This window comes from Felis catus, chromosome C1 (genome assembly GCF_018350175.1).
Source record: "Felis catus isolate Fca126 chromosome C1, F.catus_Fca126_mat1.0, whole genome shotgun sequence".
Lineage (NCBI taxonomy): Eukaryota > Metazoa > Chordata > Mammalia > Carnivora > Felidae > Felis > Felis catus.
In genome coordinates this window covers 24,742,553-24,864,228 of record NC_058375.1, presented here as the reverse complement: position 1 = coordinate 24,864,228, position 121,676 = coordinate 24,742,553, and the positions used below count along the sequence as shown (strand labels likewise).

The 121,676-nt window shown below is 47.7% G+C and overlaps 4 protein-coding genes across 19 annotated transcripts; 2 read left to right on the top strand and 2 right to left on the bottom strand.

Annotated features, from left to right (window-relative positions):
- Window positions 1-13,603: 13,603 nt before the first annotated feature.
- On the top strand, window positions 13,604-21,183 carry FNDC5 (fibronectin type III domain containing 5). 2 transcript variants are annotated; one of them, XM_023258424.2, is made up of 6 exons: window positions 13,604-13,724; window positions 15,365-15,480; window positions 15,980-16,178; window positions 16,524-16,613; window positions 18,654-18,787; window positions 19,656-21,183. In XM_023258424.2, the coding sequence occupies exons 1-6, from the start codon at window positions 13,652-13,654 to the stop codon at window positions 19,692-19,694; spliced, it is 651 nt and encodes a 216-aa protein (XP_023114192.1). In that variant the 5' UTR covers window positions 13,604-13,651; the 3' UTR covers window positions 19,695-21,183. The 2 variants fall into 2 exon arrangements, with proteins under 2 accessions (XP_023114192.1, XP_023114193.1); XM_023258425.2 differs by having other exon boundaries at window positions 19,097-21,183.
- Window positions 21,184-24,231: 3,048 nt separating this feature from the next.
- S100PBP (S100P binding protein) lies at window positions 24,232-72,160 on the bottom strand. Of its 10 annotated transcripts, XR_006584134.1 has the most exons (8): window positions 61,590-61,725; window positions 55,169-55,281; window positions 53,625-54,469; window positions 52,907-52,995; window positions 50,864-50,967; window positions 47,217-47,244; window positions 28,708-28,795; window positions 26,849-26,885 (listed from the first exon to the last, which is right to left on the bottom strand). XR_006584134.1 is itself a non-coding variant. In XM_023258423.2 (7 exons), exons 3-7 carry the CDS (start codon window positions 54,465-54,467, stop codon window positions 26,744-26,746), a joined length of 1,266 nt encoding a protein of 421 aa, XP_023114191.1. In that variant the 5' UTR covers window positions 54,468-54,469; window positions 55,169-55,281; window positions 62,293-62,318; the 3' UTR covers window positions 24,232-26,743. The 10 variants fall into 10 exon arrangements, 9 of the variants coding, with proteins under 9 accessions (XP_023114191.1, XP_019692162.1, XP_006934601.1 ...); XM_023258423.2 differs by lacking the exons at window positions 47,217-47,244; window positions 61,590-61,725 and adding an exon at window positions 62,293-62,318 and having other exon boundaries at window positions 24,232-26,885; XM_019836603.3 differs by lacking the exons at window positions 47,217-47,244; window positions 61,590-61,725 and adding an exon at window positions 62,202-62,301 and having other exon boundaries at window positions 24,232-26,885.
- On the top strand, window positions 61,889-91,403 carry YARS1 (tyrosyl-tRNA synthetase 1). Of its 2 annotated transcripts, none has more exons than XM_045035491.1 (13): window positions 61,889-62,093; window positions 65,403-65,549; window positions 65,689-65,864; window positions 70,666-70,795; window positions 73,125-73,205; window positions 79,305-79,397; window positions 81,619-81,754; window positions 82,218-82,303; window positions 86,213-86,348; window positions 86,987-87,084; window positions 87,960-88,153; window positions 88,697-88,838; window positions 90,539-91,403. In XM_045035491.1, the coding sequence occupies exons 1-13, from the start codon at window positions 61,929-61,931 to the stop codon at window positions 90,647-90,649; spliced, it is 1,695 nt and encodes a 564-aa protein (XP_044891426.1). In that variant the 5' UTR covers window positions 61,889-61,928; the 3' UTR covers window positions 90,650-91,403. The 2 variants fall into 2 exon arrangements, with proteins under 2 accessions (XP_044891426.1, XP_044891427.1); XM_045035492.1 differs by having other exon boundaries at window positions 61,955-62,093; window positions 65,343-65,549.
- Window positions 91,404-91,701: 298 nt separating this feature from the next.
- KIAA1522 (KIAA1522 ortholog) lies at window positions 91,702-119,249 on the bottom strand. 5 transcript variants are annotated; one of them, XM_045035487.1, is made up of 7 exons: window positions 118,930-119,249; window positions 98,276-98,446; window positions 98,136-98,191; window positions 97,719-97,842; window positions 97,023-97,139; window positions 94,367-96,931; window positions 91,702-93,935 (listed from the first exon to the last, which is right to left on the bottom strand). In XM_045035487.1, the coding sequence occupies exons 1-7, from the start codon at window positions 119,162-119,164 to the stop codon at window positions 93,913-93,915; spliced, it is 3,291 nt and encodes a 1,096-aa protein (XP_044891422.1). In that variant the 5' UTR covers window positions 119,165-119,249; the 3' UTR covers window positions 91,702-93,912. The 5 variants fall into 5 exon arrangements, with proteins under 5 accessions (XP_044891422.1, XP_044891423.1, XP_044891421.1 ...); XM_045035488.1 differs by lacking the exon at window positions 118,930-119,249 and adding an exon at window positions 117,921-118,833; XM_045035486.1 differs by lacking the exon at window positions 118,930-119,249 and adding an exon at window positions 110,010-110,231.
- Window positions 119,250-121,676: the final 2,427 nt, after the last annotated feature.

The following is a 121,676-nucleotide window of genomic DNA, read 5'->3' as shown; positions in this document are numbered from 1 at the left end:
GCACATCTCCTCCTGCCGGGATGGGGGCTGCATCCTCCTTCAGCCAGCTTCTGCAACACCCCCCCCCCCACACACACACACACACACATCCTGGGCTCGAATTTTGTCCTTTATCTCTAGGAGGTGGGCCTTATTGTCCCCTCTTCACAAATGAGCAACCTTCTGAAGTTCAGAGGGGTAAATGATTTTCCCCATGTCTCACAGCTGGTGAATGGAAGGCCTGGACTTGAATCCATATGCCTTCATCCTTTCATCGCACAAGTATTCATCAAGCACTATTTCTGTGCCCAGCATTTTTCTAGGCAGTGGGGTTACAGCAGCGGGCAGTAAACAGTGGACAAAATATACAAGTCAACTCTGTGGTGTATTAGATACATATTTTGGGAAAAGTTGAGATCGGCGTTTAGAGGCTGGGATGGTGGCAGTGCTGAGGACCATTCCAAAGATTGTGAGGACCGTTCCAAGGATTGTAGATTTTATTCCAGGTGACATGGGATGCTCTAGGTTGGGGCCTTGAGCAGAGTGAGGGTCTGACTTTCAGGTCAAGCTTACTCAGGCATTCTGTCAAGAACAGACTTGAAGAGTGGGGGCCAGGGTGGAAGCCAGGGGCCATTTCAGGGTGAGAGAGAGGAGTCTGGTTACTTTGAAGGTGAGCCGACAGCATTTGCCTTCTGACTGGACACCTCCTCCCAAGTCGGTGGCAGCCGGGACACCCCTGGCTCTCCAGGGCTCAGACCAAAGCTCCACTTCCAGGTCCCCAACCAGGCCACTCAGATGGTCAAAGTCTAGTCTTAGTCCTTCCTGCTTGAGGATGGGGAGGTCCCAACTGGAGGAGCTGGGGAGCCAGGCGGCGGTGGAGGGGGTGGGGGAGGTTGGACATGTGGGCCCTCTAGAACATCAGTTCCTCCGTGTGCCTTGGCTCTGGTGTTGGGACCCCCAGTGGAGGCGTGAGAGATGCCAGACATGCGTGGGTGGTTCCCAGCTGCCTCCTGTGTGAGGACCTGGGGGCAGGGAGAGACTTGCTGCTCAGGCCCCACCCCAGGCCCCTGGAGTGACAAGCTTCCTCCATCTTCCCCACTAGGCCTGGAGAGCCTGCCCTGTTTGGAGCTGGATGAGGGGACTGCCCAGCATTCACTGCCTGGGCTTCTCCTCCCCATCCTCCTCCTTCCTCTCTCTCGGCCTGAAGCCAGAGAATCTTCCCAGCTGGGTCTGGATCCTCCTCTCCATCCTTGGGGTGGGGGGTCGCAGTTTATCCTCACAAGGTGCTGCTCAGTCACTGTCTCTGCTTCTTCCCACTACCCCATGCCAGCTTGACCTCCTACAGACTGACTTCTTGGCTTAGCCCCTCAGGAGCCTTCTTCTATTCCCGCTGTGTTTCTTCCCTATGAGGGTAACTCTGATGCTCTGCCCTCAGGGCCCCCAGTCTGAATTCTGTCTCCCCAGTAGATGGGGCTTCTGATGGCAGGACCATGCCTTCTCCTCTTCCTGGAAGCCTCACCTTCTTTTGACTTTCCCTGTACCTGGAATGAGTGAGGTAGATCTGGGGGCAGAGTGTGAACCCTGGTAGGCTCTGTACTACTTCCAATCAGACACCTCTCCCCTCCTGGGGGCCTAAGAAGCAATGGGAGGTCCCCCAGAGCCAAAGAGGAAGGCTTGGGGCTTCCCATATTGTACACCAAGGCCCAAGACTTAGTGCCCTGAGATATAGCCCAGAAAAGCGGGCCAGAGGGGCAGCTGTCAGGAGACCTACCTGGGTCCCTCACTTCTGGATAATCTGGAGCAAGTCTTTTCCCCTTTTGGAACAGAGAGTCTAAACAAGTGACCTGGGTGCCTTGACATCCCCTGTCGAAACCCCTGACCAGACAGGCCTCATTTGCTGCCCCACAGTCTCCTCAGGCCTGAAATTCTGGGCATGAGCATAGTAGACAGGAGGCCTCAGTGGCCCTGGAACCCTGCAGATTTGAAGGGCTCTATGAAGACTTGTTGTGAGGGTGAGGGTTGGGGGGGGGGTGTCCTTGCTGATGATACTCATCCCCCTCCCACCCCAAACTGAGGCATCCAGGAGGGAGAGAGAGGCACAGCTTAGGGTAGATGTTGAGTGGGGTCATTGAGAGAACTGAGCAGTGAGTAGGACCCATGGGGGATAGAAGAAAGGGCAGGTCCCACAGAAGGCGGTGTCCTCAGGGTCTGAGGAGTGGGGCTGGGGTACAGAAACCAGAAGTGACCACCCTCCTCTAGCACTAAAGAGGGATGCCAGAGAGAGAAGCAAGTGGGGGGTGAATGGAGAGGGGACTGCAGATCTCTTGAGCACCTACTGTATGCAGAGGACTTTGCAGGCATCACCTCCTTTGATCTGAACTAATCCTAAGGAGTCAATAATGTTACTGCCATTTCACAGATGTGGAGACTGAGGCTCAGAGAAGTGAGGCCACCTGCTGGAGGTAATACAGCAAGAAAGTAACAATGCCAAAATTTGAACCCAATTCCATGTGACTCAGGAGCCCAGGCTCCCCTCTGGAAGTCTCTCAGTGAGGTAGGTGGAAGCAGCCCCTCCCCAGCCCCCTCAGAAGCACAGCCCCCACCCTCCCCTCTTAGGTCCCAAATGGTTTGGAAAATCCTGATGGGAGCAGATGGTGGGGACAGATGGAGGGAAAAGCATCTCAGGGCTGAATTACACAAACAAACATTGATAAAGTGATTAAACCTCAAGCCACCCCTTTCCAAAGGGCCCTGCCCACCCCAGCCTGGAGCACCATGGACCCAGAGGTGGGGGTCTGGGGGTCTCTGAGGATGCCCCAGTCTTAGCCCAACGGATCCCAGCTTCTGCCCACCCCTCCCACCGCCGGGGACCACCCCCGGACCAGAGCCCAGGGCCTCAGAGCTGCCAAGAGCACAGCCCGGGAGGGGGAGGGGGCGGGCCTGGCTGTTCCCAAGGGAGCTGGGCCATGAGGAACACAACGGGGGCGGTGGGGGTGTTGGGAAAGTCCTGCGAGCTGGGACTGCAGAACTGATATCAGAGTTGGGTGGCGTCCCTCCAGCAAGCTTCACTTTACAGATGGGGCTCAGAGAGCTGCTGGGCCACGTCACACAGCAGCCTCAACCTGACCCGGCCCCCCAACCCCACAGTGGAGGGGGGCAAACCTTCACTTCTGGAAGGTTCAGGCGGTTCCTTCATCTATAAAATGGAAACGATAATTTTAATGCCTCCCTGAAGGGTCTTTGTGAGGATTAAGTGAGAGGAAGCTTGTAAATTTCGGGACACTGGGCCTGTACAGTCAGTGCTCTGTTACTGTCAGCTCCAGCCAGCTAACAGGGCCTCGCTGGTGTTGAGGGATCAGGAAGGCAGGGGTTGGTTGGAGATGGTCCCCCTACTGAGAAGAAGTTTGGGCTTAAAGATTCTGCCTGCAGAGTCCCTGAGGTTACTGGGCTCCTTGGTGGTGGGATGGCCACAGTGCCCCCAAGAAAAGCACCAAGTCCTGGGTAAGATTCATTCCATTCATCCCCCACTTGCTCCTGGGTTAGAGCAGCTGAGGGGCTTCCGGGTGGTTCAGTCAGTTAAATATCCAACTCTTGATCTCAGCTCAGGTCACGATCTCACAGTTGTGAGATCAAGCCCTGAGTTGGGTTCCACTCGAGGCAGGTTCTGTGCTAAATGGGCTCTGCACTAGGTTTGGAGCCCGCTTAAGATTCTCTCTCTCCCTCTGCCCCTCCCCATTCATGTGAGCATTCTTTCTCTTAAGAAAAAACAAAAAAAAAACATGAGCAGCTGATCTCTCTGCCACGCTCAGAATCCACGAGCCAAAGGGAGGCAGAAAGGGGCTGCACCTTTGCTGGTCCTTCAGTGTGAACTTACAGACATTGCAGGGAAACAGACCCAGGTTCACATCTTGAGGTGGCCCCTTCCCAGCTTTGGAAAAGTTGACAAAAACAACCCCACTGACTCTGGTTTCTTCTCAGTAAAGCCTGTATTTCCAGCCCCCAGGCACCTCGGCCTCAAGCTAGCCAGCATCCAGCTTATGGCCCTCCACCCAGCCTGCCCTGTACCTGGGTCCCCTCCAGGAACCCCTCTCTTCTCCTCATCCCACACTTACTTCCCAAGTCAGAGTTCAACCAAAGCATTCCTCCCAGGCCTGCCCTGTCCTCTACCCCCAACTCACCCCCCACTCCACCCCACTCCCTCCTCTGGTGGCCCTATATTATCACCTGGTCCTCTTATAGCTCCCAGCCTTCGGTTTCTCCACATCTAATCTTCCTCCCTGCTTAATAACCTTCCCCACCATTACCAGAGCAAGTGGGTGTTGGAGACTTTTCATAATACACCCAATGCTTGCCTTCCACTTCAGCTCCTACCCTCCACCTTCCTCCGAAAACTCCCCCAAGGCCCATCTCCTCTACAGATGGCCAGGATCTCCCCTACGCTAAAGAAGGGATCTGGAGTCAAAGCTGGGGGAAGGGGGCTCCCTGGCCCCCATCTCCCTGCATATGGGTTTTAACCTAGGCAGGGGTGGGGTAAAGTGATGCAGGCAGGTGAGGTAACATCCCAGCCACCCCTTGTCTGCACAATATTTCCTCTTCCCTCTGCTGGTGAAAGCAACTCTCAGCTGAAAGGGCCTCAGGTTCGATGCCTTGCCTTAGGTCCCCCATCCAGGCCCACTCTTTTGCCCCCTCCTCAAATCAGAAGTGGCCCCTTCCGTGACAGCTCTTCTGGCAAATAAGCGTTTGGGTCTTTCTTACACATTTTCATCGCATTACACATTCAGTCTGCTCCTGCAGCTTCTCCTGGTATATCTCTGTTTGAAAATTGTTCCTGGGGTCACAGCAAATGGAATAGTCACTCTTGAAAGTAGGATAAAGGGCAGGAAGCTGAGTGTTCACTTGTAACTGTATATGAAATTCTATATGCATGTCTACAACCTGCATGCAGGCACTCGACCTCATTTGAGACTTGAGTCAAAATCTAAAGAGTCCAAACAAAAGCTTGTTTTAAGTTCTTACATGTCTTTATTTCTTAAAATTTATTTATTTTGAGAGACGGGGGTGGGGTAGAGAGAGAGGAAGAAAGAGAGAGGGGGAGAGAGAGAATCTCAAGCAGGCTCTACACTGTCAGCACAGAGCCCAGCGCAGGGCTTGAACTCACAAACCATGAGATCATGACCTGAGCTGAAATCAAGAGTCCAACGCTTAACTGACAGCCACCCAGGCACCCCTCAAAAAAATTTTAAGTTTTTTAAAATTTATTTAAGTAATCTCTATACCCAGCGTGGGGCTCAATCTCATGACCCTGAGATCAAGGGTTGCAAGCTCTTCTGACTGAGCCAGCCAGGTGCTGCCCCCCCCCAAATCTTTAAAGTCCTTCCTAAATTGGGATCTGCTCTCCAGAAGCCTTCCAGCAGCTCAGCTCTGCTCTGGGGGGTTGCCCAGAGCCCATGGCCCCAGGATGACTCTCCCCCACCCCCGCCTGCCTCTTACAATCCAGAGAAGCTGATGGAATCCCCAGTCACCCCTGCAGCGGGGCTTGGTAGCCTGAGAGATTGCACATGTGGTACAAGGCTGGGCCCACAGGAGTGGGGGCAGCAGACCTGATCCCACCACGGCCAGCTGTGTTCTCCTGGAGCTTCAGTTCTGTGAACCTCCTCCTTCCTAGAGCTGCTGTGAGGAGCCCACAAGACACTGGAGGGTGGTTCACATGAAGGAGGCTACTGTGTGACACTGCGGGGCTCAGGGGTACACATTCATACAGCCTAGAGGGTAGGTCCTTCCAGGGAGATGAAAGGTGACATCCCAACCCAAGGCTTCTGCTGGCACCCACTATTGGCCCCATTTTATGGATGAAGAAACAGAGGCACAAAGAGATCGAGTTCCCTGCCTGAGACTGTGCATGAGATTAGGGCCAGATCCAAGATGGGACCCAGCTCTATTTCCTGAGCTCTTTCCAGTAAGCCAGGATGCCTTGGGGAAGTGTGGGCTTCCCACAGGGTTCTGAGGCTCCCAGTGTCCCAGAACCCAACCCCCAGAGGCTGAGGTCGCCATATGCCAGGGCCTCATGCTCCCGATCCGTCTCCCCTGCTGAGAACACTGGGTCAGCTCTCATTGCTGGCACCTTAGGCTCTCCCCAAGACTGAGGATTGCCTCTTTGTTTCCATAGTAACAGTGAACAGAGGGGTCTCCTGAATCAGTGCAGGGATTCTGCATCGGCACCTGCAAGTAGGCATGTGCCCTGGGAATCCCCGGGATGGACAGCCTTAGGTACAAACACACATACACATGCATACTCACGCACATGCTTGCACATGCATACACACCCAATGCACATGTGTGCACACCCATCCCCCCTTGTGAACACACAAGTGCGCCCTTGCACACGCAGGCACACGCACAAGGTGCCCGCTAACCGAGAAATGGATCAGGATATGATCGTGCCTGGCATAACCCACTCCCAGAGCCACCTTGGCCCACTCAGGCACAAGGAGGGTCTTGGAGACATGAGGCACTTCTGTACCCCCTGCAACATTAGTGGATACTTACTATGTGCCCGGTACTGCATTTTCCTTTTCACATAGAACATACTCCCCACAACGCCATGCTGAGACGGGTGCCCAGTGAGGGAACAGGCTCAGAGAGGCGGGGGATTTGCCAGAGAAGGCATGGGCCGAGCCAAGATTTGAGTCCAGCATTGACTCCTGCCCTCCCCACCACACCTGTTGGTGCCAGACCCATGAGCACTTCCCTGGGACTCACAAACACAGATGAGGAGGCCTGGCAGGAGGTGGGGCAGGAGCTGAGGCCTCCCAACTAGAATGCCAGGGTTCCTGGACTTGTGGCTCTGGGTCATCGGATGCCCTCTCCAGCATCCAGCCATTCTTGAGACTGGGGACTGAAGGAAGGTCCAAGGGACAGCAGGGGCTTTCTTTCCACTTCTCCCAGTCAGCAGAAAAGGAACTCTGAACAGCAACAAGAACCACCAGGAATCTCTTGCTGGTGAAGCTACCTGGGTTCACTTGTGAGCTCCCTACCTTTCCAGCAAAGGCAGGAATCCAGCTGCTGAGGTCCTGGCTCCTCGACCTCATGGGACTCTCAGGCAGACCCTTCAGAGATGACGGGGCCTGAATTCAGAGGCCAGGCCAGCCAGGTCACCCTGAGTAATGAGTTGGGCGGGGGCATCATCCAGGAGGGACCTTTCAGCAGGAGGAGCTCTAACAGTGAAAATGGGCTGCTGATGAGGTAGTGAGCTCCCTGTCACTGGAGGCATCCCAGATGGGTAGGTGCTGGTGCTCCCTGCTTAGGAAATTGAAAATAAAGTGACTGAGTCCTCCATCATTATCCTCATCATTGTCATTGTCATAGTTACCACTGATTGGATACCCTTTGAGTCAGGAACTTAAAGATACAACTACCACTACTGCTAATAAAAATAGCAGCCCCTATAGATCAGACCTTATGGGGTTGATCTTCACTGACTCCTCAGAAACCTGTGAGGCAGGCATGATTGTTAGGCGCATTTACAGATGAAGAAACCAAGGCTCAGAAAGGTCAGTAACTTGTGCACGGTGCAGGGACAGCAAGACCTACATTCTGCCTGGCTGCTGAGTCTGTGGTCTGTGCACCTGGGAGCTGGCCTCGGGGGTAAAGCAGGACAGCCTCCCTCCAGTTAGGGCTCTTGGTTCCTAGAGCCTTTTCTGTTCTGGGCAACATTGGCTTCACTATGGCCAATGAGGCGCCCTCTGCTGGCCATTTCCTGGCTCTGCGGAACCGCCTGAAAGCGGAGGCATACCCTCCAGTACCTGGGATGTGAAAGGTGGGTAGGCCCTTGAACCTTGGACTCTCACTTCAGATGGTGGTACCTGAGGTCACCCAGACGGTCAAGGTTGAGCAGAGGTTGGAGTCTAAGGGCTATCTGATTCCCGGGCTCTCGTCCTTCCACCCCTCCCTGGTGGGGAAGAAGTTTTACTCCGGCTGCCTTCACTTCCTACTGCAGCCTCCTCTACATCCGGGCTCCTACAACAGGGCCTCTGGCCCCACGGCTCTTGAGGGATCTTGGGGACTGTAGTTTGTAGCTGAGAACCTGTCTCCAAAGGCTAAGCGGACCCTAGGGTTTGGGGCAGTTTGAGGCATGGGGCTGTCATTGACTGGCTGTGTGAGGCTGGGCAAGATTCTCAACCTCTCTGGGTATGGTGAGATGGGAGTCAGTTCCTTCGTAGACTCCGAAGAAGAGATTTGAGGACGTCTCTTTTACCCAGCCAGGACACCTCGGCCAGCCCATTGCCGCACACTACCTAACATTACCCCACCCGGCCATTCCCTACCACATCACTGCATCGTTTTCATAGCCCAGGGGAGTCTCTGAAGGTATTTTATTTAGTCATTAGCTTACTGTTTATTGCCTGTCTCTCCCACTGGAATGTGAGATCCGCAAGGGCAGGAATCTTGTCATCCTGGTCACAGCTGTGTCCCCAGGTATTCATACATATTTGTTGGATGAATAACGCCCTCCCGGGGCGCCTGCGCGTCTCAGTCGGTTGAGTAGCGGACTCTTGATTTCAGCTCGGGTCAATGGGCTCATGGTTCGTGGGTTCGAGCCCCACTTCGGGCTCTGAGCTGACAGGGTGGAGCCTACTTGGGATTCTCTCTCTTCCCCTCTCTCTGCCCTTCTCCCATTCATGTTCTATCTCTCAAAAATAAATAAATAAGCATTTTTTAAATTTTTTTTTAACGTTTATTTATTTTTGAGACAGAGAGAGACAGAGCATGAACAGGGGAGGGGCAGAGAGAGAGGGAGACACAGAATCTGAAACAGGCTCCAGGCTCTGAGCTGTCAGCACAGAGCCTGACGCGGGGCTCGAACTCATGGACCGTGAGATCGTGACCTGGCTGAAGCCGGACGCTTAACCGACTGCGCCACCCAGGCGCCCCAAATAAGCATTTTTTAAAAAAAAATCTTAAAGCCCTCCCTAGCCCAACCTCTGTTGCAGCTTGAAACAGTCTTCCAGATCCAGGGCTGTCTTTCCTGTTCCCATTGTCACAGCCCAGAGCTCATAGCAACTCCTCCCACCCTTCTCTGCACCCTCCTCCGTCTCCCCTGCTTCCCCCCAACATGAACACTTTGCTCTCCCCGGCCTCGGGGCCAAAGATTCCTTTTTCTCTCTGCCTGTTCCCCCTCATTTGAGTAATCCCCATTTGACTCTCAGGATTAGTTAAGCTCAGGCATCACCTCCTCCCAGAAGCCCTCCCTGCTTTCCTTTTAAATTAATGCTCTGTTCTGACTTATTTATTTATTTATTTATTTATTTGAGAGAGAAAAAGAGAGAGAGAATGTTAAGCAGACTCCACACCCAGCTCAGAGCCAGATGCAGGACTTGATCTCATGACGCTGATCATGACCTGAGCTGAAATAAACAGTCTGACGATTAACCAACCGAGCCACCCGGGCACCCCTCTTCTGGCCTCTTTAGACCCTTGGTGCCTCCAGGTCCAGAGGGTAGTGTTCTCTCTGATATTATTTTATTTTATTTTATTTTTAGGATTTTATTTTTCTAAATAATCTCTACCCCTAACGTGGGGCTCGAACCCATGACCCTGAGATCAAGAGGAGCAAGCATGGGGTTCCTGGGTGGCTCCGTTGGTTGAGCATCTGACTCTTGATTTCGGCTCAGGTCATGGTCTCACTGTGGGTTCGAGCCACATATCAGGCTCTACGCTGGCGGTGCAGGGCCTGCCTGGGATTCTCTCTCTGCCTCTCTGCCGCTTGCACACTCTCCTTCTCTTTCTCAAAAAAAGGGAAAAAAAAGAGTAGCAAGCTCTACCGACTGAGCCAGGCAGGCCCCCTCCCTCTGTCTTTTAAATGTGTATCTCTTCTCTACCCTGGGCTCTCCTCAAGGGCCAGGCCCGATCTGGTTCATCACGAGGCCTTCAGCACCCAGGCCCAGGCTGGCCTGGTACAGGCACTCAGGAAGCATTGAGCTGGGCTGGTGTCACCACTGCTGTGATAGGGACTTTGGGGATTAGACAGGCAGGACCTGGGTCTCCCAGCTGTATGGCAAGCCACTTAGAGCCTCAGGTTCCTCATCTATAAAATGGGTATGACAATCCTGACATCTCAGGGTTGTGAGGATTCAAAAGAAGCTTCTCTTATGTGTGTAATGTGCCAGCATGTGGAAACTGTTGGGTGAGTGGTGCGCCCCTTCCCTGGTGTGATCTTGGGCCTGGGCTTAGCAACTGCCTCTGTGAGCAGCAAGCCCCCTCAGGCCCTCCAGGGAGGGAAAATGTGTGTCCTTTAGTGAACCCTGGGCCAGGATTCCTGTCCTGAGGGGCCCCCAGGGGTGAAGGGAGGAGGTAGCAGACTCCCTAATTCACTGGCTGTGTGACCCACGGCAGGTGCTCACACCTCTCTGAGCCTCAGCTTCCTGATCTGGAACGGGAGCTAGTAACATGTGCCAGCCTAAAACTCAGAATAACATGGACAAAAAGCCAAGTTCTTGGTAGGTGCTTGATTATTTGTGTACCCAAAGCCATCTCCTGCCCTTCTGATTCCTCTTGTGATTTGGGGTGTGTGTACCTAGGGAGATCCCTTAGACAGGGCCATGACCATTCTAGGCTGTGAGGAGGAGCCTTCCCATTCTAAGCGATTACCTGCGGGTCTGGGCTGGGCACCTGCAGTCTGGGTGAGGTGCTAGGACTCTGGGCAGCTCTGGACACTCAGGAGGGTCCAAGTCCTCATGATCAGCCAGCCCTTTAGGACATGCCTGTGGAGTCCTCCAAATGGAGACCAGTGCGGCCTGGGAGGACAGAGGCTTATCCTTCAATCCCCACCCAGATTCTCACTCATGCATTCATTCATACTTCCAATGCTGTATTTACAGAATGTTGCACAGAGCCTGGTACATAATAGGTGCTCATTAGGTATATGTTAGGAGAACAATTTTATCCCACAAATTCAACAAACATTTATTGAGTGCTTACTGCACTTAGCCCTGTGCTAAGAGATGGTGGTATAGATAGTGCCCATAAATCATTGGTTCTGGGGCCCCTCCCAAGAGCGCCGGGGGGGCTCTAAATCTTCCCAACTCTTGCCACCCCCTACCCTGCTCCCACTCCAGGCATCAAGACTTTTCCCTGAATCTGGTAATGCCCAAGCACCCCATGCATCATGGGGCCTGGGAAGGCTGCACCTCCACAGGCACGACTCTCCAAATCCTCCCTGCCTTTCACGCTCTCCTCCAACCACTTTCCCCCTCCCTCTGAAACCCTTAGACACAGCCATCACCCCCCCCTCCCAGTGCCCTACATCTACCCGGGGTTATACCTGGAGAGGCCAGCAGGTGGCGCTGAGACTCCCCCACCCCACCCCCCACCTCCCGCTGCGCTAGACTGGACTCCAGACCCCACCAGGACCCTCTCCCTTCTCGCCTTTTCTCCCCATCAGGGACAGGAGAAAACTCTGTGACCTCTAACTGACCCCTCTCCTTCCTGCTGGCTCCTGCGATGAGGCCTAAGGAGACTCCAGCTGCTCCTGCAGGCCCCGGGTTGTCTTTTCCTGCCTGGTGGGTGAGGGGGGTCCCCAGGGGCCAAGCTGCAGCTGGTGGGGCGGCGCCAGGCGGGGTGGGGCAGAAGCAGCTGCTGGGGGGAGAGAGAGGAGAGAAGAGAGGAGAAAGGAGATAGAGGTGCTTTGGTTCCTTGGCTCCTGCCCCAAACAGGTGGAGGTCCCAACTGAAGCTCACCCCAGCGCAAGGTATGTGGCTGAGGAAGCAGATGGGGCTGGGGGGTTTCAGTCTGCCAAGCAGAGCAAGTCTGGCGGTACTGATGGGCTGGCCAGTTCAGTTCGCTCTCAGTAAGAATCCCTGAGCCCCCTCCTATCCTAGTGACCCACAGAAGCTTGAGGGTCAGCAAGGAGTCCTGGGGTGGGCATTAGGAGAGGAAAGTTCCATTGCTCCTCCTGACCCACTGTGTGAATTTCGGGGAGCTCTTTCCATCTCTGGACCTCAGTTTGTCCATCTAAAATGGTGGGTGGAGGGGGATTTCGAAGACCTTCTGTGGGATAACTGCAAAGTGGCCCTTTTCAAAAAAGGATTAGCTCTTCCCCTGGAGCCTGGGGGAAGACCAGAAGGTCTTTAAGACCCAAAGGAATGCCCCCCAACGGTGGAATTTCGGAGTGGTGGAGAGAGACTCATTTGGAGATGTGGGACCCCCTCCTTGTTGAGGGGCCTAGGGTCTTGGTCTATGCCGCCCTCCTCAACCTTGTTTCTCTGATTGGGACTCAGGGTGGAGAGTGCCACAAGGTGGGGGGCTTCCCTCGAGGCCTACTGTTCCAGAGGTCCCCTTGTTAGGGAGAGGGTAGCAGGTGCAGGGCAAAGGCAGCTCTCTGCCTCTTCAGGAAAAGAAAAGGGGTAGATTGGGCAGAAGAGAGCAGGAGGCATATGGGTGTCCCCAGGGTGGTGAGGAAGGAGCCATCCATGGCCCTTTATTAACTGTGGTTACTTGCCAAGTCTCCAAAGCCCCCTGCACTTTAGAGTCATTAGCTCACTCACTGCTCACAGCACTCAGCCAGGCTAGAATGGTGGGGGAGGGGGCTGGAGCTACTTTTCCCTCACCCGCTCTTGGGAAGAGATTGTTCCAGATTGTTCTCTGGCTGGGGAGTAGCTAGCACAGGCAAGTTGTAGGATCTCAGGGATGGTAGGGTGGGTGAGTTCACTCCGGGTGGGGAGACAATCGAGTCAAGCACACGTGTGGGAGTCAGATCAGCCTGTGTTCAAATTCTGGCTCTGCTGTGAGTCCTGGGGCAAGTCAAGTGACCCCTCTGAGCTGCAGTCTCCTGTGCAAAACGGGGGCCGCAGAGCACTCCTTAAGGGGTTCAGTGAGAAGCAAGGGGCATCGCGCAAGTCAAGCCCTCGGCACAGTGTCTGGCACCTAGTAGGTGCGGGCTGTTACTCTCATGGAGATAAAAAATGGAGGTCCAAAGAAGGGGGAAAGACTGGCCGGCCGGGGTCACAGAGCTAGGTCTCCAGTGAGTCGGAGCACCCTCTTCTCCGCCACGGTGAAACGCTGAGCACCTACTGAATGCACCCCAGCGCCTACTAGGCACTCTAGGCCCCCCAGTCCCTGTTGTGACACTCCCCTCGGCTCACGTCTGTCCAGGCCTGCGAGGCCTCCGGTCTGGGGTGAGGGATGGGGACCCCCAGGCCGAGGGAGGGCGGGCCACGGCGGGGTTGGGGGGCACCGATATGCGTCTCGGGGCGCGCGTCCTCCCTCTCCCTGGGGAAGGGCAGGGCAGGGGCCAGGTCGGGCCGTGTGCTGGGGGGGGTGGGGGAGGGGGACAGGGGCTGCGCGCGGGCGAGCGGTGGGAGCCCCGCGCAGCCGGCGGGCCGGGAGGGGGCGGGAGTGGGGGCGCCCTCCGCCCTCACCCCGCCCCGCGCCTCTCCCCGCAGCGGGGGCGCCCCGCCCCCCGGGCGCCCGACGTGGACGCGGCCGCCGCCGCCGCCGCCGCCGCCGCCGCCGCGCGGGAGTCGCTGTCCGCGGAGCCGACATGCAGGCGGCGCGGGGCGGCGCGGGGCGGCCGGGCCGGGCGGGCCGCGGGCCGCAGCGCGAGCGCCAGCGGCCGCCGGGCGCCGGAGCCGCGTCCCCCTGCGCCGCCCCGGGCCGGCCGGCCGGACGAGCCGCCATGCGCCCCGGGCCGCCCCGCGCCGCGCTCCGCCTGTGGCTGGGCTGCGTCTGCCTCGCGCTGGTGCAGGCGGGTAAGGGGGCCCGGGCGGGGGGCTCGGCGCGGGGCGGGCGGGCGGGCGGGCGGGAGTCCTCGGGGCCCTTCCTGCCTCCCTGTCCCCGGCCTCTTCCCCACCTCTTGACCCCCAGGCCCGTCCTCCAGCCCCTGCCCCCCCCCTGCCCACCACCCCAGCCCTGGGGTCTTTGGGGTCTAGGGTCTTGCGATTCCCCGGTCCCCTCATCCCATTGCCCTGACCCCAGGCCTTTGCCTCAGGTGCCTGAGCTGAGCTCCCTTCTCTGGCCCGGGGAGCAGCCGAGGACACCAGTCCCCCAACCTTGGGCCTCCCTCCCTGTCCCCAAAGCCCTGCAGGACAACTCTGCAGGTCGGAGCAGGATGGGGTCCCAGTTTGCGTGAGCATGTGTGAGGGGGATGGGGACTGGCACCCTAGGGCTCTGGGTGGGCGGGATGGACCCCTGAGCCTACTGCAGTCACTGTCTGGCCTGCCCCGTGTGCTGGCCTCATCCTAACCCAGCCCAGGCTCTCCCCAGGCTCTGTATCTGTCCCTTTGGCTTCTGGCGCCTCGCTCATCTGTCCCTCTACCCATCTCTCTGTGGCTCAGTGCTTTCTCCCTCTCTCTCTCTCTCTCTGCTTCCTCTCTACGTCTGTCTCTGATAGCCCACTTGTCTGTTTTCTGGTTCTGTGTCTGCCGCCACCTGTCTGTGTCCCTCTGTCTCTATCTTCACTTTGGCTTTGTCGCCCCAGGCCCAGCCCCTTGGGCCTCAGGTCCACCCCTCTGTGGGGTGAAGGGTGCTGGTCAGGGCCAGGTGTCCCCCTTGCAGCACTTGCCCCTTGGGAGACAGAGAGGCTGTGTGACTCACGGCCCCTCTCCTAGAGAGGTTCTTCCTTCCCTGACCTCCACCATCCTGTCACTCTCCCTTCTTGACTGCCCCCTTCTCACCCTTTTCCCATATCCAGAAGACTTGACCCACCCGTACTCTTGACTCTCCCGAGAGAACGTGCTCTGCGTGACCCCGTCTTCCCCTGCCACCTCCCTACCTGCCTCTCGAGGCTGGCAGAATGTGGCGAAGAGGCTCACCTAGATAGACCCCTCCCCGGGCTTCGTTCTGTCTGGATCCTGGGTCACTACAATACTGGGGGTTCCTCTTGTGATCCTCAGTCCCAACCCAGGGCTCACCCTGGCCTGGCTCTTCTCGACCTCTGGGTCTTTCTCCTTCCCTCAAGGTCACTTGACAATGTGGTATTAGAGAAAGAGCACTGGACTGGGAATCCTTTTGACTGCTTTTCATCAGACTAACTTTCAGCACCTGCAACCCTGGCCACCTATGCCTCCCCCCCGCCCTACCAGCGCCCCCCCCCCCCAACCTCTTTCCACTCCTCCGTTAGATCTGGCCCTAGCCCAGGCCCGTCAGTTCTAACTTGGACTGCTGATCGGGCCAGTGTGACCAGTGGGGACTCCCATCCTGGACATGAGGAGCCTGGGGCCTCTCAGGCCTGGCTCTTCAACCACTGATGAACTGAGATGTGCCAGCCCCATGGAGGCCTTGCTTTCTTCCTTCCCCACTGTGTGGCCTTCCCCAGGTTTCCACTTATGAGACAGTGGGCCTGGGCCCCACAGCAGGGGGTGCTCAGGCTCAGGTGCCTCCCCACCCCCAGACAGCCCCTCGGCCCCAGTGAATGTCACTGTCAGGCACCTCAAGGCCAACTCTGCAGTGGTGAGCTGGGACGTCCTGGAGGATGAGGTTGTCATCGGATTTGCCATCTCTCAGCAGGTAACCCTTGAGGGTCTGGGAGGGAAGAACACATCAAGATAGTAGCAGGGGATGGGGGGGAGGGGGTGCAGAAATAGAAAGGAACAAGGAGCAAGAGGGACAGGCAGAAGAATTGCACATATGGCTTGGAATGGGGACCCCAGCGGGGAACGGATCAGTAAGGAGGGCTCAGGGGCCTTTGACTGGAATCTGGGAATCAAGAGCCTGGTTTTGATCTTAAACATAAGACCGAGGTTTGGGGCCCGGTTCAAGTTCTCACTGGGGAGACGGTCTTGGGCAACTTCTGTAACCTCTCAGCACCCAGTCTCCTTATCTGGAAACAGAGATAACGATAGCTCCCTGCGGAGGTGAGGGGATCGGGGAGGAAGCTTATGTGTGTAAAGGCTTTATTTATAAAAGCATGGTAGCTGGGTGAGCCCATGTCACCGCCAGAGAGGTGGGCAGAGTGGGGTCGGTGACGGGGCGCTGACAGCAGCGGGCCTGGCATTTTCCTTGGCAGAAGAAGGACGTGCGGATGCTGCGCTTCATCCAGGAGGTGAACACCACCACCCGCTCGTGCGCCCTCTGGGACCTGGAAGAGGACACCGAGTACATTGTGCACGTGCAGGCCATCTCCATTCAGGGCCAGAGCCCAGCCAGCGAGCCAGTGCTCTTCAAGACCCCTCGTGAGGCTGAGAAGATGGCGGCCAAGAACAAAGGCAGGCCCAGGGCACTGTTGGGGGGGGGGGTGCGGGGTGAGGCTTGAGGAAAGCGCCAACCCCGTTTCCTCCCCCACTGCCCACACCCTGCTGCCTAGTAAAGCAGTACCTGAGGGAGGAGGTCCCCAGGGGGACCTTAGTCCCCAAACAATGAGGATATAGCTTCTCAGCTTTGGGTCAAGGCCCTGTTGCTGCTGCCCCAAGGAGCCATCGGCATGTTCTCAAATCTCTTTTTGTTAGATATCTGGGCACCTATAGAAATGAGCACTTAAGGTCTTGGGCCTGGCCCTAGAGGGGTGGCTGGGAATGAACGGAGCCTCAGACCTAGTGTCCCCCTCCTCACAGATGAAGTGACCATGAAGGAGATGGGGAGGAGCCAACAGCTGAGAACCGGCGAGGTGCTGATCATCGTGGTGGTCCTGTTCATGTGGGCCGGTGAGTCTGCCTCCCCAAGCTCTAATTCACTCGACTTCTGGGAAATGAAGGCCCCTGGCCAGACCCCTTCTCTCACAGGAGCGAAGGGTGGGGGCTTGGAGGCAGCTGAGAGATAACATGAGAAGCCTCAAAGTCCTGCTCTGGGGGCCAGATCTGACCTCTCACAAAAAAACTTAGTAGATTGAGAGCTGCCTTGGAGCACTTGGCCTTCCCTCCCTCAGGAGTAGTTCAGGCTCCTGGGGTGGACGCATCCACAGCCCCTTTGCCTTCTGGCCTTGGCTGCAGCATTCATGCCTCCTTCTGGGTTGCTGGGTCTCCAGTCCATCCATTAGAATGGCCATCTTGCATCTTGTTCCCACAATGCACTGCTTTTCCCTCTCTTTAGCTTTTCTTAGATGAGGTAGTTGGGCTCATGTCTCTCCCTTTTCCCAATTGTCTGTGAGCTACCTGAGGATAAAGAACAAACGTCATCTTTGTACTTAACTCAACCAGCATTTTCTGAACGGCCATCCCATTCCAGATAGTAGTACTATAGTCGTGACTAAGGAGAGCCCTGGGCTTGCAAGGAACCGGGTCTGGGAGGCCCATACTTAACTGTGACTCAGTGTGATGAGTGCCATCACATGAGGGCAGAGGAGAGGGAATTAATTCTGGGGCTAGGAGTAGAAATCGGGAAGAACACAGAGAGGAGGAAACATGGGGATTGAGCTTTGAAGGATGAATAGGAGTTCACCAGGCAGCCAATAAAAGGAACAGTGTTCTGATGACAGTGTGTAGAAGAAACAAATTGAGTTCAGTCTGGCTCAGTGCAGCTGTGACCCAAGAGAGAAGGTAGAAAGGGGACAGTAAAGGACGGTGAGGCTCTAAAGTAGGCTGGAGTCTGTTTTGAGGGACTCGAACACCATGCCAAATCAGCATTAGCATGGTGGTTGAGAGGACAGGCTGTATTGAGAAGTGTTTGGAAAAAATGTTCTGTAGGCACATCAAAAAACAGGTGCTTGTAGGGCACCTGGGTGGTTCAGTCAGTTAAGTGTCTGACTCTTGATTCCGGGTCAGGTCACGATCTCTCAGTTCATGAGATCAAGCCCTATGTCGGGCTCTGCGCGGACAGCTTGGAGCCTGCTTGGGATTTTCTCTCCTTCTCTCTTTGCCCCCTCCCCTGTTTGAGCTATCTCTCTCTCTCTCTCTCAAAATAAATAAGAACTTAAAAAAAAAAAAAAACAGGCACTTGTAGAAAAAGGACCAAAAAACACAAAAGATTTTACAAAAGAGGTTTATGGTGTGTTATTAGACTGGACACAGACAGTATTTAGATAACCGTAACAATATAAACATGGTGAACTAACCCAAGATTGTGATGTGATTCTGTTAGGATTGTGGGGAAGGAAGCGGGGTATCTACCATGGTGGAAAGTCAAAAGATAGTATCTAAAACAGATCAAGAAATAGCACTATAAATAAAACACAGAGGTAAAAATGGAGAAGACACCTACCAGCACTGGAGTTGGCTGCCTTAATAGTATCTGACTTTCAAAAACTATGACGTTCACGTCTTATTCGTTTGCTAACAATGAACATCTAGCAGAGCGCAGGCCCTGGAGTGTGCATCCCGGCTCCGCCACCGCAGGACCTGGAGTAGGTGCCGAGGCGCTCTGCATCGGCGTCCTCACTGGTAACCTGGGGAGGGTAATTACAGGTACCCTCCCAGCGCTGTGAGGACGGTGGCATCGGCCGAGTCAGTGCATACTGCACGGGGCCTGGCACGTGCTCAGCGAATGTTACGGTTTCTATTTCCCCTAAGGGGAAAAGGGAGCTGTCCGAGGTTGAATGCGGGGAAGGTGGGATCAGATGAGTGTCAAAGGAAGATCAGCCCAGCGGCAGCAAAGGGGTTGGCTTAGTGGGGGACAGGTGCAGTGGTGCAGGGGAGAGGCCATCTGGAGCTCAGTATCTAACAGGGGCCCAGCAGATGCCAGCGGGAATGAAGCGGGCAGGCGGGCCTCGAGCTCTGGCCTCTCACTGCTCTCTCTTGCCCCCCTCCCAGGCGTCATCGCCCTCTTCTGCCGCCAGTATGACATTATCAAGGACAACGAACCCAATAACAACAAGGAGAAGACCAAGAGTGCGTCGGAAACCAGCACACCAGAGCACCAGGGCGGAGGTCTTCTCCGCAGCAAGGTGAGAGGGAGTCTTGGACCTGGGTGGGCAGCCCCTGGGCTCAGCTCGGGTCCCAGCGTGGCTGCAGCTGGGTAGGGCCACGCTTGGCCACTGCCTGTGTGACACACGGGACATAGCACATCGATTGTGGACCTTCTGTAGGGGCCAGCGGGGTTAAACAGATGCGGTGACCGGGGAGGGCAGAATTCTCGGTTGGTGTGGGACCACGCAAATAGGGGGTTCTAGGCCCATTTCTGCTCCTGCTGTGCTGTGTGACCTTGACCAGGCACTTCACCTCTTTGTACCTTCGTTTCCTCTTCTGCAAAACAGATATGAGAACCTTTTCAGTGCTCGCTCTGAGCAGCTCAGAAGAGACGGTGGAGAAGTGAGAGATGTCATGGTTCTGACGATGATTATCCAACAAACATCTGGCCCTCTCCACATCTCCTCCCTCCATCTCCTCACACCCCCTGGCTTACTGTCCTCTCTCTTGGCTTCTCTCTTTCTGCTGCGTTTTCCTGAAGCCTCTTTTTAACCCCCATCTCCAGAAGCACCTCAACAATGTCAGTGGCTGAGGCTGCGCTCAGAGGCAGGTCCGCAGGATGCGCGAGAAACGGCCGGCGGGATGGCCCTGCCGGGGGTGGACAGGGGGCCTGGGGCCGAGGGCCCAGCACCCAGTCTTGGCCACTAAGCGAGTGAGGCCGAAGGCTGGGTTTAAGAAGGCAGAGAGACGAGGCACGCGGGCAGGGCCACTCCTTTCCTTCCACGCGGGACGAGAGCCTGGGTTTTAGGCTGCAGCCCTTCCTTCTCGTGTCCTCTCTCTAGTTCCAACCTTGCAAGAAGTCTATTCAATTAGCCCTGGCTGCTTCTCTCATTTTTTTCCTCCCAGTTTCCAAACAAGCCCTCGGTGAACATCATCGAAGCATGACTGCCTGTCTGCAGGGAGAAGGATTTCATTTTTCTTCTCTGCTGTCCCCGGGTCCATGGGCACCCGGACGGGGAGGACTGCGGATGGGGGGAGGCACAGCCGGCCGCACCGTTGGCACTCTTCCCCATCCTAGTCTGCTGAAGGAAACCGAACTGTGAACCCAAAATCTGCAAAAAATAAACAAGCCACAAAACTAAAAGGCCTGGCCCCATTCTGGAAAAGGCAAAGCTGCATGAGACACAGCCTTCTTTCTGCCTCCTCACCTCTTCTGGACTGGCTTCCTCTTTGAGACAATGCACAGAGCTCCCGGGAGATGACAAGCACCTAGACTGACTTCAGCTGTGTCTTTCAGACTGAGAGCCTTCAGGAAAGCCACAGGGCAGGAGCACGGCTGCCAGCAAGCCTTTCCTGGATCCAGCCATCAAGGACTTGTGGTGTGATGCACAACTTTGCGAGTGTGTAAGATGTTATGTTTTGTCTCTTTGGAAAATGTGACGGAAGGACTTCACTCCAGAGGGCAGAGGAATTCCCCAAGCTGGTTGCCCGCAGCCTCTGTCTTCTTTGGCCCTTATTTTGACCCTTAACATAATTAGTCCGCAGTCTTAAGAAGACGAGGTAGGAAAGAGACCTGGACGGTACTGGCCCCATTTCTTTAGGAAGAGTCTTGGAATTGTGACAATGTTGGCTTACATGACTGAAAAGGTGTGTCCGCATGGGACATCCTGGGGGCTGCTAAATCACCCGCTCTGGAATGGAAGCTGCTAGAAGGCAGGCCTGAGCCATTTACCACAGACAGAGCAGCCCTGGCCTCCGGGGTCTCCATATCTTGCCATCTCATCCAGGGTTCTGTGAAAGCTACCCAGGGTCCTCATGTCCTTCCCTAGAGCCTGAGTGGTGTGAGGTGACAGGTCTCTCTCTCCACTGCCCCTTTCTGGCAAACAAAACAAAACAAAACAAAAATGGTGCTTGACAAGGGAAGGCAGACTCTTCCCTAGGACTGCAAGTTACAGCCGCTGAATGCCTGCGTGGGAAGAGATGGGCCTCTGCGTCTTCCATTGGTGGCTAAGGACGGGCATGTGGGAGGACCACACCTAGCACAAGCCTGGCACACAGTAGGCGCTCAGTGAATACCTGCTGCACTGAATGGTAAGAGCAGTGGCCCCCAAGCCAGAGAGCTGAAAGCCATCACCCAAAGACCGGCCCCACCATCCGGTCTATAAGAGCTCTCGTGGCTAGGCCAGCCACTGCTCTGCTTCGCCCTGGTGTGGCAGCACAGGGAGGGAGGAGAGACAGGGTGAAAGGCAGATGTCAGCAATACTAAGGGCTTCCTCATGGGAGGGCATGAGGCTCCACTCATCGTCTTGTGACTTCCATCCCTACTGAATGGGACTGCAAGGCCAAGGCTGCTTAGGGGAGAGGTCCTTACCTCTGATTCAGTTAGAGCAATAACCTCTTTTTAAATGTAAAATAAAAGACAAATGAAAAGGCACATCCTTGTCTTCTGGTAAATGCCCAAATGTTGCCCTCTTTTTCTGGCAATTGGCAGCAAGTCAGGATGTGTGGAGGAGGGAGTCGGTTCTCTCTCTCCATTTTGGCCTGCAGCTTCTTAGGGACATGCCTGCCAGCCAAGCTGGAGTTGGAAGGGAAATCTCGAACAGATGGGGGTGCACGTGTAGGAGGAGAAAATAGCTGCTCCATCATCCCATTACTGAGGCCCCCAAATCCAGGCTCGGGCTGCCTCATCGCCTAGGTATGCAGGCTGGTGCTCAGTTTTTAAAACAAAGGGTTTTCCCCTCTGGGCAGCGCTGGGTGTTTTCCCCTACCCGAAGGAATGTGGTTCTTGTTTCTCCCCAGGGTGAGGAGGGGAGCGGAGAGGAGCTGCGGAAGCGGCCTGCTGCAGCGCAGTATTCCCAGCTTGCTGTTTGGGGCTGTCCAAGGAACGTCATGATGAGCCCAAACAGCAGGCTGAAAGGTGGAGTAATGATGCCATTAGCCAATAAGCAAACTGGTAAATGGGACACCTCAGATACTTTTTGTCCAGAGCCAGCAAGAGCTTGGAGAGAAAATGTCAGGTGAGCAGGACTTAGGGTAGACGTTCTGGAAGGTTCCAAGAGGAGGAAGACCGGTCTTGAAGGCTGGGTGGGAAAGTGGAAATCTATTAGCACCCAGAACTCTAACCCCAGCCTGAGAGACAGGTACCTGCCAAGCCCTGGGTCCTGTGTGCCTGTCTGGTGCCTTGTGGTGGAGAAGCCCCTAAGTCGGCATCAGGTAAATACAGATCGCTGTCGGTGGTCAGGAAGGCACTGCTAACGGAATTTAGCAGGGCCTGCAGTACGTCGGCTGAGGGTCTGAGGGGGAGGGGAGAGGAGTGGACACTTCTGGTTTAGATAAATTTACCCCATTCTCTTTAGTTACCTCCCTAAAAACCCCACGTTCTACGACTGAGCTTTTCTCAGACCAGCCGAAATTGCACAGTAAACAAACCTACAGCTATGACTTGGGCTGGGGTCCCCTCTTCACCACACTTAGATCCGCAGATCCCTCACAGCTTGGGATGGATGTAAGCCAGTTCTTGGAGACGGAGACCTGACCCGCAGGCCACGCAGGGCCTGTGGGAGAATGTTGGACAATGCTGGACGGAGGGCAGAGAACCTGCCTTGTCACCACGTGACCTCTCAGGCCAGTTACTTCTCTGGGGGGTGGTTTCCTTATGTGTCAAAAACAAAAAGGGTAAGAACGGGAAGCGGGAAGCCCCAGGGTCTGGGAGAGGAAGGACCATGAGTGTTTCTGTGGGGCAGGAGTCCTTTGCTCTTTCTGATCCTGTCCCTTCAACCCAGGCTTTTCAGGGTGGCCGCCTCTAGAATCCATGGTACGCTAATTCAGCCCTTTTACAAAAATATGTAATATTGCACCACCCCAGTCACGTGATGTTTCAGACTGCTGTTATTTCTCACCCTCTTTAAACCTATTTGACAGTTTTTGGATTTCGCTTTTAAGTGGCCTCCAAGAACGAATTGCTTCCATAAATGGGACACGGCCCCGGCCCCGCTCCAGCCGCACCAAGCTCCATCAGTACAATGTTCCCAAACCCTCAAAGTGTCATCGGAAGCTAAGTTGAAGGAGCTCCTCCTATACCAATAGTTCCTTAATGAGAACGATAGTGATTCAGGACTACCAAGTGGAGTGTTTTAAAGCTTGTCCAAGAGATCACATCCCACCCCCTTCTCAGTGGGTGCTGGGGAAGGTCTGGTTTTCTGTCTGTGGCATGTTCCAGTTGTCATCGGACAGGACAGGTGGAGAGGACTGACAAGGCAGGAGCTTGTTCATTAAGGAATTCCACTGCTGACCAGCTGATACTTCCTGTGACAAGTGGAAATTTTTTTCCTGACAGGTGCCCTGACATACAAAGCAAGCATTCCCTAGAACCAGCTTAGGAATTGTTTGCTCTGAGAAAAGCAGGGAACTCTGCTTTCTAGTTTTAGGTGGTTGGGTTTTTTTTCTTCCTGTAAAAGCTCAAAATAGGCTAGAGAATGACCCCATTCCTTTGAGAGAAGGTCCATTTCTCCTCCCCCTCAATTTCCTATAACATAACATGAACTAAGGGTAAAGGACATCATCACTTCAGAGAATGCAGCCTCGTCTCTGAAACCTTTGATGTCTGCAGTGACACGGTGCTAAAAAGGAAATAAGCAACTCCCTGGACAAGGGATCTCCACCTGACAGAAACAAAATGGATATGTATCAAACAGCTGAGTGTTTAGCAAATTTATATTGAAGCTTTTGCCTGGACTATACAATATCCACTAGACAAAACTTACGTTAACAGCAGGACAGAGAGCCTGTCCCAACGTGTTGCTACTTATTTCCTCAGCATGAGGGGAGATTTTAAAAGCATTGGCTAATGTAGGTGACAAGCTATTACTGCCTTCATCCTGTCTCCTGGGGCAAGTCTAAGAAGCTTAGGCTCACAAAAGGGATCGAAGGAACGTCGTGTCTCCCACAACTACCCACGCTTAATGCCACCTTCATCCAAGTTCCAGGAGCAGTTTCTGGAGAAGCTGGATTAAGAACAACCATCAATTCTGTATGATCAATTCTGGTTTCCCACATCCCTTTTAAAGGGAGAATGTCCTGGGATAGCTCAGCGTCCTCCTTAATCAGCAGTGGCTCGGGAGAGACTGATACAGAGGTCAACCATATAGCTGTGGGAAGGACTGTAAGGCAGCGCTTGTGTGATGGGGCTGAGCCGTCTCCCCCTCTGCAAAAACAGCACAGTGATATTTCAGGCTTTCTCTATGTCAGGCTCCTGACATGCACTATATGTAGCTGCAGATCCCAATCAATTTCAACATTTCTGAACTGCTGGAACGCCTTTCTCAACACTGTAATTTACCCTCAAAAGAATAGGGAGCACGCACCCTCGCCTCCCCAGTACCACAATCTACTAACTGCCACCCCCGCCCAGACCCCACTAACCTACCCACGCAAAAGAGGAAGGAACCCTCCTTCAAAGCCTGCAACAGACGGCTACAGTACATATGCCACGACAAGAACTTTTATTTCTTTTTAATGACATTAAACACAACTGCTACAAGGGAAAAAACATGATAAAGAGGAGGCACCAAACTTCAGTTTCATAATTGATCCCGACAACTCAAGTAAATCAGGCCTGTGTTAGATGCAAAACTACAGGTTATTTCAGGCTCTTAAAAGTAAACTATGTAAACAGCACATTTTTACTCTTTGTCAAGACCCCTGTGGTGAGAATGCCATCATGAACGAAGAAAGCTAGGTAGGCAGTTAAATGCACATAACCGTCACTCCAATAAAACAATACAGCAAGAACTCATCACCAAATACTAGTCTGAGAGGCCAGCACCACATAGGAGATATGCAGCTTTAAATACAGATTAAAACTCCAGATTTTACCCACCACCATCTTTAAGGCAAACATGCCTGATAATGAGTTTTCTTTGGCTTTGTTTTTTTCTTCTTAAAGAATACCATGTTAACCGCTAAAGAACAGTTCTCTCCTCCCCCAGTCCAACAGATTTAATTAAGCTGCTAAAGCTTTGGAAAAACAGAATTATTTGAGCAAAGAGGAAATGTGATTGTCACATTTTCTAGTTAACCCGTCACTCATTTGATTTGGCAAAGGCAAGGCTGCCATTACACATTCAGGCTTAAACCCTCTTGTACCAGGAGTGCAGGAACATGAGCCAAAGCGAAATGCTGTCCCTTCACTCCTTGGGCCGACTGTGGAGAACTAGACAGTCACAGTGCTAGTTACTCCAGCTACAATTAATTTTTATTATGCTGTGGTTCCAAAGGTGGATGTCTGCTCGTCTCACTCCATCATGCTAATTTAGGGAAATCTGGAGAAGTGACTGATTGAGTAAATGTCCATTCTGCCAACTGAAATCGATTTTGACTCTTGGCTCTGAACAGAACTTCTTTGCATCTGGTTCCAGAATCTAAACCAAATGTCCAAGGAAGAGACTCCTCACCTGGATAAAAACAGTAAACACTTAGTGGCATCCATCTAAGTTTACTGGTGGCTTGAACGACTGAACTTTTCCCAAGTCATTTTCTAAAGCCGGGTAGGCTGTTTAGGATGAGTGCAGAGATGGGCCGATGGAACAACAAAAGCAGAAGGAGGCAGCTAGCCTGGTACCACAGGCTGCGCCACAGCGACTACGCCCAGCCTCCACGGAGCGTGAACAGTAGCGTGAATGCCGGACTGCAAAATCTCCCCAAAGACGTCTAGAGCTGGCTGTATAGAAAGAATGACGAACTCCTTGACATCCATTAGGCTGCACAAAGTCTGTCAACTTAAGGTAGAATACCAAACCTGAAGGTCAGGTAATGCTTTCGTGCACAGGCTTAATCACAACTGATTAGACCCACATCATCAGTTTTGTCAAGCTGTGTATCAGAGGTTTGACCAAATGAGATGGTAACATCCGGAAGCTAAAGGCACCTCTTGTTAACTACTAATGGAGACAACAGAGTGCCTCTCCAGAGTCTCTCCCACAGGATGATGGACTCACTGACTAACACCTCAACTCACACTTGAAGTTGGAGTTGAGCAGATGAAACTGAAAACCAACTCACACCTCAGTAGGACTGGTTTGCTGGCCTGTCCTAGAGTGAAGACTCTGGGTGGGAAGCTCTTTAATAAAGAGAGCAGGGAGGCTGCTCTTAAGAGGCATGTCTATGTCTAACAGGATACAGGAACACACCAACAGAACTTAAGGAGCACAGTGGTCACTGGGGAAAAAGAAGGCAAATCCTTGAGAAAAGAGAAGACAATCAGTCTCAAGACCACAAATCAACAAGGGTTAGTCAGCAGTCTTCTGTCAGAGTTAAGATGTGTAACATTTGTAAACCTATTGTGCAAAACAAATTTAATGAAGAATGGGGGCAGGGGGCAAAGAAAATAAATAAATAAAGGAGGCTAGTAAGTACAAAAAAGAGAGAAGATTTACACTTTTAATTTGTCCCTTCAACAGGATTTTTGTCCTGCTCCATCCTACTTCAGATGTGCTGGATTACCGACTTTAAAATACTGACAGGTATTCAGAGATTCAAATAAAAAAGTAAGAGGGGTTGTTAAAAGTGACTTATATCCTCTTATAAGTCATTAGCAGTAATTAATGCTGGCTTGCAGCCTGGTAATCTCTTCCTTACAGGAGATTAGAAGATGATTTCTTTTGGGCACCAGAAGTAGACTTCACCTCTGTGCAGAGGTGGGTGCTTTGCCTGAGCCTAGGTATTCTGGCTTGATGCTGGCTTTCAATTAGTGGTCACCTTCAATTTAAATAAAAAAAAATAAAAACTTAACAGTGCTTAAACGCATGCACACAGACCAACAAGAAGGACGTTATACAAAAAAATTTCAAGTCAGCAACGGGAATTTCCAAAAGGTGGCAAGTTCTTTAAATAAAAATCTCGTGAAAAATAAAATTCAAAATCTACAAAGCCCAAAAGAGCAGAAGATGAGCTGCTGCTCCGAACAGGACCTGGAACAGGACCCTGGATAGAGACCTTCACTGCTGATGGGGTGAGACCAATGGACTCGGTGGGAAATCTGGGAGACGCTGGAACCGATGGTGGCTTCGCATGTTCCTGTCAACCCACTGAGTCAGACTGTATCTTTGCAGGGGTTTCTGTCGGAACCGAGCGTAGTTTCTATCAGGAGAAAGGGAAAATAAAAACAGGAAAAATGAGTGTTTCGGCTGGAATGGCTATTTGTACACAAAAAATGGCCTAGGCAACTATTTGAAGAGTATCTTTACTTTTGGATAGCAGATACTAATTTTACATTTCAATCCTCACAATTTTAGAAACTTTGTACTATTTTATTTATATGAAAGTCACAATGTAAGTGCTATTTCCTTCCAACTCCCAAAGCCAAATTGCCACATAGGTATTATGGTGATATATGCCACATACACAAATGTTAAGAAAACCTAATACATAATGTATAATAACACTCAAGTAGGCAAAAAAAAAAAAAAATTCTCTCCCTCAGGAAACATTTAGAACAGGATCTGTATTTCACTGCATCACGCTTGTACCTCCAACAGGACCTCACTGTCTGACACAGCTCAAGGTTGCTCAGGACTCAGCAGTTAAAATTAGAATAAAATTCCCAGAGAAGGTAAGTCATCATGTGAGTATCACATTGCAAGTTTGGAGACTGAATAATTAATAGCACGGACTCAAAGTTTCTTGAGATTCTCCTTTAGTCACCCCCAGTCCTTTAGGCTGTACTTCTGAAAAAGACCCTGTGTGATAATCTGAGCTCGTTCTCAACCCCAGCTCTTCCTAATAACCACCTGGGAAGCTTTTTAAAGATTGAGATTCTTGCACCACACCCCCACCCCAACCCCTGACTTAATGATTTAGAATCCCTTGAGTCAGGGCCTGGACATCCGTATTTTTAGACATCTCCACAGGTGATTATGAGTAGCCAGAACTGAAAATAATTATAACATCTTATGACATTTATCTGGCCCTATATGCAAGTACTTGCTGAATTCTGTAAATACCTCACCTCATTTAATGCTGATAACAATCCTGCCAGAAAAGCACTCTCATTAATATTTTGTACAGGTAAGGAAACTGAGTCTCAGGTTAAATAACTTGCCCAAGGTCATAAAGTGGAGTAAGTACAAGAGCCTGGATTTGAATTCATACCTGTCTCCTGAGTTCAGCTAATAACCATTACACTGCCCTGTCTTTCTGAGATTTGCTATCATTTTGGCAACTAGAGAGGAAACACTGAGCATAAAGGCCCTGGGGTGGGAACACGTGTGACATATTAGAAAAATAGCAAGGGAGCCAGTGTGACTAGAACAGAGTGAGCAAGGGGAAGAGTAGTAGGAGATGAGGTTGGTGAGCTAACAATGTCAGGCCATGGTCTTTATAGGGGACTGTGAGGGCGGGAAATGTGAGATGGAAAGTTTTGAGCAGAGAATCTGAATTTCTTTGGCTGCCGAGTTGAGAATAGCAGATGGGCAAGGGCAGAAGCGGGGAGACCATTTAGAAGACCTGCAACAGTCCAAGTGAAAATGATGAGAAATGGTCAAGTTTTGGATATACTTACAGGATTTGCTAATGGACTGAATATGGGGTGAGAAAGTCAAAGATGACTCCAAAGTTTCTGTAACTGAATCAAAGTCACTGAATCGATGTGTAAAACCACCCTGCATCAAGAATCCAGAAGATTTCAGAACAGAAAGACCCTTGGACGTCAATTAGTGCAACATACTAGTTTTACTGATGTGAGGACCAGAGGAATGGAGTGACTTGGTCAGAATCATACATCTGGTTATAAACTGCAAAGCTAGTACCCGACCCCGCGTTTCCTGGATTTCAGTCCAGTTCTTACTCTACCATACCGCTTCTTTTCTACCTCTGGAATTATACAATTACACCCAATTCCCCACCACATTCCTCCCGTGGCCAAATTCTACCCTTCTCCCCCTCCTCCTCATCACCCACTCACCGCATGGTGAGGTCCGAAGGATGCTGCCATTTTGGGTTTGGCACATGATGAACTTGACCCATCAAGGCGCACAGTTCCCCCAAGGCACCTGTGACACAGAGGGATCGTGGTTAGGAAGCAGCTCAATGAACTACCATATCAGTCTAGGTCAAAGCCCGTGCTTTCAGGGAAAGAAAAAACAGGCACTGATCCTAATACTATCTATGATTGTCACAAGCAGTCAGCACAAAAACTATAAGCCAGAGAGGGAAGCTCGCTCTCAGATGGTGGTGGTGATGATGATGATGACGATGATGGTGATGATGACGATGACGATGCAGCAGCGGCAATAATGACAGCCACCATCCATTCATTCAACATTTATTAGCTCCTATAGTGTGTGAGGAACTTTACTGGTCCCTAGAATATGGTAGTAGACAAGACACTACCTGCCCTCAATTAAGTTTATATAAGGAGACAGGCAATTCCAAAATTTGTGATACGTGCAGCGACAGGAGAAACACAGGCTGCTATGTGAGCAGAGACTGGAGGGTGGAGGTTTGAGCAAGTTCTCTCCAGAAGTAAACTACAAGCAGGGATCAAAAGGATCTCTAGAAGTTAGTGAGGCAGACAGGGGTAGGGGTGGGGGTGTCCAAGAGAAATAGCTAATACAAAGGCTCAGAGATACAAGACAGCAAAATACATTCAAGAAACGAGAGAAGTTGGGGCACCTGGGTGGCCTAGTCGATTAAGTGTTTGACTCTTGGCTCAGGTCATGATCTCATTCATGGTTTGTGAGTTCAAGCCCCACATCGGGCTCTGCGCTGATAGTGCAGAGCCTGCTTGGGATTCTTTCTCTCTCCCTCTCTCCACCCCTCCCCCGCTCATGCTCTGTTTCTCTCAAAAATAAATTAATTATGGAAACCAATTTGACAATAAATTTCATATATTGAAAAAAAAATTTTTTTTAAATAAAAAAAATAAAGCGCTGGAGGAAAAAAATTAATTAAAAAAAAAAAGAAAGAAGTTGAGAATAGAAGGCAGGTGGGGCCTTTTTGCTAAACAAGAAAAATTGCTAGAGGCAATTTCTCAACCATCTGGGAGACTGGCAAGGTGCTATGCGCTTTACATACTATCTTATGGAGATAGATGTTACTAAAACATCACTTTGGAGGTGGAACCTGGGTAGCCCAGTCGGTTAAGCGTCCGACTTCAGCTCAGGTCATGATCTCATGGTTCACGAGTTTGAGCTCCATGTCGGGCTCTGTGCTGACAGTCGGAGCCTGGAGACTGCTTCGAATTCTGTGTCTCCCTCTCTCTCTCTGCCCCTCCCCCACTCGTGCTCTGTCTCTGTCTCACAAATAAATACACATTAAAAAAGTTTTTTTAAAACATCACTTTGGAGATGGGAAACTGTGGCTCGGTGAGGTGGACTTGCTTTAAATGCTCATTAAACGGATCTCAAAACTGGCTCCTGTTTGACTCTATGCTTTTCTGATAATGCTAATTTTGCACTTAGGGGCTGAGACTTAGGAGAAGCTCACAAAAGCAGAAATTATGATTAGAGAGAATAAAATAATTTCCCTTCACCAGTGGTTCTCAAATTTTAACATGCATCATAATCAGCCAGAAGTATTATAAAACTGATAGCTGGGCCCAACCCCAGACTTTCTGATTCTGTAGGTCTGGAGTGGGACCTGAGAATTTGTATTTCTAATAAAGGCTTAAGTGATGCTGAGGCTGCTGGCCTGGGAACCACTCTTTGAAAACCACTGCCCTAGACGGTACAGACTTTTCTTTCGGCCAGTTTACATACTTCTCATTGCCTTCATTGTGCTCTCAGAAACCGGAAGCAGTTTAACTAGGCTACAGCCCATCTTTTCAAGTTCTGATAAAAGATATTTACTTGGGGCACCTGGGTGGCGCAGTCGGTTAAGCGTCCGACTTCAGCCAGGTCACGATCTCGCGGTCCGTGAGTTCGAGCCCCGCGTCGGGCTCTGGGCTGATGGCTCAGAGCCTGGAGCCTGTTTCCGATTCTGTGTCTCCCTCTCTCTCTGCCCCTCCCCCGTTCATGCTCTGTCTCTCTCTGTCCCCCCAAAAAAAAAATAAATAAACGTTGAAAAAAAAATTTTTTTTAAATAAAAAAAAAAAAGATATTTACTTAACTTTTAGGACGAATCTAATTTATTTGAAGCCTCAAGAAGCCAAGCTATGTAGAGAAAGTATATACTTTGAAGTTAGGCAGACTTAAATTAAAATTCCAATCCAGCCACTACCTAGTTCTAAGACCCTGAACAAATCATTTAACTTCTAGGCCCACTTGACCCATTTATGAAATATGGACAATAATATGTAGCATGAAGTTGAATATTAGGAATACAGCACATAAAAACTTAGCATATTGCCTGGCACAAAGCTGTAAGTGGTAACTATTGTTATTAAGGTGTTATAGCCACAGGCCTATGTTAGTTTGCAAAGACTCTTCAAATCATGTGACAATCGATCGCCTCTCTGTAAGGAAAAATGTTTATTAAGTGGATCAGTCTACACATAAACTCAGATATGTGTTACAGCACTCAGCAGAAATTCTCTAACCATAATGAGATGATACTTTTCAGGAAAAATTTATAGATTCATCACAAGCTTCTGTGCAGTTAAAATTAAAAAGTACAACCAAGGGTAAAAGAAGACAACTGACAAAATGCAAAATATCTTTGAAACACATACGGCAAAGTTTTAATGCCCTTATTCTACAGAAGTAATCTCCTCATAATAAAAGAGGTCAAAGGACATAAATAGGCAATTCACCAAAGTAATACAAGTGATCAGTAAACATAATGAAAAGATGTTCAATCTCACTAATATGGGAAGAAAACATATGAATCTCACTTCTTGAGAAGGAAATATAAACCAGAAAAGAGTTTCTTCTTTAAGAAGGGAAGTAGCTTTAGATTAGAAAATCCCTTGCCTGCTGGATGTTAAACTAAAATCAAAGGTCTCAATTCAAATTGCCTTTCCCATATCCCACTTTCACATCCCAGCACCCCATCCTTCTAGGCCGGCAAAAAAAATGTCTCTGTGAGGGGAAAAATCCGCTTTGAAGGATTTCAAGATATGTTTTTCCTGCCAAAGCATCATCAAAGGATGGCTGGCAAGATATGGGTATTGTGGCGTCCAATCTCAAAATGGAACAAGATTATCTGTGGACCATGTCCTTCAGTTCACTCATCTCTTACCAGCTACAGCCTATAAAACTATCCTGATGACAGAGGCTAAAGATATGCTATAAGCCTCCTATGAAGAAACCCATTTACTTTTGGGGTACCTGGGTGGCTCAGGTCATGATCTCATGGTTCGTGGGTTCGAGTCCTGCGTCAGGCTCTCTGCTGCCAGCATGGAGGAGCCCACTTTGGATCTTCTGTCTCCCTTTCTCTTTGCCCCTCACACACATACACGCACTTGCTTACTCTCTCTCAAAAATAAATAAACATTACAAAAAAAAACAAAAAACCTATTCACTTTAAACTAAAAGGAGGAAAAAGTGGCCGATTAAGCCCAAGGCTTCAAGTATTAAACTGCTAGGAGTCAAAATCTAGCAGCAGCAGCTTACATATAGCACTCACCATGTTACTGGACATTGTCCTATGAGCTTTATATATATATATATATATATATATATATATATATATGCTTTATATATATATATATATTTTTTAATGTTTCTTATTTTTGAGAGAGAGAGAGAGAGAGAGAGAGAGAGAGAGAGAGAGAGACACAGACAGAGCGTGAGCAGGGCAGGGGCAGACAGAGAGAGGGAGACACAGAATCTGAAGCAGGCTCCAGGCTCTGAGCTGTCAGCACAGAGCCCAACGCGAGGCTCAAACTCATGAACCACGAGATCATGAGCTCATGACCTGGGCCAAGGTTGGACACCTAACCAACTGAGCCACCCAGGTGCCCCAAGCTTTACATATATTAATTCATTTGTTCCTTACAATAATCCTATGAGGTATTTTCCCCATTTCACAGATGAAGGAACTGAGACATAGAGAAGCAATTTTCCCAAGGTCACACAGTTAGTAACAGCCTGAATAACAATATAATACCATCGAGTTGAGTTTCCTTACAATTTTTTCTGGGACTGACATTTCACACTGGGAATTAGAAAGCAAGAATCCTACCACAATATGTGTACTTGCATACTCATTACCTCACACAGTGGTAAGTAAACAAGGGCTCAATAATCAGGTCTTAGCTCATGCACCAACAAATGTTAGTTTTCCTTAGCACTAAGAACTGACTGATGGACTATGGGAACATTAATTATTAATAAGACTTAATGATCTAGAGATAATGAAAACTACATTTATCAAGCATTTATTATGTGCCAGGCACTTTGCTAACAGCTTTGCACGTACCCTATCATCTAATCCTAACCACCACATGGGGCAAATACCATGATCTCCATTTTATTCGTGATTAAACTGAAGCCTAGAAAAGATACCCATCTATCATCTAGTAAATGGGAGAGCCAGGATTCAAACCCAGGTGGAGCTAATAATCCAAAGAACCTTATTTCAGCTCATAGCTTCTATCTCTTCTTCCAAATTTAGAGATGCTAACAAGAATGGAAATGTTTGAATTTTCTCTTCACAGTCTCTAACAGATGGGCTTTCTTGGACCAACAATCAGTACCATGGGTTTATTTTAAGTTGTGGCTAAAAGGTGGTGAAGACTGTCCTTTGTTTTGTGCCTAAGAATGAAATTCATCTAAGAATGAAAGTAAGAGGAAAAAACCCTAACATTTCGGGAATTAGATAAACAGTCCGTCTAAACCTTAATCTATAAGTATATAGATGACTAGTTTTGGTGGAAATCCAATCTAATACCTGTCCTTAGTAAGTCAGGTCAATCAATTGTTAGAATGGAGGAGGAATGGAAGATGCTGAGTGCTTGCTATGCTGATGGCCCTCGTGAAATCTTAGATTCACACTTTATACATGACCCTGTTTAATTCAGTGTGGCACATGACCCAAGAACAGAGAATCTCTCAGCTGGCTAAGGACCTAAAGAGCTGACCCTGGCACCAATAGGTCTTTAAGTAAATCAGTCACACACTCTCCTTTGGAATGTGAGTGCGAGCTTTAGTAATGAAAATGAGAGACAACACACAGGCAGGGCTCCAGGAGAGAACAGACACGTGAGACAGCTAATAGAAGCACTGGTCACAGAGAAAGATAAGTATGAGAATCACTGAGTCAGCAAGGAAAACCTGGACAGGGAACAAAGGCACCAGTTTCTGGGGGACATGGGGCCTGGATCTACAGCTGATTCTTTCTACTATGAGAACTGGCTATATTGTTGAGTGTCTAATCTTCATCTTCTCCTGTAAATCCTTAAACTCCAATTACTTAAAGGCAATCACAAGGTCTCTCTCTATTCCTTGCAATAAGAAAAAAAAAACCTAATACAGGAAAGGGAATGAAGAGGAAAAGAACAAAATATGCTATATGGGTGCAGGCTACTGCTTTTATAAATACATTAATAAAATAGGAATAAAAAGGAAAAAGAGATGAGTGGAAAACAAGAATGCAAACATGTCACCTCTAGGTCAACAAAACTGCGATGATCTACTGCAAATCTTGACTGATTTCCTTGCAGACAGGGCAAAAAGCAAAAGAAAGAAATAGGAATTATTATATATTATGTATTATATAACTCATTTTTGAAGTGATGTGTTAGGTAGGGGATAGTGAGTGATATAGGAATGTCCTTGACAGTAATGCCAAATGCAAAATCAGAATTTACATAACCATTGCTGCTTGTGATCTCCAGGAAAAATCAAAGCAGAGACTTCCAGGCATGATGAATGGGCTTACCTCCTACTGTGAGCCAACTAGAAACTGGGCAAAATATATGAAACAACTGTTTTCAGACTGCTCAGAATCTTGATTCCCAAGAAGGGAAACCACTGAGGTGCACCTTGAAACTTCTTGTGAGTCTCTGAGTCTGTAACTTTTCAAAATAAAAAGTTTAAAATGAAGGCAAAACACTCTAAATAAACAAAAGCAAAGAGACTTCCTCACCAGCAGACCTACACTACAAGAAACTAAAAGTTCATCAGGAAAAAGGAAAGTAACAGATGGAAAAGAATCAAGAGCACTGAAAACAGTCAGTATGTGAGTAAATAGAAAAGACTTTTTCTCATTTAAAAAAGTCTTTCAAAAATAACTGTTTAAAATAAAAATAATGTGTTGGGGCACCTGGGTGGCTCAGTCGGTTGAACATCCAACTTCGGCTCAAGTCATGATCTCACGGTTCAAGAGTTCAAGCCCCACATCAGGCTGGCTGCTGTCAGCGCAGAGCCTGCTTTGGATCCTCGGTCCCCCTCTCTCTCCCTGTCCCCCTGCTCACGCTCTCTCAAAAATAAATAAACATTAAAAAAAAAAGTAAAAATAATGTGAAGAGTTAAATATATATATATATATATATATATATATATATATATACACACACATATATATGTACAGTATATAAAAACAATTGCATAAAAAAACAGACTGGAGATTTGGAAGTATATTGTTATTAGGGCTTTATGTGTTAAGTGGTGGATTATTTTGAAGATGGACTGATAAGTCAAAGATGCATATTGTCAACAATGGAATCACAGCTCTCAAAGTGTGTCTAAGAATCCCTGGGAGTCCCTCAATACCCTTCTGAGGCTTAACGAGGTCAGAATGATTTTCATAATAACACTAAGATGTTATTGTCTTTTCCACTTGCATTTCCACTGTGTAGGGTGCCTGTGTAAGGTGGCTCAGTCAGCTGAGCGTCCAGCTCTTGATTTTGGCTCAGGTCATGATCTTAGGTAGTGAGTTGGAGCCCCGTATCAGGGGATTCTCTGTTTGCCCCTCCTCTGCTCTTTCTCGTGCATGTGTGCACTCTCTCTCAAAATAAATAAACATTTTTTAAAAAGTATACTGTGGAGTTCTCAAGAGGCTGTACGACATGATTTAGAGTGCAGAACCACAAGTGAGGATCTAGCAGTCTTCTGTTTAGCCAGGCATTAAAAGAGATTTGTAAAATGTAAATCAATGTCATTCCTTTCCCAAAATTTTTGGTTTCATTTTCAAAAAGTTATTTTTAGAGGCACCTAGCTGGCTCAGTCAGTGGAGCCTGCAACTCTTGATCTCAGGGTCATGAGTTGAAACCCCATGTAGAGGTTACTTTTTTAAGAAAGTTATTTTTATTTATTTATTTTTTAAATATTTATTTTTGAGAGACAGAGACAGAGACAGAGAGAGAATGTGTGGGGAAGGGGCAGAGAGAGAGAGAGGGAGACACAGAATTTGAAGAAGGCTCCAGGCTCTGAGCCATCAGCACAGAGCCCGAGGCAGGGCTCGAACCCACAAATCATGAGATCATGACCTGAGCCGAAGTCGGACACTTAATCAACTGAGCCATCCAGGCATCCTTACTGCATTTTTTTTAAATGTTTATTTTGAGAGTGGGGGCAGAGAGAGAGATACAGAGAGACAGACAGACAGACAGACAGACAGAGAATCCCAAGCAGGATCCACGCTGTCGGCGCAGAGCCTGACGCGGGCCTCCAACTCATGACCCATGAGGTCATGACTTCAGCCGAAATCCTTAACCAAGTTAACTTATACATTTTACATAATTCCAATGAAAATATCATCAGAATTTTTCCTGGAGCTTAAATTTTTATTATAAAGTTAACTTGGAAGAACAAATAAGCAACAAATAGTGAGGAAAAAAATGGGGGAATGGGTGCAATGGTGTACATGACAGACTGCTGGCCTTAGTAGATGTAAAAGCATATTATAAGGTCACTATAATTAAAAGGGTATAGCATTCTTCCCTGTATAGACAGGGAAGACTAAACATAGAAGAGAAAACAACACTTTAGAAATAGATGCAACTGTATATGAACATTTAATATATAATAATCATGACCTGAACTGAAATCAAGAGACGAATACTTAACTGACTGAGCCACCCAGGTGCCTCCTCCAAAAATTATTTTTAGTAAAAACACATTATTTCTGTTAACGTGCAATGAGTTTATTATCTTAAAATATATTAATAAAAAATAATTTTTCAGTTCTTTTAATATGATTGAGTATAGACAGATGTAACCCACACAAACAAAAACACTTTTTGGGGTCCTAAATTTGCAAAAGTGTAACTGGGTCCTGAGACCAAAACCTCGTGAGAACTACTACCCTAGAACGACCATGAAAAATAAAACAAAGAGGTATAGAATGGAGATGAAATGGAATACTAAAAAATACTTTAAAAACAGCAAAAAAAGGGGACTCCTGGCTGGCTCAGTCAGTGAAGCTGTGACTCTTGATTTCAGGTCATGAGTTCAAGCCCCATGTTGGGTGTGGATGGAACCTACTTAAAAAAATTTTTTAAAAATAAAAACTAGCGGGGCGCCTGGGTGGCTCAGTCGGTTGAGCGCCCGACTTCAGCCCAGGTCATGATCTCGCGGTCCGTGAATTCGAGCCCCGCGTCGGGCTCTGTGCTGACAGCTTGGAGCCTGGAGCCTGTTTCAGATTTTGTGTCTCCCTCTCTCTCTGACCCTCCCCTGTCCACGCTCTGTCTCTGTCTCAAAAATAAATAAACATTAAAAAAATTGAAAATAAAATAAAATAAAAAAATAAAAACTAGCAATAATAATAAAGAGCCTTGAAAAAAAAGTCAAGAAAAGATGAAAGAAAAAACAAAGAACAGATAGACAAACAGAAAACAAGTAACAAGATGGCAGATTTAAAACCAACCATACTGACTGGACTCATACTTAAATTAGAAGACTGAGATTATGAGGGGCCCTGGGTGGCTCAGTCAGTTAAGCATCCGACCTTGACTCAGGTCATGATCTCACTGTTCATAAGTTCGAGCCCCACATCAGGCTCTGTGCCAACAGCTCAGAACCTGGAGCCTGCTTTGGATTCTGTGTCTGCCTCTCTCTCTGCCCCTCCCCTGCTAGCACTCTGTGTCCCTCTCTCAAAAATAAACATTAAAAAAAAAAAAAAAAGAAGACTCAGATTGAGGTGGGGAGAAAAAAAAGCCACACTCAACTATATAGTGTCTACAAGACATCCACAAAGATATGAGGGGCACTGGCTGGCTCAGTTGGAGGAGTGTGCAATTCTTGATCTTGGAGTTGTGAGTTTGAGTCCCATGTTGGGGGTAGAGATTACTTAAAAAAAAAAAAAAAAAAAAAAACACCACATCATGCATACAGTAGTGAAAAGAAAGTTGGAATAGTTACATTAATATGAAACAAAGTGACTCCAAAACAGAATATTAATAAAAATGTAAGTACTGAATGTTGCTAAGAGTAAAAAAAAGTTCATAATGATAAAGGTGTCAATTTATCAAGACATGTAATATTCCTATAAGTGTATGCATCCAATAGCAGAGATTCAAAACACACAAGGCAAAAACTGACAGAACTGAAAGGAAAAACATGAAAATCCACAATTAGAGTTGGAGGTATTTAAACACTCCTTTTAGTAAGAAAATCTGTAAGGATATATAATTGAACACCACCAGCAACCAACAAAACCGTACTAAAATGTATAGAACACTCCACCAACATCAGAAATATATATTTTCAAGTGCACAGGGAACATTCACCAAAACAGACCATATGGTGGGCTATAAAAATAAGACTCGGCATATTTAAAAGAAGTGAACTCATACTGAGAATATTCTCTGACCACAACAGGATTAAGCTAGAAATAAGAAGATTGCTGAAGAGTCCCAAATATGTGGAAATTAAGCAACACACTTCTAATTACCCATAGGTCAAAGAAGTAATCACAAGGGTAATTAGAAATTGCTTTGAGCCAAATGAAAATGAAAATATATCAAAATTTGTGGGATGCACCTAAGTAGCACTTAAAGGGAAAACCTGTGACTTTAAATGCTTGCAGAAAATAGAAAGGTCTCAGATCAGTGATCTAATCTTCCATATTAAAAAGCTAGAAAACAAAAGCAAATTAAACCCAAAGTAAGTGGAAGGAAAGAAACAACAAAGTGTAGAAAAAAATTAAATGTAATAGCCAAAACCAATATAGAAATATGAAACTAAAAATCTACTTTGGGGAAAAAAATCAGTAAAACTGACAAACGTTAGAAATGAAACAGTGACCATCACTACAGATCCTACAGTAATTAAAGGAATCTTTAGGGAAACATTATAAATAATTTTATGCCAATAAACTCATCAACTTAGATAAAATGGACAAATTCCCTATAAGACAAAATTTTAAAATGGACTCAAAGATAAAGAAATTCTGAAAAGCCCTGAATCTTTTACATCTGTACTTTGACACCTTGCCAAAAAGAAAACTCCAGGGTTGGATGGCTTCACTGATACATTCTATCAAACATTTAAAGGAAGAAATGATACCAATCCTACATAAACTGAGAAAACATTTCCCTACTCATTTTATGAAGCCAGTATTACCACAATATTTAAACTAGAGAACAATACAAGAAAAACTAAAACCCAATACTCGTTATTAACAGGACGTAAAAACTGTTAAAAATATTAGCAAACTGAATTAAGGATAATTCATGAAGATCAATGAGTTTATCCAAGGAATGCAAGTTGGCATAAGAGTCAAAAATCAATAAATGTAATACACCATGTTACAGAAAAAAGGAGAAATACCAATATGACCTTCTAAATAAATGCAGAAAATTCAACTAACAAAATTCACCACCCATTTATGATAAAAATTCCAATCAAACTACAAACAGAAGGGGAACTTCCTCAACCAAACTACCAATAGAAGGGGAACTTCCTCAAACCTGAACAAAGGGTATCTATGATAAATATACAGCTAATATCACAGTTAATTTACTAGAGATCCTAGCCAGTGCAATAAGGCAAGAAAAGTAAACAAAAGGCCTATATAGATGGGAAAAGAAGAAACAAGCTGTCCTTATTTGCAGATATTATCATGTTAACACAGATAATCCTAAGAGATTTATTAAAAAGTTACCAAAAGTATCAAAACCACAATAAGATATCACCTCATACCAGTGAGTATCAAAACAACAAAAAATAACAAGTATTGGCAAGGATGTGGAGAATAGGGAACCTTCATGCAGTATTAGTAGGAACGTAAATTGGTACAACCACTATGGAAATGGTATGGAGGTTCCTCAAAAAATTAAAAATAGAAATACCCTATGACCCAGTAATTCCACAACTGGGTAATTACCCACAGAAAATGAAAACACCAATTTGAAATGATATATGCACCCCTATGTTTATTGTGGCATTATTTACAATAGCTAAGATATGGAAGCAACCTGTCTATAATAGATGAATGGATAAAGAAGATGTCACACACGTGGGGTGGTTGGGTGTCCGACTTTGGCTCAGGTCATGATCTCATGGTCCGTGGGTTTAAGCCCCACATCGGGCTCTGTGCTGACAGCTCAGAGCCTGGAGCCTGCTTCAGATTCTGTGTCTCCCTCTCTGCCCCTCCCCTGCTCACACACTGTCTCTTTCTCTCCAGATATAAACATTAAAAAAAAAGTTTAGAAAAAAAGATGTCACACACACACACACACACACACACACACACACACACACACACAGAGGAATATTAGTCAGCCATAAAAAAGACTGAGATCTTATCATTTGCAACAAAATAGATAGACCTAGATGGTATAATGCTGAACAAAATAAGTCAGAGGACAAATACCATGAGTTCACTTATATATGGAATCTAAAAACAAAACAAACAAACAAAACAAAAATCTCAAAAAGACTCTTAAACACAGAGAGTAAACTGTTAATTGCCAGCAGGAAGGCAGGTGGGGAAATGGGTGAAATAAAGGAGATTAAGAGGTACAAATTTCCAGTTATAAAATAAATAACTCATGGAGATGAGAAGTACAGCATATAGAATGTAGTCAATAATATTGAGTAACACTGTATGATGGCAGATGGTGACTACACTTATGGTGGTGACCATCTATTACATTATAAAAAAGCATTAGGATACCGATGAATTTAACAAAATATGTACAATAAAAATGACAAAATGTTATTGACAGAAAAAAAGCTACTGACAGAAATTAAAGAGGCCATAAATAAATGGAGAAATATATCCTGTTCACAGGTTAGAAGGCTTACTATTGTTATGATGTCAGTTCTCCCCAAACTGATCTATTATAGATTCAACACAATCCCAATGAAATACCCAACAGCTGTTTTTGAACAAACTGACAAGCTAAAGTTAATTTTTAAGAAAATTATAGAAATCTAAACAATTTCAAGACTTGCTCTACAGTTATAGTAATCAAGACAGTAGAATATTGGCATAAAACATATATATATATATATACATATATATACACATATATACATATATATACACACACACACACACACACACACACACACACACACACACACATATATATCAAACAAAATAGAGAATTCAGAAACCCATGGAAAGGATAATCTATTCAAAAAATTTAGAACTAAATATTCATATACAAAAAAAAACCCTTAAGCCTTTGCAGTATAAAACCCACAATAAATAGTATAATCACTTTGCAAAAGTTATACAAACCCTATATGACTCAGCAATTCCATTCCTAATCATTTACCCTGGAGAAATGAAAACACATATCCATACAAAAACCCATATATGACTGTTCATAGATGCTTTATCCATAACAGCCAAAAACTAGAGACACAGATGTCTTTCAACAAGTGACTAGATTAAACTACAGTATATTAATACAAGGAAAAATTCAACGGCAAAAGTACAGAACTACTGATACACATAGCAACATGGATAAATATCTTAAAATTATTCCAAGTAAAAGAAGCCAAACACAAAAGAGCACATACTGCATGATTCCATTTATATGAAACTCTAGAAAAGACAAATCTAATTATAGTGACCAAAAAGAAATCAGTGCTTTCCCAGTGCAGGAGTGGGATAGAGACAAAATGACTGAGATGGAGCGCAGGGAAAATTTGGGGGATGGTGGGAATGTTCTATCAATCTTGACTGTTGTGATGATTTAACAGGTGCATAACTTTGTCAAAGTTCAGCAAAAAGTACACTTAAAATGGGTGCATTTTAGGGGTGCCTGGGTGGCTCAGTCAGTTAAGTGCCTAACTCTTGATTTTGGCTCAGGTCGACCTCACGGTTTGGGAGTTCAAGCCCCACATTGGGCTCCATGCTGGCAGCATGGAGCCTTGCTTGGGATTCTCTCTCTCCCTCTCTTTCTGCCCCTACCCCACTTGCTCTCTCTCTCAAAATAAATAAATAAACTTAAAAAAAAAAGCCACTATAAAATGGGTGCATTTTGTTGCATGTAAAGTATAGATCAATAAATCTGATTAAAAACACAGGTCAAGGCATACATCCAGAGAAACAGAGATTGACTGCATGAGTTTATCTTCTCCTACTCCTAACATCCCTTACTAAATTAGAAAAAAAAAGACTCAAATAGATGGTCTTAGCAACCATCTAAAGAAACTAGAAAAAGAGCAAATGAAACCCAAAGTAAACAGAAAAAAAGGGCATAGTAAGTATCAGAATGGAAATCAATGAAATAGAAAACAGAAAAATAGAGAAAAATCAGTGAAACAAAAGCTGGATTCTTTTTTAAAGAAGGAATTACATAATAGTGTTCATAAATTTTTAGCCAGACTGATTAGAAGAGAGAAAACACAATTACTGATACCAAGAATGGGAGGATGACATCACTAAAGAAAACTATATAAAAGGCTAATGAGGGAATGTTATTAACTTCCTGCTAATAAATTTAACAACTCGGATGAAATAGTCAAAGTCCTTGAAAGACCACCAAAGCTCACCCAGGAAGAGATACCATTTCTTCTATATAAACTCTTCTGGAAAATTTGAAGAGGTAGAAATAGTTCCTAATTCATTCTTTGAGACCAACATTACTCTGATACCAAGACCAGATCAAGAGATTATAGAGAAGTATAAAACAATACCCCTTAAGGTAGATATGAAAATTCATAACAAAATTTTAACAAATCAACCCAATGCTATCATTATAAGGATAACACCTTAAGACCAAGTGCAGAATGCATAAGACCAGGAATGCAAAACTGGCTTAACATTAGAAAATCAAATAATACAATTCTCAATTAATGGACTTTAAAAAACACAACAGCACTGTATGATCATCTCAACAGATGCAGAGGAAGTATTTAATAAAATCCAACATCTATTTCTCATATAACTCTCAACGAGCTATAAATAGGAGAGAACATCCTAAAGTTGATAAAGGGTATCTAAGAGAAACCTAAAATAATTAATGGTGAAAGACTAAATGTCTTCTTCCTAAGATCAGCAACAAGTTGCTTGTATTACTTGTATTAAACACTGTACTGGAGGTTCTAGCCAGTGCAATATGGCAAGAAAAGCCAATAAAAAGCATCCATATTGGAAGGGAGCAAGTAAAAATGTGTTTATTTGCTGATGACATGATCACAGATGTAGAAACTGATGCAATCTACAAAATAGGTACCAAAACGAACTAGTGAATTTAGCAAAGCTGCAGAATATAAGGTCAATGTACAAAAATCAACTGAATTTCTATACACCAGCATGAACAATCCTTTGTAAATATGGGAGGATCTGGAATTTATACACTGCTGGTGAGAATATAAAATGGTACAACCACTTTGGGAAATAGTTTGGTAGTTTCTTAAAACAAACAAAAACAAAAAACAGCTAAACATACACCTACAATCTGATCCAATCATTTTACCACTAGATTTTTACTCGAGAGAAATGAAAGCATATCCATACAAAGATTTGTACATGAATGTTCATAACAGCTTTATTTGTAATAGCCAAAATTTGGAAACAACCCAAATACCCATCAATAGGTGAATGGATAAACAAACTGTGGTATATTTATATAATGGAATACTACTCAGCAATGAATAGGAATAAACTATCAAAATGATGAATTTCAAAATAATTATGCTTCAAGAAAGAAGCTAGTATATACTATATGATTCCGTTTACATAAAATTCTAGAAATTACAAACTATAGTGACAGCAGATCAGTGGTTGCCTGGGGAATAAAGGAGTCAAGGAAAGGTAGGAGGGAGGAACTATAAAGAGACACAAAGAAAATTTGGGGTGTGGTATGTTTATCTCAATTGCATGAGTTTCATGGGTATATACAAATGTCAAAACTTGACAAGTTGTATACCTTAAATTTGTGCAGTTTACTAAATTTCAATTACAATAAAAAAGAAACAAAATCTTGAGATAAGAAATTAGTTCATAAATAAGAACAACACAATATGCAAAGGGAACAAAACAGGAAAAGGCTCTCAGAAATCATAAATGTGAATATAAAAATAAAGAAGTCAAGGGGCGTCTGGGTGGCTCAATCTGTTAAGCACCAGACTTGTAGTTTCAACTCAGGTCATGATCTCAGTTTCATGAGTTTGAGCCCCGCATCTGGCTCTCTGCTGGCAGCAGAGAGCCTGCTTGGGATTCTCTCTCTCTCCCTCTCTCTCTGCCCCTCCCCTGCTCATGCTGTCTTTGTCTCTATCAAAATAAACTTAGAAAAAAAAAAAAAAAGGAAAGAAGTCAGTAAGAAAAAAATATCCCAGCAAGTAGAACACTTTGCATAATATAATGGATAAAGAGAAGACCCTAAGAACTTCCAGAGAGAAAAAGACAGTTACACAAAAAGAAATAAAAATTAAATTAATAAAAGACTTCTTAACAAGAAGACTAGATGTAGGTCTCCAAAATTCTGAATAAAAATGATTTTCCATTTAGAATTCTCTACCAAACTACCAATCAAGTATGGCAATAAAGACGTTTTCAGATACGGAGGGCCATCCAAATTTATGTCACACTTTCTTAAAAATTCTCAGAGAAGGTGTTCCACCAAAACAGATCAAGAGGAAGAAATAGGGGTCCAGGAACAGGAGTCAACTGAGGAGGGCAGCAAAAAGAAATACCAGGATGATAGCTCTGCAGCAAAGCTGCAGAACAAGCAGTATAAATTGGAGCAGAAGGACACAAGGCTCTAGGAAGGTCTCCAGAAAAAATTATTAAAGGAATTGATAGATTACTAAGTATGTTTGTGCATTTGTAGAGGGGCACAACCCAGACACACAGACAACATAGATAAGGATATAAACTGCAAAAAGATTAAAGACAAATTAATTTGTAGTTTAAAAAATAAGTGAGGTAGGGGCACCTGGGTGGCTCAGTCACTTGAGCATCTGACTGGCTCAGGTCATGATCTCATGGTTCATGAGTTCAAGCCCCACATCTGGCTCACTGCTATTAGCGCAGAGCCTGCTTTGGATCCTTTGTCCTCTTCTCTCCCCTGCCTGTGCTCGCTCTCTCTCTCTCTGTCAAAAATAAACATTAAAAAAAATAATAACAAATAAAAAATAAGTGAGAGAATGAATTACTCCAGAAAAATAAATTATTCAAGAAAATGAAACTATAGTATAGTGCTTGGCTTTGCAGTGATACTGATGAATACTTAACCACCATAAGGGCAGCTACTCCCAGAAAACAGAAAATAACAAGTGCTGGGAGTGCAGAGAAACTGGAATCCTTGTGCACTACTGGTGGGACTGTAAAATAGTACAACCACTATGTTAAACAGTAAGGAAGTTCCTCAAAAACTTCAAAGTAGAACTACCATACCATCTAGCAATACTTCTGGGTACATATCCAAAAGAATTGAAAGCAGGGTCTTGAGGAGATATCTGCACACCCATGTTCACAGCAGCATCATTCACAATAGCCAAGAAATGGAGGCAACTCAAATGTCTATTGAAGGATGAATGGATAAACAAACTGTGGTATATACATGGAATGGATTATTATTCAGCCATAAAAAGGAAGGAAATTCTGACACATGCTACACCACGGAGGACATTATACTAAATGAAATAAGCCAATCAAAAAAGGTAAGTGCTGTTTGACTCCACTTACATGAGGTATCTAAAATAGGCAAATTCACAGAAACAGAAATTAGCATGGCGGTTACCAGGGTTTATAGGGAAGGGGAAAAGGCTAGTTGTTTTATAATGGGTTTGATAAGATAAGAAAGTTCTGTAGATGTTTTACAACAATGTGAATAAACTTGACACTACTGAACTGCACACTTAAAAACTGTTTAATTGTGGGGTGCCGCGGTGGCTCAGATGGTTGTGTCTGACTCTTGGTTTCAGCTCAGGTCATGATCTCACAGTTCATTGAGTTCAAGCCCAGCATTGGGCTCCATGCTGACAGTGAGGAGCCTGCTTGGGATTCTCTCCCTCTCTCTTTCTCCCCTGGTGTCCCTCCCCTGGTCACGTTCTCCCCTCCACCCCAACTCTCTCTCTCTCTCTCTCAAAATAAATAAATAAACTTAAAAAAATGATTTAATTGGTCAATTGGTATTACTTTTCTTACCATAATTTAAAAAAAGATTAATGGGGTCATGTCAGAAGACACAGGAGCCCACTTGATGGAAGGAGTCCCCACTGGTCAAACTTGAGACAAACAGAATTTTAAAAAGTAATGACTATATATAATGACCACTGTAACATTAATTTTTAAGAATCTATGAGGTAATAGTGATACTAAAAAAATCTTTATAGAAGAATGGAAGGTATTCATTGCAAAAGAAATTATATTAGAAATTATTTAGAAAATGAATACTTTCTATGCAATTCTCTGTGTAGTAGCTGTTAGGCAAGGATCATCAATGAATACTAAAACAATTAAGAATTGTTGTGGAACAGGATATTCAAATGATACCAAAGCAACACCCACAGATGACTTACTAATTACAAAGGGGAAAATGCACCTTACAATGGAAAGATATGACAGTTAACACTTTAACAAAGTGATCAAACTTAGCATCACTGTTAGAACACCATGCCAAAAAGAAAAAAAGAACACCCTGTTACTGTGTGGTGTCCCCTAATCTGATAAAGATCGGATACATAACAGTGCCTATGAATTATACCAGTCAAAAATGCTTACTCTGAATCTAATCCCTCCTCCAGATCCAACTTCCAATATATAGGAAATACAGGGGATAGAGGAACAAGTTAAATGACACCACAGGGAAACAATCAGACACAATTCAGAATGTGAGACAATCTACAAAACAAGTGACCTAGATTAAGAGAGACTAAGGAGACAATAATTAAACACGTGAACCTTGATTCGATCCTGTTTGAACAGTTTACAAGAAGACATTTTTGGGACAACTGGGGAAACTGGAATATAAACTAGATACTAGATGATTTTTAAAAATCATGATTAAGTATATATTTCCAATAAACATAAATAAAAAATGTTTAACCTCACTAATTATTAAAAAAAATATGTTAAAATTTACCTATCAAATTGGTGACAATAAAAATTAATACATTTTTTGGGGGGCAGGACAATCTGGTAACATGTAACAGAGGTTTTTAAAATATTTATATACTTTACCCAGCAATTCCACTTCTAGGTATTCATCCTATAGAAATAAGAGTTGTACATAAATATTTATTGACCAGAATGTTCACTGCAGCATTACTAATGAAAATGGGCACAACCTAATTATCCAAATGGAATAATAAATTATATAATACTTTGTAATCATTAAAAATCTTAATTTGAGATAATTAACATGAAAAGGTCCTTAGAAGACATTAAGTATATGGAAGAGAATAGTTATTTTTTGTGATCCCAGAGGGCACAACTAGGAACTACCACTGGAAACTATAGGGAAGTAGAGTTTGTCTCAGTGTAAGGAATAACTTTCTAACAATCAGAATTTTTTAAACAATGAATGGCCTGCTTCATGAGTTAATGAGTTTTGTGTTATTAGAATTCTAAGCAAAAGCTGAATGGTCACTTGGCAAAGATATATAGAACAGATTTATATGTTAGGAGATTAAAGAGAAGATCTTAATGCTCCTTTTCTACTCTAAGAACTTATAATTCCATATAAAGTTTTCCATTAGCTGGAATGTCAGGAAGGAAGTAGTTGGTAATTCTTTGTAAATGCTATTAAAGACTCACCTGGCATTAAACTAAAAAGAGATTATATTTATATTAGAATACTGGAGTTGAAGGATGACTTGTATTATCATATTCTGTATCAATAACATACACATTATTGATAAAGTGAAAGAACATTAACCCAATGGAGAGAACTCAAACTGAATTGACAGGAACTACATTACTAATTTCTCTGTTTCTAATAAAGAACCTGGAGAGTTATACTTTTCCAAGGTGAAATAGCACTTAACATATCAAAAAGGACAGGAGGCACTATATGCTTCCTCTTTTTGTTTCTGGCTACTCTTTACTTCATATATAAATAGAGGAGGAATAAAATATATCCCCACTCTCCTCTGCAATTTTGTACAGAATCTTTAAACTTTGGACGCATGAGTAGTGGGCAGTGGGAAGTAACACAAAAACATGGTATCACACTGGGTTCCTGGAAAGCAGAAGCAAGTGCTAGAGGACTCTGAAATTTTTAGAATAAAACTGGTGATGATGGCAATTCAAAAAAGAATCCCCTAAAAAACACACTTAAAAAATAATAATAATAACCTTTTATTATGGATATTTTCAAATACACACCAAAGTAGAAAATATAGGGGCGCCTGGGTGGCTCAGTTGGTTAAGCATCCGACTTCAGCTCAGGTCATGATCTCACAGTCCGTGAGTTTGAGCATGTGTCGGGTTCTGTGCTGATGGCTCAGAGCCTGGAGCCTGCTTCAGATTCTGTGTCTCCCTCTCTCTCTGCCCCTCCCCTTCCCACTCTGTCTCTCAAAAATGAATGTTTCAAAAAAAATTAACAAAAAACAAAGTAGAAAATATAATGAATCCCCACATAACTATCACTCAGCTTAATTAATCAATATTTTGTAAAAGTTGTTCCCTCTAATTTTCCAGGGTTTTGGCTTTTTTTTTAAGAGTTGAAAACAAACACCTGACATCATACTACTTTACTTATAAAAACTTCAGTTTGAAAAGATACCCTTTCTTGCAAATAATACCAAGTATTCAATAAATGTTGGCTGCTAGGTACTATTAGTGGCTAGGTACTGTTCTGTGCATTATACTTGTGCTTACAAGTATTAATTTTCACATATGCTAAACCTCATTATTATACTCATTTTGCAAATGAGAAAACTGAGTTTTATTGGCTCAGGTCACAGAGCCAGTAAGCAGTGGAGTTAGGGTATGAACCCAGAAGTTAACTCTAGATTAGACTTTACTCTCTCAACCACTAAAGTATGCTGTCTTTCCCCTATGCATGTTATTCTAGCTGTTTCTTATGGGATATAGATTCTTATGGTAAAGTGGGAGAGGAACTGCTAAGTGGGAAAGAGACTGGAAAGACGCTGTAACATGAGTAGCTGCTCATTGCTTTTCTTGTGAAATTTTCTCTTCTAAATGCCCCAAACGAGAAGGGAAATATAATTGGGTATCATCAGTGTGAATTGCCTAGGACATAAAAGAAAGTCACCTCACAGAGGGAAAAGCAATGCTCAAGTCTCTTCCACAGAGGTTAAACACACACAAACTTCTTTCAATCTGCCCCTCCAGTTAATGACCCGCAGCGAGGGGGTCTGGGCCGATGGGAGAGGGGTGTCTCTAGTTCCACCAGACCTTTAAAATGGTTCAAACAAGGGGCACGTGGGTGGCTCAGTTGGTTAAGCATCTGACTCTTGATTTTGGCTCATGCCATGATCACACAGTTCATGAGTTTGAGCCCTGCGTCGGGCTCTGTGTTGACAGTGTGGAGCCTACTTGAGAGTCTCTTTCTCACCCTCTCTCTCTAAATAAATAAACTTAAAAAAAAAAAAAAAAACTTTAAAATAGTTGAAACAAAGAGATCTCACAAGCAGAGGGCTGAGCCATCAGTACAAGCAGTATTTGATTCCTTAATGAAGTCTTTGAAGAAAAAATAAAAGGACCTGGAAAAAAAACTTCTTCTGGCTGATGCCTCAGTTCCAAAACTACTAATTAAAGATTTGTTTAAAAAAAAAAAAAAAAGGGATGGGAGTAGTCTCCTCCGAATCTTTGGTCAAGAATTCTCCTAAAACTCTTCCTAGTAATTTATGACAGATCTTAGAATAACAGAATTATTTTCCCCATGGAGCCTACCTAGGGTGTCCTCCACTCTCCCCAAACACAAACACAAGTGCTTCTTCCTTGTTCCTAGTGCACGTTATACATAATTCTCTTAGAGCACTAATCAATATTGTGGTATAATCATCTTTACCTTCTCTGGACTATCAATTCCTAGAAAGCTAGGACCCTACTTTGGTCCTCTTTACATTTCAAATTCCTAATCTTCAAACCTAGCACCACTGAAAATATTTGAGGAAGATTTGTTAAATGAATAGAGAAAGAAGCTGAGGATGACCAAATATGGAGTGATATTTAGGAGAAGATAACTTTTATCAGTACCTCTCTAACCTCAGCCCCTTCAGTATAGCCCACAAGTTCCCCTCCCTTTAGGAGTTTTCCCACCAGCTACTAGTCCAGGATGAATGATAACAGGGCCTATATCTTTTGAGGGCTGGAGAAAGAATCCGGCCACCTTGCTTTGTAATAGCTTTTAATGAACTAGGGAGAACTCAGCTTGAAGAATCTGGAAGGTAGTCAAAACCTTTTAGGAGCTTTTATTCAAATGCAGATACAGAATATTATTTGAAATGCCTGCCTTTTTACATTTAAATCCTGAAGGAAACAGGGAAAATAAATAATTCTATATAAAACACTAGTGATTACTAAGCAGCCCTTGGTCATCCACTTCTATTTTTCAGACAAAAAAATTCCCTATCAGAAAACTACAGGTCTGGTTACAGCCCTCAGCCATGGAAGACGCACTCTTCACATAGTGGTATGAGTCTCCTTGGACCCCTCTCTAATACAGGTTAGCCAAACCACTTGGGGAATTATTTGGTTAGGCAATCTTTTAAAGTAAAAATCTTTGGGTAAAGAAGTTATCTTTCTCATCAATTTTAGAAAATTCAAAATAATCTCCCAGTTTAATCTATATTACACTGGAAACAAAAAAAGAAGTCCCATCACATCTTTTACATGCCATTCTCTGGTTACCATGTTACCTTGGTTAGTGTCCTTTGGGTGTTCTATATGAGCAATGACTTCCTTGAGATAACTTTGCTTCTGCTTTTCTAGATCTGATTGTGAAAACGTCGGAACATTAGTCCTTGAACAAAGCAAACCGGGAGGAAAAACAGCCCATTAGAACCATGAGTGTAGTGTTTATAGAGAGAAGTCATATATTGCTGATCAGTTAGAACAACTAACTTTCAGAGGCAAAATACTCTTTAAGATCCAGTGACAGAAGACAGTGTTAGTCACATAGTATAAAGCTGAAATCAAGTATGGAGCTGAGAAAAAAAGGAAGATGAGAAACAGATACAACCTCCTGTTAACAAGGCATAGGAAAGTGAAGATTATCCAGTCCCCAGAGAAAGTAAGCACTTGTTGAGTAATTCAAGGTTAATCAAGAAATAACTTCACAGAGCCACAGAAAAACTCAAAGAGATAAAGACCAAAAAGAACCAGCTGGGTGTGGCAGTTAGAATACTGGTGACCTTGGCAAGAACAATTTTTGGCCCTTGCTCATCCTGTTTGCACTGTACTACGGAGTCAGTGGATTAGAATATGGAGATAATAAATTCATAACTGTTCTAAGTAGCCTGACTTGGCTCTTTGGTATAACTTCCACTGTAAGTAATTCACCAAGTTTCCCTCAATTGTGCAAAGAAAACAAAACAAACAAAAAAACTGGGATTAAGGATAGCAGTCAAAGGAAACTTTAGCCTTATTTCTTTTCTTTTTTTTTTTTTTTAATTTTTTTTTCAACGTTTTTATTTATTTTTGGGACAGAGAGAGACAGAGCGTGAACAGGGGAGGGGCAGAGAGAGAGGGAGACACAGAATCGGAAACAGGCTCCAGGCTCCGAGCCATCAGCCCAGAGCCCGACGCGGGGCTCGAACCCACGGACCGCGAGATCGTGACCTGGCTGAAGTCGGACGCCTAACCGACTGCGCCACCCAGGCGCCCCTTTAGCCTTATTTCTAATACGTTAAAAAGAATTTAAAGCAGAGGAGAGCCTGGGTGGCTCATTTGGTTAAGCTTCCGACTCCTGACTTCAGGTCAGGTCATGGTCTAGTGGTTTGTGGGTTTGAGCCCTGCATAGGGCTCTGTGCTGGTGGTGCAGAGTGCTTGGGATTCTCTCTCTCCCTCTGCCCTGTGTGCTTTCTCTCTCTCTTTCAAAATAAACTTTAAAAAAATTTAAAGCAAAATAAATATAATACCTGTGTAATAAAAAAAAATTTTTTTAATCCCTTTGTAGGGAAGTCAATCTGACTCAACCTAAAAAATAGCTCTGCTATGGGGCGCCTGGGTGGCTCAGTCAGTTAAGCATCCGACTGCGGCTCAGGTCACGATCTCACAGTTCGTGGGTTTAAGCCCCGCGTCGGGCTCTGTGCTGACAGCTTGGAGCCTGGAGCCTGCTTCGATTCTGTGTCTCCCTCTCTCTCTCTGCCCTTCGCCTGTTCATACTCTGTCTCCCTCTCTCTCAAAAATAAATAAACATTAAAAAAAAAAAAAAAAAAAAAAAAGCTCTGCTAATTGAAAAGGCCCATGTAGAGACACTGCCATCTCCTGGCAACAAGAGAACAGATTGTAAAGTGACCCAAATCTGCAACCTCTACTAGAATTTTCCCTCAAGGACAGCTGCATTCAAGTTGGAAGAGATGACTAAATGATCTTCTCATAGTTGTATTTTAATGTTTGTGTTCAAATTATCCTAACTTCCTATCGTATCTGTGACCAGGCTTCCTCGTACACAGGAAAAGAAATCTTACATTTATACAGTGTTTTCACTAATAGGTCTGACTCTTAAAAATAACTGTGAGAAACAGCAGGGAAGGCATCATTAGCCTCATTTTGTTGACAAAAACATAGATTATTTGACTTGCCCAAGGTTAGACAGCTACACGTTAGTGGTCTCAGAACTTAAAGTATGCTTACTCCTGGTGCATGGTTTTATTCCACATTAAGGGGAAATGGAGGAGTGGAAGACAGAAATTGAAGAGAACCAACAGAAAGAAACCAGAATATTATCATACTGTTACCTTCTTTTGGCTTGCAGAACAGGTATGACTTTGCCTAGTCTTCTCTCGTTGACTTTCAGCTTCCCAGAATCCTTGTCAAGAACATCCTGCTTTCATTCAAAGCAGAAGATAGTCATAAAAAAAAAAACAAAACTGAAAACACCATTTACAGACATATTCTTAAACTATAGGCTACAAAGGCATATTCCTGTACCCTACTGTGTAACAGGCACTATAGCAGATGCCTTAAATGAGATAATAACTAATTTTAAGGAAAAGAAAGAAACCCTAAATTGTATGCCCATTTGACAGGGAATCAGGCTTAAAGAGGTTAGGTAAATTGTCGAAGATTTTTTAGCTCTTCAGTGGCTGATCAGGTGCTGTACCTCATTTAGCATAGCAACCAGAGATTGAGACTTAGGGTTAAAACCCCCAAAAAAGGAAAAGTAATAGTAATATCATCATTATCTTAGTAATTAGCCAATAATAGCAATTTAATAGTATATACCAGTTACCATACAGACATTATTTCATTAATCCTTACCATATATGTGTGAAGTATTATTTAGTCCAATTTATAGATAAGAAATATGAGAGAACAGAGAGGCTAAATAATTTTCCCAAGGTCACAATTCTAGTCAGGGTTCAAATCCCAATTTGTTTGATGAATACAAAGCTTTGCTATACAGCTTGTGAATGAAAATAATTTTTCTCTTTACCTTGAAAAAAATATACGTACTTTGTTTGATGAACTGGAAACAACTGGAAACGTCATTTCACAATTTGATTTATGTGATCCATTTTTCCAGGATGACCCCAAATGAGGAGTCTCTGAATTGTCCAAGATCTGAGAGAATACAGGTGTAGGTTTCTTACTGTCAGGCATATTTTTATCAGACACAGTTTGCTGAAAGTTACTGTCTGGAGAAGAGAGCGGGGGCATATCCCAAGCAGAATTATTGGGACTGATCCCTTCAGACTCAGTGCAGAGTTTGCTCTCATTTGGGCTAAGACCATCTTCTCTCATCTCTTCCCCAAGGGAGGAGGGCTTTTCAAGATCTTTGGATAAATCAGTCTTGTCCTTATCAAGCACAGCATCACAAACTGTTGGATTAAATGGTGCAACTGTTACTTTTACAAGATTCTTTTCTAGTGCAAAGTGTCTGTTTAACGGTTTAGTAGGAGTTGGGCCATGACCAACTGATGTACTTAGTTGAGGTAGTTTTAAGAGGCCAGGGGTCTCAGCTACTGGTCCCAAGGTGTATGATGAATTTTTCTCTTGGGAAGTATCAAACAGAATTTGATCCCCTTTCCCTCCCTTCTCAACGTGACTGCTGTCATCTTTAAGCAACCCTCCTCCCCAAGAAAAGTGCTCATTTGGTAGGTCATCATCCTTCAAGAGCTCCTGAATATCTTCCTCTGTGAAACTGAAATGGCCATCATCTTCTTCTCCCTCAGACAGATCCAGCAAGGAGTCATCCAATCCATCCTCATCCGAGGAGCCCCATGAAAATGGGGCATTGTCTTTAGGCAAGAGAGAAGTCCCAGAAGACTGTTCAGAGGGCACAAGTGAGCAAGTCATATCTGGAAAAATAAGAAACAGTTTCACCAAGGTACAGGAAATCCCTATATCAACTTCTGTTTTATAGAGTGGTAGTATCCTAATATTTCAAATTCTTTGCACCATGACTTATAACATGAGAAAGAATTTTAAGATATTTAACCTTACCAGAATCATGGAAATACACATTTGAACAGTGATATGCTTTTTTTTCTAGCAAAATAGTAAAAATTAAGATGTCACAATATCTAAGTTGGTAAGGATGTAGGAAACAAGCACTCTCACAATCAGAATAAGAACATTAAGTCAGCACAATATTTTGTGGAGAGTAATTTGCAATACCATTTGACCCCACAATTTTACTTCTGGCAATTTTTCCTACAGTAGTACCTATACAAATGCACATCGATACATTTATAAGGATGTTCAAAGCAGAATTATTCAAAATAGCCAAATATTGGAGAGAACCTTAATGTCCATGACCGGAACTATTTAGTGGAATCATGGTACACTCATTCTATGGGATACTTTACGACTATTTAAAAACACAATGAAATAGATCACTATATACTAGCATGGAATAATATCCACAACATAGAAGGAAAACAAGTATATATTGTGTAAAATGCTTGGATTTTCAGTTTACATTTTGAAAAAACAAACACGTATAACTTTTGAAGTTAAAAAAAAAACTTTAAGAATACAAGAATTGTCTTCCATACTGTGTGGAGCTGCTGGCGTGATCTCTTTGCCACGAGACCAAATGGAAAAAGGTTTCAGCTCCTGCTAGCTGTTCCTTTCAGGAGACTTGTCAAAATGATTGACTCCCACCTTCCTGCAGGCACAAAGAAAATTAGAGGATCTTCTCATCACTTTCAACTCTGCTAATTACAAAGTCAACTGTATTATGCTTTAAGGTGCTCCACCTATTAATTTTGATCTTGATTTTTTTTAAATACCAGAAAGTTGGATTTTGAGTCAAGAACATCAAAGAAAAATCTTTAGAGGGAAAATTATGCAACTAAGGAACTAGTTTTTAGTTTTGTTCCTCCCAACAATTTGTTCTTTCTTGAGAATTATCATTTGCTCCCATAAGATGAATACTGGCTTGGGAGTCTTGAGACCTTGCTTATAGTCCTGGTTCTGTCACTAACCAGCTGTAATAATTTGGGCAAGTCACTAAATCCCTGGATTTGTCTCATTTATAAAATGGGAAAGGGGTGGGAAGGCAGACTAGGCAATGTCTAAGATTCCACCAAGATCTAGAAGTTCATCATGATCACACATACCAACGTCTCATTTTCAGTTTATATATAAATGCAAAGAACACATCCAGAAAAATATAAAACTGATGACTGTTATAACCTATGATGGGACCAAGAGATCTCAAGGGAAGACTTCAGTGTCATTCTGAATAATGTCAACTATGCTACTTGAATATTTGTATATTACTTATGTAATCAAAACCTAGCTTTTACACAGTGATGGACCTAATCGAAATTATTTTCTAGATGGTAAAGGTCATAAAGCTTGTATTTCACACATCACGTCAACATCTGAGAAGCTATTAAGAAATGCTTATACACTAAACTCAAATAATTTCAAAAACTCCCTGTTAGCCTTTTAACTGTGATTTTCCCCTACCCCACTTTTCCTTCACACTCTGAATTTTAGCTTTAGTTCATGCACTCTTTCAGAAAACATTTTCTGAGCTACTATCATCACACAATACTGAGCAAGACATGTTTCTATATGACTTCTTAAAAACAAAGATACAGTTTCCTACCTTGGTAGGAAGACGACATTGGAAGTTATGCACTAATATCAGAAAATATAAAATGGTATGAATAATAAAGTACTAGAGAATGAGAAGAAAAAGAGAGGCATTACAGAACACTAGCATTAGAAAGGACTTACATAATGTATAACATATTGACTATAGTTAACCATACTGTATTTTTATATTTGAAAGTTGCTTGAGACAGTAGATCTTAAAAGTTCTCATCACAAGGAAAAATTTATAACTATGTGAGTTGGTATGTGTTAACTACTCTTACTGTGGTAATCATTTAGTACTGTGTACATACATCATTATGTTGTATGCCTTAAACTAATACAGTGCTATATGTCAATTGTATCTCAACAAAACTAGGGGTAAAATAAATTTAAAAAAAAAATTAAAGAAGGAACTTAAACTTACCCATCTTATAAATGAGATGGGACAAAAAGAAATATTAAGTACCTATTATAAACCAGTCACTACGAGACATTTTACGACTTCTAATTTAACTCAACATAACTCTACAATATTAAACTAAGCTTTCTGTTGCATTTAAACTTAGGGCTGCTGAGACTTTTTATCTTATTTTACCAATATTCCAGCATTGTTGTGAGAGAGTTCCAGGCACTGCAGGCACTGAAACAGGTGCCTCTATGAAGAAAAAGTAATTTCTCTGCACAGTGACTGGGTTATTTTATATTATTTCTTTAGGCAGCAGTAAGAAAAAGTTTATATGTAAAGTTTGTAGGTGTAAAGCACAAGTATCATAGGCACCGGGTTAAGCAGCTTTATTTCTGAGAAGCCCTTTCTAAGCCACTATCTCCATTCTCATTCAAACTTCTTCCAAAAGGTCTAGTTCAAGCAGTTGGCTTGCCCAAATGAAGAGTTCAATAAATGTTCACTCTTAGGAAACTCAGGTTAAGAAGCATTAAGAGGGGTGCCTGGATGGCTTAGTCTGTAAAGCATGTGGCTCCTGATCTCAGGGTCGTGAGTTCGAGCCCTATGCTGGGTGCAGAGATTAAAAAATAAAATCTTAAAAAAAAAAAAGGCAGGAAGTAACTTAACCAAGCACACAGAGCTGATAATGCTAGAACAAGGATCTAAACCCAGGTCTAATTCCAAAGGTAATGCTTTTTCCTGCTACCCTTGTCAGAGATTTGCCCAGGGTCAGTCAGCAAATGGCAGAGCTTTCCAATTTCACACTCTCTAACATACTATGAAAGATAACGATACTGAAGAGGGCTTTTAATCCCTCAGCAAAAATAACTTAAGCCACTTTATTAAACACAGGCTTCCCCGGACTTCCCAGGTAGAATAGAAGAACATGAGAAATACTTCTGAATGCAGCCAAACCTCACTGGAAGAAAATCATGGTTATTGGCAAACTTTACTGTGCACACATAGGATCAATATCCTTCACAAGAACTGAAAACATCAATCCCTCTACTACATGACATCCAGAAGCACAGAGCTGGCTCTTCTGAGTTTCTTTCAGAGAATGTTCCAATAGGTTTGGGAGCAAAATTATGCAAAACAATACAATATACAGATAATTTTTAACTTGCACAAATCATTCTCTCCACAATTTTATTTCCTCATTAAAAATGCTTTTTATTATACATAACTTAAAACATATACAAAAATCACAACAGTATAACAAACTCTCGTAGATCCACCACTCAGCCCCAACAACTATCAGCCCATAGTAAATCTTGTCCCATCCACTTCCCCCCTTTACTGGATTATTTTGAAGCAAATCCCAGGCATCCCATCATTTCATCTGTAAATAACAGGAATTCCTTATCATAAAATACATGGTTCAGGTTTCCAATTATTTTATAAATGTCTTATTTTTTAAGATTGAAAAAAATCGGTTTCCATATAAGTCCACACACTGCAATTGGCTGACGTTTTACATTTTAATCTATAGGTTCCCCATCTTTTTTTTCCTTGCAATTTGTTAAAGAAACAATACCAGATAGTGTATGGATACACACATATATCATTAAATTATAAAAATATGCATGGGACTAGGAAGCACAAAATTCAGGATAGTGGTTACTTCTGGTGGTAGAGAGGGAAGAGGAAGGTCAAGGGGGCATGAGTACCTTCAATTCTATCTGTAATGTTTTACTTCTTAAAAAATAAATAGATACATAAATAAATAAATAAATAAATAAATAAATAAATAAATAAATAAATAACAAAAAGACCTCCAAGAAATATGGCGGAGGGTGCCTGGCTGGCTCAGTCAGTAGACCTTGAGACTCTTGATCTTGGGGTCATGAATTCGAGCCCTATGTTGGGTGTGTAGAAACTACTTAAAAAAAAATATGGCAACATAATGAAAGTAAAATAAAGGAAGCTATGTTCCCATTCCAAGGGGGAGGCAAGAAAGTTAATCATTCCTCTAAGTTCCATCCTAGGCCCTGAAACACCTGATAACATCTAAGACAACTGGATCCCAAACATGTTCCAGGACATTAGCTCCAAACCTTGGCCAACACTGGCATCAATACCCCCTCCCTTTGGTAATTTATGGAATAACACCTATTGTTCTCCTGACACTCACTTTTGATCAGAGGCTATGTTGGGTTCTTGAAAGAACATGCACCCTGGACCCCCTTCCAATATAAATTCATAACCCCAAGTGACAGAGAGACTCACTTTTCCTTTTCCAAGTCTCCCAGACACTCCATCTGCTCTACTCTCTCACTTACACTATTCAATGAACTCTGTTCTCACTTCCTCCTGGCTCACATTTGATTTCTATCCTGAACTAAGCCAAGGACTCTCTTGAGCCTCAGACCCCTCTGAGTCCTCAGATTCAGCTTGCCTACATCAATAAGAAAGATAAAGCTGAATGGTGTGCATAATGGTATTATTTTGTTACTTCCTACAAATTTCATATGCTTAAAATATTGAATAAAAATATTTCTAAATTAAGAAGCCAGTGGAGAAAGACAATGATTACATTCTGAAGTTTCAAATGTCCTCTTCTGTACAATAGAGACCATCACAGTAGCTACCTCATAGTGTTGTTGCCAGAATTAAATGAGACCGTGAACATAGAGCACTTAGCACAATAGAAGCACAATGGAAAAGCTAAATAAGTACTGACTATAGTTTCTATTTCATCCCACATCATCACCTCCCTGACCCCTAGAGAATCTTAAGGAAGCATAGAAATGGTAGGAAAGAGTGCTAATCTAATAGAGAACTCCCCTAGGTCCTTGCTTGTTAAGAAATTATCCAGTATACTCTAATCTCTTCTAGTTTAACCCAGCATTCAACCATATTGCCACTGAATTAAAGACCAGGTTGTGTGCACGTCTGAAATATCAGGCAAATCCTGCAAATTAATGGTTACTGAAGTGTCTTGTATAGAGGAACTGCACTAAAATTCAGAGACCTCCGCAAGTCACTGAAAGTCTCTGAACCTCAATACAGATGAGAACACTCATCTGAAAAATGGCGGATAATTATACACTGTTAACTTCAAACACCGATTATGAAGATCAAATGAGGGGATGTTTATGAAAGCACTCTAAACCTAAAAGCCCTATACTAATGAAAGTTGGTATTTAATGAATTTGCAAGAGGTGGGGAGAAAAAAAAACTCAGATAAAATTAAGTTCTAAAATGAAGTTCCACAAGACGGCCTTAGTACTTCTCTGTCTGCCATTCTACCATTAGCTGACTTTCTTGGCACTTGCTTTGTAACTGCCACCTAAAATGAGATCTCTTTATTTTTAAGGGAAGAGTATTTTTCCCATCTCCAAGTCTGTCTCTTATTCCTCTGCTCCCCATCCCTTCTGTGACCCTATTCTGTCCTTCCATGTCTCTCTCACCTGTCCACCCCCTTCTTCACACTTCAGTTTACCACCCCCTCGCTCTGTTCTCAAACCACCTAGCTGCAACCTCAGAAACTGGTTCCCTTTCTATTTTTATCGTACCTAAGAAAACCTATTGCCTTAAAGCACAGAGCCTTATTTTATTCAGGCCACTAAAACTGCAACACCAGACACAACCCCATATCCCTCTTTCAAGGTTCTAAAACCAAGACCATTACCAAGCTATGGCCAAGAGCAAAGAATATTTCCAAGGGACAGGCCTTTGATTTCCAACCTTTCCCATATCCAATACATGTGAGGCACGCGGCACAAAAGACACTCACTAGGCTTTATCTCTCTATAAAATGGGCATAACATTTAAACAAAATCAAAGTGAACTGAAATTATCTGTAATTCTGCAACTTCCTTTGAAGTAACTGGAAACACCGTAGGACAGAAAAACAACCTAGGGCTGGAAATCTCTGCTTTAGGTTAACATTTCACTAGATATGGATTCCAGGACTCTCATCCCACAGGGGCATAAAAACTAAATATTAAAAAAATGCAGCAACAGGTTTCTTCTTTAGAAGAAAATGTTTTTAAACTAATTTAGGCAGGATTCCCAAAGATCGCAGCCTCTAACAAATCCAGAAGAAACTGGAGATCAGGGTGGGGCAGCAGGTGAGCAATTCAATCACTTCTTTCCCTTCTCCGGGGCCCCCGCTGCGGTGCCAACTACCCTCCCTCCGCCCAAGAAAGAACTGGTAGCACCACCAGTCCCGAGAACCCCTCCGGGCCCAAGTCCACCCTTCGTAGGACACTACTTGGGCTCCCCCTGCTCTTCCTTACGAATGCAACGGCCCCAGCACAGCATCGCCCTTGGGGCTGGGCCTTCTCTCTTCCCTTCTTCCCTCCCCCGAAAACACCAAGAAACTCCCGCCTCCCGGTGGAAGGCGGGAGAAGCGCGGGCTTGCTCCGCGCCCCTCCCCCCGGAGGGGCCAAACCGACCTCCTCCGCAGGCCTCGGTGGTGCACCCCTCACCCTGATAGTGACCACCCACACCCACACTTCCGCGGGACCCACGCCCCGCCAGCCCTAGGGGTGGGTCATCCTCTCCTCCGCCCTTAAGGGGCTGCTGTAAGACCACGATCTTCTCCCTAGCAACAGCCCCCCAAGTGGGGCATGGAGCAGCAGCACCCCCAACCCACCTAACACACCCATCCTCCCACCCCCACTGGGCAGGGAGACGGACGGCGCTCTCCGTCTCGCAGGTGACCCAACAGCCTCCCTCTTCCTCAGCAGGGTGAGGGGCATCTGTCGCCAGCCGACGTGGAGGTGGGGCGCAGGGACACTCCCCCTCCCGCCGCCATCACCTCAGGAACGACAACGAGCCCTTTCCCAGCAGGGCGAAGGCCTCCTAACCCTTCAACAGGGTGGACAGACATGTACGGCTCCCTGGAGAAGCAACAGGCGCCCCCATCCCCCCTCCCAGCCGGGAACGCTGACCCCTTCATCCCTCCTGCTCTTCACCTCCGGAAGCGGGGCCGAAGCCTGTGCGAACGACTGCGCCTCACTCCGCCCCCTGCGCCATTTTATCGCCCCCTCCCCGACCTCCCCCACCCCTAGCCAACCGGGCCAGCGCAAGGGGGAGGGCAAACAGGCAGTGATTGGCAGGAAGCCGCCCCGCCCCTCAGGGGGTTGTGCCCCGCGCAGGCGCGGCGACCCCGCCCCCGTACCGCCTATCCTGCCTACTGGCTCCTCCCCTTCTCGTCTCATCGACCCGCTCGACTCTCAGCTGCTCCTGACTCTTCCCTGGCCGCTCTCAGGCGAAGGGTCCAGGCCGAGCAAGCCGAGCGACGAGCTCAGCTGATGCAACCTAACTGGGCCCGCGTGCCACTTCCCGGCACGCGGCGGCGGCGGCGACCGAGGAAGCGGCGCGGTGCCGGCCTGAGCGCGGGAAGCAGGGGCGACGGTGCCATGGGGGACGCTCCGAGCCCTGAAGAGAAGCTGCACCTTATCACCCGGAACCTGCAGGTAGGGCCTCGGGGTTGGAAATGCGCTGTCAAGGACTGGGGGCTCGAGGTCTAGTGACCCTGAGTGCCACTACAGGGTCCTAACTGTGTGGGGTCGGGGGCTCCGCACCGAGGCAATTCAGAGAGACTGCTGGTTGGTCGGTCAGTCGTTCAGTCAAGCAGCAGTCATCTGGGTCCCACAGAAATGACAGTGGGCTCACCTGTGTGCAGTCACCTTGTATTGAGCCAAGCTTTGAATCTAGGGCTGCTACCCCACCCACCCGATTATGTGCCAGGCGATACGTCAGGGCCCTGCCCTCCCAGGGCTTGTCTGGAGGGAATCAGACGTTAAGAATAACCCATAATTCAGGCACTTAGTTACGGTTGAAACAAGGACTGTCAAGTACTACCCGTGGAGCTTTGGGAGGAATTTAGGGGAGAGGGCTGGGGCAGTGTCAGGGAAGGCTGAGGAAGTGATCTCTGAACTGCGCCTTGGCGATGCAAATCACTTCACTCCACATCTGTTCCTGCTGTTTCCAGGAACTGCGGGAGTAGAAGTTAACCAGAAGAAGAATGGGGGGGGGGGGGGGCGGGGAGCATTTTAGGTTAAGAACCCAGGTCAAGACCCAGAGGGGAGAAAGAACACTGGTTCAGAGAGAAGGCTAAATTCGCCGGAGTAGGATAAACAAAGTGCAGATCAAACCGTTAATAAATATTTATATTGCTCATTTCTTTACCTCCTTCAGGCCTCTGACTATTGTCACATTTTCAGGAAGGCCTCTCCTGACCACTTCATTTAAATAACAAACCCCCTGCCATCAGAGCTGTCTCATCCCTTGTTCTAGCTTTTTTCTTTGTTGTTTCTCCATATAACTTATCACCATCTGACGTACTATATATTTTACTTGTTTGTTGAGAAGGGGTAAGGAGGAACCAGGTTATGAAGGCCTTGCAAGTTATGCTTAAAATTGGAGTTTATTCTAAGAGCAGTGATACATCGGTTCGGCCACAGTTTGGTTTTTTTTTTTTACCTTTTTTGAGATACGATTCACAGACCATAAAATTCATTCTTTTAAAGTATACTATTCAGTGGGTTTTAGTATAGTCACAAGGTTGTACAATTATCACCACTATCTGATTCCAGAACTTTTTCATCACCAAAATAAAACCTGTACCCACTGGCAATCACTGCCCATTTCCCACTCCCCGCAGCCATAGCGAAACACTAATCTACTTTACGTCTCTAATTTGCCTATTCTGGACATTCCATATGAATGGGACCATGTAATATGTGGCTTTTTATGTCTCATTTCTTTGACTTAGCATGTTTTCAGAGTTCATCCATGTTGTCACACCTATCAGAATTTTCTTATTACGGCTGAGAAATATTTCATTATGTGGATATATCACATTTTGTTTCTCCATTCGTCAGTTGGTGGACATTTGGGTTCTTTCTACTCGTAACTTGATCTCAATCGGTAATTTTTGCATGCTTCCTCTTAGCCAGATCCTTTGTCCTAGTCTCTTTCCACAAAATAATACTGGTTGGGGACAAAACATAAATAGAGCTAATGGCAATGACTCACTCAGGTTTTCAAGAGTAAGTAATATGACCTTGTGGCAAGAACTCTCCAAGTGTCCAAATAGTCAGGGGCTTGGAGAATGCAGGATCCACCATCCAGCCACCTTGAAACAGGATTTTAATAAGTCCTGCTAACAGGTGATTCAAACCAGCAAAACAGTTTTTGTCTTTCATGGCTTCCAACAGCCTCCCCAAACCATCCCTTGAAGAGACACTAAGATCTCTTTTATTAGCAGCATATTGACCTATAAGGACTTTTCCAATACTGTCTTAGGGCAAAAGGAAATCATTACAGTATCTAAATAGGTGAACAAGTTAATCAAGTTTTGAGTTTTAAAGATCTCTCTGGCTGCTTTCTGGAACATGGGCTGGAGAGAGCAAGCTGTTAGAAAGCTGTTTACAGTAGTCCTGGTATGAGCTGATGGCCTAGACCAGGGAAGTGCGATGGAGGCAGAGAGGAGGAGGATTTAGGAGCTTTGGGGTAACTTAGGCAACTTGGTGAATGATAGTTACCATTTACTGCGCTGGGGTGAAACTATAAATGAAAAAGATGGGTGGGGAGTGAGGTGGGAAGGTGAGAGCATGAGGTTAATTTTGAACATGCTGAGTTTGAATTAACTGGGTTGATAACAAGTACACTGTTCTATATATGGGTATGAGCAGGAAATTTGGTCGTTAGTAGCTCATGAGTAGTAACTGAAGCAACTTGAAAGGGATCAGTTAGGGAGAATGTAGAGTAAGAAGAGAAGAGATAGGGCTGCAAGGATTGCTAATTCTTAAAAATTTTTTTCCAATGTTTATTTTTGAGAGAGAGAGAGAGAGAGAGAGAGAGAGAGAGAGAGAGAGCGCGCACGCGCACACACTCACGCGAGCGGGGGAGGGGCAGAAAGCAAGGGAGACACAGAATCCGAAGTAGGTTCCAGGCTCAGAGCTATCAGCACAGAGCCCAAAGCGGAGCTCGAACTCATGAACCATGAGAACCTGAGCCGAAATGAGACACTTAACTGACTGAGCCACTCAGGTGCCCCAGGATTGCTAATATTTAATGATTAGGAAGAAGAACCGCTGCCAAGAAATCTGAGCCATCAGCCAAAGAAGTAGGAGGACAACTAAGAGAATAAAATAGGGGAGGACCAAAAGAGGAGAGTGTTCCGGGAGGGAGTGAGGACTAAAAAGTTTTCATTGAGGGGCGCCTGGGTGGCGCAGTCGGTTAAGTGTCCGACTTCAGCCAGGTCACGATCTCGCAGTCCGTGAGTTCGAGCCCCGCGTCAGGCTCTGGGCTGATGGCTCAGAGCCTGGAGCCTGTTTCCCATTCTGTGTCTCCCTCTCTCTCTGCCCCTCCCCCGTTCATGCTCTGTCTCTCTCTGTCCCAAAAATAAATAAACGTTGAAAAAAAAAATTAAAAAAAAAAAAAAAGTTTTCATTGAATTTAGCAACATGGGATAAAGACCAGAAGAAGAGACAACTATTTCAAGAAGTTGACGATGAAAGGAAGGAACATGAGTTAGAGTAGATGGAAGGGATCATGCATGTAGGGACGTGTCCAGTTTTCTAACATGGTGGCATTTCACTGGCAACAGCACCAACTTAGGTTGACTGTCACTTGACACTGAGAGCATGGCTGGACCTCCCTGCTGGCTCTGAGCTTAGACCCCCCAATGACACATGCTTCTGTTTTCCTTGCCACAGGGTAAAGGATGAGCAAGGTGGGGCACCAGCATTAAACCAGCTCTTCTGCTTCCACAACAGGAGGTTCTGGGGGAAGACAAGCTGAAGGAGATACTCAAGGAGCGGGAGCTTAAAGTTTATTGGGGAACAGCAACCACAGGCAAGCCACACGTGGCTTACTTCGTGCCTATGTCTAAGATTGCAGACTTCCTGAAAGCAGGATGTGAGGTAAGAAGTAAGGTTATAAATCAAGGAGTTCCCTGGGGAATGGCCAAGAAAGAGATTTAACAAGGGCAGGGGAAAGAGGGGTGTTTGGAGGGACTTGGACAGAATCACATTTTGGCGGTCCCTCATCTGTTATGTCCAGGTGACGATTCTGTTTGCGGACCTTCACGCTTACCTGGATAACATGAAAGCCCCATGGGAACTTCTAGAACTCCGAACCAGCTACTATGAGAATGTGATCAAGGCAATGCTGGAGAGCATTGGTGTGCCCTTGGAGAAGCTCAGGTTCGTCAAAGGCACTGATTACCAGCTCAGCAAGTAAGTTCTGGATCATCCACCCTCCTTGTGGCTCTCATGCTTCTAGCTAATTACAGGTCCTGTGGAGTCCAGGCACTCTATAAATTTGGATTAGCAGGCTTTGGCCCTACCAATTAAAAGCCATTAAAAAATTTATACTCTTTGTCCTCTTAACTCATCCATCAAAAATGTAGTGACTTGTGAAGGCCTGTGTACTATCCATCTTGCTGGAGATACAAATGTAACCAAAGCAAAGTCCTTGGCCTTGCTGGGCTCCCAGCGTATGGAGGAGTGATGAATTGATAAACAATTCAGCCTCCCTTTTTCCTTCCAGCCTCCAGCCTTAGCAAATAATGATAAAATAAATGTGAAAGAAAAATATTTCACTTGTTTCTCATCTCCCCAACAATTTTTACTGCTTCATACTTTTATCAATTTTATTCATACTTGTAATATTAGCAAAGATACAATTTTTCTGTCCTAATATTTTTAACTTAAGTAATTTCCTAAGTCATTTCTCCCTGCCGCCTCATAATCTCCATATTTTTTTTTAATTTTTAAAACCTCAATTAAACTATGTATCACTCTACTGGTCACTTTTGCATGTGAACCCTTAGAACAACTTTTTTTTTTTTAATTTTTTTAATGTTTATTTATTTTTGAGAGAGACACAGAGTATGAGCAGGGGAGGGGCAGAGAGAGAGGGAGACATAGAATCCAAAGCAGGCTCCAGGCTCCAAGCTGTCAGCACAGAGCCTGACGTGGGGCTCGAATTCATGAACCGTGAGATCATGACCTGAGCCGAAGTCGGGCTCTTAACCAACTGAGCCACCCAGGCACCCCAGAACAACTTTTTAAGGTAAGCATTGGTATGTCCTATTTCACAGATAAGGAAACACATGCAGATTTAACTTTCTCAAGTTTATGCTTTCAGTAAGTAGAAGAGCCAGGATGTGAGCGCAGATCTCTTGCTTACAAGTTCATTTCTCTTTTTACTTCATTGATCATAATTTTCTTTATCCTTCCTCACTTTGAACATTAAAAGTTTCAAATAAGGCACATAACACTCTAACGTACACAGATGTTTGAATCCACAGTTTCAGTAGAGCGCCTGAGATTCCGTTTATATTTACATTTATTCTACAGATATTTATGAAGCACTTATTAGATGGGAAGCCCTGTTCTGGGTCCTGGGTGTACAGAAGTAAACTAAAACAAAAACCCCTATCTTAACGGGCCTTACATTTAAGCAAGGGGATACAGCCAAAGACAACACATGAACGAGTAACGTATATATAGTGTATCAGATGGTGATAGGTGCTGCAAAGCAGGTGAGTGGGGGAGAGAAAGTTCTTGGGGAGTGGGGGGTTTCTGTTTGAATAGAGTGGTTAGAGAAGACTTCTATGATAAGAAGATATTAGACCAAGACCTGAAGAAGGTGAGGGAAGGAGTCATGCAAACACTTATTGAGTTCTTACTATATGCCAGACTCTGTTCTAGGTACCGGGATCATAACAGTGAAGGATTCAGGCAAGGTTTTTATTCTAGAATTGAACAGAATTTGGGGTAGGAGGAGATGGGATAAATAAATAAAGCTACCTTGCTTCAAAGTCACTTGATCTTTTTATATATACAAAAGTGACTTCAAAGAAAGATGGCTTTGTAAGTGTGCACTTTGATGCACTCCCTCTGTTCCAGACAACAGCAATGATAAAAACATTAAAAAAAAAAAACAAAAAAACAAAGGACATAGCCAGGTTCAAAAACAAGCCAAACATCTCTGTGGTAAGAGAAACAGAATTGAAATGCAAATTGGTGAGTTGGGATGAAGTTACAGGTTTGCTGGGCTCCAGGCAGGAAGCTGGCAGTGGGGACAAACCAGGCTTACTGCTTAAAGCCAAAGCATAAAGGAATGCTTTTCCCCTTTTCCTATTCCCATCCCTACCTATCAAGGAGAGTAGAGCCAGGGAATGGGGGCACTATTAGTCACCTGCCTGGGTCTTTAGGGACTTTTATCAAACTTCAGGCCTATGGAGATTAGAATATAAGCATACCAAGAATTAAACCAAGCTGCCCACCATTTTTGAGTGTTCTATCTGTGATATTAACAAAAAGACATAGATCTAACATGCTAAGGAATAACATCCATTTTTAAAAAGGAAATTATAAAACAGAGGCAGAAATGAAAATGAATGTATAGAAATAAAAAGAATCATTTAGAAATCTTAGAAATGTTGGGGCGCCTGGGTGGCGTAGTCGGTTAAGCGTCCGACTTCAGCCAGGTCACGATCTCGCGGTCCGTGAGTTCGAGCCCCGCGTCAGGCTCTGGGCTGATGGCTCGGAGCCTGGAGCCTGTTTCCGATTCTGTGTCTCCCTCTCTCTCTGCCCCTCGCCCATTCATGCTCTGTCTCTCTCTGTCCCAAAAATAAATAAACGTTGAAAAAAAAAATCTTAGAAATGTAAAAATTAGTCATTAATGCCAAACCAAACCAAAACAAAAAACCCCACAGGGGCACCTGACTGGCTCAGGCAGAAGAGCAGGTGACTCTTTATTTTGGGGTCATGAGTTGAAGCCCCATGTTGGATGTTGAGATTGTAAATAAATAAACTTTAAAAAAGCAAAAAAGCCCCACAAACCAGCCTTCAATAGAAGGCATCAACTCTAGACTGAATAAAGTTGAAGAGAAAACTAGAGATTCGCCTAGAATACAGCCTAGAGAGATGGACAGAAAAACTGTAAGAGTGTTTGAGATGTGGATAAGGACTTTTGTTTCCAGCAGTCTGTCACACTAGGTGTTCTGACCAGCCTTACTGCTGAAATCAACTAAAAAATGCTGGATAAAATGTTTTTTACATTTCCTGAATGCTTCAGATCAGTAGATTGAAAAATTAGTCAAGAATACTCAGTGGCCAGAAACCAAACAAAAGTGGGAATACAAAGATCCTGTATTTCAGGGGTACCTGGCTGGCTCAGCCCATGGAGCATGCAACCCTTGGTCTCAGGGTTATGAATTCGATCTCCATTTTGGGTGTAGAATTACTTAAAAATAAAATCTTTAAAAAAAAAAATACACTGTATTTCAATTAATCTAAGATGCCCTTAAAAAACTGCTGGGGCACCTCAGTGGCTCAGTCGGTTAAGCGTCCGACTCTTGGTTTCAGCTTAGGTCATGATCTCACAGTTTGTGAGTTCAAGCCCCACACCTGGCTCCACGAAGGCAGTGCTGAGCCTGCTTGGGATTCTCTCTCTTCTCAGTCTTTCTCCACCCTTCCCTGCTTGCTCTGTCTCTCAAAATAAATAAGTAGACTTCAAAAAAATTTTTTTTAGTACTGCTAATTTAATCTATATCATGCTAGTGTTTATTTTTATTTGTTTATTTATTTATTTTAAGAGAGAGAGAAAGACTGCGTGCTCACAGGTAAGTGGGAGAGAGGAACAGAAGGGGAGAGAGAAAGAGAATCTTAAGCAGGCTCCAATGCAGAGCCCGATGTGGGGCTCGATCCCACAACCCTGGGATCATGACCTGAGGCAAACTCAAGGGTCAGATACCAAACCAACTAAGCCACCCAGGTGTCCCTCTAGATGAGTCTTAAAACCTAGCATGTTAGGGGTGCCTGGGTGCCTCAGTTGTTTGAGCATCTGACCCTTGATTTCAGCTCAGGTCAGGATCTCACAGTTTATGAGTTAGAGCCCTGCATTGGGCTCCGTGCTGAAAGTGCAGAGCCTGCTTGGGATTCTGTCTGTCCCTGTCGCTCTGCCCCTGCCCTGCTCACATGCTCTGAATGAATGAATGAGTGAGTGAGTGAGTGAGTGAGTGAATGAATGAATGAATGAAAAATAAATAAAATAAGATTCTGAAGGAAACCAATTTACAGCCTAAAAAATCTGTGCCTACCTGAACTACCATTCAAGTGTAGGAGTAAAATACTTGAAAATATTTATCTGAAAAAAGTTATTTTCATGTCTTTTTTGGCCATTTTTGTTTCCTTGTCTGTGAAGTATCTTTGCAAGTAGCCCATTTTCCTTTCTTTTTTTTAGGAGTTCCTTATGAATTCCTGGCAAATCCTTTGCATTCCTAGCAAATCCTTTGTCATTTATATAACATGAGGATAGAGTAATAACCACTGGAACAGAATAGAGAATTCTGAAATAGATCCTCATAAACATGGAAACTTAATTTATGACAGAGCTGGCATTGCAGATCAGCAGAGAAAGAATATACTTTTTAAGAAAAAATGGTGCAAGACAATTAGTTACCCATATGGGGAAAAAATTGATCCCTCCATTCCAAGAGGATTAGAGATTTAACTGTAAAGACCAAACTATAAAACATAAAAAGACTGTACATATGTAAGACTATCTTATAATCTCAGGGCAAGGAAGATTCAACAAAAACACCAAAAGCACAAATCACAGGAAAAGATAAATGAATTCCAGTTAAAATTAAGACCTTCAGGGGCTCCTGGGTGGCTCAGTGGGTTGGGTGTCTGAATCTTGATTTCAGCTCAGGTCATGATCTCACAGTTCATGAGATTGAATCCCACATCGGGCTCTGTGATTACAGCGTGGAGCCTGCTTGGGATTCTCTCCCTCTCTGCCTCTCTCTCTCTCTCTCTTTCTCTCTCTCTCTCTCTCTCTCTCAAATAAATAAACTTAAAAAAAAATAGAGTGATATTTTGAATAAGAGGATGGACCACTACATTTTAGGAGCTACCAGGCCGCCATGCTCTCTTGGAATGGGAGAGTGAATTAATGTGCTTTAGGATCATAGTGAGGCCTTGGCCCAGTTTCACAGTTGTCCCCTCTTCCTTTCCTCTTCAGAGAGTACACACTCGATGTGTACAGACTCTCCTCCGTGGTCACACAACATGATGCCAAGAAAGCCGGGGCTGAGGTGGTAAAGCAGGTGGAACACCCTTTGCTGAGTGGTCTGCTGTATCCTGGACTGCAGGTACTCGAGGGAGGGAATCGCCCAGTGACCTTTTCTGCTCTGTTTCCAACTATTGGTCATAAACCTCTCTCTCAGCCTCCATTAAGTCCATGTACTTGCCGTTCCTTGGCTGTGCTGTGGGCCTTCCTTCCTGTCTCCCTCCCCTCCCCTTTCTTGCAAGCCTTTGACTTCTCAGCTGTAGATCCTCCCCATCTGTCCTTCAAAACGCTACTTATCTCACACATCTTTTTTTTTTTTTTAGTTTACAAATCAGTTTTTTTACAGATTTTTTATAATTTTCTTTTTCTTTTAAGTAAATGAGTTCTACACGCAATGTGGGGCTTAAACTCACAACCCTGAGATCCAGAGCCACACGCTCCACCAACTGAGCCAGCCAGGTGCCCCCAGATGTTATATTTTCTTAAAGTACATTTCAGCCAACAAATCTATTTACACAGGTATCCATGGGAATTCATACCAGTTATTTACAGATCGTACTTACAAACCTCACCCTAAGTCTTCTGTACAGAGTTCCACTGGATGTGACTATTGACTGAAAATGGCCTGATGACCAGGCTGTTTACACATATGTAGTAAATGGGTTTGTTTTTTCATGTCTGCACAGTACAGGACGCACACAGAGACCAGACCTCCCAGAGAACGCTTTGCAATGTCACACATCTTCTCTGTGTTAATCATAATCACTTTAGTGAAGAAAATTTCAGAGTGAGGTGCAAAAATAAATTTCAGGCATGGTCCTATTTTCCGTTAAACAAAGCACATCATATTTCATGTGTGTGTACATTATATTTGTATGAACAAGGAGAAAGATGACAAAATTCAAAAAAAATTTTTTTAAATAATTAAAATTGGGGCACCTGGGCGGCTCAGTCGGTTGAGCGCCTGACTCTTGGTTTCTCCTCAGGTTATGATCCCAGGATTGTGGGATCGAGCCCTGTGTTAGGCTCTTGCGCTGAGCGTGGAGCCGCCTTAAGACACTCTTCTCCCTCTGTCCCTCTCCCCTGCTCATGCGCTCTCTTTCTAAAAAGTAAAATAATAATTAAAATTTTTAGGTTTCAGTCACATTGGCTATCTTTCACATATATTTCAGTGCTCACAAGCCACATGTAGCTAGTGGCTAACCTACTGGACAACACAGAGAATATATTCATCATTCCAAAATATTCTACTAGACAGTGCTGTTGTAGATTATTCCTGCTTGCTCACCTTTCTCTTCCTCTCCTTCTTCCTCATCCCTCCATTCAACCAGACATGAAATTTTATCAATTCTGCTTCTTAAAATCTCTTAGGTTTGTTCTTGTTCTACATTCCCACTGACTTGGTTCAGCATTGTTTCTTACCTGGACTCTCATAGCAGCCTTTTAGCTATTTTCTTTGTTCTAATCCAAAGGCCTCCACTCAGTGCTCTGTCTGCCCTCTTACTGGTATGGTCTTTCTACGGTGTGGGCCGGGATGATGCTAGCACCCTAGCATGACATTTAGGGTCCCTACTTCTCTGATGCCATCATTAACCACTTCCTGCATCCGTTGAAGTTTGTGCTTTTGCAGACCGAATCACTCATAATTTCCCTAGACATTTCACACCTCTGTGCCCTCTGACATCTGTTTCCGCTGCGTGGTGAAAAACATCTATGTATTCTTCAAAACCAAGCTCAGCCCACAGTCTGATTCCAGGAAGCCTTCACTGCCACCTGTCTGACCAGCTAGAGATCAGCCTTTCTTTCTTTCTTTCTTTGTGTTAGCACTGTTCCGTGAATGAACATCCAGGGTAGCCCTTCGCATACTGTACTCAAGTTATCTGTTTAACATGTCTCTCTTTTCAACTGTTTAATTGGCTTATTTAAAGGCAGAGTCTGGGTCCAATTCAACTCTGCGTCCACACGGCTGGTTCTAGGCCTGGCATGTAGTGACAATACCTGTTTGCTTACCAGTTTAATAGTGCCCTTTTCTCCTGACCTCTCACAGCACTTTATTCTTATGCCATTATCTGACATTTGTCACAGGCTGCCTTGCTCACTGTATCTTTGACACGACCATATTGTGTCTTCTCCTTCTTCCCTCCCTCCCCCACTGGATTGTGAGCTTCTTAAAGGCAGAAGCTCTTCTTTTTTTTCCCCCATGACATCCACATGGAGTACTATTCACCACAGGCATTCAGCAAACATTTCTCCCGCTCTTGAGGCCAACAGGGAGGCTGAATGCTGCTTATTTGCTTCCTAGCTTTACTTTCTGAAAAAAACCTAATGAATTTCAAGCTTCTGATTTCTCAGATCCATATAGAAGAAATACAGTAGGAGTTTGTGCTCATGTGTTTTTTTTCCCCCCACAGGCCTTAGATGAAGAGTATTTGAAAGTAGATGCCCAGTTTGGAGGTGTTGATCAGAGAAAGATTTTCACCTTTGCAGAAAAGGTTGGTGTCCTCTTTTCTTTTTTTTCTTTTGTGCCTCAGAGGTGTGCAGTTACAGTTTACTGAATATCCCAGTCCCACCACTCATAACTACAGAGAAAGAACGTTGTCCATTATCACACAGTTAACGACTGAGCAGAAATTAGCACTCAGACCTGGCTGGCTCAGTAAGTGGAGCATGGGACTCTTGGTCTTGGGGTTGTGAGTTTGATCCCCACGTTGGATGCAGAGATTACTTAAAAAGAAAAATCTTTTGGGGCGCCTGGGTGGCGCAGTCGGTTAAGCGTCCGACTTCAGCCAGGTCACGATCTCGCAGTCCGTGAGTTCGAGCCCCGCGTCAGGCTCTGGGCTGATGGCTCGGAGCCTGGAGCCTGTTTCCGATTCTGTGTCTCCCTCTCTCTCTGCCCCTCCCCCGTTCATGCTCTGTCTCTCTCTGTCCCAAAAATAAATAAAAACGTTGAAAAAAAAATTAAAAAAAAAAAAAGAAAAATCTTTTTTTAAAAACAAAAACCTGTGTAGGGGCACCTGGGTGGCTCAGTCAGTTAAGCATCCAGCTTTGGCTCAGGTCATGATCTCACGGTTCATGAGTTCAAGCCCCGCATCAGGGTCTCTGCTAGCAGCATGGAGCCCCCTTCAGGTCCTCTGTCCCTCTCTCTCTCTCTGCCCCTCCCCCTACTCACACTTGCTCTCTCTCTCTCAAAAATAAATAATAAAACATTTAAAAAAGGGGAAAAAAAAGCCCATGCTCTGGCTGCCACCAGGAAACTGCCCCCAGACCTGTTGGATTTGCTTCTTCCCTAGTAGCACTGTTTCTAGGGAAAGGTACCACCAGGCAGAACTACTGATCTTTCTCAGAGCATTCAGTCTGTATTGCTGTGAATCTTATATAAACCACTCATGTGAGTTGAGGTTTAGCAGGGTTTAAAGGAAGAAATCAGAGCAAACCCTTTAGTTCTTTTTGGGGAAAGAACGTGAGTAAGTTGAAAAGGACTTGAGAAATGGTTGGTATTTTTGAAAGCTGCTCAAAACCTCATCTTGGCAAGGGCATGGAGGAAACACTGTTAGTGGAAATGTAAATTCCTGAAGGGTAGTTTGCCCTAATAATTATACAAATTAATGTTAAGGATATAATTTTATTTCATTTCTTTATTTTTTTTAAGTTTATTTATTTTGAGAAAGAGAGAGAGTGTGTGAGCAGGAGAGGGACAGAGAGAGAGGGAGAGAGAGACAATCCCAAGCAGGCTCTGCTTGAACTCACGAACCATGAAATCATGACCTGAGCCGAAACCAAGAATTATATGCTTAACCAACTGAGCCACCCAGGCACCCCAAGGAAATAATTTTAAAAGTGCAATTTCGGTTATATATTAAAGTACTTATCACATTATCAATTTAAAGGAAAAATCTAGATATAAGAGTACTTGGCTGGTTCAGTCAGTAGAATGTGCAACTCTTGATCTCAGGGTTGTAAGTTTGAGCCCCATGTTGGGTGTAGAGACTACTTAAAAATAAAATCTGGGGTGCCTAGGTGGCTTAGTCAGTTGAATGCCCAGCTCAATTTTGGCTCAGGTGATGATCCCAGGGTCATGGGATTGAGCCCCACGTTGGGCTCCATGCTGAGAGTGGAACCTGCCTAAGATTCTCCCTCTCTTGGCCTCCTGGGTGGCTCATTCAGTTAAGCATCCAACTTGGACTCAGGTCATGATCTCACGGTTTGTGAGTTTGAGCCCCGCATCAAGCTCTGCACTGACAGTGTGGAGCCTGCTTGGGATTCTCTGTCTCCATCTCTCTCTGCCCCTTCCCCACTTGTGCACGCATGCTCTCTCTGTCTCTCTCTCAAGATAAATAAACTTAAAAAAAAAACAAGATTCTCTCTCCCTCTGCCCCTCTCCCTTGCACGCACTCTCTCAAATAAAGTTTTTTTAAATATCTTTTTTTAAAAAACTAGAATAAATTCCTATCCAATGACAAGTGATTGGTTAAATATGTTATGATAACTCCTTGTAATGGAATATTGTATAGTGTATTTAAAATGGTTTTTGGATGTCTTTTTTATTAAGTTTTTAATTTTATTTCCAGCGTAGTTAACATGCAGTGTTATATTAGTTTCAGGTGCACAGTATACTGATTCACCAGTTCTATAGATGACTCAGTGCATTCCCCCAGGCCCCCACCCACCTCCCCTCTGGTAACCATCAGTTCTGTATAGTTAGGGGTGTTCTAGGTTTGACTCTCCACCCCCCCACACACCTTTTTTTTTCCTTTGCTCATTTGTTTTGTTTCTTAAATTCCACATATGTGTTGGGGCACCTGGGTGGCTCAGTCCAGTTAAGCGGTCGACTTCAGCTCAGGTCATGATCTCGCAGTTTGTGAGTTCAAGCCCCACGTTCGGCTCTGTGCTGACAGCTCAGAGCCTAGAGCCTGCTTTGGATTCTGTGTCTCCTTTCTGCCCCTCCCCCATTTGGGCTCTGTCTCTTGTCTCTCTCTCTCAAAACTAAATAAACCTTAAAAAAAATTTTTTTTAAATAAAAAATTCCATATGTGTGTGCAGTCATATGGTATTTATCTTTCTCTGACCGGCTTATGGTTTTGGGGTGTATTTAATGAATGGGGAATGCTTACAATGTCAATTTTTTAATTAGGTATTTCACATTATTCTATTTTATCTCCTCTGTTAAGTTTTTGGTTGAACCTACTTTTATTATTCTAGCAGAGATGTGACCTATGGCTTGTTTTTTGTGTGACTCACAAGTTCTTAGAAAGGTTTTTATATTTTTTAAGGGCTGCACAAAACATGAAGACGAATATGCAGTAGAGAGGCACCTGGGTGGCTCAGTCTGTTAAGTGTCTGACTTTGGCTCAGGTCATGATCTCGTGATTCATGAGTTTACCCCCTGCGTTGGGCTCTGTGCTGACAGCTCAGAGCCTGGAGCCTGTTTTGGATTCTGTGTCTCCTTTTCTCTCTGCCCCTCCTCCCCTTCAAAAATAAACATTAAAAAAATTTTCTTTTAAATAAATAAAAAGAATATGCAGTAGAGTCCCAAAGTCTAAAATATTTATTTTTTGGTTCTTTACAGAGAAGTTTTGCTCATCCTTACTCTAGAGATTACAACATGTGTCTGTGTAGTTTATTACAGTTTAAATTAGGTATTTTAACCACTTCTCAACAATGTAAGAACCTGCAATTTAACTCCTTCCTGCCCTTTGTGCTATTGTCATATATTTCGCTTTTACATATATCTTAAATCCGAAAGACTTCATTATAACTCCTTTTCAAGCAGTCAGTTTTCAGGTATACTCATCCCTACTTACCCTTCCTGGTATTCGTGACTCCTTCCTGCACTTCTATACCTCTGTGCTTCCTTCTGGGGTCATTTTCCTTCGGCCTGCAGAGCCCCCACCTTGGATTTGGTGTTGGTAGTGCAGGTCATTAGTAATGAATTCCTTCAGCTTTCTTTTGTCTGAAAACATCCTTCTTTTGTTTTCACTGGATATCAAATTCTAGGTTGGCAGTTATTTTTCTTTTAGCCCTTTAAAGAGTCATCCCATTGTCTCTGGCTGCCTTAGTTTCCATTGAGAAGTCACCTATAAGTATTACTGTTGCTCTTTTAGAGGTAATAACTGCTTTTCTCTGGCTGCTTTTAGGGTTTTCTCTGTCTCTGATTTTCAGCAATTTGACAATGATGTCTTTTGGCTATAGTTTTCTTGATATTTATCCTACTTGGATTTTGCTGAGGTTCCCTAGTCTGTTTTCAGCAATTTGAGTCAATTGTCCCCTACTATGTCCTTAAATATTGCTTCGGTCTTATTCTCTGTCTCCTGCCCTGGGACCCTAATTCTACATAGGGTAGACCTCTTGACTATGTTCTACGTGTCTTTTTTAAAAAATATTTATTTGGGGGAGAGCGCAAGTGAGGGAGGGGCAAAGAGAGGGGGCAGAGCATCTGAAGCGGGCTCTGCGCTGACAGGCTGACAGCAGCGAGCCCAATATGGGGCTCGAACTCCTGAACTGCAAGAACTTGACCTGAGCCAAAATTGGACGCTCAACCCACTGAGCCATCCAGGTGCCCCTCCCATGTGTCTCTTATATTCTGTTCTGTTGTTTTCTTTTTTTTGTCCCTTCTGTGCTTTAGTTTGGTTATTCTCTACTGACTTTTCTTCAAGCTTATCAATCCTGTCTTCTGTTAAATCCATCCAATATTGTACTGTGCCATTTTAGAACTTCCATTTGGTTCTTTTTTTATAGATTCCAGCTCCCTTTTACAAAATTCTCTTTTATCCAGTTTGTCCATCTTTTCCTGTTTCCTTTCACACACCAATCATAGTTATTTTGACATCCTGATCTGTTTATTCAGTATCTGGATTGTTCCTGGGTCTGCTTTTATTTCTCTTAATTATCAATCATTTTTTTGCTTCTCCCCATTTCTAATACTTTTTTTATTGTATCAAAGATATCGTAGATATGTGGTAGAGACTCTGGATTATGCTTATAGGGTGCAGTGTTTTCTGTACGCTGTTAAATTACTGATTTAACACCTTGATCCTGTCTGGGGCAGGTTTTAGGCTTTGTCAGAGCAGGTTTGTTTCAGGGCACCTGGGTGGCTCAATCAAAGCGTCTGACTTCAGCTCAGGTCATGATCTCACAGTTCATGAGTTCAAGCCCCAAATGGGGCTGGCTCTGTGCTGACAGCTCAGAACCTAGAGCCTGCTTTAGATTCTGTGTGTGTGTCTCTCTCTCTGCCTCTCCCCTTTTCATGCTCTGTCTTCTTTCAAAAATAAATAAACATTCAAAAAAATTTTTTAAATTCTTAAAAAGAAAAGATTATGTGTCCCCCTCTCTTCTCTGCTCCTCCCCTGCTTGTGCACGTTCTCTCCCTCACCCTCTCTCTTTCTCTCTCAAAAATGAATAAACATTAAAAAAAAAAAAAAAAAGAACAAGTCTGTTTCAGTTTGCCCTTCTACAATGTGGGTCTTATTCCTAGGATACAGCCTTTCTGGGATCTCAAAGTCAAATCTCAGGGTGTTCACAAAGACCTCTCCACTTGGAGTGGACCTAAACTTCAACCTCTGTCTCCCCAGCACTGTGCAGCCTCTGAAGTCTGTGCGCAGATCGCCAGCCTCCCAGCACCTGTTCTCTGCTAGGCTTCCTGGCATCTCCGTATGCACACATCGCTATGAGTCAGCTAATAAATGAGTGGGGAATTTTGACTTCGATTTGGGGGTGAGGGGGCTCACTTCTCCCTAGAACCTTTCCTCAGTCCTAGCCTCCTGGCAGCCCAGAACTCCAGTCTCTGTCTCTCCTTCGTCAGACTCTCTTTCTCTCAGCACCTCGTTTGGGGAAAATGCCCTCAAGGAGAAAGCCAGGGTGAGTGTGGGGTCACCTTTGCTTTCCCTTCTCTCAAAATTCATAGTCCTACACCTGTTGCTGTCAAATGCCAGCTTTTATAATTGTTTATGGTGGTAGGGTAAATCCAATAGCTTCACAACATAATACTAGTAGAAAAACAGTAGGGAAAACTTTGTTTATGTTATTGTATACACCATCGAAAGGTTGTATATCCAATGCAATGGATTATTAGCCACAAAAAAGAATGAAATCTTGCCATTTGCAATGATGTGGATGGAGCTAGAGAGTATTATGCTAAGCAAAATCACTCAGAGAAAGACGAATACCATATGATTTCACTCATATGTGGAATTTTAAGAAACAAAACAAATGAGCAAAGGAGAAAAAGAGAGAGAGGCAAACCAAGAAACAGACTCCTAACTATAAAGAACAAACTGATGGTTACCAGAGAGGAGGTGGGTGGGGGGAGCAAGTTAGGTAGGTGAAGGGGATTGAGGAGGGCACTTGGGATGAGCACAGGGTGTTGTATAGAAGTGCGGAATCACTATATTGTACACCTGAAACTAATATACTGTATGTCAACTGCAATTTAAATAAAAACTTTTTTAAAAAAGAAAAAAAGTCTACTCAGTAGGAAAAGAGATTGGAAGGACTATATCAAACTATTAAGTTGCTTGCCAAGTTAGATGGGATCAGGACACTGAGGAGGAGTTTATACTAACATTTGCTTTGTGTGTTTCTTTCTAACCCCTCAGTACCTCCCTGCACTTGGTTACTCAAAACGGGTCCATCTGATGAATCCTATGGTTCCAGGATTAACTGGCAGCAAAATGAGCTCCTCAGAAGAGGTAGGTTTGCCAACTCTGACTTGAGTTTAGAAATCTTCAGCAAGAGAGATGCCTGGGTGGCTCAGTTGGTTGGACATCCGACTTTTGATTTCAGCTCAGGTCATGATCTCACAGTTCTTGGGATTGAGCCCCACGTTGGGCTCTGCACTGGCAGTGTGGAGCCTGCTTGGGATTCTCCCTCTCTCTCTTCTCTCTCTCTCTGTCTCTGCCCTGCCCCTGCTCGTGCATGTGCGCTCTCTCCCTCTTAAACTTTAAAAGAAAGAAATCTTCAGCAAGAGATGAAGATATTGAAGACTCAAAAGAACAGTTACCTGGCTAACTTGAATTCTTGTAGATTTGAATTCCAAGGAATCTGAGGTTCATCCCATTAATTCCAGTGGTTCTTGAGTATTGAAGGACCCAGAAGCAGTCCTGATAGGATCCAATCATAATCTTAACAATTTTACTGCTGTGATATTGTGTGATAAAGCACACAAGCAAAAGTAATGTTTTCGTTCATCGACTGTGGTAAATCTCAGCCTTACTAATGAGGTTAATGAGGCGAGGGTTACATTTCACCAAATAGCATCCTGATTCTTAGAGTGATATTTGATATAACTAATATGACAAATACAATATTTTTTAACATTTAAAAGTACTGCTTAGGGAAAATGCACTTTTGTTTTGATCACGAAGGGTACAGAATGGAGGGCTCTGTGGAACCCAGAGATGTGGAAGTTTGAGTTCGGGGTTCCCAAACACAGCTGACCTCGAGAACAACCTAGGGAAAGCATTGATTAGACTCTGTTCTTAGAGATTCTGATAAAGCGGTTCTGGGAAACAACTCAGGAATCTGTATTTTCTTTCAGATTCTACTAGGTGATTCCGATTGAAGTCACGTTTGGGTGCCCATCCAGTTCTTTAAATCTGACTTCTCAATCTTTGATCAGAGATCAGTAAATATATGCATGGAAACTTTTCTTATTATTTTTAAAGGAATATACTCATTCGTTTTTCTCTATGTTAAGATGATCCATGTATCAGCTATTTCTCTGACAAAATATCCTATCACTCACCCTATTTGGTGACACTCGCCCTATCTTTTTTAATAAATTTTTTTTTCAACGTTTATTTATTTTTGGGACAGAGAGAGACAGAGCATGAACGGGGGAGGGGCAGAGAGAGAGGGAGACACAGAATCGGAAACAGGCTCCAGGCTCCGAGTCATCAGCCCAGAGCCTGACGCGGGGCTCGAACTCACGGACCACGAGATCGTGACCTGGCTGAAGTCGGACGCTTAACCGACTGCGCCACCCAGGCGCCCCGACACTCGCCCTATCTTAACCCCGGAAGTCCGTGTTAGTTAGCAGCAGTTCCTGAACACGAACTGCATCAGAATCACACAGAGAGCTTTTTCAAGATACAAATATCTGGCCCAACCTCAAGAGATTTTGACTCATCTCCCAGTAATTCACATTTTTTTACAAGCACCCCAGGTGATTCATACACAGGCATACGTGGACCGGAATTTGGTAACCACTGTGAACCCAGAGATCCGTGAGTTTACTCACTTCAAAATAAGAAACAACTCCTATTACCCTAAAAAGGAAAAATGGCTCTAGGTAATATACAGTACCTAGTGTGGGGGCTTGCTGTGAAACAAGTCCCCTCACACATTGTTTGTGGCAATGTCAATTAGTCTTCCCCTTTCAGAAAATCGTTTTGGGCCTAGCAGTTTTGGGTAGCTTAAGGAAATAATCTCAGAGAAGGAGGAAAAAAAAAACAACTCTGCAAAGATATTCATTGTAATATATATAAATTGTATAAATTAGAACATAATCTAACAGTTTAGAAATCGTTAAAGAAATTATATTGTCACTAGTAATCGGGACTATAATACACCATAAAAATTACAAGTGAGGGTGAGGTAGCCACTCAGAAATACTTATGATAGAGTCTCAAGTGACAAAGCAAAGAGTAGACATTTGTTCTCGAACTACAGATTTGTAACGATTCTGTGTGTAATAGACAAGGCCTGGAAAGAACACAGGAAAACTGAATTAATTATTTTTGTTGGGGGAGCAATATTGTGAGTGGCTCTTGACTCTGATTAATTCTGCTTTTGTTGAAGCTGTTACTGTTTAAACCTTCGTTTAAAAAAAAAAAAAATGGAAATACACAGATTCGTTGAGCATATCTCATTTCCCACCATAAGAGGTCCCTTCTCCTCCATGGCTTCTAGGAGTCCAAGATTGATCTCCTTGACCGGAAGGAGGATGTAAAGAAAAAACTAAAGAAGGCCTTCTGTGAGCCAGGGAACGTGGAGAACAACGGAGTTCTGTCTTTCATCAAGCATGTCCTCTTTCCCCTTAAGTCTGGTAAGACACCCTTTTATTGCTTCTCAGAGGCCAGGCCGAGGTAGCAAAAGTAGTGCTGAGGTTGCCCTTGTGATTTGTCAGAATCTTCCTTCGCCGATGGCTTCCCTGATTCTGTGCTCTGACTTCTCATATACCGACGTGCATTTGGAGTTGGGATGTCATTTCACTGCCCGTGGGGTTGTTACCAAGGTTAGGTTCTAAGCGGGGTGTCAGGGTGGGCAGGGGTGTAGAGATGAAGGCAGGCATGCTTAATTAGAGGAATACAAAAGAAATGTAAGGCACGATCCTTCCCCTTGAGCTTGGGTGCCAGCTGGTTTGCTAGCTCATCTGATTTAAGAACAATAAAATGCCATATAAAGTTCAAAATATATAATAAAAACTAAAACACCCATAATATTTGAGCTAGAAATGCTGACTCTGCCATTATCAATGAGTTTGTTGGCATAGATCCATTTTCTTACAGAGTTTGTGATCCTTCGAGATGAGAAATGGGGTGGAAACAAAACCTACACCGCTTACTTGGACCTGGAAAAGGACTTTGCTGATGAGGTAATACCAAAGGAGGAGTAATCCCCACTGAATTCCTTCTGACAGACGTCTCCATCTTGGCCCAGCCAGGTTTCTAATATGCGCCGCAAGGCTCTGCTTGATGCTGATGTGTATTGTGTTAGTGTCTTAATGAGGATTCGGGTGGTTCACAGTTTAGATGGGCAGATGGCACGAAGCTCATATATTGATGTCCTCATCATTCTGCAAAGGATTTAGCCTGGAATGAAGGACCAAACCCAGCAAGATGAAGCATTTCAGGGAGAGATGCAAAGTCCAGGTTCAAAAAAGAAACACCTGTGGAAGGTAGCTAGCTAAAGGGTACTGATGATCTCAACAGACAGTTTAACAAAAGAATTGCTAGGTGCCCATGTGTTAGGCACCATGGTAGGGGCTGGCATTACAGAGGATTAAATCCTCATTTGGGGCGTCTGGGTGGCGCAGTCAGTTAAGCGTCCGACTTCAGCCAGGTCACGATCTCACGGTCTGTGAGTTCGAGCCCCGCGTCAGGCTCTGGGTTGATGGCTCAGAGCCTGGAGCCTGTTTCCGATTCTGTGTCTCCCTCTCTCTCTGCCCCTCCCCCGTTCATGCTCTGTCTCTCTCTGTCCCAAAAATAAATAAACGTTGAAAAAAAAATTTAAAAAAAAAAAAAATCCTCATGAAGGGGATGCCTGGGTGGCTCAGTCGGTTAAGCATCCCACTTTGGCTCAGGTCGTGATCTCACAGTTCGTAAGCCCGAGCCCTGCACCGGATGAGCCCAAGCCCCACTTTGGTCTCCACGCTGATAGTGCAGAGTCTGCGTGGGATTCTCTCTCTCTCCCTCTCTCTCTCTACTGCTCACTCACTCGTATCCTCTCTCTCTCAAAAATAAATTTTAAGGGGTGCCTGGGTGGCTCAGTCCGTTGAGCAACTGACTTTGGCTCAGGTCATGATCTCATGGTTTGTGAGTTTGAGCCCCACATCAGGCTCTGTGCTGACAGCTCAGAGCCTGGAGCCTGCTTCGAATTCTGTGTCTCCCTCTCTCTCTGCCCCTCCCCTGCTCATGCTCTGTCTCTCTCTCAAAGATAAATATAACCATTAAAAATAAATAAATAAATAAATAAATAAATAAATAAATAAATAAATAAATTTTAGAAAATCCTCATGAAGCTCATGGTCCAGTGGGAGAGGCAGACATAGAAACAAATATCACTGCTATGTGACTCTACGATGACGATGTACATGTATGGTCCAGAAATATAATAGGCGGAAGTGATTGCCTGGCTGGTCAAGCTTTACAGAGGGGACAGCCTCCAAACAGAGGGAAGAAATTGCGCAAAGACATGGTGAGGTGAGACAGCATAGTATGGAATTACAAGTGGTTTGATCTAACATGAGTCCAAAAGGTGAGGCAGAGTGTTGTGGGAGAGATAGGCAGGGCCAGGTCATAAAGGGAAAATGTGGCCATGGTGCATGTGGAGAATGAAATGGGGACTTTTGACTGACTCGGACTTTGGGTTGAATCAGCAATGTGATCGGGCTGTCAGAAACGTAATGAAGTCTTAGTGTAAGTCATCTGAAGTGTAGAGTCTGGAACCACAGAGTTGATCATTCAGTTCTCCACTGTTGTGAGTACATTTGGGGTTGTGCATTCAGCCCTGAACTTCAATTTTCTGAAGTTTATTTGACCATCTGGGCTGTGTTGGTGGGGAGAAGGAGGATGCTGTGATAGGGAACAGACCCAAGCCCTTGTCACAAGAGCACAGTTGAAAGAACAGGGGATGTTTAGTTGGGAATCAGGCCTGTGTTCCGTCATCCTCAAATACATGACAGATTCCCGTGGGAGAGGGGTTGGATTTCTTCCTGTGGCACCAGAAAGCTAAACCAGGTCTGCAGGCGGGGACCACGGGGGTAGGTGTGTTCGGGTTCAACATCAGGGAGAGCTGTGCAGTGACCTCCACTGTGTGGCGATGGACTGGGCTGCCTCACTTGACCTTGTGTCCCTGTCACTGAAGTGTTCAGGCAGAGCCCGGAAGACCACTGCAGGACACCGTTGTGTAAGGGACAGAACATCAAGTAGAAGAAAAGTCTCGGTGACCTCTGAGCTCTGCGGCCCTCAAAGCCCATCTTTTGGATGTTTTTCACAGCCATTGCTCTGAAACCCTTCTGTCTGCAGTCTGAGGCCGGCCACAAAACCCACACTGTACTCCTCAGTCCTGTGAATGGTCATTTGTGGGAGTAACGAGAAGGATAGAAGAAATGTGTCTGAAAAAAGAGCTTGGAGCAGCACTAGCCAATAGCACTTTCTGTGACCATGGACATGGTCTGTATGCACTGCCTCCTCACACAGCTGCCACTGGCCACGTGTGGCTGGTCAGCCTTAGAACATGCCCAATGCAGCTGAGAAACTGCATTTCGGTTTACACTGAAATATCCACGTGAGGCTAGTGGCTCCCATCTTGGACAGAGCCGGTCTAAAGCTTTCCTGTTGTTAAAATTACACATTCCTGGGGCCCCTGGATGGCTCAGTTGGTTAAACGTCCAATTTCGACTCAGGTCATGACCTCGCAGTTTGTGAGATCAAGACCCGTGTCAGGCTCCGTGCTGACAGCTCAGAGCCTGGAGCTTGCTTTGGATTCTGTGGCTCCTTGTCTCTCTGTCCCTCCCCTACTGATGCTCTGCCTCTCTCTCAAAAATTTCCCAAGGAAATGAAGGAATATTAGAAACAAAAATGTAGGTATTGTTGTATTACAGGTGTTCATGCCTAAGAGACATCACCTCGGAATAGCTGACAGGTGCTTTCAGGCCAGATTTGGGATATAAAAGCACGAGTCATGGGACACAAGAAGAATTGAATTGCTCAACTCTTTTTTTTTTTTTTTTAATTTTTTTTTTTTTCAACGTTTATTTATTTTTGGGACAGAGAGAGACAGCATGAACGGGGGAGGGGCAGAGAGAGAGGGAGACACAGAATCGGAAACAGGCTCCAGGCTCTGAGCCATCAGCCCAGAGCCTGACGCGGGGCTCGAACTCACTGACCGCGAGATCGTGACCTGGTTGAAGTCGGACGCTTAACCGACTGCGCCACCCAGGTGCCCCTGAATTGCTCAACTCTTAACTGCATACTTGCACTCCTCACCATTTTCACCCACGTTATGTTATTTAATCCTCATTCTGACTCTCTGAGATATAGGTATTATCTTCAGCTTTTAAGTGAAGAATCCCAGACTTAGAGGAGTTAACTGCCTGGTCCAGGGGTCACACAGCTAGCTGGAACTCTAACCCCGGTCTAACTCCAGAGCCCTTCTTCTTTCTTCTGGCTCACGCGGCTCGGCCCCCCTCGGGCTGTCTCCTTGGGTTGCATATGTGAATGTTTCTCTGCCTCTAAATGCCTCTGGTTTGTGCCATTCTTCTAAGCATGAATGGAGGGACTAGAAGACTTTGACTAATAAAAACATTCAGCCTCTACAGACCCTCAAGTTGGTATGGAATTCAGAGTCAAAAACCCTAACTCTCAGACAGTGAGATAATCTTTCTGAACCTGTTTCCCCTTCTCTGCTTTGTCAGCTTCACAAGATTGTTCTAAGGATCAATTAAGACTGTAGGGAGCAGTGGTGTCTGGGCGGCTCTGGGAGCTCACTAGCACAGGTCATGATCTCATGAGTTCGAGCCCCACATCAGGCTCTGCACTGGTGGTATGGAGCCTGCTTGGGATCCTCTCTCTCTCTCCCCCCCCTCCTCTCTCTCTCTGCCCCTTCCCCACTTGCACACTCTCTCTCTCTCTCTCTGAAAATAAATAAATAAACTTAAAAAAAATAGAGACCGCTGGGGAAACGCCCTGCACCCTCCACACACATTATCCTTAGTGGACTTGGACGTCCTGTGCCCCATCCCACGCGCCCCATCTCACAGAGCCTTTGGACGCTTTTGCAGGTTGTACACCCTGGAGACCTCAAGAATTCTGTTGAAGTCGCCCTGAACAAGTTGCTGGATCCTATCCGGGAAAAGTTTAATACTCCTGCACTGAAGAAACTGGCCAGCGCTGCCTACCCAGACCCCTCAAAGCAGAGTAAGGCGAGCCAGGGAGGGGGAGGGCCAAGGGGTGCTTGGCATCATCAGGACAGAAAGCCTGTCAGTGGGCTTCAGAAGAAGGTCTGCCTTAAATTGAGAGCCCGAGAAGCCAGGGGGCCCGAAGTACAGGAATATCGTACCCCATTGACTCCTGGAATGGAGCTGGAGTCATCTGGATTTTGGTTTGGGCGATGCTGTGAAGTGATTACGTCCTGCCGTACCAGTCTACTGTGTGAGACATGGCCTGTGATCTCATACTTCACAAAATCCTCTTCAGTTAAGAGACCAGTTGGGTTAGACCATGGTTTTGTGTGACTCTCCCAGAAAAGACTCCATCAATTCATGTGGGATGCATGAATAGAAACACTAGAGGTAGCAAAGCTACTACTGTCCCTTCCCAAAGGTTGCCAGTCCTATTTTAGAGAAGATGTAAGTAGGGGCGCCTAGTTCATGAGTTCAAGTCCCATGTCGGGCATAGAGATTACTTAAAAAAAATAAATAAGAAAAAACTAAATGGGTAGATTCTGGGGATTCTGCACTAAACCCTGCTAGTGTCGTCATTTGGTGGGGTCAGCATTTGGCCTGTTATGGCAGAGGAAGAGAGTTCTGATCCCTTGGCGTTCTTTTCTTTCCCAGAGCCGATTGCCAAAGGTCCTGCCAAGAATTCAGAACCAGAGGAGGTCATCCCATCCCGGCTGGATATCCGTGTGGGCAAAGTCATTAGTGTGGACAAGGTACTCATTTTTCACCACATCCCAGAGAGGCCGATAGGGGTCACGTTTGTCTGTTTCCATCTGGAGGAAACCTGGCCTGGGATGGGAAGTAACATCCCTGAGGTCATATTGCAAGTCAGAACACAGGTGTCTAGTTCCAGGTGTCAGGCTTTTTTTCCCTTTGCTGCCTCTGGACCTTTTGCAACCAGACACAGCCAGGAACTCAGAGCCGGGGTTGGGGAGGAGAGGATATTAGTCAGAGGGAGCTTGCTTATCAGTTAAATCTGGTCTGATAGACTCTTCTGGTCTCTACTGGCTTGTCTGGACTTGGCTGCAGGCCTTATCTTGGAACAGCCACTTTGTCTCCCTGCCCCATCCCACCCACCCCTGCAAATGGGGAAGGGAGAGGGACTTCCTTTTACCCAGAGACAGAAGGTTATGCAGCCAGCGACCTGGGACCATTGTTGTGGACTTTTCTTTCTTTCCCAGCATTGTTTTTCACTACAGAGACTACTGAAAGTACTTTGAGATGGCTGCCTCCTTCAGATGGTGAGGCCAGCATTGTCCTCCGCTCATCTTCCAGGCCACGCAGGACTCAGCCGGTGTAGCATGTGGCCATAGCGGTAGCCGCCCAGACAGTCCAGGCCATTTACTTGTGCAGGAGACTCCCTGCACCTCATGTTAGTCAAACCCTGCCTCTTGGGGGAGAGTAAAATGGAGCTTCAAGGCCCATCCTCCTGTCTGCTCTCTGGGACCTGGAAGGAGTTTGCTGCAGAGGGTCCCTTAGGAGCCTCTGTTGGAGAGTAGATGCCCCTTTCAGCAGTCAGAGGGTTCACCGGACCCCCACGGTCCCTTCCGTCACGATACCGTCCGGGACTAACCTCTCTTGCCGGCAGCACCCAGACGCAGACAGCCTGTATGTGGAGAAGGTCGATGTGGGGGAAGCTGAACCACGGACTGTGGTGAGCGGCCTGGTGCAGTTTGTGCCCGAGGAGGACCTGCGGGATAGGCTGGTGGTGGTGCTGTGCAATCTGAAACCCCAGAAGATGAGGGGTGTCGAGTCCCAAGGCATGCTTCTGTGTGCTTCTCTGTGAGTGAGAGCTTGGGGTGGGGCGTGGGCCTGAGCGTGGGGGGCAGGAAGTGCAGGGAATTGGCCCACGTGATGCCCTCCAGGCATCAGGCGGAACACTTGGAGAAACTGTCCAAAACATGATGCGTGAAGGAATTACTCACCACGCACGTACTGCGAATGAAGCGCTTTACCCAAAGTTAATTTTATTACCACAGGAACTGAAGGTTCAAAGCAGCAGGTACATGCCCAAGTCTCTCTACTAGTGAGAGATGGAGCCAGGATTCAAGACTAATTCTGACTGGCTCTTCAGGCCTTGCTGTCTCTGTTATGTCATACTTCCTCCCCTAAAAGCCTAGATTTCGGTGTCTCTCCTGACAGAGGGTTTCAGTCTAGCCCCGGTTAACCCAACGCACAAATGTGGTACGGCACCGAGGACTTCCTGGGCCTCTGGCGTTGAGGAGGCCCTAAAGCCCCGCAGTGAAGGCCCCGGTGCTCTGGCTTCGCTGGCCGCTGCAGGCAGTCCATAGTCTCACTCTTTCCTTCTCCTGTGTGTCTTCCCAGAGAAGGGGTAAACCGCAAGGTTGAGCCTCTGGACCCTCCTGCCGGCTCTGCTCCCGGGGAGCGAGTGTTCGTGAAGGGCTACGAGAAGGGCCAACCGGATGAAGAGCTCAAGCCCAAGAAGAAGGTCTTCGAGAAGCTGCAGGTAAAAAGCTACAGTGCCCCCTCTCTGGCCTGGGCCGTGTCCCCAGACTGCTACTGCTGAGTCCACAACTGCCCTCTCCCCCGCTGGGCCTTCCTGCGTCTGAGCCCCTCTCTTCCTTCAGTCCAGACCGCCCCGGAGGAGGTGTCTGAGCAGCACGGGAGCCCTCGCACGTACCTAGCACGGACGGGCTATTTGAGGCACCGTGTGAGGGACTTCAGACGTTTCCTCACTTGATCTTTAGCCCGTGATCAGAGGCCTGTCCCTGTTGTACCTGGCAGGATACCTGCCAAGGCCACACAGGGTCACCAGCAGGGATGAAGCCAGGGTCCCACCACCACCCCCAGCCTACCTTGATCTTAGAACCACTCATTCTTTGTCTGCTCTCTGGGACATGGACTCCATACAGCCTGTCCCTGTGACCCCTGAGTGCATTCGTTCCCTCAACAAATGCTGAACCCCTGCTGTGTATGCCCACCACTGTTCTGGGCACACGGGCTACATCTGTGAACAAAGTAGCAACAGTTCACTCTCCTCATAGAACCAACATGTGTGATTATGAGCAAATGAGGAATTAATACCTCATTTCCTCGCTCAGCCAGAATGTTTCCGGGCGGGGGGCATTTAGAGTGCTGTCTACTTCCATCCGTCCTCCTGCATATGGCGGGTGGTTTTACCCGCTCCCTCCTTTTCTGCTTTTCCAGGCTGGTTGTTTTGTTTTGTTTTAATGTTTTTTAATGTTTATTTATTCTTGAGAGAGAGACAGAGTGTGAGTGGGGGAGGGACAGAGAGAGGGGGAGACACAGAATCCGAAGCAGGCTCCAGGCTCCGAGCTGTCAGCACAGAGCCTGATATGGGGTTTGAACCCACACACTGCAAGATCATGATCTGAGCCAAAGTCGTACTTAACCGACTGAACCACGCAGGCGCCCCTCCAGACTGGTTTTTTAAATCACTTATTTTTTCTGGCTATAAAATCAAAAATTTTTTTAAGTTTATTTATTTATTTTTGAGAGAATGTGGGAGGGGCAGAGAGAGAGAGCGAGAATGCCAAGCAGGCTCCACACTGTCAGCACAGTGCCCGATGCAAAGCTGGAATTCACAAACCCGTGAAATCACTAAGATCTGGATGCTTAACCTACTGAGCCACCCAGGCACCCCAATAAAAAATTTTCATCGTAGAAATGTCTAAAGTGGAGGGGATATGAAGAAAATGAAATATGCGTAGTGTTGCCACCTAGTGATACTAGAAAATAGCATTAGTGGTCATTTCTTTCTGGACTTTTTCTATACATGGAGATGATATATTTACAGTTTGAGTCCCACCATATGTTTATTTAACTTTGTGCTAGAAAAACGTCCCCATCTTTTTAAACAGTGAGAGGGGGATCTTATTGTGTATACTATTGTATCATAATTACTATAATTTAATGAAATTATCTAACCTTATTAGACGTTGAGATTCTCTTTGGGTTTTCACTATTTGAACGCTGAGATGGAGGTCTCAGTACATAGTCCTTTGCACTTACTCGTGACTGTTTTCCTAAACTAAATGCCTAAAATGAGCTTCCCGAGGTGAAGAATGAGCTGGGTGCGCAGCTCACAGAGAAGCTCGGCCTGTCCACACTGCTAGAGCATCAGAGAGCCTGCTCTCCTGCAGTCCCGCTGTCCCCACATTCACTGCTTTTGTTTATTCCATGCAGGCTGACTTTAAAACCTCCGAGGAGTGCATCGCACAGTGGAAGGAAGCCAACTTCATGACCAAGCTGGGGTGCATCTCCTGTAAATCACTGAAAGGGGGCAACATTAGCTAGCCAACCGGGCACCTTCCTCCCTTCTCCCGTCACCCTGAGTCATCTGCTGTCTTAATTTGCTCCGTCCGTCACCCATTTATCCATCTCCCAGGACACCAAAGCAGGAAGTTTGGGACTTTATCAGGTGTGGGACTCAGTAAGCGGCAGCTCAGCCTCCCCAGAATCCAGAACCATCCTGTCTGGCTGAAGTGAGCCGCTGACCTCCCAGGTAGTCATGCGGGTGAGGCAGCAGCAGGGAGCTCAGCTCTACCTTCTTCCCTCGGCAGCTGACTGGAGAAATCTGGTTTCAATAGAAGTCCTAGAAAAGGCTTATGCCACAGTCGTCCTAATTGGAAAAATATTGGTTCCTGTTTTCCTAGAGTTATCCCAGCGGCTGTCTCTGTCTGGGATCTGGTGCCTGAACTGGGCTAATTACAGCCTTTCCCCAACAGGAAATTGTGGGATTCCAAAAGCAAGGGGAAGAGAAAACAGAGAACCTAGTGGTCTACCGAGGGGTTGGCAGCTTTTTTCCCCAGTGGCCGCCAACCTTGAGGCTTGGCATTGGGGGCAGGGCCAGCCCCCAGGGCTCCTGGAATTTCTCTCCCTTGATTCTGTTGGGTTGAGACATTCCCTAAACCAGCTGTGTGTTATTAATATCGGAAGTAGGGCGGGCACAGCCTGAATCCTCCTTCAGAGAGGGTGGGGTACTTCTCCATAGGCATCTCAATCAGAATCACTATCACTGTCGTGAATTCAAATAAACTATCTGAACAAAGGTGTCTGGATGAGGCCTGTCTGTGAGCTGGACCATCCCAGGAGAGAGGAAAAGGTGTGGAGCAGCTTCTGGGCCCCTCACCCAACCTAGGCTGCTCATATCTTGGACTTTTGACCCTGTAATGTTGGGAGATAGTGAATTGGATGGACGACCAACACTTTGACTTTTCCTTCGTGATAAAAGCAGAAGAGGCCCACTTTGGGGTCCAGTGCTTACAGGAGGCAGAAAGAACATCCTCTCATAATAGTGGGCCCAGACCACCACCCTGTCCCTCCATTAAGAAACAGCAAACCACAGCCACGTTTTAATCATTTAATTAACACCTTTGAATGAAACACACACACACAGCTCTTTCATGTGTCTCACTCAGGCTTCAGGGCAGAGGGAATGGATTGTTTGTATAGACATATCAAAGACTCAAAAATTTAAAGAAATATATATATATATACTTCTCTCTCTCTAACATTTTTATGGAAATTAAAAATCAGAGGCTTTTGGTCTCTCCATTTGCACTAGGTCAAGCTCATTTACCCCAGAGGACAAAGAAGGGTTGCCTCTTCTAGATCCTCCCTTCTCCTTTGTACTCTGTCCCACCCAGTGGGGAAACAAGCTCAGAAGATTCTAACTGAGGATAAGGAGCTCAAGTAACGTTGGGGGGGGGGGGGGGGCGGGGAAGAGACACAGAAGTTGGGCTCCCTCCCATCTCCATCTCCAACAGCTCCAAGGCTGCTGCCAGGGCCAGGTTTCTTTCGTGGAGGCTTTGGCCTGGTCTTGGTTCCCAGGGGGCTGGTCAGGAGCTCTGAGCAGAGCAGTGCATACTGACTGACTCTCCTCTTTCCCCGGCTCACTGGACAGGTGCGACATGTACCCAGCAGCCGCTCTCCATTACCCAAAGGGCAAGGGAAACCTTGGTTTACAGAACGCTGGTTTACAGCCACAGGGAGAAGACCGCAGTGAGGGAGGGCCCCAGGAACCTGGGCTCTCATACCACATCCCCTGTGTTCCCAGCTCTGGTTCTGGGAGGGGTTCAGCCTCTCCACAGAAGCAGCTAAAAGTGAGGTTCCTCAAGCCCAAGTCACTGTTGAGGAAAGAGGATCAGGCCAGAAGGGATGGCCCTGGTGGCAGTCACACTACTGTGAAGGGAGGCACCGGGGCCAGTGGGGAAGCCAGCTTACCTAGGTAGGAGCCACAGGCTGAAAATAGGTCATTAAAATTCCTAGAGGAGACCTCAGTAGCAGAAGCTGATGGCCAGGGGGCAATCGCCCAGCCTGCTCCCTAGGAGCACTGAACCCCCTTCACTGACTAGGGAAGAGTCTGGAATAGAATGCACCTTTGGCTTCCTTCCCATCCTTGTCACTCAGCGTCAGCTCCCCCCAGTGAAACCACCTGTGCTGAAAGGCAGCTGCAGAAAGAACATGCACCGAGTAAAGAGAAAGGTCAGAGAATGTAATCTGTAGGGCCAGGTCTGGGCCCACTGCCCAAATAAGCGCTCCCCTGGCCAGACCCTCCACCCGCCTCCCTCAGGGCTTCCTGCACAGCTGAAAGGGACACAGCTTTGCCACAGCCCATGGGCTCCTGCCTCTGAAGTGTTGCGCCTGCCTGCCCACCCCAACCTGATCAAGTGAAACAAGGGGGCAGATGCTTGGCATTACCAAGTGCCCGCTGAGAGGCCTCCCTGTTCTGTCCTCCCACTCTCTGAGGACAGAGCCTGTGGACCTCCTCTCTTCTTCTCCCTCCCACCCCCTCCCTCATTTGGGCCCAGGCAGTCCCCACTTCTTGTCCCCTGCATGGAGCACCTGGCAGAACTGGAAGGCAGGTGGTTGGTGGTCAGTTGAGGCACAGGAGGGCTAACCCCTGCTGCCCCTTTTGTGCTTTGGAATTCCACAGCCCCGCTCCTACCTCCAGCCTGGAGAAACCTGTGGGAATACAATGACTCGCCCACCTCCAAGAACTAGGAAATGAGCAAACTGGATCGGAGGGAGCAGACTGGTCCCAGCTATGGGCTGGCTACCAGGGACTGATGCTGCCGCCATGTAAACAGGCCCTTAGAATGAGGCTTCATGGGCCCTGGAGGATGGACATGCAGCCACTTGTCAAAAGTGCTTTGATTCTGGACTACAGTATGTGCATGATTTGGACATGGGGCGGGGGGGGGGGGAGGAAAAATTCATGTGAGGCGCTCTCCTCCCAACCGTGTGGCCTCAGGGCCAGCAGGGGGCGCAGCCACCCACTCCCACCAGCTACCTCCTTCAAGATGAGGCTAAGGCCAAGACAAGCAGCAGCTGCCAGAGGGGAATCCATCCAGGGAGGAAAAGGCATGAGCTGGATGACTTGGAGGGCAGGATCAACACCAGGCTTGCATAAATATCGAAGGCTGTGAACGTTAAGGCTGCAGGCATCCTCTCTACTAGGTTAAGTGTCTGCCGTATCGTCTCATCCTTGGAGCTGCTCAGGTCCCTGAGATTGTATTCCTGGGATGGGTCAGCAGTGCCAGTGAGGTGCCTGGCGGTCAGACCAGCTCTTTCTGTGGGTCTGCGGCAGGGGGAAAAGAAGGGACATTCAGCAAGGGGCCTCTTGGCTTAGTTCTGGCTACTAAGAGCCCAAGGCACATCCTCACCTCCTCAACTGACCGATGCCAGCAGCACCAGCTAGATGTTTTACAAACAATACCTCTGACATGCTAATGTAGGCATCATTGCCCTGCACTTTATGGTGAGGAACTTAAGGCCAGGATGGGTAGGTAAAATGGCAAAGTTGGAGTTCAAACTCAGTAGGTCTGACTTCAAAGCCCAACATACCATGCTCCTTCACTAGCTTATCAACGGTGATCGCTCACCCTTCCCAGGCAGCCCGAGACCAGGGAAATCTTAAAGATCCAGTAACAAATTCCCAGTAGTGGGACTTCAGACACCTGCTTCCCAACACCAGTGATGGAGACCCACCCCCACCCCCATCCACCGTACCTGAGCCAGGTGGGCCCAGCTTCTGCTCCTCCAGGCCCACCAGCTGCATGACACTTCCATTCTCCGCCAGCTCCCCCTTAGTCCTGTCTTCAGCATGGAGCCCGTTGGTGGGAGGAGCAGTAAGGGACTCAGCCCGAGGAAAGCTGGGCGAGGTGGATGGCGGGACCCCCACAGAGGGCTTGCGAGCCACGGGTGGGGGAGCTTTAGGTGGCTTCTTTGGGGCTTGGGGTGGCCACTGCTCTGAGATGTTCCGAAGTTCGGCCACCAGATTCCGCTGGAGGTCAGCCTGGGTCTCAGGGGACACTGGCCTCTCCAGCTGCAGCTTCTTGGTGCCCCTGGAGAATATGAAGCTGGCCATAGAGGCAGGGGACTGGGGAGACCGTGGCTCCACCTCAGGCGGTCCATTGGGCTGGGCACTCGCAGGGTCCTTGCTGGCAGCCAGACCGGAGGCCTTGAGTTGGACAGCAGCATGGAGCCCTGAGGAGGGGGCAGGCGCTGGGCTGGCCCGCCCTGACAGGGCCCTTCGTAGCGGCTTCTGGGGGGCTGACGGCCCGGAGGCCGGGGTTGCAGCAGCCGCAGGAGCGCCCACAGAGCGCAGCCGAACCATCTGCAGGAGTGAGGGCGTGACCAGGGGTGCGCCAGCATCCTCCCTGGGAACCCCGCTGCCTTTGCTGCAGCCCACCGGTTCCTTCCGTGGGAGCTTGGCCAAAAGCCCCGAGACAGAACCAGCTGGAGGTGGGGCTGGTGGAGCCGGAGGAGGGTCTGGGGAACCGTGAAGCTGGCTCTGGGAAGAGACAGCAACTGAGAAGGATGAAGCAGCCAGGGACCTAACAGGCTCTGGGGGGCCTGAAGGGCCTGCAGGCTCAGGGCCAGCCACAGAGAAAAAGGCCTCCTCAGGTGGGGGGAAGTCAGCCATGGAAAGGTCCTGCACCTCCGGTGCAGGAGGCGGGGGTGGGGGCCAGTTGGGGTCTTGGAGGGGCTCCTCAGCAGTCTCTGGGGCAGATGGGGCCTCAACGACCTCAGGCTTCTTAGTGGGTGGGGGGGGAGGATGATAAGATGGAGGTGGGGACGGTGGGGGTGACTGGTCTTTGGGGGCACTGGGTGACTCCTGTGGCGGGGTCAGGGAGGTCTGCGGAGTTGGTGGGGGCTCGGGACTCACATCAGCAGTAGAGACCGGCCCGGGGACCACAGCAGGGGTGGCAGGAGCGGGGGCAGCTTGTTTAGGACTCTTGGACTTGGAAGGGGGTGGGGAGAAAGGGGCGGGCACCTTGGGGTGAGGAGGTATGGCAAACCTGTCACCCAGGGCAGTCGACATCTGTGTACCAGACCGGTCTGAGGGGGCTGGGTCAGAGGATGAGGAACATAGAGATGTGAGGGAAGAAGAGACAGAGGCCCCAGGGGAACGAAGGGAAGTGACACGTTCTGGTTTAGGGGGTTGGGCCTTGCCTGGGGAAGCAGGGGCCCCTGTTAGACCCTTAGGAGGGAGGGTAGGAGTACCACTTTGGCTCGAGTACCCACTGGAGGGTGAGAGCGTCCGTTCTGGGGAGCGTGGGGGACGCCGGGAGCCACCTGGAGACAAGCCAGGCACCCAGGTGCCTGCTGAGTTGGAGGGACACGGAGCTGCCCCCGTCCCTTCTGCCCCACCAGTGGTGGGTGGCCGAGGCAGCTGTTGCTGCTGCTTCCGCTCAGGCCTGGGCGGCAACCCCAAGGGCCCGTCGGGTGCTGCTGAGCCCCGCTGATGGAGTGAGTAGGTCCGGCGGGGAGGTGGGGGGGGCCTCTTCAGCTTACGGAGGGACACGCTCCGGCCGGACAGCTGCCCACTGCTCCGAACGCTGACAGTGTCGGAGGCATCGGCAGTGCTGCCCCCACTGGGAGAGCCCCTCCCACTGCCCGCCTGGGGAGGGGGTGCCGCGCTACTGCTAGCCAGAGAGCCCTCGGGCTGACCCTCAGAGCCACCCTTAGAGGAGAGGGTAGAGCCATCAGACACAATGGTCTCAGAGGACTGAGAGTGGCTCCAGGTGTCACTGGAGGAGGAAGGATGGCGGCTGCGGGGCCGCGGGCTGGAGGCCGAGGAGAAGCGGCCCAGCGAGCGGACAGAGGCCGGGCTGGCCGACAGCAGGCTGCAGCGGCTCAGTGTGCGCAGGCTGCAGCGGCCCAGGGCCACCACGTCCACCGTGGGCGGCAAGACAGCATGCGGAATCAGTTTTGACAAGTAGGTGGCCTGGGGCGAGATGGACATGGCTGGGCTCAGGGGTTCTGGAGGCCCTGCCCCTCCTGTCAGTCCGGGCACCGCTAAGGACATGGGCCGTATCACTGGCGGGGGCCGGGCTCCTGTGGACCGCCCAACGAGGGTGTCATCCCGGTAGACGCGGTCGATGTGGCGCTGCAGCATGGCCTCGGCCTCGGCACCGGCCTGGGCCCGTGCCTCCAGCGCCTGCAGGGACACCCGGGCCCCTGTCCCTGAGGCCGGGCCCGCTGGACGGCCATCCACCGTGGGGATGCGGACGGCATCCCGAGGACCAGGAGGCCGAGGGGTACCTGGTGCCTCACGCTCGTTCCGCAGACCTGCGAGGGACAGGGAGGACCGGGGGGTCAGCGGAGGGTTCAGCCAGAGCTCCCGACTCACCACCACTGCCCTCCTCCCCGCCAGGCTCACCGAGTTCCTTCTGCACGTGCTGCGGCAGTCCCAGCACCGTGCTCCGCCTCTCGCGCCTTCGCCGCCCCGACTTCCCGGACGATTTGGAAAATGAGTCATGGGGTCGGAAGGTGGACCCTGGGGGCCAGTCCAGGGGAGAGAAACCGTTAGAGCAGGTCTCAGGACACATTTTGCAGAGCACTACTTCTGTGGAATCACTAATCAGTGCTCTGCAAAAAAAGATTTCCATAATCAAGGAGGCGTGGGCCAAGCTAGGTTAAACAAAGCTAAACACTTCTTTTCTAGAAGGCTGATAATTTCCAGTGATAATTTCCACTTAGTGAACAATTATTATGTGTTAGCATGCTGAACACTTGGCACTCGTTCCAATAATGTAAGTACTCTTAACCTCATTTTTATAGAACATCAAACCAAAGATCAGAGTGGTTAAGGGTTGGCCCAAGGTCACACAGCTGGGAAGCAGCAACACCAGGCTCAAACCCAGGTTTCCTGACTCCTAACTGTCCTGCTTTGCAGTTAATGTGCATGGTGAGTCTCCAAGAAAAACGCAGGATACTGTGTTTCCTGGATTCACTGACTCACAGAGCCTTGGGAAATGCCAGATGAAGAGGAAATGGGGCAAGGAGCAGGTGCTGGGACCGAGGTAGTGCCCACTGCCCCCTCCCCCGCCGGGAATCCTGGCTGGTGAGCAGACACCTTTGCGCTGGATCATCTCTGAGCGGATGGAGAGAGCGTCCTCTGCTGTGGAGCTCTCAGCCGTGTAGGATGTGGTCTGGCTGCAGAAAGAGATGCTGTCTTCATCTGGCCCCATCCGGGAGGACTGTTGAGGGAAGAAGGAGATCAGTCCCTGGCCTCAGACATCCCAGAGGCCTACGTGGGCCTCTGCTGTCGCCTCTTCAGGGCTTCCCTTTGGAACTTCTGACTCGGATTCTCCCCAGCTTCACCTAGCACTGAGCGGGTTATCAGCTGGACTAGCCCTGAGGGGTCATCTAGTCCAGCCCTTCGTGATACAAAAAGGAAACTGAGATCCAAAAGGGTTCAAAGACCATACTTGCCAGAGATTCAGCAGGAAGGGAAAAGCAGAGTCAGGACTGAGCTGGGGGCAGAGCTCACCTGGATGCTCTGGGTGTCTCCATGGTCCCAACCACCTTTATTCAGTTTCTGTTTTTCTGGAAGACACCAGAAAGGTGTGTCGGGCTAGGTCCCTGACCTTGGAGAGCTAAGAGGGATACTGGAGGGGAAGTGAAGGCTACCTTGGTGCTGGAGGGAACGGAGCCCCTCCTGGGCCTGCGTGTGCAGCTCTTCGAGGTGAGGCGGTCGCCCACTGGGGAAGAAGACATTGTCCTGGTGCTCATCCACTACAGACCCTGGCCCCTGGCCGGACCCCACACTTAGACGTTTGTCACTCTCAGCCTTGGCAGAGCCTAGCGGAACGGAGGAGGAAGAGAAGTGAGGCCTGGGGATGCACAGGCTCCACCACAACACACCCCCAGTCCCAAGACTGCACACGGTCCCTGCACACACATGCAAGGCCTGCTTCCCCCAATCTGTAGACACAACCCACAGTTCTGAGTTATACACGCGATACACACAGCTCCCATGCACATACGCAAACTGTACCCAAGAGTACACATCTGAGCACCCACACCACACAAAGTTCCCCATACCCAGGGCACACAAGCCCACCATATATGCACACAACACCCACAGGCTTCAGGACATACACAAACAGCATCCCAGTATAAACACATCTGGGAACCAACATCGAACACAGGGGCCCCCAGAGAACACAGCCAGCCCCTAGGTCTATACACAACAGCTACAGTTCCCATTCTGTACATATACAAACAATACCCAAGTACATACACGACTGTGTATCCACATGTCACACAGGGCCCGATGTAAGGCACCCTGTATACACATAGCCCGTAGCAAATACATTGTCTTGTCTCCACACCCCGAGCTTTACTTTACAGAAAAAAAACCACCCCTTTCAAACACCCCCTTGGCCCAGGCCCAGGAAGACACTGTGGGACACTAGGAAAGGGTGTGGGCTTTCAGAGGTCACAACCAGAATTCCCAGGAAGTCCTGGTAGGAGGGACAAATAAGGGACATGGCCTCTTATGTCCCCTACTCACCCATGTGGCTATCCCTTAGAGGAAAGAAGGGGAGGGGAGAAGGCCCTCCTCCGGGCCCCTCTAGCCCCAGACAAGGCAGCTCCAGCCTCTCTTGGGAGAACAGTCCCAGGCATCCCCCTCTCCTGGAGGCCCCAACCCCTGGTGCAAAGGAGCCAGGGATCCATTACAAAGGATCCTGTTACAGGCCCCGCCCATGGGGAAGCTGGTCATCTAATCCTGGGAATAGGGGGCTGTGTCAGCACTTTGCAGCCCCAGCCCCCCTTTTAAATGGAACCCACAACATAAGCAAAAGCGCTGGGAGGGTCATGTGACCTTGGCAGCACCTTGTAGAGAGGGGCAGGAACAAAACCAGCCCTTTAAAGGGCCACGCCCCAGGATGAGGGTCTTCAGCTCAGACACCTGCCCATTTCTTCTTCCCTGGCCCACTCTTCAACAGCCAGCTCCTGCCCAGGGAACCTGCAGGAACCCTACAAGGTCAGAGCTCCTAAGTCTCCCAACAATCCCGATGAGTCTCACCTAATCCCTGCATTTTACAAGTTGGGGAAACAAGATCGATGGAAAGGCCTTGCCTACGGTCATCCAGCAAATCAGAGCCAAGACTAAACTCCAGGTTCCCAGAGGGGACACCTGGACCACACTCCAACCAAGGACATTTGTTTGCCCGCCTCCCCCCACCACCACCCCCGGGCGAAAGTCCGATAAACCATGGCCTCCATGTCTTAATCCAGGCCTGAAAGCCCAGTTCCTAGAGAAGCAGTAAGCAGGCATAGACCCCGCCCTCCAAAACTTCTCTTGGGGCCCCACCTTGGCCTCTAAACAGCGTTTCAATGATCACGCCCCAAATTCCAGGGGCACTACTTTTCTCTCTTCTCTGCTCCCCACATCCCATCCTTCCACACATGCTGATTGACCTGGAAGAGGGTGCCCTGCCTCTCAGAACTGAAGTACTGGGATGTACCCAGTACAGTGTGGGTACCCCTGAAGGGAGGCAGTCTCACCCAAGGGCTGCAGGCTTCAAGGTCAGAGACATCTGGACCCATCCTCCCAAACCCAAGCAGGGCCCAGATAAAGGCAGCGGAAAAGCCGCTGGACAAAGGCACAGGGGAGGACAGGGTAGTCTGGCCTCATTACTGCCCCCCATCCCCCACCCATTAGCCTTCCCCGGCTTTGATCCCCTTTTTACAGAAGGCTCTGGCAAATAGAGGTGTCGGGGTCCTTCTTTTCCCCCTCCCCAGCCACACCCACTCACCCTTCTTCTTAAAGAGCCCGAGGAGCACCGGAAGGCGGCGGCCCAGGAACACCACCATGACTGCGGGCGCCACTCGGGCCGTCCCCTATTCCGACCTCTCCGGAGCGCCGGGCGCCGCCTTCACCGTAACCCAGCACCGAGTGGTGCGAGTCGCCCGCCCAGCTGCAGAGCCAGCGCCAGGCAGGGGAGGGGGAGGGGCTGCTCTCCAGGTCCTCCTCCCACCTGCGCCACTGGTCCCGCCCACCCACCGACCCCGCCCCTCAAGTGGAGTGCAGTAGCAAGAACCATCCCAGATTCTCACGGGGAAACTGAGGCCCCGAGTCTGCAGATGCTCGGCTCTGGTGGAGAGTATGACTAGCAGGGCTGAAGACACTCAGTCCCAGGAGCAGACCATTAACCCGTCCCCAAGTCCTTTACTAAACCATCAGGGGCCAGAGCTATGGCAGGGGTCCCAGCTGCCAGATGGTGGGTGGAAGAGCCACTAAAATACACTTGGCATGATCCCCAAGTCCTCCTGGCTGGTGAGGGTAATTCCCTGGGGAAGGAACTCAGAGGTGGAGCAGCCAGGCAGCCCAGAACTGCCTGTGATGGCAAGTTCACTGGCGAAAGCCGCTGGGACACAGCCCAGGACACAGTACTAGGAAGCCAGGGAGATGCCCAGAGCAGAAACACAGCGGCCGGTGGGAACAACTCCTCCTGTGTATGTTCGGGACTTTCTTCCCACTTTGGTCAGGTGGAAGCAGCCCAGAGAAGCACTATGAACTATCCAAGGTCACACAGCAGAGGTAGGCTTCATCGTCCCCCTCCTGCTCTTCCAGCCCAGGATCCTTCCCACTGGCCTCACTCTGTGACTTGGTGACTCTGATGAATCACCAGGTAGGGAGAACAGAACTAGCCAAAAAACCAGCTCACAGCTGAGGGCAGTAAAAGTGGAAGGTGGGAGGAGGGAACTGGAGGGAAGTCGGGCTCAAGTTCAAATCCAGCTCCATCACACACAAGTCATGACCTCAAATGGAAACAAGGCCAATAAGTCCTCTTTATAAGACAGTTGTACCCATTCATTCAATCAGCAGAATTTATCGAGCTAGTATTGAGAGCTATAGCAAATGGAGAACTTTGTCTTGGTCACCAGTACATCCCTAGCATCTAAATCAGTGCCTGTCACATATTGTGAGTTCAATAAACATTTGATGAATACATGAATGAGGTAGACTAACAATATAATTTGAGATTAGTGAAGACTGGGAAGCTATGATAGAGAAGGGGGTGCCTATAAGAGGCATCAAGGAAAGTCTCTCTAAGGAAAGGACATTGGAACCAAGACTTGAAGGAGGAGGAGCCCGCCAGGGCAAGTGCTGGGCACAGAGCCCTAGGGACAGAAGAGCAAGTGTCAGCCTTGAGGCAGGAGTTGGGGGGGGGGGGGTGTCTCCCAGGATAGAAAGGAGACCAGTGGGGCTGAAATACGGTGAGCAAGGGAGAGAATGACAGGAGCCAGGTCAAGGTGGGGCCCGGTAGGCCATGGCAGAGTCTGGCTTTTATTCAAAGAGCCCCAGGAGGTCAACAATGAAGGTTAAACTGGGTAGGAACAGTGTTAAGAGATCCCCTGGGCAACTCCAAAAAGAGTAGCTGAGAAGGTGGAAGAGAAAGTCTGTGAAGTGCTGTCCCCCAAACTTAACCTCAGGACACTCCTCTCTCACCACACCTTTCTCTCTGAGCCCCTAAGGATCTAAGAATTCACAGTGGCTCTCATGCTGCAAGACCCCTCTGCAGCCCCTTCCCCATTCGCTGCCCCACCTCTCAGACCACTCAGAGGATGAGCCCTTGCTCTCTAGAAAACAAACTTTTATGCAGCTGGATAGTATGTAAATCCACAAATCACTTCAATCTAAACAACAATCCTAAGAAGTGGGCACTTTTTTTTTTTGAGAGACAGAGAAAAAATGCTGTCATAGTTGGGAAGGGGCAGAGGGAGTGGGACAGAGAATCTTGGGCAGCCTCTGAGCCCAGTGTGGAGCCTGATGCGGGGCTTGACCTCAGGACCTCACGACCTCGAGATCATGACCTGAGCGGAAATCAAGAGTTGGACACTTAACCGACTGTGCCACCCAGGCATCCTGGAAATAGGCCCTTTTGTCCCCATTTTACAGATGACGAAATGGAGGCTAGAAGGGGCAAGCTGGGAAAGGGCAAGGTGGTATTTGCACTCAGGACAACTGGAATCCAAAAGTTATGCTCTGTCTGCCATGCCAGCTACAAACCCTATCTCCCCTCTGAACAAGGGCTGAGGGACCCTCTCATCCCCAGAAATTCAAAGTTTCTTGGCCACAGCCTCCCCTCTTCCCTCTCTGAGGCCAGACTCACCTGCCCCCTTATTAGTCCCGCTCAGACTGAAAAGAGCAATAGGCCTCATACTTGTAGGGTGATTAATGCCAGGTGCTGGGGGAAGGCAGTCTCTGCCCTCCTGGATCTTACAATAGCCCTTGGAGGCAGGTTCTCGAGGATTCTCTCCCATTGTTGATCACGGACCTGTGAGGCTCCGAGAGGTAGGTGACTTCCCAAGCCCTGGCTGGCTCCAAAACTGAAGGCTTTGCCCACACAGGACACAGTCATCCTCAGCTACCCGCTACCCAAGGAAACTCAGGGCTGAGCTCCACTCAGGGCATGGGGGAACATCAGCTCAAGGTCTCAGGCCCAAGCTGGCAGTCAGGGCCACAGCTGCAAAGTCCCAGAGGATCCAAGGCTCTCACACTTGATAACATCTGGTTGCTCCAGCAACACCCCTCCCCCCACACCCACAGCTTGGCCAGAGCCTGAGGCCTCTCTGAGCCTCGAAAGGCAAGGCAAGGCTCAGGTCCACACACCTGTGACTTGCTTAGGGTGGAGCTCAGCAACCAGAGTCTCCAGTGGAGGGCAGGGACCTCACAAAGAAACTGGGGCCCAGAGAGTGGAAGGACCTTGCCCAAGGCTGTATTTAGAGCCTTCTGCCCTGGCACAGTCCAGAGGTGCAGCCTGGGGCTGAAGCTCCTGGCTCAGCCTGCAGCCTCCGCCTCCCCTCCTCCCCCACCTGCCAGAGGAAGGAAGCTTCCTGGATCAGAGAAGACACCTTGCTCTCGGCCACACCCCCTAACATGAAAGGCACACCAGGAAGCACACATGCAAGTTCGTGAGCTCAGATATAGTCCAACCAGCAGAAGTATGTGCGCCTGCACCTCCAAAATGTCCCACTGGGCCCCCCCCCACACAGGACCACGTCCACAAAGCACACCCAGGCCACCCTAGTCCGTGTCCTCACACAGGAGCAGGACCGCAGACTCACGCAGGGCCCAGCCAGGTGGCTGTGTGTACACAAAGGCAGGTGCATGTACCCACCACTGTGGGGCTTTCCTGAGCTTGGGGACAGGGAAGAAAGGGGGAGGGAGCCCCCAACCCCCAAGGCCAAGGGCACATTTGTGCGCATGCGTACACACTGTCTTGGCAACATCCTCCATGGGGTGAGGCCTCAACCTGCCCCATTCCAGAGCAAGGGGCGGGGGTGGTGGCGCGCCCACAGCCAGGCAGGCCTGACTCAGGGGAGAGGAATGACGGGGGGAGGGAACAGCTGCCCAGGTGGCCTTACTCAGGAGCTGGAGCCCTCCAGGCTGGGCCTGACCCCGCTCCCCCACCACATTTGACCACTGGCCAGGCCCAGGAGCCAGGATTCAGGGTGTTCAGAGGTCCTAAGCCCCTCTGTACTGGTGAACAACCCAGGGCCTTCCAACAGGAGCAGAACCCAGAACGTATGGAGATTTTATTCTCCAAGACAAAGGGAAATGAGTATCACAAAAACCTTCACGTGGAAGTTTCTCTTTCTCTTCAGTCTCACAGAACACCCAACAAAAAACCTGAAAGGTATGTCTGACTTCCCTTTTCACAAAGAGCACAAGGAGGCTCCAGGGAAAGTGACTTGCTCAAGGTCACTCAACCAGGAAGTGGCTGAGCCCACAATGGAACTTGGGTCTCACTCCGAACACTGCAATAGTCCTAAGTCTGAGGAAGTTAAGGGATCAGGGGGGCTGCATGCAGCCTCAGTCCCTGCCCAAAGAGGGGGAGCTCTGCACCCCACTTCTGCAGAAGGGAAATCCCCCTCCTCCCTCCCCTCAGTGGGAAGCCCCGCCCTAGAGCAGAGCTGCAGAGCTGACAGGCCGGTTTTAAGGTAAATATGGGGGGGCAGGGAGTGCCCCAACAAGGAGAGGAGGATCCCATGCCTCAGGCGGCTGCAGGAACCAGCAGTAGTGCAGGGAGGAATTAGCTACAATAATATTAATAAATGTCATAATGAGTTTCCGGGTCAGTATCTGCTCCTGACAATGACATAATAATCTCTCTGGGCCAGGGTGCGAGTCTCAATTTCCAAAAACCCTTTCCTTTGTTCCTTCAAGGCACAATTATCCCTACCTTATATATGGCGGAGAGGCAGCCACGATGAAGTCAAGAGGGGAAAAGCCTGGGAATCAGGAGGCCTGGATTAGAGGCCTTGGACAAATGAATCAGCCTCTCTGGGCCTCAATCTCATCTGTAAAGGACCAACACCTACCTCATGGAGTAGCTGGGAAAGCCAAAGCCACACAACCAAGTGTAAGCACAAAGTGTGGTCCTCAAGGGAGCTTCTGCCTCTCCAGGGTGTAGGGGGTGGGTAAAGGTCTCTCTCAGGCCCCTCTGCCTTTCTACCGGTAACAGGATAATAAACTCACATGTATTGATAGTACCAACTGATTGAGACACACATGATCTCACTAAATCCCCCTTGCCATACAGAGGCACTCCCTCAGGGTCAGTGACTTACCTAAGGTCACACAGCTAGTAACTGGCAGACTCAGGGTGTGTGAACCCAGCTCTGACTGGCTGCAAAATCCTGTTCTTCCCATGCCACCAGAGGCCTCCACTCCCACCCACTTCCGGAGCTCTCTTCAAATCCCAAGTGGCCTTAAGGACCATTATTAAGATAAAGCCTGATAAGGGACACTTTAACAAGAGTTCCCTATCAGCTCCTCAGTGACTTAGTCCTAATCCTCCTGTTTGGGAGGGAAGGGAATTCCAAGCCCAGACCAGAGACCCCAGGGCCCTGGGAGTCAAGAGCCTCAAGGTTTGAGTTCTCACTGCCCCTCAATTGCAGCATGATGCTGAGCCAGTACGTGCCCTTTTCCGAGCCTCAGTTTCTTCATCTATGAGATGGGAGGGTCGGAGAAATGATCTCTAAAGGTCCCTTAGCATGTGGGCTCTGCCCCCAGGAGGGTAGTGTCCCCCACTTTGGGTCAGGGCCTGGGGCAGCAGCGGGGGGGGGGGGGGGTGATCCCTGCGACCAGAGAGGGCTGGGCCAGCCCCTTGTCTGCAAGCCCAAGGCTTCCACAACCAAGTCCAGACACACTGTTGGTCACAATCTCTCCCAGGAAGGGGGAGGAGATGTAGGGAGAAGCTGGGGGGTAGGTGAGTAAGAGGAACAGGACTTTTCCCAGCTGTGGGACCTACCAAAGACCCCTGGTGCTCCAAGTACAGAGGCAGGGGGAGGGATGAAAAGAATTCCAGGTGGTCTGACTCCACCAATGACTTAGTCTATTCCCTCAATCTCCCAATCAGCAAGATGGAAACAATAAATCCCACGGGGGCAGGGGAAGGGGGTGGCTGTGTATAAACCTGACAGTACAATGTCTGGGAAAAAGAGGAGGATCAGGGGCATCTGGGTGGATCAGTCAGTTAAGCATCTGACTTTGGCTTAGGTCATGATCTCCCGGTTCTTGGGTTCAAGCCTGGCATCGGGCTCTGTGCTGACAGCTCAGAGTCTCCCTCTTCAGAGTCTCCCTCTCTCTGCCCCTTGCCCCCACTCATGTTCAGTCTCTCTCTCTCTCTCAAAAATAAATAAATGTTAAAAAATTAAAAAAAAAAAAAAAAAAAAAGAGGAGGGTGGTATGGTGGGAGATGCTCCCGGACTCCCAATTCACATCTTTCACCAATCCCCCAAACTTCCCAAGACCAGACGCCAGTGGGCCTGGGGAGGGACGGGGGTGTGGTTGGATTCCTGAGATCCAAGGCCAAACAATCCCAGCAGGTTAGTATCTTTCCAGCAGTGAGAAGGCCTCTCCCTGTCCACCCTTACCATTCCCTTTCATCTAAGGGCATTGATCCAATGGACCAGCCATTCCTTGAATCTCAGTTCTCCTTCCATTTCTCACCTGCTCCCTCTCTGAGCCCTTGGGGGGCTTCGGTGCTCTGTCCTCAACCCCTGCCCCTCTCCCACAGTGCTTCCTCCACTTGTGCTCCCCAAACCCCCCAGGGCCTCGGACTTTCTTTGCCCAGAGGACCTGCAGGCCCCTCAATCATAAGAAGGAACCCATCTATTCCTAAACTGATTAAGGGCACAGCCTTTAAAATTTGATAGGCTTGGGGCGCCTGGGTGGCTCAGTCGGTTAAGCGTCCGACTTCGGCTCAGGTCACGATCTCGCGGTCCGTGAGTTCGAGCCCCGCGTCGGGCTCTGTGCTGACGGCTCAGAGCCTGGAGCCTGTTTCCGATTCTGTGTCTCCCTCTCTCTCTCTGACCCTCCCCCATCATGCTCTGTCTCTCTCTGTCTCAAAAATAAATAAACATTAAAAAAAAAAAATTTGATAGGCTTGAGTTTCAATCTCAAAGCTACCTCCTTGCTGAGTGGCCCTGGGCAAGCGACTTCACTTCTCTAAGCTCCAGCTTCCTCATCTGTAAAATGGGAAGGATAATGGCTTCCAGCTTATTTCTATACCTGTTGGGGGACAAATGAATTAACTGACGAAAGGGTTTAGCACAGAACCTCATTTTTATCTCTGAGTTATTATCTCTGTCACCAACCCCCCCAGCAAAGCAGCCTGGAGCATTAAGCCTCCACAGCCCTCTCTGGCCCATACGCCCAACATCTGATTAATCCCAGGTCCTATCACTTCTGCCGCCTCCTCCTCGGTGTGTCTGCAACTGCCACTCCTCTCCACTCCCACAGCCCCCACCCTGTCCCTAGCCCTCACCTCACCACCTCTCCCCTGGATTACTGCAACAGCCTCCAGACTGCTCTCTTGAGCTTCCACTCTCACTGCTCCACCCCCCAACCTGTCCTGCCTGCACCTGCCCTGTTCTGGTGCCATCTTCCCAACACAACACTTTCATAGGCTCCTCCCTTGCTCAAACACCTTCACTGGCTCCCTATGGTCTACAGACTCCTGCCCTCTCTGCTTGCCATGCATCCTTTCCCTCATCCTCTCACAAACTAATCAAATGGATAAGTACTCAAACCCCAGTCCCATACCTGGGCAGAGGCCCAGGCTGAGAAAGCCTTAACAATCCTCAGCACAAGTAAAACCAAAGGGATTGAAGTTTGCATTCACAATGGAATTTCTCTTCCCAGGCACAAGGAAGAAGCCTCAACCAGTTTTCTCTCCAGCCTCCATGCTCAGGTTCAACTCTTGCCTTTGTTCATGGCCATTTCCCAGAGCTGAAGAGCATCCCTGGTCATCTCTCTCTCATTTAATCAACAATCAGGACTCCCTCCAACCCTGTAGTTTCTTCGAAGGCCAAATTAAGACCATCTCTCCAGTTTTCTAAAACTAGCCCCAACCCAAAAGCCTTCTGAATATTCCTCAGCCCCCACACTTACTTCTCTGTTGTCTTGACATTGCTTTCTGGTTTCTTAGGACCACCTTAAAGCCTGGTTGGTGCCTGAGTTGCAGCAGGAACTGTAAGAGCACAGGGACTAGTGGGCAAGAGACTGTAAACCTAGCCCTCTCATCTCTCTCTCTCTCCTACCACAAATGGTCACAAGTCAGCACCCACAGTTGGTTCTCAGGAAACCATCAGATTAGAGTGGCCACGGGAAAGCAAGGGAAGAGCCCCAGCCCCACCCCTTGGTGCAGAATCTAAGAGAGACAGGTGGTCAGATGGATTTCAGGATTGCTGGGACAGGGAGACTACTGGAGGGTCCTGGAGTCTCTCATCAATCCACTTTCTGAGGAATCCTCAGAGTCTACCAGCACATAATTAACCCTTTTCCTACTGTTATTTTGATCATCACTGTTATTCTTCAAACCGCTACTAGCACATGACCTTAGACAAGCCCACCTTCTCTATCCATAAAATGGCTAGACAGAACCGTAAGGGTCCCAGAAGTCGCCTAAGCTATGCCCCCCTAATTTCACAGACAGGCCCTTCCGTGGGAGCCAGGAGGTCCAGAGGAGTGAAAGCAATCTGTTCAAGGTCACCAGAGCCCATACCAGAGTCACACTGAAAATCCAGACCCCCCAATTCCCAGCACAGGTTCTATCTGTCACCCCCTGCCCCCGTGTGGAGGGATGAGATCATCAGGCTCATTTCAGAACCTCTAGGAATGTGGGCCACCCTGGGAAGACATGGGTGGATTCTCCCACCACAGCCAAAGGAACCCCACCCCACCTTCTCCAAGATTCTTCCACTCCCAAAGGCCAGAAGGAATACCTGCCTCTGTTGGAGATCCCCTTCTCTTCCTCAGGGGGAAAAGCAGATCTAACCCCCAGCCCCTACCCCATCTCTGGATTCACCAGGTAAGGGAACTGGCCACCCTCAACAGCCCCTCCTCCAGCAACCCTTGGGACTCTGGGGGATACCCTGAACTGTCGCACCTGCTGGGGGAAACCAGGAATCCTATCTCCCAACCCTAGAGTTGGGAGCCTTCTCCATTCTCCCCCTCCACCCACCCCCCACTTGGAGGCTGGAATGTGACCCGCGGAGGGATCCCGCAGCACGCCGGGAAGGGCTGCGTTCCAGCTCGGTGGCTACACTGAAAGGGGGGACATGCGGCAGCGACCACGGGAACCGCGGGCAGGGGGAAGGGGGACGACAGGCAGCGGCGACGCAGGTGGGGGTGGGGAGAGAGCCCAAAGAACCAGTCCAACTCCCAATCACGCCAAATGGAGGCGGCCCATAGTCTCCAGTCCCCTGGTTTCCTGCTTCTCTCCTGCACCTTTGTCTCCCGTCCCTCCTGCAAACTTTCAGCCCGTTGGGGGCTAACAAGTGTGAGTGTGTGTGTGTGTGTGTGTGTGTGTGTGTGTGTGTGTGTAAAAGTGCCTTAGGGTCGGTCTTTGAGCCTGAGTGTGGGAGTCTGGTTGGTTGTGCAGTTCTGAACCCGTGGGTACATCTATGTGCCGAAGACGCTGGGCAACTGTACCTACATGACTGATGTGTGTGTGCGAGTGTGCGAATCTGCGCGTGTGGTATAATTCTTGTGGCTGTGTAAACCGTATACCTAGGTGTATGTACCTGTCTCAGGGTCTGTGCGTTCTACAACGACGCTGTGGGTGTAAACGTGTATGCGATTTTGCGTCTGCATGTCCGTACATTTTGAGTGGGTGTTGTGTGTGACTGTGTAAATTGTGAACATGGACGTGTGCCCGCCCGTGGGTATTCGCATGTACGCGTGTCTCTTTGCGCATGTGAGGGGTGGGGTCTGTGCGGGGGATTCCCGGCCCCCCACACTCACACCCACCAAGCCCCGGGAGGGGGCAGCAGCGGTGGCGGCGGCTGCGGCAGGGAGACCCTCCTCCCCGCCTGCCCCGCCCCCACCCCCGGCCCCTACCTGCCGGCCGCTTCGCCGACCGCCCGAACCGCCAGAAGCTGCGGGCCCGGGGGCCGCTGGGGGCCTTCCTCTTGTGGTGTGAGTTGCCCATGGCGGGCGCGGGAGCCGGCGCGGAAACCCTAGCGCAGCCCAACCAGCCCGGCCGCCGGGCCCGCAGCCCCGGGAGGGAAGCAGAGAGACGCGCGGGCGGCCACCGCAGGCGCCCCCAGCCCCAGCTCAGCCACGCCTCCAGGCTTTGCGGCCAATGGCCGGGCCGGGGGCGGGGACGGTGGAGGGGCGGGGCCTGGCGCGCGTCCCGTAGGCTCCACCCCTCCCGGGACCTGGGAGACCAGCTGAGCCACCCCACCCAGAGCGCTCGGGAAAGGCCGGCGTGTCCAGGTGGGGCAGGCGGGTCGCCAGCTCTCTCAGCCCAGCGGCCGCCTCTCTGAGGACTGCAGTGGCGCCCAGAGAACGAGGGCCAGGTCTCCAGACAAGGGGGGTCCGGAGCCCCGCTGCTGCTGGGGCCCACCAGCCACCACCCCGTGAGTGTCACGTGTCTGTGTGTGTATCTCCTGTCTCTGTGCCTGTGTGTACACATGTATCGATCTGACTGTATTTCTGTCTTAATAGTGTTTCAATAACAGCATCCTTTTATATAGCGCTTACTATGTGCTAGGCACTCTGATAAACTGCTTTCGTGCCACAAAATTTTATAAGGTAGGTAGTTTTATCATCCCCGTTTTACAGATGGGGAAATAGGGGTTCCATGAAGTCAGCTGACTAGCCCAAAGTCAAACATCAGTAAGCTACAGAGCTAGGACTCAAACCCAGACTGACTCCAATACCCACTGATCCATGCTACTACCCCTACTGTTTATCTGTGCCTCTGCATAACCTTGAAGGAGGGCATGTAATTGGGCATTGGTAACTGTATGCTTGAACATGGCTGTGTAGTTGTGTACCTGTGTACATACCTGTGACCCTGAACGTGTGGGTTCCTCTGTGTAATCATCCGTGTGCATCTATCCATATCACTGAGTCTGTTTTCAAACATCTGGATATGCGCTTTTGTGTATCCACCCACGTAACTGTGGCAGGCTCTGTCACATTGTGTCTGTGAGTATAAGTAATGGAGTGTATAGGTAAACATGTGAGGCCACTCATGTCTGTGTGCCCCGCACTCATCTCCCCTTATACAAGTCTTCATCTTTCAAACCTAGGCCTCGCTTCACCTCTTCTAAAAACCTTCCAGGCCGCCAGGCTATCCTCACCTCTGTGTCCTCACAAACGCCCTTGTGCTCAGGGCTCAGCAGCCTAGGCAGTGACTCTCCTTTACCATTGCTCTGCCCTGTCTCTCCTACTAGGGGCAGCATGGTGTAGCAGAGAGACTGCTGGGCTAGAAGTCCAGAGCCTTCAGTTCTAATCCCCATATTGCTCATCCTTTCTGCCACCTGGGTAAGCCTGTCCACTGCACCAAGCTGCCTCTTATGCCCAGTGGCTCCAGGGCACCCTGTCCCTCCCTGCAAAATTGGGGAGTCAAGCCCCACCCTCCTTCAGGTCCATGCCTTGCTAAGAGTTTGCGATTAACAACAGTGCAGTCCCCGAGGGGTTATATTTTATTCATCCACTCATCACGCACACACTATATACCAAGATGTGTGCACCAGGTTCCCGCTTTGCAGAGAAGAGGGTCCTGGTGTCAAAGCTGGGAGACCTCGGAGTATCTGCTAGCCCAATTCCCCTAATTTACAGATGGGGCCCATAAAGGAGAAAGGTGGTATGAAGGAGCAAAGAGAACACTCAAGGGTAACGTCCAGATCTCTTGACATAAGCTGAGCGAGGGTGTATGCAAAGAACTTCAAAGGACGTCTGGAGTGTAGCAGGTGCTTGGCCTTTGCAGGAGGCTTTGCAGTAACTGCCCTGCCCCCAGGTCAACTCATCTCCCACCACACCCCTCATCAGAGCTCCAGCTGCACAAAACTGCTTGCCACACACACACCCATACACACCTCCAAGCCTTCCCACATGCTTCTTCCTCTTCCACCTTTGCCTGGAAGATTCCTCATTTTCCTCAAGATCCCGCTGGACAGTCTCTTCCTCCAGGAAGTCTTCCTTGCAGCCCTCCTCCCCCAGCTCAGCCCTCTGTGCTCCCACAGGCACTAGTGCTGCACTCTGATAGAACTGATCACACCTCACGGCCCCCCAGCACCCTCTGCAACACCATTCCAACACTCGTCTCGAGACAACAGCTTGGTGTGGTATCTCCCTTTCCAACCAGAAAACAAGTTCCTCGGGGACACTGATCGCCTCCCTCCTCTCAGTAACCCCAAACGCGGCACAGTGTCGGGCACGCAGCACGTCTGCTGTGTGGTGTTGAACAGGACCTGGTGGAGGCAGAGACGGTGGGGCTGGCCCGCTGACGCGGAGGAAGGTGGTGATGATGTCACTTAAGTACTGGGAAAGGTGAAGAGGCACCGGCAGGAGAGTCCCAGTCTTACGTTCTTTCACTACAGAGGCTGTGCTTGCTCCAGGATCCTGGAGAAATAGTACTGCCCACAGCCAAGAGCATGAGAGAGCCTGGGGTAGGACTGTGGGAAGACGTAGCTGGTATGGAAGACCAGAACTCCTAGAAACCACAACACTGGGCTAAGCGCCTGGTGACTTTCTTGAACCATGGTGAAGACCTCGCCTAGCTAGAGGCTTGGAGGAGAGGGGTGTCCTAAGCAGACAGGGGGCCCTGTTTGGAGCAGACCCCAGCAGCAGCCTCCTGGGAATTATGCACTTTGCCAGAAAATTTGGGGGTTAAACCCTTTGCAAGCTGAGCTGTGTCTGTCTCCCCTCCATGCCAATCACAGGGCTGGGCACCTTGTGAGTAGGCCTGACAGCCCTTGATGAACCAGCCCCTGGGGGCAGTAAACACAAAAGCACAGAGACAGTGGAGTATACTAATGGGAGAGACCCAACAGCGATTCCACCCCTCCGGCCCATAGTAGCTGCTTCCAACCTGCTTCCAACTTACTTCCTCCCCCAAGTCAGCCAAGGGCCTAGAGGTGGCCATGGGGTATGCTGGGGTACGCTGGTATGTTGACAGAAGGTGGAGGTGTGGATACCTGCTCTCCCTGCCCCACCACGGTCACGGTGGCCCAAACAATATACAATGCCTCCTCTCATTCGTTTTCATGGGCATGTGACAGGCCAGGAGCAGCTGAGGCAGCCTTGAGGTTTGGGGAGAGGGGGATTTCCAGGGGACAGCTGGGTAAGGGGAGGCTCTCCCTCTGTCCTTTTCTGACAAGAGTGTAGATTTTTCTGGCCACCGGGCTTAGCCACCCCAGTTCAGCAAACTTTGCTGCCAGCCCTGCTTCAGGGGCAGGAGACGGGACAGAATAGTGGGGGGAGGGCCCATCCTAGCCCGAAGGGGATTTCCAGAACACTGGGATGTGTGCCATGGGTGGGGATTTGAGGCCTCCATCAGGAGGGAGAGGGAGAGGCAGCTGGAATGAGCCCCTGAAGGTGTTGGAGGTAAGGGAGGGGGTGGAGCCCTTCTTGGACTCAGCTTCCTGCTCATCTCATCCCACTCCTGGTAGAGGCACCTCTCTGGGGCCGGATTTTCCATTTGAAGTGTGAACAAAGGAGTAGGGAAGCTAAGGTCAGCCTGGCAGGTGAGGGTTCCTGCTCCACCTTTAATGCTGGCTGGCTGTGTGACCTTGAGCAAGACACTTAGTCCTCTGGGCCTCAGCTGCCCATCTGTATGTGCCATTACGGCAGCCTGCGGCATCTCAGGCCATCAACTCTGAGCATCTAGGATCCACAGATGCCCATGCTCTGGGGCCCATATCAGATCACCTAGCTATTACCCAAAGCCACTTTGCACCAGGCCCTGTGCTGGGCAGTGCAGAGGGAAAGGACCATCAACCCAGTCCTGCCCTCAGGGTGTTCAAAACTGTGAGGTACGGTGATTCCTGCAACCCACAGAACCCAGACAGGCAGCTGGCCCCAGCTCCTTGCAAGCGCCTTGCCTGATTCCAGCACTGCAAATCCCTCAACCCCAGCTGCCTTTCATCCTTCCACTTTTGTTTACATGTCACCTCCTCTGGGAAGCCGTCCCTGATCTCCCCCTGGGATCACTGTGCTTCCCTCCTTTGTCACACTTCTTGACCCTTCATTACCTGTTCCATGTCTGGTTCCTCCCTCAGATTGTGAGGTTCATGAGGACTGGGACCTTGCCTCTCATTCATCCCCAGAACAATGCCTGGCACATAGTATAGGTACTTATTACCTAATATTAAATACTTAATCAATATTTTGAAATACAATAGTGAGGCACCCTCTCCCATCTGGACCCAAGGCAGATAATGCCCATCCCTTCACAGGGGCCTGGAGGAGGTGGTCACAGATTCCTCTAAGAAAGTCACTCCCCCATTGGCCGTATCCCACAGCAAAGAGAAACCTACCCCTAACAAATTGGTCCAGGCCCCAGACTAAGGACACTGAGATGTCCTACCCAAGAAGGTGGCCAGAGAAACATATACTGTCCAATTCCAAATCCCTTAAGCACCCTGTCCTAGTCTGGAGGCAGTAAGTTCCCTGGGGGCCATCACAGAGATGAGAACACTGGTGCCAGGCCTTGAGAGATGAGCAGGAGTTCAGTGGATAGAGAAGTGAAGATATGCACACCCTAAGTAGGGGAGACGGCACATGCAATGGCACAGAATGTGGAAATACATACAGTGTTTACTGAAAAGCAAACAGACACTCTCCTGTCCTTAGATAGGCAAAGTGTCCATTACCCAAAGTGCCTTAGGGTCCTGACTTTGTTTTGGAGCTCCTCAGGCCCCTTCCTCAGCAGAGAGAGATGGCATTATTCACACTATTCTCCTGGCCCTCCTTACTATAATATCTAGGCCACTTGGTCCCAATGTCTTGTACATGACCGGCCAAAAGGCAGCCTCTCCTTTCCTGAGCATAGCTCCCACCCTCATGGCCCCAGCCCATCCTTAAACCAGAATTCTAGAGCCAGAGAGGCTGTCAGAGGCCATGAAACCCCATCTTTGTCAAGACGGGGCATGTGTGGCCCACCGTGGGGTGCCACAGAACATGTACAGAGCACAACTCAAACTCAGGAGTCTCTCCACAACCCCACACCAAGGGCAGTTCTCCCTGAGTGAGTGGCCAGAGTTCTTCAGGTGAAGTCTGCTGGACTTGGCAAGGTGGCTCCTGAATTCTTTGAGTACTGAAGTCTTCTAACTCTGATCCCAAGAATGATCCCACTCCCCACCCGGCCACTGTCCACTGCCCACGAGTAACCTTCTTCGGGAGGGCTACATCCTCCTATGTACTCCTCTCCAGAGTCAGAAACACACCCAGCCTCATACTGTTTAGTTTGGAGAGTGTGGCCTCTGGAGGCCGACTGAGTGCTTCTGTCATTCCATGCAGGTGGGGACCTTGCCTGTCTTGTCCCAGGTATCCACGTTACCCTGAACAGTGCCTGACACTACATAGTAAAGGATAGGTCTTTTTCAAATGAATGAAGCCGAGTGACCTATTTTCTCCCCTATAAATGGTAATAACTGCCCACCTCTCAGGCTGTTGTGAGGACAAAGGATAACACTCATAAAGATGCCCAGCCGGGGTCTGCCAGAGAGCAGCCTTCTTGTTACTTCTTCAAGTTCGCCGGCACCCTGCTCTTCTACGCTGCTCACCTCCTGCAGAGAGCCTCCCCTGATTATCTATTTGGGCTCCAGTCCTGGCATCTGTCCCAGAAACACTTCCTCCCCACATACTTGTCTGGAGTCCAGGTGATATTTCTGGAAAATATGGCTCCTTATTTGTTTACTTTTTCTTATGCCTGAGTCCTCTTGTTGGGCAGAGGTGAGATTCTTTCTGTGGCTCCCGCCTCAATCATCATCACCACTACCACCATGGGTATCTGAGGCGTAACCAAGAGTGGATTTCCAAACATGGATCAGCTAACGTCCAAGTCCTCAGCATCACAACCGCAGAAACTTGCTACCCTCTAGACCTTTCTCCACAGCTTCACAAAGCACTTGCATGGCTGTTATCTAATTGGGTCCCTGAAACACCCCTGTAAAGCCGGGATTTATTATCCCTGTTTTACAGATAAGGAAACTGAGGCTTAGAGGGGTTTAATAATCTGCGGGTGTGTCACATAGCCTGGGAGGGGCAGCAGAGTTGTCCTGTCAGCCCTGAGCCTATTCCCTCCAGACTGGGTCCTTAGAGCTCAGGTGATTAATAGCGATCCTTTGCATTTTTGTGGTAACTTCACTTTTGCAAAATTTTCACGTCCCCTCTTTTGAGAATCGTACAGAGAAATCTTGGAGTCACAAACCCACCAAGGCAACGTCCAACCAGAGGGTCACCCCTGTGAGAAGGCCCCCTGTCTTCCCTGAGCCAGTAATGGAATCAGTGGGACCACAGAGAAGTTGCTGCCCAACATCACAGGGCTTGCGAGCAACTGAGCCAGGATCTGGACTCTTATTTGCCTGACTCTCATACTCCTCCCACTCTGTCAACTTCCCTTATTTCTCTCTGGACCTTTTCCCTTCTGTAGAATGGGTTGGAAGAAAAGATCTTTAAGCCTTACCCCCGGTCTATGTCCCACCTGTATGTCTTATTTATGAAAACGGTACCGGTTGGAGAAGCAGATGGTTTGAGTTCAAATCCGAGTTTGGGCAAATTCAGCACTCACTGTCACTGAGCCTCAAATATTTTTTCATCTGCAAATGGGCTCAAATGAGGTAATGGATAAAGGGCTCCTGGCACATTCAGAATAATCAATAATTGTCAGATTTCCTCTCTTTTCTTTCTAAGTCTGTGCAGGGCAGTCCTGGAAGACAAGTGCTCAAAATTCTACTCTAAGCTCAGTTTCCCTATCTTAACTGTAGTGGAGTCAGATGAGGGGAGCCATGACCTGCATCTCTGGGTCTCTGGTTCAGAGACTGGGATGGGGGAGCTTCCCAGCAAAAGCTCCTAACCTCTCAAGAATTTCCTGTATATTCCTCCTTCCCATCTTCCCCAGTTTCCATTCTGAACATTTTCCCCAGAAATAGTTAAGCCTTCTTTGGGCTTCCCCTTCCTGATCAGCAGTGCCAGTGGAGATTAGAGAGATTGGATTCATTTCTCTTCATAAACAGAAAAGAAGTTGGGCCAGGCAGGTGACAAGGAAACAATTGGAATAATAGGAGGTTGGAGCAAAATGGAGTAGGACTTCCTCCAGTCATACCCAGGGCCACCCCCAGACCTGGGGAAACAACAGCCAGGGGCAGGGAGGTGTTTCCCATGCACGTGGGCTCAAATCAGGCCGACTGCTGCCCAGAAAGCCCAGTGCTACTGGATACCAAACACAACGCAGGGGGAGGCCTCGCCACTGAAGCAATGACAGATATACCCCAGGAGGTTGGAGCAGGGACTTATAGGATCAGCTTTCCCAGCCCCTGCCTCCAGGCTGGTCTCTGGGGAAAAGGGTCCACTTCCCTGGGGTACACCACTAGCTTTCTATCTCCAATCCTCACAGTCTGACCACAATCCATCCTGCTGCAATTCTGACCCAAGCCCTCTTGAGAAGGGGATGACTTCAGACCGAATCCCAGTGGGACAGCCTTAGGACAGACTCGGGCATCCAGTTGGGAGGGAGTACAGAGCCCTTGGAAACACCCTTCACCCAAACCCTCCCTCAGGGCTTGGCCCAGCCATCCCTGCCCCAGCACCCTGACTTCTATTTGTGCCTGGGCCAAAGGGGAGCAGGGCCCTCATCCAAAAGGAAGATCAGGCCGGATGCAATCACACAAGAGGCTTTTCACCCTCCTCCTGACCCCTCAAATGTTCCTTCTAATTCTCCTGCAGAGGAGGTGGTTAAAGGACACTGGGAGGGTAAACACAGATGGGATGGGCCCGCACACACCGCCATTTCCTCACCTCTGGCACTGCAGCAGGAGCCACAGGGAAGGTAGACTTCGGAGCAAGGCAAGCCCCAAGGGAGCCCCACCCTCTTGCAGAGACTCATGCCCTACCCCTCAAACGGGAGACAGAAACAGAGGGGGGAAATAAGAAAAGAACCAAGCAAGTGCCCGAAAGAAAAGTGACCCCAGCAGCGATGAGCCAAGTCAGCCATCCGCCCCCCCCCCCAACCTCCCCTCAGGCTGCCCATCCATCAGGCCAGAGAGCCCACAGACAGGGAATTGGCTGTTGTGTTGAAGTACCCGTCACAGCCCAGATACAGCTTCTCCGTTAATTTGGGCCTCAGTTTCCCCCATCTGTAAGTACGCTTCCAACACTGGCATGTTTCTACCAGGCCTGGGGGAAGGAGTGATGGGGAGGGGCGCCATGGTTCGTTCTCATCCGTGAGCTCACCACGCCAGGAGGTGGATGTTTGGTTTGGCCCAGGGGAGTGGTGAGGGGAGCCAGGTGGGAAAAGCTAACACAGTTAAGAACCTAAAGCATGCTATGCCCCACGTTGGGTCCTTTGTGGGGCTGAAACACCTTTTGAGTGCAGTTGACCTTCCAGACCTGGAGGAACCCCCACCAGAGACGCAAGGCCACTTGCCTCTCCCATGGGCCCCAGGCCAGAGCCAAGTCTCTGACCCCCTGACTCAGCAGAGGGCAGAACTTGGGTGAGCCTGGGGGAGGGGGACTGCCTCACCGTCCCAAGAGCCAGATTGCCAGCACTTCCTGCTTAAACCAGGAGATTCCTGCCCCAGCCGGGGGTCCCTTCTCTCCAGAACGGGGCCGGGCTGACTCTGGGAGATGCTGGCGGGGTGGGGCGCGCAGAATGGGGGTGCTCGGGCTGAGCCCCGGGCTCTTCGCTCCCCCCCGCCCCAGTGCCTAGAGGCTCACCCCTCCAACGCGCCGCGGACCCCTGGCGGAGCCACCCTGGCCGCACCCTCGGCGCCGCCCGGCGCGCAGCCCAGGTGCCCGGCCGCCTTACCTCGGCCTTTACCCTTGGCCCTCCTGGCCTTGTCGTCAGCCTTCTTGGCCCGGGGGGCGGCCGGTTCGGCGCCCTCGGCCCCCGCCGCCTTCTTCTTGCGCCGCTTGCCCCGCAGCCAGCTGAAGGCGCGCCGGAGGCCGGACGCGCCGGAGCGGGACTTCTTCCTGCGCGGGGGGCCGCCCGGACCCCCCGGCTCGTCGGCCGCAGGTGCGGCGGGGGGCGCGCGGGCCGCCATGGCGCGGAGGGCGGACCGGGTGGCGGGGGTCAGGCCCCCTGCGGCGGGGCACCCATGCGCGGGGCGGGCGCGCGGGCAGGCGGCCGCCGCGGGGAGACGCGCGGGAGAAAAGTTTGGGCGGCGGAAGCGGAGCCCGCGGGGAGCGGCCGGGCGCCGGGAGCGGCGCGGGAGGGGCGGGCCGGGCGGCGAGCAGGCGGGGCGCGGAGGCCGGCCGGGAGCAGAGGAGGGAGCGGCCGCGGGGCGGGGGCGGCGCCGCCTGCCGCCCTCCCCGCCGCCTCCGGCCCGCGGCCCCGTTCTGGGCTCTCGGGGGGGCCCGAGGAGGGCGAGGTCGGGCTCCGAGCGAGCGGCTCCCGTGTCCTCGGGGTCGCGCGACGGCCCGGGACCCGGAGGGCGGGGTCGCGGGGCGGGGCGGGAGGGGCGGTACTGAGGTTCGGTGCCGGCGGGGGCGCGAAAGGGAGTCCGCCTCGCCGGAGGAGGTACGAAGAGGAGGGGGCGGAGAAATGCTGGGGTTGGACCCCGGGACTGCTAGGTATCCTGAGTTCAGTTCAGGAGGAGATGGGGTGGTTCTGAAATTCTCCTGGAATAAGGGGATTCTGAGAATTCTTTCCAGAACTCGAACGGTATTGACGGTTTGCTCTAGAGACTGAGGCTTCAGACGCACCTGAGACCTGTGACCGACAGTGGGCCTTCCTCGGCAGGCTGGCGATTGAGAGTCACCCCATCGCTCCTTCTCCCCAACTCATTGCACCTTCCCCCAGTGTCAACCCTCAGCGTGGAGCTGGGATCCATGCTTCGTGGGTTCTCGCCTCACCCTTTGTTGAGGGGAATGAGGACAGTGGTGCCTCAGTGTACCTGTGCCTAGGTTTACCCTTGGACTTCGCTGTCAGGCCCCAGAGCATCCCTGCCTGGGCCTGGATTCCCACTGAGATGCTCAGCACAGAGCAGGGCTGATCTTGGGCTTGATAAACTCACAGTTTCCAAGGTGCTTTGAGATCTGTAAGTAAGAAGTGTGACTAAGGGAGCTCTTAGGGAGGAAAGCCTTTAAGAATCATGAAAATGCTGTGCTCATTTCCTCCAGGCCCCTGGCTCTGGCTCTTTATTATAGCTGACCCAGCACTTTTAAATCATCTGATCTCATAACAAGCTATGAGGGAAGCAGGGTGGGGAGTTTTACTCCCAAAGTACAAAAGGGAAACTGAGGCCAGGAGGGGACAGTGATTGCCCAACAGCATAGAGATGGTCAGCAGCAGAGGAGTCAGAACCAGCAATCTAGGTCTTGTCTCTGCCTGGTCCCTAGGACTAGAAATTGCCTGAGGTCCGGCCATGGGTTCAGTGGTCTTGAAGTCCCTCCTTGGGCCTCAAGAAGGGCATTGTGGTGCCTCCACCAGTTAGAATTTGTCTTCATCCACCCAACCTGACTCTGAACACATAGCTTTCTCCTGATCCTAGTCTCCACGAGGGCAGAGATCCATTTGTTTGGGCCACCCACTCCAGTCAGCCCTGGCATGGTGTAGACAGCACTCACTCTAACATTGAAAATAATTAGAGTACAGAGTTTGGCCTCCCTAACCTGCCTTAGCCCCTTGAGTGACCCCAGGGGCTCAGCTGTGGCAAACGTTGAGGCAGATAACTATCATTGCTAGGCCTCAGTTTCTCAACTAGCCACCATTCATTAAGGACCAGCCCACATCCCAGAGCGCCCCTTCTGGGTCAGGCACTGGGCCAGGCACAGGGATCACACTGGGCCCTGTCCTCATGTCTTCTCTGCCCAGCCCAACGCTAGCCCTAAGGACCCTTCCCCTCTCTCACTTGGTAAGAATCAAAGGAGAAGTGTTGTAAGCAAGGCTGAGACTCAGAGAAAGAGTGATGTACAGGACCTTGGCCTGTTGGATAGTCTAGAAGCATTGGGAAGCATAGGGAGGGGAGAGGAAGGCAAACATACTCTGGCTTTGGGAAGGGGCGATCAGGAGAAGAACATTGATCAGTCTTGCCCCCCACCAACCCTTTCAGCACCTCCTTCCCGGTGGCCAGGACTGGCAATATAGTTTGTAGGGGCCAGTGTAAAATGAAAATGCAAGACCTTTTGTTAAAAACATTATTAAAAATTTCAAGAAGGCAGGGCACCTGGCTAGCTCAGTAAGTGGAGCATATATGTGACTCTTGATCTCAGGATCCTAAGTGTGAGCCCCACCTTGGGCCTAGAGCTTACTTAAAAAAAATCTTTTTCAAGAAAGCAACAGCAGACCAAGTGTGGGGCCTTTCTGACATCAGGGCCAGGTAGCGGGGTGTATGAAGTTGGCCCTGCCAGTGGCTCTTATAATTCCCCAGCAAAGTCTCCCCTCAAACCACAACTTCCCCCCAGGGGCGCTGGCTGGCTTAAGTTGGAAGAGCATGCAACTCTTGATCTTGGGGTCTTGACTTCAAGCCCCATGTTGAGCACAGAGCGTACTTAATTTTTTAAAAAAAACTTTTTCGAGAAAAAAAAAAAAAACTTGAAAAAATACCCACAATC

Bases quoted from the DNA above. Each gene is read 5' to 3' on its own strand.
- KIAA1522 (XM_045035487.1), bottom strand. From the start codon at position 119,164: ATGGCGGCCCGCGCGCCCCCCGCCGCACCTGCGGCCGACGAGCCGGGG. The intron at 98,447-118,929 runs GTAAGGCGGCCG...CCGTTCCGCTAG, and splicing joins GGCCAAGGGTAAAGGCCGAG to GCTCTGCCAAGGCTGAGAGT. The intron at 97,843-98,135 runs GTGAGCTCTGCC...TTCCCTCAACAG, and splicing joins GAGACACCCAGAGCATCCAG to TCCTCCCGGATGGGGCCAGA.
- YARS1 (XM_045035491.1), top strand. From the start codon at position 61,929: ATGCAACCTAACTGGGCCCGCGTGCCACTTCCCGGCACGCGGCGGCGG. The intron at 62,094-65,402 runs GTAGGGCCTCGG...CTTCCACAACAG, and splicing joins TTATCACCCGGAACCTGCAG to GAGGTTCTGGGGGAAGACAA. The intron at 88,839-90,538 runs GTAAAAAGCTAC...TATTCCATGCAG, and splicing joins AGGTCTTCGAGAAGCTGCAG to GCTGACTTTAAAACCTCCGA.
- FNDC5 (XM_023258424.2), top strand. From the start codon at position 13,652: ATGCGCCCCGGGCCGCCCCGCGCCGCGCTCCGCCTGTGGCTGGGCTGC. The intron at 13,725-15,364 runs GTAAGGGGGCCC...CCCCACCCCCAG, and splicing joins CCTCGCGCTGGTGCAGGCGG to ACAGCCCCTCGGCCCCAGTG. The intron at 18,788-19,655 runs GTGAGAGGGAGT...TTTTCCTCCCAG, and splicing joins GAGGTCTTCTCCGCAGCAAG to TTTCCAAACAAGCCCTCGGT.
- S100PBP (XM_019836604.3), bottom strand. From the start codon at position 54,467: ATGACTTGCTCACTTGTGCCCTCTGAACAGTCTTCTGGGACTTCTCTC. The intron at 52,996-53,624 runs GTACGTATATTT...TTTGAATGAAAG, and splicing joins TTTCCAGTTCATCAAACAAA to CAGGATGTTCTTGACAAGGA. The intron at 26,886-28,707 runs GTGAGTGGGTGA...TTCTCCTGATAG, and splicing joins CCTTCGGACCTCACCATGCG to AAACTACGCTCGGTTCCGAC.